The 122404-nt window shown below is 41.6% G+C and overlaps 4 protein-coding genes across 11 annotated transcripts; all 4 read right to left on the bottom strand.

The window, feature by feature from the left end:
• Window positions 1-9156: 9156 nt before the first annotated feature.
• On the bottom strand, window positions 9157-64195 carry cabp7b (calcium binding protein 7b). The gene is made up of 5 exons (XM_087792342.1): window positions 64038-64195; window positions 15107-15250; window positions 14049-14161; window positions 9346-9493; window positions 9157-9284 (listed from the first exon to the last, which is right to left on the bottom strand). Exons 1-5 carry the CDS (start codon window positions 64144-64146, stop codon window positions 9157-9159), a joined length of 642 nt encoding a protein of 213 aa, XP_087648468.1. The 5' UTR covers window positions 64147-64195.
• A 3741-nt stretch (window positions 64196-67936) lies between these two features.
• LOC148079057 (tripartite motif-containing protein 16-like) lies at window positions 67937-70260 on the bottom strand. Its single transcript, XM_087791973.1, has one exon. It carries the CDS (start codon window positions 70258-70260, stop codon window positions 68656-68658), a length of 1605 nt encoding a protein of 534 aa, XP_087648099.1. The 3' UTR covers window positions 67937-68655.
• Window positions 70261-95524: 25264 nt separating this feature from the next.
• On the bottom strand, window positions 95525-105211 carry LOC148079056 (tripartite motif-containing protein 16-like). Of its 3 annotated transcripts, XM_087790512.1 has the most exons (5): window positions 105145-105211; window positions 103727-105029; window positions 103503-103605; window positions 98047-98138; window positions 95525-97966 (listed from the first exon to the last, which is right to left on the bottom strand). In XM_087790512.1, exon 5 carries the CDS (start codon window positions 97883-97885, stop codon window positions 96260-96262), a length of 1626 nt encoding a protein of 541 aa, XP_087646638.1. In that variant the 5' UTR covers window positions 97886-97966; window positions 98047-98138; window positions 103503-103605; window positions 103727-105029; window positions 105145-105211; the 3' UTR covers window positions 95525-96259. The 3 variants fall into 3 exon arrangements, with proteins under 3 accessions (XP_087646638.1, XP_087646637.1, XP_087646639.1); XM_087790511.1 differs by lacking the exon at window positions 103503-103605; XM_087790513.1 differs by lacking the exons at window positions 98047-98138; window positions 103503-103605; window positions 103727-105029; window positions 105145-105211 and having other exon boundaries at window positions 95525-97736; window positions 97798-97955.
• A 1870-nt stretch (window positions 105212-107081) lies between these two features.
• LOC148079055 (tripartite motif-containing protein 16-like) lies at window positions 107082-115542 on the bottom strand. 6 transcript variants are annotated; one of them, XM_087790506.1, is made up of 5 exons: window positions 115267-115542; window positions 114081-114210; window positions 110280-110371; window positions 109622-109713; window positions 107082-109541 (listed from the first exon to the last, which is right to left on the bottom strand). In XM_087790506.1, exon 5 carries the CDS (start codon window positions 109458-109460, stop codon window positions 107865-107867), a length of 1596 nt encoding a protein of 531 aa, XP_087646632.1. In that variant the 5' UTR covers window positions 109461-109541; window positions 109622-109713; window positions 110280-110371; window positions 114081-114210; window positions 115267-115542; the 3' UTR covers window positions 107082-107864. The 6 variants fall into 6 exon arrangements, with proteins under 6 accessions (XP_087646632.1, XP_087646630.1, XP_087646631.1 ...); XM_087790504.1 differs by having other exon boundaries at window positions 107082-109713; window positions 110217-110371; XM_087790505.1 differs by having other exon boundaries at window positions 107082-109713.
• Window positions 115543-122404: the final 6862 nt, after the last annotated feature.

Here is a 122404-nt window from a genome sequence, read left to right as displayed (position 1 = left end):
AATAAGATGCAAATATAATAAGATGCAAATATCATAAGATAATAAGATAAAAGTATCATAAGATACAAATATCATGAGATACAAATATAATAAGATGCAAATATAATAAGATCATTTATCATAAGGTAAAAAAATACAGTCTTGTTGTCGTCTCTGGTCGTTCACTGGGTCTCAGTCCAGCTTCAACGAAGCCTGATGTTTCTGCTGGTGCTGATGTCTGAGGCTATGATCTCAGCAACTGCTTTAGAGACCATCTGACAGGGACTTCTGCTGAGGAGATGTTCCAGGGAGTCTCTTCTGGAGCAAAGGATGGTGTCTCGCTCTTCCCCCACACATGGAGGTTTCCTGGGCTGGGAATCGTAGACTGCACAAGGACCTGGACCCGGTGGAAGTCCTCCAAGCCTGCTTGGACCTCCTTCTGGAGTAGATGTTTTCTGACTTGGGTCTTTAGGAAGTAGCCCAGGCCTGCTCTGCCTGTTGCTAGTAACTTGATCGAACAGGGAGCCGACGCTAGCAATGCTAGTAGTTTGATCGAACAGGAAGCCAATGCTAGCGATGCTAGTAGTTTGATCGAACAGGAAGCTGACGCTAGAGATGCTAGTAGCTTGATCAAATAGGAAGCCGACGCTAGCGATGCTAGTAGTTTGATCGAACAGGAAGCGGACGCTAGCGATGCTAGTAGCTCGATCGAACAGGAAGCTGATACTAGCGATACTAGTAGCTTGATCAAACAGTAAGCCAACGCTAGCTGTGCTATTAGCTCGATCGAACAGGAAGCTGATACTAGCGATACTAGTAGCTTGATCAAACAGGAAACTGACAATAGCGATACTAGTAGCTTGATCGAACAGGAAGCCGTCGCTAGCGATACTAGTAGATTGATCAAACAGGAAGCTGTCGCTAGCGATACTAGTAGCTTGATCAAACAGGAAGCCTTCGCTAGCGACACTAGTAGTTTGATTGAACAGGAAGCTGACGCTAGCGATACTAGTAGCTTGATCAAACAGGAAGCCTTCGCTAGCGACACTAGTAGTTTGATTGAACAGGAAGCTGACGCTAGCGATACTAGTAGCTTGATCAAACAGGAAGCCAATGCTAGCGATGCTATTAGCTTGATTGAAAAGGAAGCCGTCGCTAGTGATCCTACTAGCTTGAGCGAACAGGAAGACGACGCTAGCGATGCTATTAGCTTGATCGAACAGGAAGCCAAGGCTAGCGATGCTATTAGCTTGATTGAAAAGGAAGCAGTCGCTAGTGATCCTACTAGCTTGATCGAACAGGAAGCCGACGCTAGCGATGCTATTAGCTTGATCGAACAGGAAGCCGACGCTAGCGATGCAATTAGTTTTATCGAACAGGAAGCCGACGCTAGCGATGCTATAGGCTTGATCGAACATGAAGCCGACGCTAGCGATGCTATTAGTTTGATTGAACAGGAAGCTGACCCTAGCGATACTAGTAGCTTGATCAAACAGGAAGGCGACGCTGGCGATGCTATTAGTTTGATTGAACAGGAAGCTGACGCTAGCCATACTAGTAGCTTGATCGAATAGGAAGCCGACGCTAGCGATACTAGTGGCTTGATCGAACAGGAAGCCAACGCTAGCGATGCAAGTAGCTTGATTGAATAGTAAGCCGTTGTAGCGATACTAGTAGCTTGATCGAATAGGAAGCCGATGCTAGCGATACTAGTGGCTTGATCGAACAGGAAGCCGACGCTAGCGATGCAAGTAGCTTGATCGAACAGGAAGCTGACGCTAGCGATGCAAGTAGCTTGATCGAACAGGAAGCCGATGCTTGCAATGCTAGTAGCTTGATCGAACAGGAAGCAGATGCTAGCGATGCTAGTAGCTTGATTGAACAGGAACTCGATCGAAGGAAGCCGACGCTAGCTATGCTAGTAGCTTGATCGAACAGGAAGCAGATGCTAGCGATGCTAGTAGCTTGATCGAACAGGAAGCAGATGCTAGCGATGCTAGTAGTTTAATCGAACAGGAAGCAGATGCTAGTGATGCTAGTAGTTTAATCGAACAGGAAGCAGATGCTAGTGATGCTAGTAGTTTAATCGAACAGGAAGCAGATGCTAGTGATGCTAGTAGTTTAATCGAACAGGAAGCAGATGCTAGCGATGCTAGTAGTTTAATCGAACAGGAAGTCTGAAACGGAACTGAAAGCTTTTCTTACAGGAAAAGACGTTCTCGCCCTCGCGGCAGATTTCTAAGCCCGACACAACAACATGGTCACGTGAATAATAAGGCGATCTGATTGGATCGCGGTTCGGAGAGGTCATCCAGGGGTCATCCAATCGGACAAGGCCCCGCCCAGTGTGGACCACGTCTTCATTACCTGATTTCGAATTCCACACGTAAGCGGGTCAAGCGGTCCCTGTCACCCCGGCTAGCTGCAGGCATGAACATTTCTTCTCCAATAATTGAATTCCTTCTAAATCCACCATTTATTTCTCCCTCCATTACTTCAGTCGTTCGTCAAGTGAAGTAACTTTTCTTCTTGTTTATTCCGCCGTTTTGCAAACGAATGAAAGAAAAAAAGACGCAGCTCTTGCATTTATTGCCGTTTTTATTGGAGCACATGCATGGAGACGCCACTTACACCCGTGAATAATTGATGCCGTTTCCTGCGCAGAGACCCGGGAGATAAAAATCTAGTTTTGCAGCGAAACAGCTTCAGGTATTTGTCACGTGGAGAATATACATCGACCCATCGCGACGGTTTTACTGCCGTCGTGTTCGTTGACGGCGGGTCGTTTGTCGAAGAAGGCGTGGGTCGAGATCTACCTACGACGAAGGCACCAAACAGGACCGACTACTAATGAAACGAGAGCATTTGTACGGAAGAGGATCAGTGTCGACGGAATGTTGGTGGAAATAAAACGTTATTAAAATGAACTACTTTTATAATTTCTATATTGAAAGGTTCATTCATTTATTTTCTACCGCTTTCTCCCTTGTGGGGTCGCGGGGAGACTGGAGTCTATCCCAGTGTCATAGGGCGAGAGGCAGGGGACACCCTGGACAGGACACACAAAGACAGACAACCATTCACACACACACTCATAACAACGGATAATTTTTCCCAGTTATCAATCAACCTCTGTATGTTTTTGGACTGTGGGAGGAAACCGGAGTGTCCGGAGTAAACCCACACAACACTGGGAGAACATAATAACATTTATATATTGAATTTAAAAGATTAGATAATTGAATTAATATCAAACTATATGTTTTTTTAAAAAGCACATATTTGTATTTTAAAATTAAATAATGCAACAAAATGAACTTTTCAATATAGAAATGATTGAATTGATTAATTTACAACATTTAAATAAAAAACAAATATATATATATATATATATATATATATATATATATATATATATATATATATATATATATATATATATATATATATATATTACAAATGGAGTTTTCTTTCTAATTCAAATATTGAAAAACAATTGTTAATTATTATTATTTTATTCAAAGTATTTTAAATTCCATATACAAATGTTGGTATAATAGAGTCTCCAGACTAAACCAACAGAGCTCAGAGATACTGGATCAAACTTTTAAGCCAATCAAGTGACGAGCAGACGATCATGTGACGACGTAGATTCGCGCCAATCGTGAAGCTCTGAGCTCTGTTGGTTTAGTCTGACAACATTTATATAGTGAATTTATAAGATTACAAAATTAAAAAATATTTAATTTTCTTTCAATTATTGTAATTAGAATATCAAACTATATGTTTTCAAACTTTTAACTAAATAATTCAACAAAATGAACCTTTCAATATAGAAATGATTGAATTGATTCATTTAAAGGAAACATCTTTGCTCAAAAACAAATAATAAAAAAAAAGATATATATTTGACACATAGTATTCTTTCTAATTCAAATATTGAAAAACAATGTATTATTTTCATTCGAAGTCTTTTAAATTCGATATATAAATGTTGGTATAATAGAGTCGACAGACTAAACCAACAGAGCTCAGAGATACTGGATCAAAGTTTTAAGCCAATCAAGCGATGAGTGGACGATCATGTGACGACGTAGACTCGTGTTGCTCTGTGCTCTGTTGGTTTAGTCTGATAACACTATTGTATCAACATTTATATATTGAATTGAAAAGATTACAAACTAAATTGTAATTATTGTAATTAGAATATCAAACTATAAAACCCCCCAAATATTTGTATTAAAAAAATTAAATAATTCAACAAAATGAACCTTTTTAAAATAGAAATGATTGAATTGATTAATTTAAAAACAACATTTCAATAATTAAAAACGTTTAACATCATTCTGGTGTCACTGATAAACTTCCACACGTATGACTCGTTGCAACACGGACAGACATCACATGTGTTTCTACATGTCTGGGACACAGTAACTTTACATTCACGTGTATTATCTTTACATGATATGTTCACATTGAGAGGTAACGTCACAGGAAAGCTACGATATCTTTATTGCCAGAATGATTCTCACCATCAAAACATGTGGAAATATGATCAAAATATCTTCGTTTTTTGGTCTTTTTCTTTGATTTGTTTTGTAGAAAATAATCTGACATTCATACCAAAGTATATCTCTTAAGAAAATATAAGGTCAAAGCAAAACGATGATTCTTGAAGTTCCCGTGATATGTTTCTTCTTCACAGCATCTGCACTTTTTCTCACTTTTCGAACCAAAACCTGTGAGAAAAAATGATGTTTTTTTTGCAAACGTTGACTTTTACAAATTGCATAATTATTTGAACACGTAGATACTATAGTTAACATCGTCTCACACGTAGTTACACATCGACCTCTAATGCTCATGCACGTGTCAACCACAAACACTTCCACGCACGACACCAAAGCCCAACTGCTGCTCCAAGACGTTCCACGGCTTTTATCCGAGGCTGAAGAAGTTTCTGCGACTTTTGAGCGAATCCTTCCACAGCGAAGACGCTCGTCCGTCCGTTGTGTCTTTGGCAGAATGTTCCGGATGTTCCGAACTGATGTTGAAGCTTCATCTTCATCCAAGTGATACCAGGATATTAAGCTTTTAACTTTTCAAATGTTGAACCTTTTTCGTTTTCTTTCATTGAAATGTTTTTTTTAGGCATTGAATGATTTTTATTTGAATAATTGATTCATTAAAATGTTGAATTTGTGAAAAAAAATCAAATATTTTTGATGATAAATTAATAATGAACGTTATTTTTTTAAGCGTTGAATGATTTTTATTTGAATAATTGATTCATTAAAAGGTTGAATTTGATCTAAAAATCGATCTTCGATGATAAATGAATAACAAATGTCTTTTTTTTTTAGCATTTAATGATTTTTATTTGAATCATTTATTCATTAAAAGGTTGAATTTGTGAAAAAAAAAGAATATTTTTGATGATAAATGAATAATTAACGTTTTTTTAAGCATTGAATGATTTTATTTGAATAATTGATTCATTAAAAGGTTGAATTTGTTTAAAAATATATATATTTTTGATGATAAATGAATAATATATTTTTTTTAATCTTTGAATCATTTTATTTGAATCATTTTTTCATTAAAAGGTTGAATTTGTGAAAAAACATCTAATATTTTTGATTATAAATGAATAATAAACGTTTTTTTTAAGCGTTGAATGATTTTATTTGAATAATTAATTCATTAAAAGGTTGAATTTGTTTAAAAAAAAGAATATTTTTGATGATAAATGATTAATTAACGTTTATTTTAAGCATTGAATGATTGTATTTGAATCATTTTTTCATTAAAAGGTTGAATTTGTTTAAAAAATATATAAAATATTTGATGATAAATGAATAATAAATGTTTTTTTCATCTTTGAATCATTTTATTTGAATCATTTTTTCATTAAAAGGTTGAATTTGTGAAAAAAATCTAATATTTTTGATTATAAATGAATAATAAACGTTTTTTTTAAGCGTTGAATGATTTTATTTGAATAATTAATTCATTAAAAGGTTGAATTTGTTTAAAAAAAAGAATATTTTTGATGATAAATGATTAATTAACGTTTATTTTAAGCATTGAATGATTGTATTTGAATCATTTATTCATTAAAAGGTTGAATTTGTTTAAAAAATATATAAAATATTTGATGATAAATGAATAATAAATGTTTTTTTAATCTTTGAATCATTTTATTTGAATCATTTTTCATCAAAAAGGTTGAATTTGTTAAAAAAAAATTGAATATTTTTGACGATAAATTATCTTTTTTAATACAAAAAGACCAACAAGACACGACCAGTAGAGCACCGAGCTATCGATCGAACAGAAACTCTGAATTAAAGAATCAATTAATTTAGAATTAATACAAATATATTTTAGAATCAGAATTTTAAACTGTCAATTCAAATCATTATTATTTGTTATTTATTTAGTTATTAAATAAACTTAATTACATCTTTCTTTAATAAAATATATAAAACAAATATTTAATTAAAGTATGCAAATGTAACATTTCGACATAAAAATGATCAAATTCAATTATTCAAAAATAAAAGCTAAATAAATAAATGCTTAAAAAAAAACCAACATTTGAATAAACAACATCAAAAGCTTCAACATTTGAAATATTAAATTCATTTTTCACCGACATAAACATCTTGATCAGATTAAAGATTTAGAAGAAGATGAACAGAGGGAGGTGTACGGTCAAGAAAGAGCTGAGCCAGAAGGCAAGACTCTCGCTCTATAGTTACTGAGATCAGCTGAGTTCACGACCTTTTGACCCGAAGATAGAAAAAAAAAACCCCATGACTTTCTTTTCTCCGTCGGTGAAGAGTTGAGACGTGGATGGCGCAGGAGTGAAGTCACAGTGTTGATGTCAGATGTCCTCAAGGTCGCGAGAACCGACCTTGTGACCTGGTCAGTAAAAACAGGTCAAAGGTCGAGATAAAGAACCGACAGAAGTTTCGGTCTCGATGCATGGAATCGTCGCCGTGAAGTCGTTATTGCTCGAGTCGCGACTCGACGCCTTCCTTCCACGCGTTTCAAAAACAGATTGTGGTTCTCGTCCTGAGGATGAACATCCATCCAAGTACTTCTAGTCTCACAGTGATGGACCACATGATCGGGACTCTTTCAAACAAGGCTGGCGTGAGAGAAGTGAGCTGAGCCAGAAGGAAACCTCGTTTCCACGACATTATCTCGGTGAAAATCGGACGACAAGATTGTAGATGCTAGTATTTCAGTGTCGTCAGAGTATTTCATATTTGTTTCTTGAAGTATTGTTTCTTTTTTTAATCATTGAATCAACAATTGTTTTTACACACAGTTTGATGTTTTACTTCAAATGTAAATGTTGTAAATTCAATATATTTTAATTTGTAGGTTTTTTTATTTCAATATTAAAATGTTGGTTAAATAGTGTCATCAACTCTTTTTTCATATTGAATTAAAAAAGTTACGAATTAAAATATATTCAATTTAGAAAATATTTTGAAAATGTTCAATATTCAATATTCTGATGTCACTAAAAAACTTCTATAATCGATCTGAGAAGGTTTTGTTGGATTTTTCAAAAGTACTTTTGAAAAAAAGATTATAAACTAGTTCACCCTTGTGTTGTCTCTGGGTCAAAGGTCAACGAACTCCACCACTGCATATGTATTTATGGAAACCAGGGAGGTTGTTGACCTTTGACCCAGAGACAACACAAGGCTTAAAAAATCGTTTTCAGGCCTTCGGGTCACCTTGACCCAGAGACAACACAAGGCTTAAAAATTCGTTTTCAGGCCTTCGGGTCACCTTGACCCTGAGACAACACAAGGCTTAAAAAATCGTTTTCAGGCCTTCGGGTCACCTTGACCCAGAGATAACACAAGAGGTTAAAAATGAGTTTTCAGGCCTTCGGGTCACCTTGACCCTGAGATAACACAAGAGGTTAAAAATTTGTTTTCAGGCCTTCGGGTCACCTTGACCCTGAGATAACACAAGAGGTTAAAAATTTGTTTTCAGGCCTTCGGGTCACCTTGACCCTGAGATAACACAAGAGGTTAAAAATGAGTTTTCAGGCCTTCGGGTCACCTTGACCCAGAGACAACACGAGGGTAAACAGGACGACGTTCTTTGTCGAGATGTGAACCTTTGTGTATCTCTTTGTGTTTTTGTTGACACTTCCTGCTTCTGCTCTTGATTGAATAAGAAAAAATATTACATTTTATTGCTTAAATGAAGCCGAAGATCTCATTTGTGTCGAATAATAATGATCATTTTGGATCAGAAAAGTTACTTAAAATTCAAACTTCTCTCATGTCGGCTAATGTTGATTATTTTATAATAATAATATGTTCTTTTTACAGTTATAGACAAAAATGTTTGTTCATTTTAATGTAGCGACTGGAGCTCGGTCGTCTTCGTCCAAAAAGACACTTAAAAACATCCAAATACTTCAATAACGACGGAGCCGTGAACTGATGGACTGATTAGTTTGACCTGTTGACCTTTATTTTATTGAGTATTGTTTTGATTGTTTAAGCGCCTTGTGACCCTGGTCTGGAAAAGCGTTCTATAAATATAAATGACTTACCTACTTACTAACATTCGCACGAGTGAAGTGACGCCTGTTAAATAGTTTTACTGACACCACGGATATGTTGTCACACCCAATTATTACAAATGACCTTCGGTCCAAAGGTCGTACTTATCTCGTGCGAATCAGGCTTTATTTGAGCTTTTACGGATCAATTCTTCTCGTGGAGATTCAATCCAAGATGGACGTCACAGACGAGCAGCACGAAGGTGTTTGGATGCCGTTTAGTGTCTTTTTGGACGAAAACCGTCAAGACACGAATGAACTTTCAACCGATATCACTCTCAGCAGTCAAAGTTCATCCAGTAGTTTTAAATAATAATAAGTTACTCTTATGTTCCTCGCATATTTTTTCAAGTAAAAATAAAATAGAAATGTTTATCTTCTTCTGTTCCCGGTGATGGTTGCTACGAGAGCGTCTGCTGGATCCTTCCTTCGTGAATCTAATCTTCTGTACGTTCACGTGTTTCAACCGTTTCCGTGACAACATTCAGGTTCGCGTGAGAAGACAAAAACCTACGGACGTCATGAATGTATTTGGTTTACATTGCGTTTGTTACAGTCCCGGGATCTTCGTGCTTCTACTTCATTCCTCGCCGGAGCATTTGATTGGCCGCGATGAGCATCACGCTGATGATGAAAGCGATGGCGAAGGCACAGATCAGGCTTTTCCGCACACAAGTGTGTTTCTCCGTCTGCGTCGGGCTCGCTGTGGACAGAGGGAGGCGTGAGGTCGGGGGTCGCTCTCGGGGTCGCGCTCGCGGACTCACTGTCGATGTCCACGTGGGACTCCGGGCTGTTGAGGTGGTTCTCCTCCGTCATGATGATGTGCTCGATGTCTTTCATGGTCAGGTGGTCGCGGAACGTGTCGTACAAGAGTCGCTTCAGCTCGTCCACCGTCAGCTTCTGCATGTCGCACTGAGAGGGAGGATCGCCCACTTGATGACACCGACGCTAGTTCACCGCTGGGTTACCTCAGCTCTTCACGTGTTAACTAGTGACTCGTGAATTAAGCTCACAAGTTAGCTAGTCATGCAGTCTTACGTTTGTGGTTTCCAAGTGAAGGTTGAAAAATAGTCTTGTTAACTAGTGACAGCGTGCTTACAAGTGAACTAGTTTAACTCTTTTTGGCCTTCATAGTGAACGAGCTGATCCCAACATGTTAACTACTGAACTAGTAACGGTTACCTACTGATCTAGTAACGGTTAACTACTGAACTAGTAACGGTTAACTACTGATCTAGTAACGGTTAACTACTGAACTAGTAACAGTTAACTACTGAACTAGTAACAGTTAACTACTGAACTAGTAACGGTTAACTACTGAACTAGTAACGGTTAACTACTGAACTAGTAACAGTTAATGAACTAGTAACGGTTAACTACTGAACTAGTAACAGTTAACTACTGAACTAGTAACAGTTAACTACTGAACTAGTAAAAGTTAACTACTGAACTAGTAACAGTTAACTACTGAACTAGTAATAGTAAGGCAAATAAAAGTCCAATAGTCTTCAGCTCACTAGGAAGCATATTGTTAGCTGGTCTATTGAACTAGGGGACTAGTTACTGTGTTACTGTTTTACGTTTACTAGTAAACATATTGGGTCATACTGGTTCACTACTAACATATTGGGTGAAACTAGTAGAGAACACTAGTAAACGTATTGGATTAATCTAGCTCACTAGTAAACATATTCTCTCAGACTCGTTCACTACTAACATATTGGGTCATACTGGTTCACTGGTAAAGGTATTGGATTACACTGGTTCACCCAGTAAACATATTCTGTTAAACTTCTTCACTAATATTTTGGATCAAACTTGCTCCCTAGTAAATATATTTTATTAAACTAGTTCACTACTAACATGTTGGATTAAACTAGCTCTAGCTCACTAGTAAACATATTCTGTCAAACTAGTTCCCTACTAACATATTGGGTCAAACTAGTTCCCTACTAACATATTGGGTCAAACTAGTTCCCTAGTAAATATATTGGATTAAACTAGCTCACTAGTAAACATATTCTGTCAAACTTGTTCACTATTAACATGTTGGATTAAACTAGCTCACTAGTAAACATATTCTGTCAAACTAGTTCACTAGTGAAAAAAGGATTGAACTAGTTCACTAGCTAACCTAATAATAGATTTATTTGTATTTAACGTTACACTCGATCAACAAACGTCAAAGTGCTCCGGAGTAAAAACAAGATAAAGGGATTAAAACGATCCAAAAACAACAATATTAAAGCTTGAGGTGGTCATGAAGGGGAGAAGGTGCTGTAGGTCTGAGCAGGTCCTGGCTGAGGTGTTTGAGGAGGTCAGGGAGGTAACGGGGCCTCACTGTGAGCAGGAGGACCTTGTACTCGGGTCGGAGATGTGGAGCCAGTGAAGGGTGCGGAGGGAGCTCGTACTTCAGCTCCTTCATCAGGACCCTGGCAGTGCTGATCCGACCCCCCTGGAGGCTCCTGCCAGGGACCCCTACCAGGAGTGATCTACCCTCATCCCACCCGGAGGAGACGAAGACATGGACGAGCTTCTCTGCAGCTGGATTTAGGGGGCGTTACGGAGGTGGAAGAAGGAGGTTCAGCGGATGTGAGGAGGTGGTCAAACCCATGTTGTGAGGAGTTGTTTTGATGGCATCTGTGGAGACGTTAAGCTCGTCCATGTGTTTATCTCGTCCAGGCAGGAGCTGAGAAGAGCAACACTGGGATGATCCAGAGCGGGAGACCTTAACGGTAGATCTGTGTGTCGTCAGCATAGCAGTGGATGTTGATTCCACTCCTGCTGACGACACAACGAGGGGAAGCCTCCACATGTGAGGGTGAGTGGGGGAGATCGAGCACGAGTCCAGGACCATGTGCTCGGTCCAGTCGGTGCAGTAGAACCAGTGAAGGGCAGTGAGAGGAGGATGGAGGAGCAAGTCTTGGTCAACGGTGTCAGAGGTCGGGAGTGAATGAAGATGTGGAACCGGAGTCAGAGGACGTCAGTAGATCACTGGTGAATGTGGGAGGGGCTTAAACCAATCTTTCATGGAGGTCGTGAGGTTTGAGATGGTTGTGAAGCTCGATGGAAACAACTTTTTCCAGGATTCTGGACATGATCATGGATTTGAAATGAGGTTTTTAGTTGGACTCAGGGATGAGGTCTGACGTAGGTTCTCTGACTCGAGGTCTTTTCAAGGCTGTTTTGAGGGAGAGATGAATGACTTCTGTCATGAGAGGATGGAATGGTGGTATTACACGGTGAGTCACTGTAGTATTACTCTGCGAGTCTCCGTAGTTTTACGCTGTGAGTCTCTGCAGTATTACTCTGCGAGTCTCTGCAGTATTACTCTGTGAGTCTCTGTAGTATTACTCTGCAAGTCTCCGTAGTTTTAAGCTGCAAGTCTCCGTAGTTTTAAGCTGTGAGTCTCTGCAGTATTACTCTGTGAGTCTCTGCAGTATTACTCTGCGAGTCTCTGCAGTATTACTCTGCGAGTCTCTGCAGTATTACTCTGTTAGTCTCTGTAGTATTACTCTGCAAGTCTCTGTAGTTTTAAGCTGTGAGTCTCTGTAGTATTACTCTGTTAGTCTCTGTAGTATTACTCTGCGAGTCTCCGTAGTTTTAAGCTGTGAGTCTCTGTAGTATTACTCTGCAAGTCTCTGTAGTTTTACGCTGTGAGTCTCTGTAGTATTACTCTGCGAGTCTCTGTAGTATTACTCTGCGAGTCTCTGCAGTATTACTCTGTTAGTCTCTGTAGTATTACTCTGCAAGTCTCTGTAGTATTACTCTGCGAGTCTCTGTAGTATTACTCTGCAAGTCTCTGTAGTATTACTCTGCGAGTCTCTGTAGTATTGCTCTGCAAGTCTCTGTAGTATTTCTCTGCAAGTCTCTGTAGTATTACTCTGCGAGTCTCTGCAGTATTACTCTGTTAGTCTCTGTAGTATTACTCTGCGAGTCTCTGTAGTATTACTCTGTTAGTCTCTGTAGTATTACTCTGCAAGTCTCCGTAGTTTTAAGCTGTGAGTCTCTGTAGTATTACTCTGCGAGTCTCCGTAGTTTTAAGCTGTGAGTCTCTGTAGTATTACTCTGCGAGTCGCTGCAGTATTACTCTGCAAGTCTCTGTAGTATTTCTCTGCAAGTCTCTGTAGTATTACTCTGCGAGTCTCTGCAGTATTACTCTGTTAGTCCCTGTAGTATTACTCTGCAAGTCTCCATAGTTTTAAGCTGTGAGTCTTTGTAGTATTACTCTGTTAGTCTCTGTAGTATTACTCTGCAAGTCTCCGTAGTCAGACTTTCAGGCTTTTCCTTGAATTTCTCGAACTCCTGTGTTGTTCTCGGTGTTGTCTTGATCTTTGAAGTATGTACTGTTTTGAGTATTGTTTTGATTGTTAAAGCGCTTTGTGACCCTGGTCTCGAAAAGCGCTATATAAATAAATATTACTTACTTACTTACTTACTTACTTACTCTGCGAGTCTCCGTAGTTTTAAGCTGTGAGTCTCTGTAGTATTACTCTGCGAGTCTCTGCAGTATTACTCTGCAAGTCTCTGTAGTATTGCTCTGCAAGTCTCTGTAGTATTACTCTGCGAGTCTCTGCAGTATTACTCTGTTAGTCTCTGTAGTATTACTCTGCAAGTCTCTGTAGTATTACTCTGCGAGTCTCTGTAGTATTACTCTGCAAGTCTCTGTAGTATTACTCTGCGAGTCTCTGCAGTATTACTCTGTTAGTCTCTGTAGTATTACTCTGCAAGTCTCTGTAGTATTACTCTGCGCGTCTCCGTAGTTTTAAGCTGTGAGTCTCTGTAGTATTACTCTGCAAGTCTCTGTAGTTTTACGCTGTGAGTCTCTGTAGTATTACTCTAAGAGTCTCCGTAGTTTTAAGCTGTGAGTCTCTGTAGTATTACTCTGCGAGTCTCTGCAGTATTACTCTGCAAGTCTCTGTAGTATTGCTCTGCAAGTCTCTGTAGTATTACTCTGCGAGTCTCTGTAGTATTACTCTGTTAGTCTCTGTAGTATTACTCTGCAAGTCTCTGTAGTATTACTCTGCGAGTCTCTGTAGTATTACTCTGCAAGTCTCTGTAGTATTACTCTGCGAGTCTCTGCAGTATTACTCTGTTAGTCTCTGTAGTATTTCTCTGCAAGTCTCTGTAGTATTACTCTGCGAGTCTCCGTAGTTTTAAGCTGTGAGTCTCTGTAGTATTACTCTGCGAGTCTCTGTAGTATTACTTCGCAAGACTATGTAATAGTACTCTGTGAGTCTCTGTAGTATTACTCAGCGAGTCTCTAGTATTAGTCTGCATGTTACTGTAGTATTACTTCACAAAACCCATGATTAGTTTCCTCTTTAAAAACTGAGAGTTGCAAACCAGGATCTATTTTGTTCTTCGCACTGACTGACCTCAGACACACCTTCTCCCAATTAAAAAACAAGTATTTTCAAACATGAGCCATGAAGTAAAACTGTAACCGTTGAGGAGGAAACTGTACCTTCCAGAACACGGAGTCGAAGTCTGCTCCGTGGAATTTATCCGGCATCCCTGTCGCCGAGAGTTTGGGGCCCAGTAGCGTGACGAACTCGTCGAAGCCAACCTGACCGTCGCCTGACAGACACACACACACACACACACACACACACACACACACACACACACACACACACACACACACACACACACACACATGAACACACACGCACACACACACGCACACACACACACACACACACACACACACACACATGAACACACACACGCACACACACATGAACACACACACACACACACACACACACACACACACACACACACAGACATGAACACACACGCACACACACACGCACACACACACACACACACACACACATGAACACACACACACACACACACACACACACACACACACACATGAACACACACGCACACACACACACGCACACATGAACACACACGCACACACACACACACACACGCACACACACACACACACACACACACACACATGAACACACACACACACACAAACATGAACACACACACACACACACACACACACATGAACACACACACACACACACACACGCACACACACACACATGAACACACACACACACACACACACACGCACACACACATGAACACACACAGACACACACGCACACACACACACACATGAACACACACACACACACACATGAACACACACACACACATGAACACACACACACACACACACACATGAACACACACACACACACACACACACACATGAACACACACACACACACACACACACACACACACGCACACACACATGAACACACACGCACACACACACATGAACACACACACACACACACACACGCACACACGCACACACACACACAGACACACACACACACACACACACACACACACGCACACACGCACACACACACACACACACACACACACACACGCACACACACACACACACATTAACACACACACACACACACGCACACACACACATTAACACTCTCGGTGATGGATTCATCCACAGAGACTCACCATCCATGTCCAGTCTCTGGATGATCACCTCCAGCTCCACCTCGTTGGGCATGTAGCCCAGAGATCTCATGGCTGTTCCCAACTCCTGCTTGGAGATGAAGCCGTTCCCGTCTCTGTCGAACACCTTGAACGCTTCTCGGATCTCTGTGACAAAAGAGTAGATATTGATGAAGATACAGTATTAATCCTCTCTACAGTTGAGATCTCCTGAAGAAATATATGAAACATTTACTGTCATGTTTTTATGTTTTATGTTATGTTATAGTTTTATACTTCATAGTTTAAGTTTTGATGTATAATATAGTGTCAAAGTAATGCAGGTTTTCAGTTTATTTTGTTTATTATTTATTTATTAAATGTATTACAACGTAAATGTGTTTGGAAATCTCTTAAAAAAATTAATACAATTAAAGTATATGTTTTTATTAAAATATTTGATCCAATAATATGAATATCGTAAGTTACTCTGCAAGTCTCTGTAGTATTACTCCTTCGAGTTGCTGTAGTATTACTCTGTGAGTCTCTATAGTATTACTCTGTGATTCGCTTTAGTATAACTCTGTGAGTCTCTGTAGTATTAGTCTACGAGTCTCTAAAGTACTACTTTACAAGTCTCGGTAGTATAACTCTGTGAGTCTCTGTAGTATTAGTCTACGAGTCTCTAAAGTATTACTTTACAAGTCTCGGTAGTATTACTCTGTGAGTCTCTATAGTATTACTCTGTGATTCGCTTTAGTATAACTCTGTGAGTCTCTGTAGTATTAGTCTACGAGTCTCTAAAGTAATACTTTACAAGTCTCGGTAGTATTACTCTGTGAGTCTCTGTAGTTAGTCTACAAGTTTCTGTAGTGTTACTTCACAAGTCTCTGTAGTATTACTCTGTGAGTCTCTTTAGTATTAGTCTGCAAGTCTCTGTAGTATTGTTTTGCAAGTCTGTAGTATTACATTGCAAGTCTCTGTAGTATTACTCTGCAAGTTGCTGTGGTATTACTTCACAAGTCTCCGTAGTATTACTTCTCAATTCTACGTAGAATTACTTTGTGAGTCTCTGTAGTATTACTTTACAGTAATAAGAGTAATAGTAGGAGTAATACTTGATAGCAATACTGCTCTTGTTGTGTATTATGATCTGCTGATAAAACAAAATTAATAAAATGAAAGTATATGTTTTTTAAAATATTTGATCCAATAATATGAATATCGTAAGTTACTCTGCAAGTCTCTGTAGTATTACTCCTTCGAGTTGCTGTAGTATTACTCTGTGTGTCTCTATGGTATTACTCTGCGAGTTGCTGTAGTAATACTCTGCGAGTCTCTATAGTATTACTCTATAGTAATATTTTTACTGAAACAATAATAACATGTTTCACTGAAACAATAATAACATGAATGTTTCACTGAAACATATTATTTATAAACATAAAAAAAACCTTTTCTTAATACGATATTTATTAATCAGTAATAATTTAATTGAATATAAATGTTGGTATAATAGAGTCTCCAGACTAAACCAACAGAGCACAGAGATACTGGATCAAACCTTCATAATACAAAACTCTAAGAGTAAAAAGCTCATTTTGAAAATATTTCAATTATTAAAAGTTCTATTATAGAAAAACAAAATTCAACCTTTAATATACAAATGATTGAATGCAATTATTACAAATTATTTAAAAATATTAAAAAAACTACAGAATTTAAATAAAAATGTCAACATTTAAAATGTTAAAGTTCCAAAAGTTCAATATTCTGATGACTCTGATGTACTTTTATATACATCCCAAAACTTTGTTGTACTATAAATGAATAATTAACAGCATATTGTTTGTATTTGTATAAAATGTAAGACTGTTTTTCCAAGGATTCAAACTCTTAACCTTCAGGTTGAAACGAGCTGTTTTGACTCGATCAATAAAATGTAACTCAAGGCCTGAACCAGGATTTATTCGCCAGGATCGCCTAGAAAACTCTCAGGATTCGACTCCATCAAGATGAATCCGTCGCTGAACTTTTCTCAAATGTTAAATCGCTTTACATGTCGCTCCAACATGCAGAATGTGATCCACATCCGAGAGCAGCTGGAACTGTGGTCGTCCATCTCGTGCACTTGAACGAGACATGAAGGCGTGACACGTGACAAACGAGACGTTATTGGAAGTCGTTCCACTGCAGCGAACGGAAGCCAGCGAGAGGTCGACTCATTGAGGTCTTGCTCGAGAGCGACTCTGCCCGCGGAACGGCCGGCGTTTCCCCGACAACATATTTGTCTGAATTACAGCCGGAGATCCGTCATCGTCGTCCAGAACCAGCTCAGATTCAAGGTCACGACCTGTGAGTCCACGAGCAGCGACTGGACTACTGATGCTCTCATGGTCAGTGTGAGGAGGAAGAGTTTCATAAACATTCAAGTTAGTGTTGTTTCAGTGAAACATTGTATTGTTGTTTCAGTGAAACATGTTATTATTGTTTCAGTGAAACATTGTATTGTTGTTTCAGTGAAACATGTTATTATTGTTTCAGTGAAACATTGTATTGTTGTTTCAGTGAAACATGTTATTATTGTTTCAGTGAAACATTGTATTGTTGTTTCAGTGAAACATGTTATTATTGTTTCAGTGAAACATTGTATTGTTGTTTCAGTGAAACATGTTATTATTGTTTCAGTGAAACATGTTATTGTTGTTGCAGTGAAACATGTTATTATTGTTTCAGTGAAACATGTTATTATTGTTTCAGTGAAACATGTTATTATTGTTTCAGTGAAACATGTTATTATTGTTTCAGTGAAACATGTTATTATTGTTTCAGTGAAACATGTTTTTATTGTTTCAGTGAAACATGTTTTTATTGTTTCAGTGAAACATGTTATTATTGTTTCAGTGAAACATGTTATTATTGTTTCAGTTAAACATGTTATTATTGTTTCAGTTAAACATGTTTTTATTGTTTCAGTGAAACATGTTATTATTGTTTCAGTTAAACATGTTATTATTGTTTCAGTGAAACATGTTATTATTGTTTCAGTGAAACATGTTTTTATTGTTTCAGTGAAACATGTTTTTATTGTTTCAGTGAAACATGTTTTTATTGTTTCAGTGAAACATGTTTTTATTGTTTCAGTTAAACATGTTATTATTGTTTCAGTGAAACATGTTATTATTGTTTCAGTGAAACATGTTTTTATTGTTTCAGTGAAACATGTTTTTATTGTTTCAGTGAAACATGTTATTATTGTTTCAGTTAAACATGTTATTATTGTTTCAGTGAAACATTGTATTGTTGTTTCACTGAAACATGTTATTATTGTTGCACTGAAACAATAATAACATGTTAACACCAGAGTTGATACTAGTTGATGTTTAATGACACCAGAGTTGATACTAGTTGATGTTTAATGACACCAGAGTAGATACTAGTTGATGTTTAATGACACCAGAGTTGATACTAGTTGATGTTTAATGACACCAGAGTTGATACTAGTTGATGTTTAATGACACCGGAGTTGATACTAGTTGATGTTTAATGACACCAGAGTTGATACTAGTTGATGTTTAATGACACCAGAGTTGATACTAGTTGATGTTTAATAACACCAGAGTTGATACTAGTTGATGTTTAATGACACCAGAGTTGATACTAGTTGATGTTTAATGACACCAGAGTTGATACTAGTTGATGTTTAATGACACCAGAGTTGATACTAGTTGATGTTTAATGACACCAGAGTTTAAACTAGTTGATGTTTAATGTACTTTTTGTGTGTAGTTTTCGTGCTAAAGATGTTGAATCGGAACAAAAGTCTTTACACGAGCCGTGCAAGAGTGAAGTCATCGTGTCGGTGAGAACTTGCCGAGAGAAAACTCCGTCCTGAGTTATCAGGACCGACGCAGAAACATCCCAGAGCGCCGCGTTAACATGAACCGTGTGTCGAGCAGGAGAAACTCCCGCTTGTGCGAAACACAACCGTTAATTGGCGGAACAGGAAGCAGGTCCGGGAGCGGAATACAAAGTAGACAGTAATCTCATTGAAGCCCGGCCGACCACGTGCGCGGCGCTGATGAAACACCGCGAGTGAGCGCTTGTGACAGGACAATATTCCAGCCTTTAAGATGCCAGGCTGCGTGACGTCGTCATGGCGACGGGCGGTCCGACAGGTCAGGGTAGGACCCGATGGTTTCAAGTCACGTGAGAGGATTGAAAATGCGAGGAACGGCTCAGAAAATACGGGAACCTTCGGTTCATTTACACGACCGAGAAGGAAAAATAACTATATGTTCAAAGAATGAGTTTTTAGAACTAAAATACATACATTTTTATCAAGTTTATTGGATTTCGTCGGATTTTATTTTTGACACTTTCTTAAAAGCTCTCGTTCATTTATGTTCAACACAAACACACAAAAAGGTTCAGTGTGTTCCTCACTTAAGGACAACAGGAGTCACAGGAGTGTTCGACGCTCGAACTTAACTCACACACAAACACACACATGCAACACAACAGCTATCATGAAAGTGTGTTGTGTAGTAAATTGTTAGATTAAAATTGTTATATAAATATACGTCATCATTAAGTCAATGCTTAAAGATAATCAAATATAAAGTTAACATACATGCATGATTGTTACGGATCACTGACCTGAGACCAGATCAACTCAGGTTAGAATCAAGTCACCGGTAGAATAAACATTTCGGTCCACCTGGCGAAAACACCTGAAGTTGTGCACAAAAGGACAAAAAGACCCGCGAGACCTCAGGGGGGAAGTGGAAGACAGGAACCAACGCCAACAACGAGTGTGACCTCCGACCCGGAACGTTTGAATGATTAGATCACAGGAGACGACAGACAAGCTCTCCCAGCAGGACATCAAGAATCAGAAACTGCGAAGGACGATAAGGCCCGATGACCCGATGACATGGTCGGGGAAATGATGTAAATATGTGTGTAAATATATGTAAATACACAACTCGACGCTCTTCTGTCCTGGACTGACAATTTGTTGAGTCGCAGGAAGAACGAGGCGCGGTCGATGAAGAAGAAGCTTGTGTTTCTTTTGCTTGGAAGAGGTGAATAAACGACCCGGACATACTCTGGATTGTTTCTTTCCTCCACAAATCGAAGTATACGAGCCGGGACTGGAGTGACCGGTGTCTGTACGCTGACACCGTGTTTAACTTTAATGAAATAAACGAGTGATTCCTCGACATTTGATCAGTATTGGTGCCATTTTGACCTAAAAAATTAATCTCAGTCTGTTTACGAGACAAATGTCGTCTTTTTCGACTTCAGTCGAGATCAGACGAAATGTTTGTTTCGTCGCCGGTTCACAGACGGTCCAGGAACTGGTGCAACAACAAGAAACGTGTTTTTGTGAGTTATTTAATGAAATAATTCTCTTTAATTATCGGAGGAACAGACGCCGAGGGACGGAGGTCGCATGTAAATAAGGATCAGTTCAACAAAAGTTGTTTGTTTCCATGACAACACGCCTCTGCTGAGAATACAAACGTTCAGGACGAACATCTTTTATAAAAGAGAGAGAGAGAGTGATGATGTCATCAGGTCACTTGTGTCTAACATGTTGATATATTTGTGTTAATATAAGAACAACTTTGTTGACTCTACACACTCACAGGAAACCACGTTAGTGAAGCTGCAGCTGATTGGACCACAAGTTACAACATCCACCAATGGGACGCTTGCTTTGTCATAAGCTCCGCCCACTGATTGAAGCACTAAGAGTTTTGATTGGATCAGACGTGTGTCAATCAAAAACAGATGATTTAAAGTCATACAATTTTGTGAAGAATAGAGTGAGAAAAAAAAGAGCATGAAAAACTGTAAATATGTTCAGGTTGTCATTAGATTAAGTGGAATAAGAAAGAGTTTATCTGCAGAACAACAGGTTCGAAGATGAAGTGAGTAAAATAGTTTGGACCGTCAAGAAGACACTTAATATACACAAGTGCGTTCACACTGAGCAGTGTGCGAAAATGTAGCACACTATGTACACACAGCCAGAAAACTGAGTGTGGATCGATGAACACTTTCCACCCTCAACGTCCTCCATCTTACTTAACTGAAGCTAAACTGAAGCTAAACTGAAGCTAAACTGAAGATAAACTGAAGCTAAACCGAAGATAAACTGAAGCTACATTGAAGCTAAACTGAAGCTTAACTGAAGCTAAACTGAAGCTAAACTGAAGATAAACTGAAGCTAAACTGAAGCTAAACTGAAGCTTAACTGAAGCTAAACTGAAGCTAAACTGAAGCTAAACTGAAGCTAAACTGAAGCTAAACTGAAGCTAAACTGAAGCTTAACTGAAGCTAAACTGACGATAAACTGAAGCTAAACTGAAGCTTAACTGAAGCTAAACTGAAGCTTAACTGAAGCTAAACTAAAGCTTAACTGAAGATAAACTGAAGCTTAACTGAAGCTAAACTGAAGCTTAACTGAAGATAAACTGAAGCTAAACTGAAGCTAAACTGAAGCTTAACTGAAGATAAACTGAAGCTAAACTGACGCTAAACTGAAGCTAAACTGAAGATAAACTGAAGCTAAACTGAAGCTAAACTGAAGCTTAACTGAAGCTAAACTCAAGCTAAACTGAAGCTAAACTGATGCTAAACTGAAGCTAAACTGAAGCTAAACTGATGCTAAACTGAAGCTACGTCACTGACGTCTTCGGAGCAGATACTGATGTAAATGTTTCGAGAAAACACTCATTTGACCACAAATCAACACAACAACAGTAATAACACAATGAAACACAACTTAATAACTTGTTTCTATTGTAGAAAAGTGTTGTCAAGTGTCAGTGATAGTGTTTCAACGACTGGTTACAATCAGTGTTAAAAAGTAGTAGAAGAAGAAACTGTCGAGTCATTTCCTGTAAGTGTGTAGCAGCAGAGTTTGATTTGAGACAGTACTACACTGTAAGTGTGTAGCGGCAGAGTTTGATTTGAGACAGTACTACACTGTAAGTGTGTAGCAGCAGAGTTTGATTTGAGACAGTACTACACTGTAAGTGTGTAGCAGCAGAGTTTGATTTGAGACAGTACTACACTGTAAGTGTGTAGCAGCAGAGTTTGATTTGAGACAGTACTACACTGTAAGTGTGTAGCAGCAGAGTTTGATTCGCGACAGTACTACACTGTAAGTGTGTAGCAGCAGAGTTTGATTTGAGACAGTACTGCACTGTAAGTGTGTAGCAGCAGAGTTTGATTCGAGACAGTACTACACTGTAAGTGTGTAGCAGCAGAGTTTGATTCGAGACAGTACTACAGTGTACGTGTGTACCAGCAGAGTTTGATTCGAGACAGTACTACAGTGTACGTGTGTAGCAGCAGAGTTTGATTCGAGACAGTACTACAGTGTACGTGTGTAGCAGCAGAGTTTGATTCGAGACAGTACTACACTGTAAGTGTGTAGCAGCAGAGTTTGATTTGAGACAGTACTACACTGTAAGTGTGTAGCAGCAGAGTTTGATTTGAGACAGTACTACACTGTAAGTGTGTAGCAGCAGAGTTTGATTTGAGACAGTACTACACTGTAAGTGTGTAGCAGCAGAGTTTGATTTGAGACAGTACTACACTGTAAGTGTGTAGCAGCAGAGTTTGATTTAAGACAGTACTACACTGTAAGTGTGTAGCAGCAGAGTTTGATTTGAGACAGTACTACACTGTAAGTGTGTAGCAGCAGAGTTTGATTTGAGAAAGTACTACACTGTAAGTGTGTAGCAGCAGAGTTTGATTTGAGACAGTACTACACTGTAAGTGTGTAGCAGCAGAGTTTGATTCGAGACAGTACTACACTGTAAGTGTGTAGCAGCAGAGTTTGATTCGAGACAGTACTACACTGTAAGTGTGTAGCAGCAGAGTTTGATTCGAGACAGTACTACACTGTAAGTGTGTAGCAGCAGAGTTTGATTCGAGACAGTACTACACTGTAAGTGTGTAGCAGCAGAGTTTGATTTAAGACAGTACTACACTGTAAGTGTGTAGCAGCAGAGTTTGATTTGAGACAGTACTACACTGTAAGTGTGTAGCAGCAGAGTTTGATTTGAGACAGAACTACACTGTAAGTGTGTAGCAGCAGAGTTTGATTTGAGACAGTACTACACTGTAAGTGTGTAGCAGCAGAGTTTGATTTGAGACAGTACTACCCTGTAAGTGTGTAGCAGCAGAGTTTGATTCGAGACAGTACTACACTGTAAGTGTGTAGCAGCAGAGTTTGATTCGAGACAGTACTACACTGTAAGTGTGTAGCAGCAGAGTTTGATTTGAGACAGTACTACACTGTAAGTGTGTAGCAGCAGAGTTTGATTTGAGACAGTACTACACTGTAAGTGTGTAGCAGCAGAGTTTGATTTGAGAAAGTACTACACTGTAAGTGTGTAGCAGCAGAGTTTGATTTGAGACAGTACTACACTGTAAGTGTGTAGCAGCAGAGTTTGATTCGAGACAGTACTACACTGTAAGTGTGTAGCAGCAGAGTTTGATTCGAGACAGTACTACACTGTAAGTGTGTAGCAGCAGAGTTTGATTCGAGACAGAAGAAGAGAAGAAGATCTTCTCATTCCAGAGAAGAAGAGAAGAAGATCTTCTCATCCCAGAGAAGAAGAAAAGAAGATCTTCTCATTCCAGGGAAGAAGAAAAGAAGATCTTCTCATCCCAGAGAAGAAGAGAAGAAGATCTTCTCATCCCAGGGAAGAAGAAAAGAAGATCTTCTCATTCCAGGGAAGAAGAAAAGAAGATCTTTTCATCCCAGGGAAGAAGAAAAGAAGATCTTCTCATCCCAGGGAAGAAGAAAAGAAGATCTTCTCATTCCAGGGAAGAAGAAAAGAAGATCTTCTCATCCCAGGGAAGAAGAAAAGAAGATCTTCTCATCCCAGCGAAGAAGAGAATAAGATCTTCTCATCCCAGGGAAGAAGAGAAGAAGATCTTCTCATTCCAGGGAAGAAGAAAATAATATCTTCTCATCCTAGGGAAGAAGAGAAGAAGATATTCTCACTCCTGGCCTGAACCCCACTCTGAGCACAGATGTCCTCGAGGAGCTTCTTAAAATGAGACAAACGAAGGATTGTCTGGAGCTTCAAAGAGTGACTTGAAGGCCCCGGAGCGAGAACAAACACGACTTCCTGAACATCTCCCTGATCTTCAGCGAGAGGATGATTCTCTCTGGTGTCTGCTGCGGTTGAAACCCCTGGTGGACTCTGGTGTTGCTGGATGTTGGCAGGAAACTGTCGACTCTGGCAGCAGCAGCGAAGCAATCGAGGCTCTCTCACCCAAATAATAGAGGAAATCCCAAACCGTGGCTCCGGACCAACAGGAACAGGACTTGGCTCAGCATCACAGAGTCACTTGTTTCAGAAACACATCATCGCTCAGAAACTGCTGATCACAGTTTGTATTATTGTGTCTTAAACTATTATCCAAGATTACAGTGTTTCACTGAATCATGTTCTCTGCAGAGAATGAGAGGATACAGTGATGACTGAGGACGAGAGGATACAGTGATGACTGAGGACGAGAGGATACAGTGATGACTGAGGACGAGAGGATACAGTGATGACTGGGGACGAGAGGATACAGTGATGACTGAGTATGATGACAATACTACACATATATACTTGTTACTACACTATCACAACACCAGATTCAAGTACTGGAGAATACTACACAAATATACTTGTTACTACACTATCCCAACACCACAGTCAAGTACTGGACAATACTACACATATATACTTGTTACTACACTATCACAACACCAGAGTCAAGTACTGGACAATACTACACATATATACTTGTTACTACACTATCACAACACCACAGTCAAGTACTGGACAATACTACACATATATACTTGTTACTACACTATCACAACACCAGAGTCAAGTACTGGACAATACTACACATATATACTTGTTACTACACTATCCCAACACCAGAGTCAAGTACTGGACAATACTACACATATATACTTGTTACTACACTATCACAACACCAGAGTCAAGTACTGGACAATACTACACATATATACTTGCTACTACACTATCACTAGGTATCACTATGTATCCTATCATTGTATCGTGATACGTATCAACACAGATGTATTGTTCTTCAATGCATATATTTGAAACTGTAATAATTAAAAATAACATTTTCCAAGTTATTAATTTATTTGTATTTCCATTTATTTCTAATTTATTGTATTTATTTACTTGATCCAACTTTCAGCCAATCATGGTGACACAATTATTAATATATTATAAATAATATCTGGAAATTTGTATTTTTGAATTGTTCAAATCAGAATATAAAACATATCACAATATCAAATATTAAAATATATAAATATATAAACGTTTTTTATATTAGATAATTGAAAAAGCAAACAACTAATTAAATCTTTCAATATAGAAATAATTTAATCCAATTGATCTAAAAATAAACACTTAAAGAATTAATTAAGAATATTCAACTCAATGTCGTTAAAAATCAATCATATAAAGTACATTTTTTAAAAATATTAATTCCTCATTTTTATACAGAAAGGATTGAATTCAATTATGCATTAATATGTGTGTTTAAAACAAAAAATAACCCAGAAAATATATTCTCTTCTTTTTTAGAATTGCCATCTGGATCCACGACCCTTTAAAAGAATGTGTCACTAAAAATAAGGTGAAACGAGCTGTTCTTGCTCTAGCATGCAGTGTGTTGTGCGAGTGTCTGTAAACGACTGCCACCTGTCGCTTTCAATGATATTTCAAATGATAAAAAAGGTATGAAATTAAGTTTCAAAATGAAATAATCATATTAAAAATGGTCACATATAAAGCACAGGGTAACATGAATTAATCTGTATAAATAAAAATAAAATGTCAGAGTGTTTAAATTAAAATAATAAAATGTATAAAGTGGTGAAATTAAATCTATAACGAGACGGAAGTTAAGAATAAAACATAAATGATCAAATGAATATTGTGTTGAACTAACGTTGACAAATAACATCGTTTTCATTAGTTCATTGAATCATTGCTTCTGTAGGAAAAAGAGAAACATCTTTAAAATTCTCAAGATTTAAAATAATATCGTCCGGCTCGGTGGCGACAAAAAAGCTATTTCACCTCCAGTGATGACACTGAGCAGCAGCTGATGCAGTTAATCCAGCAGCAGCTGATGGAAGTGAAGACGCCACAGGTCTGTCTGGCTGTCTGTCTGTCTGTCTGTCTGTCTGTCTGTCTGTCTGTCTGTCTGTCTGTCTGTCTGTCTGTCTGTCTGTCTGTCTTTCTTTTTTTCTGTCTGTCTGTCTGTCTGTCTGTCTGTCTGTCTGTCTGTCTGTCTGTCTGTCTGTCTGTCTGTCTTTCTGTCTGTCTGTCTGTCTTTCTGTCTGTCTGTCTGTCTGTCTGTCTGTCTGTCTGTCTGTCTGTCTGTCTGTCTGTCTGTCTTTCTTTTTTTCTGTCTGTCTGTCTGTCTGTCTGTCTGTCTGTCTGTCTGTCTGTCTGTCTGTCTGTCTGTCTGTCTGTCTGTCTGTCTGTCTGTCTTTCTGTCTGTCTTTCTGTCCGTCTGTCTGTCTGTCTGTCTGTCTGTCTGTCTGTCTGTCTGTCTGTCTGTCTGTCTGTCTTTCTGTCTGTCTGTCTGTCTGTCTGTCTGTCTGTCTGTCTGTCTGTCTGTCTGTCTGTCTGTCTGTCTGTCTGTCTGTCTTTCTTTTTTTCTGTCTGTCTGTCTGTCTGTCTGTCTGTCTGTCTGTCTGTCTGTCTGTCTGTCTGTCTGTCTTTCTTTTTTTCTGTCTGTCTGTCTTTCTGTCTGTCTTTCTTTTTTTCTGTCTGTCTTTCTTTATGTTTCTCTTTCTTTCTATCTGTCTTTCTGTCTGCCTGTCTGTCTTTCTGTCTGTTTGTCTGTTTGTCTGTTTGTCTGTTTGTCTGTTTGTCGGTTTGTCTGTCTGTCTGTCTGTCTTTCTATCTGTCTGTCTTTCTCTCTTTCTTTCTGTCTGTCTTTCTGTCAGTCTTTCTTTCTTTCTGTCGTTCTTTCTGTCTGTCTGTCTTTCACTCTTTCTTTCTGTGTGTCTTTCTTTCTGTCTTTCTGTCTGTCTTTATTTCTGTCTTTCATTCTTTCTTTCTGTTTTTCCGTCTTTCTTTCTTTCTGTCTGTGTTTCTGTCTGTCTGTCTTTCTTTCACTCTTTCTTTCTGTCTTTATGTCGGTCTTTCTTCCTGTCCGTCTCTCTGTCTGTCTGTTAATTAATAATGATGAAATCGACGAAAAGAATAATTTTGCCATACGCCCGTCCAAATGTCCGTCCAACTGTCCGACTATCATCTGACCCTTTGTTCATCTGTCCTTCTGTCCATCCTTCTCTCCATTTGTCTGTCTGTCTGTCTGGCCATACGCACACCTGTCCATGTGTCTGTCCACCAGTAAATCCGTCCGTCTATCCGAACGTTCCTTCCATCTGCATGTCAGTCCATTCATCTGTTTATCTGTCCGTCTGTCCATCCTTTTGTCCGTCCATCCATCTGTTCATCTGTCCATCTGTCCATCTGTCTGTCCTTCCATCTGTCCATGTTTCCATCCATCTGTCCTTCTGTCCATCTCTCTTTCCGTCTATTCGTCCATCTGTACATCTGTCTGTCCGCCAGTCAATCCATTTGAGGTCCGTCTACCCGTACGTCCTTTCGTCTGTCTGTCTGTCCATCCATCTGTCCTCCTGTATTTCTGTCTGTCCATCCATCTTTCCTTCTATCCATCTTTCTGTCTGTCCATCCATCTGTCCTCCTGTATTTCTGTCTGTCCATCCATCTTTCCTTCTATCCATCTTTCTGTCTGTCTATCCATCTGTCCACCAGTCCCTCTTCCGTCCGTCCATCTGCAAATGTATCTGTCCCACAGTAAATCCATTTGTCCGTCCGTCTATCCAAACGTCCCTCCATCTGCATGTCCGACCATTAATCTGTCCGTCTGTCAACCTGTCAATCTGTCCTTCCGTCTGTCCATCCTTTTGTCTGTCTCTACGTCCATCTGTCCATGTGTCTGTCCGCCAGTCAATCCATTTGTTGTCCATTTATCCGTACGTCCTTTCGTCTGATGTCTGTCCATCCATCTGTCAGTCTGTCCACCTGTCTATCTGTCTGTCCATCTGTCTTTCCTTCCATCAGTCCGTCTGTCTGTGCATCTGTCCATCCAACTGTAATTCTGTCCGTCCGTCCATCTGTCTGCCTTCCATCTTTCCATCTCTTCATCTGTCCGTCAGTCCATCTTTTCATCTGTCCGTCAGTCCATCTCTTCATCTGTCCGTCAGTCCATCTCTTCATCTGTCCGTCTGTCCATCCCTTCATCTGTCCGTCAGTCCATCTTTTCATCTGTCCGTCAGTCCATCTCTTCATCTGTCCGTCAGTCCATCTTTTCATCTGTCCGTCAGTCCATCTCTTCATCTGTCCGTTAGTCCATCTCTTCATCTGTCCGTCAGTCCATCTTTTCATCTGTCCGTCAGTCCATCTCTTCATCTGTCCGTCTGTCCATCCCTTCATCTGTCCGTCTGTCCATCCCTTCATCTGTCCGTCAGTCCATCTCTTCATCTGTCCGTCTGTCCATCCCTTCATCTGTCCGTCAGTCCATCTTTTCATCTGTCCGTCAGTCCATCTCTTCATCTGTCCGTCAGTCCATCTTTTCATCTGTCCGTCAGTCCATCTCTTCATCTGTCCGTTAGTCCATCTCTTCATCTGTCCGTCAGTCCATCTTTTCATCTGTCCGTCAGTCCATCTCTTCATCTGTCCGTCTGTCCATCCCTTCATCTGTCCGTCTGTCCATCTCTTCATCTGTCCGTCAGTCCATCTTTTCATCTGTCCGTCAGTCCATCTTTTCATCTGTCCGTCTGTCCATCTCTTCATCTGTCCGTCTGTCCATCTCTTCATCTGTCCGTCTGTCCATCTCTTCATCTGTCCGTCTGTCGATCTCTTCATCTGTCCGTCTGTCCATCCCTTCATCTGTCCGTCAGTCCATCTTTTCATCTGTCCATCTGTCCATCTCTTCATCTGTCCGTCTGTCCATCTCTTCATCTGTCCGTCTGTCCATCTCTTCATCTGTCCGTCTGTCCATCTCTTCATCTGTCCGTCTGTCCATCTCTTCATCTGTCCGTCTGTCCATCTTTTCATCTGTCCGTCAGTCCATCTCTTCATCTGTCCGTCAGTCCATCTCTTCATCTGTCCGTCTGTCCATCCCGTCATCTGTCCGTCAGTCCATCTTTTCATCTGTCCGTCAGTCCATCTCTTCATCTGTCCTTCAGTCCATCTCTTCATCTGTCCGTCTGTCCATCCCTTCATCTGTCCGTCAGTCCATCTTTTCATCTGTCCATCTCTTCATCTGTCCGTCTGTCCATCTCTTCATCTGTCCGTCTGTCCATCTCTTCATCTGTCCGTCTGTCCATCCCTTCATCTGTCCGTCAGTCCATCTTTTCATCTGTCCGTCTGTCCATCTCGTCATCTGTCCGTCTGTCCATCTCTTCATCTGTCCGTCTGTCCATCTCTTCATCTGTCCGTCTGTCCATCTCTTCATCTGTCCGTCTGTCCATCTCTTCATCTGTCCGTCTGTCCATCTCTTCATTTGTCCGTCTGTCCATCTCTTCATCTGTCCGTCAGTCCATCTCTTCATCTGTCCGTCAGTCCATCTCTTCATCTGTCCGTCAGTCCATCTCTTCATCTGTCCGTCAGTCCATCTCTTCATCTGTCCGTCTCTTCATCTGTCTGTCACTCCATCTGTCCATCTTTTCATCTGTCCGTCCATATCAGTCATTCTGTCTGTCTATCTATAGCTCCGTCCACTTCAGTCAACTTTAACACCTCCAATAATGTCTTCATGTAAAGAAAGAAACACCGCGAGACAAAACTTTGAGGGTCCAGAGGACGAACACGCTCGGCTGGAAACCATCGTTCACGTTGTCATCAGGAGTTTAGACAAATCTGCAATTCCCCTCAACCTTCCTGTGCTCGTGGAGATTTATGGTCTGCTACTTTATTATATTTACACTAACACAATCACAGAGGACACACACACACACACACACACACACACACACACACACACACACACACACACACACACACACACACACACACACACACACACACACACACACACACACACACACACTGCTGTAGAGGTGCTGTCAACATTAATACTCGGCCACAGGCAGAAGAGAAATTTTCATGGATTTCGTGGGAAACTTGATAGTGATGTCGTCGTGTATTAGAGCTGGTTTTTCTCATCATGAAGCAGGAAACAAACGCAGGGAAACAAAAAAATCAAAAACTTATCAAGTTGATATTTTGTTTATTATTGGAATTAACGAAACATAAAACGAGAGATAACCTGATAAAAATATATTCCGTTAAAATCTGCAAAAACAAGAAAAAGCAAAAGAAAATTCACTACTGATGAAAGTTTTAAGCATTAAAATATATTTTCCATATTTCATATATAAATATAAAGATACAACAGTAACTTTTGGAAGATCTTTAAAATATATACTTTATTGAATATTGTTTTGATTGTTTAAGCGCTTTGTGACCCTGGTCTGGAAAAGCACTATAAAAATAAAAATGACTTACTTACTTACAATTTAATTCAATATTTAAAAGGAAACAAGGAGGAAACTAGAGGACGACAGTTAATACCTCTGCCAAGCAGCTCATTTTCACTCATATTTTCATCCACAACCTTTTAAAATCCAGAACATCCTTCATTTTTTATTTGTCCTTAGTTTCATCATCAACATTTCCTGAAGGTTAAATAAAAAAAGAGTTACATTGCAAACCTCATTGATGGAGGAAATCTTCAAAAAAAGTAAAATGTTAGAATAGTTTTAATATATTAACCAAAATACATGAGCTGTGTGTTAATAAAAATGTTTTTTCAACACAAGGTCACAGAGGTCAACACAAGAAAACATGTCAACTCTGAGTCTCTAATTAACGACGTCCTGAGGAAACATCAGGTTTGAAGACACAAGACGACATGTTCCTCCGGGAACAAAAGTACTTTCACAACATGTTGTTCCTTTGAAACGTTTGAAAATAATAGGATAAGTATTTAAAAAATATATATTTAATTTAACATTTCAAACTATTTTTTCCAAAATAAAAATATTATATACATACATATTATTTAATAATGTAATAAATTATTTTTATATCGAAGATAGAATTTGTTTTTATTGAATAAATGAAATCATTAAGTTTCATCTCACAAGGTTTTAATTTAGTTTTTAAACAATTTAACGACAAAACCAAACCAAATATGTCAGCATTAGCATCAACATTAAAAGCTGCTGGAGTCACAGTATCCTCTCGTCCTCAGTCATCATTTTATCCTCTTGTCCTCAGTCATCATTTAATCCTCTTGTCCTCAGTCATCATTGTATCCTCTCGTCCTCAGTCATCATTGTATCCTCTCGTCCTCAGTCATTATTGTATCCTCTCGTCCTCAGTCATCATTTAATCCTCTTGTCCTCAGTCATCATTGTATCCTCTCGTCCTCAGTCATTATTGTATCCTCTCGTCCTCAGTCATCCTTTAATCCTCTTGTCCTCAGTCATCATTGTATCCTCTCATCCTCAATCATCACTGTATCCTCTTGCCCTCAGTCATCACTGTATCCTCTCGTCTTCAGTCATCACTGTATCCTCTCATCCTCAGTCATCACTGTATCCTCTCGTCCTCAGTCATCACTGTATCCTCTTGCCCTCAGTCATCACTGTATCCTCTCGTCTTCAGTCATCACTGTATCCTCTCATCCTCAGTCATCACTGTATCCTCTCATCCTCAGTCATCACTGTATCCTCTCATCCTCAGTCATCACTGTATCCTCTCATCCTCAGCCATCACTGTTTCCCCTCATCCTCAGTCATTACTGTATCCTCTCATCCTCAGTCATCACTGTATCCTCTCATCCTCAGTCATCACTGTATCCTCTCATCCTCAGTCATCACTGTTTCCCCTCATCCTCAGTCATTACTGTATCCTCTCATCCTCAGTCATCACTGTATCCTCTCATCCTCAGTCATCACTGTTTCCCCTCATCCTCAGTCATCACTGTATCCTCTCATCCTCAGTCATCACTGTTTCCCCTCATCCTCAGTCATCACTGTATCTTCTCGTCCTCAGTCATCACTGTATCCTCTCGTCCTCAGTCATCACTGTATCCTCTCGTCCTTAGTCATCACTGTATCCTCTCGTCCTCAGTCATCACTGTATCCTCTCGTCCTCAGTCATCACTGTATCCTCTCGTCTTCAGTCATCACTGTATCCTCTCATCCTCAGTCATCACTGTTTCCCCTCATCCTCAGTCATCACTGTATCCTCTCATCCTCAGTCATCACTGTTTCCCCTCATCCTCAGTCATCACTGTATCTTCCCGTCCTCAGTCATCACTGTATCCTCTCGTCCTTAGTCATCACTGTATCCTCTCGTCCTCAGTCATCACTGTATCCTCTCGTCCTCAGTCATCACTGTATCCTCTCGTCTTCAGTCATCACTGTATCCTCTCATCCTCAGTCATCACTGTATCCTCTCATCCTCAGTCATCACTGTATCCTCTCATCCTCAGTCATCACTGTATCCTCTCATCCTCAGCCATCACTGTTTCCCCTCATCCTCAGTCATTACTGTATCCTCTCATCCTCAGTCATCACTGTATCCTCTCATCCTCAGTCATCACTGTATCCTCTCATCCTCAGTCATCACTGTTTCCCCTCATCCTCAGTCATTACTGTATCCTCTCATCCTCAGTCATCACTGTATCCTCTCATCCTCAGTCATCACTGTTTCCCCTCATCCTCAGTCATCACTGTATCCTCTCATCCTCAGTCATCACTGTTTCCCCTCATCCTCAGTCATCACTGTATCTTCCCGTCCTCAGTCATCACTGTATCCTCTCGTCCTCAGTCATCACTGTATCCTCTCGTCCTTAGTCATCACTGTATCCTCTCGTCCTCAGTCATCACTGTATCCTCTCGTCCTCAGTCATCACTGTATCCTCTCGTCCTTAGTCATCACCGGATTCTCACATGTGAAACATGATGTCGACTCATGTTAGCGACTTGTTAGCTTGTGCGCTAAATACTAACAACATTAAAAAAACAAACAAATTGTTTCCCCACAAAAACAAAAGTGTTTTACATTTTAAGCATAATTTCACTTTGTTTCTACTTCTGTTCCTGTCAAACTTCTGCGACTTTGAACAGCGAGTGATAGTGAAGGTGAGAGAAGATATTACATCTAGAAGGTATTATATTATTATTTACATCTAGAAGGTATTATATCATTATTTACATCTTGAAATTATTATATCATTATTTACATCTTGAAGTTATTATATTATTATTAACATCTTGAAGTTATTATATTATTATTAACATCTTGAAGTTATTATATTATTATTTACATCTTGAAGTTATTATATTATTATTTACATCTAGAAGGTATTATATCATTATTTACATCTTGAAGTTATTATATTATTATTAACATCTTGAAGTTATTATATTATTATTTACATCTTGAAGTTATTATATTATTATTTACATCTAGAAGGTATTATATCATTATTTACATCTTGAAGTTATTATATCATTATTTACATCTTGAAGTTATTATATTATTATTTACATCTAGAAGGTATTATATCATTATTTACATGTTGAAGTTATTATATTATTATTAACATCTTGAAGTTATTATATTATTATTTACATCTTGAAGTTATTATATTATTATTTACATCTTGAAGTTATTATATCATTATTTACATCTTGAAGTTATTATATTATTATTTACATCTTGAAGTTATTATATTATTATTTACATCTTGAAGTTACTATATCATTATTAACATCTTGAAGTTATTATATTATTATTTACATCTTGAAGTTATTATATTATTATTTACATCTTGAAGTTATTATATTATTATTTACATCTTGAAGTTATTATATCATTATTTACATCTTGAAGTTATTATATTATTATTTACATCTTGAAGTTATTATATTATTATTTACATCTTGAAGTTATTATATTATTATTTACATCTTGAAGTTATTATATTATTATTTACATCTTGAAGTTATTATATCATTATTTACATCTTGAAGTTATTATATCATTATTTACATCTTGAAGTTATTATATTATTATTAACATCTTGAAGTTATTATATTATTATTTACATCTTGAAGTTATTATATTATTATTAACATCTTGAAGTTATTATATTATTATTTACATCTTGAAGTTATTATATTATTATTTACATCTTGAAGTTATTATATCATTATTTACATCTTGAAGTTATTATATTATTATTAACATCTTGAAGTTATTATATTATTATTTACATCTTGAAGTTATTATATCATTATTTACATCTTGAAGTTACTGGAGATTGTTTCCTAGAAGGAATGAAAGTCACGACACATTCGCTGGATCGTCTGAATCTTGTTCATCACAGTGAACGACCAGGAAACCAGAGCAGAATCATTTGCATGTAAATAAAATTGAAATGAATCTCAGGTCCGAACAACAATCAGACTGATGTCGTCTTCAAGAAGTGACCTGTGGCTTCGTTCACGCTGGAGTCGAGGTGAGGCGTAAATTAAAAGTGTTTTCCAGAAGAGGAGAAGGAAGGACAAGGAAGGATAATCTCGCGAGATCGTTTGTTACGATCAGATGTTTGTCTTTGAGAAGCTCATGAGTCACACATGGAGTCGCCTCGTTCCTCAGAGGACGATTTCCTGCTTTGATATTTTGGCTGATTTACATTTGTTCATTGAAATGATTCTGCTTTGAATCTTCTGACGTAGCTTCGGAGGCGAGTGAACAATACAAACTGTATTTACTCTTTAGTCTTAAAGGTGAGTTTTCAAGATTTCATATATTCCTTTGGTCAAGAAACCACGAGTTGTGCGTGTCAAGAGTGTGTTGATACTTATCACGATACAATACATAGTGAAATATAGTGATAGTGTAGTAACAAGTATATATGTGTAGTATTGTCCAGTACTTGACTCTGGTGTTGTGATAGTTTAGTAACAAGTATATATGTGTAGTATTATCCAGTACTTGACTCTGGTGTTGTGATAGTGTAGTAACAAGTATATATGTGTAGTATTGTCCAGTACTTGACTCTGGTGTTGTGATAGTGTAGTAACAAGTATATATGTGTAGTATTGTCAAGTACTTGACTCTGGTGTTGTGATAGTGTAGTAACAAGTATATATGTGTAGTATTGTCCAGTACTTGACTCTGGTGTTGTGATAGTGTAGTAACAAGTATATATGTGTAGTATTGTCCAGTACTTGACTCTGGTGCTGTGATAGTGTAGTAACAAGTTTATATGTGTAGTATTGTCCAGTACTTGACTCTGGTGTTGTGATAGTGTAGTATCAAGTTTATATGTGTAGTATTGTCCAGTACTTGACTCTGGTGTTGTGATAGTGTAGTAACAAGTATATATGTGTAGTATTGTCCAGTACTTGACTCTGGTGTTGTGATAGTGTAGTAACAAGTATATATGTGTAGTATTGTCCAGTACTTGACTCTGGTGTTGTGATAGTGTAGTAACAAGTATATATGTGTAGTATTGTCCAGTACTTGACTCTGTTGTTGTGATAGTTTAGTAACAAGTATATATGTGTAGTATTGTCAAGTAAATAATCAACACGAGAGTAGAAAATGCGAGAAGTTTGAATTCTGGCTGAACTAACACTTAAATTAACGGTTCTTATGCAAACAACTGTGCAAACAAATGTTTCCGTCTAAATTAAAGGAAATTAATATGGAAGTAAAACTCTACGACTTTCTGAGCGATGGTTTGTTACGCATGAATGTTACGAATGCTGCGAGTGTTACGAATGTTACGAATATTACGAATGTTACGAATGATATGCATGCTACAAATGTTACTAATGCTACGAATGTTACGAATGTTTCGAATGTTACGAATGATACCAATGCTACAAATGTTACTAATGCTACGAATGTTTTGAATGTTACGAATGATACGAATGCTACGAGTGTTACGAATATTACGAATGTTACGAATGCTACCAATGCTACAAATGTTACTAATGCTACGAATGTTACGAATGTTTCGAATGTTACGAATGATACGAATGTTACGAATGTTACGAATGCTACGAATGCTACGAATGCTACGATTGTTACTAATGCTACGAATGTTACGAATGTTACGAATGCTACGAATGCTACAAATGTTACTAATGCTACAAATGTTACGAATGCTACAAATGTTACTAATGCTATGAATGTTCGGAATGTTCCGAATGATACAAATGTTACGAATGCTACGGATGTCACAAATACTACAAATGTTACAAACGTTACGAATGTTATGAATGTTACGAATACTACATATGTTACGAATGTTACGAATGTTATGAATGTTACGAATACTACATATGTTACGAATGTTCCAAATGTTATGAATGTTACGAATACTACATATGTTACGAATGTTCCAAATGTTATGAATGTTACGAATACTACATATGTTACGAATGTTCCAAATGTTATGAATGTTACGAATACTACATATGTTACGAATGTTACGAATGTTACGAATGTTATGAATGTTATGAATGTTATGAATACTAAATATGTTACGAATGTTACGAATGTTATGAATGTTACGAATGTTACGAATGCTACGAATGTTAAGAATGTTAGGAATGCTGCGAATGTTACGAATGTTCGAATGTTATGAATGTTACGAATAATACAAATGTTATTAAGGCTACGAATGTTGCGAATATTATGAATGTTACAAATGCTACGAATGTTACGAATGTTACGAATGCTACGAAGGTTACGAATGATCGAATGTTATGAATGTTACGAATGTTACGAATGCTACGAATGTTTTGAATGTTACGAATGATACGAATGCTACGAGTGTTACGAATATTACGAATGTTACGAATGCTACCAATGCTACAAATGTTACTAATGCTACGAATGTTACGAATGTTTCGAATGTTACGAATGATACGAATGTTACGAATGTTACGAATGCTACGAATGCTACGAATGCTACAAATGTTACTAATGCTACGAATGTTACGAATGTTACGAATGCTACGAATGCTACAAATGTTACTAATGCTACAAATGTTACGAATGCTACAAATGTTACTAATGCTATGAATGTTCGGAATGTTCCGAATGATACAAATGTTACGAATGCTACGAATGTCACAAATACTACAAATGTTACAAACGTTACGAATGTTATGAATGTTACGAATACTACATATGTTACGAATGTTACGAATGTTATGAATGTTACGAATACTACATATGTTACGAATGTTCCAAATGTTATGAATGTTACGAATACTACATATGTTACGAATGTTCCAAATGTTATGAATGTTACGAATACTACATATGTTACGAATGTTCCAAATGTTATGAATGTTACGAATACTACATATGTTACGAATGTTACGAATGTTACGAATGTTATGAATGTTATGAATGTTATGAATACTAAATATGTTACGAATGTTACGAATGTTATGAATGTTACGAATGTTACGAATGCTACGAATGTTAAGAATGTTAGGAATGCTGCGAATGTTACGAATGTTCGAATGTTATGAATGTTACGAATAATACAAATGTTATTAAGGCTACGAATGTTGCGAATATTATGAATGTTACAAATGCTACGAATGTTACGAATGTTACGAATGCTACGAAGGTTACGAATGATCGAATGTTATGAATGTTACGAATGTTACGAATGCTACGAATGTTTTGAATGTTACGAATGATACGAATGCTACGAGTGTTACGAATATTACGAATGTTACGAATGCTACCAATGCTACAAATGTTACTAATGCTACGAATGTTACGAATGTTTCGAATGTTACGAATGATACGAATGTTACGAATGTTACGAATGCTACGAATGCTACGAATGCTACAAATGTTACTAATGCTACGAATGTTACGAATGTTACGAATGCTACGAATGCTACAAATGTTACTAATGCTACAAATGTTACGAATGCTACAAATGTTACTAATGCTATGAATGTTCGGAATGTTCCGAATGATACAAATGTTACGAATGCTACGAATGTCACAAATACTACAAATGTTACAAACGTTACGAATGTTATGAATGTTACGAATACTACATATGTTACGAATGTTACGAATGTTATGAATGTTACGAATACTACATATGTTACGAATGTTCCAAATGTTATGAATGTTACGAATACTACATATGTTACGAATGTTCCAAATGTTATGAATGTTACGAATACTACATATGTTACGAATGTTCCAAATGTTATGAATGTTACGAATACTACATATGTTACGAATGTTACGAATGTTACGAATGTTATGAATGTTATGAATGTTATGAATACTAAATATGTTACGAATGTTACGAATGTTATTAATGTTACGAATGTTACGAATGCTACGAATGTTAAGAATGTTAGGAATGCTGCGAATGTTACGAATGTTCGAATGTTATGAATGTTACGAATAATACAAATGTTATTAAGGCTACGAATGTTGCGAATATTATGAATGTTACAAATGCTACGAATGTTACGAATGTTACGAATGCTACGAAGGTTACGAATGATCGAATGTTATGAATGTTACGAATGTTACGAATGCTACGAATGTTTTGAATGTTACGAATGATACGAATGCTACGAGTGTTACGAATATTACGAATGTTACGAATGCTACCAATGCTACAAATGTTACTAATGCTACGAATGTTACGAATGTTTCGAATGTTACGAATGATACGAATGTTACGAATGTTACGAATGCTACGAATGCTACGAATGCTACAAATGTTACTAATGCTACGAATGTTACGAATGTTACGAATGCTACGAATGCTACAAATGTTACTAATGCTACAAATGTTACGAATGCTACAAATGTTACTAATGCTATGAATGTTCGGAATGTTCCGAATGATACAAATGTTACGAATGCTACGAATGTCACAAATACTACAAATGTTACAAACGTTACGAATGTTATGAATGTTACGAATACTACATATGTTACGAATGTTACGAATGTTATGAATGTTACGAATACTACATATGTTACGAATGTTCCAAATGTTATGAATGTTACGAATACTACATATGTTACGAATGTTCCAAATGTTATGAATGTTACGAATACTACATATGTTACGAATGTTCCAAATGTTATGAATGTTACGAATACTACATATGTTACGAATGTTACGAATGTTACGAATGTTATGAATGTTATGAATGTTATGAATACTAAATATGTTACGAATGTTACGAATGTTATGAATGTTACGAATGTTACGAATGCTACGAATGTTAAGAATGTTAGGAATGCTGCGAATGTTACGAATGTTCGAATGTTATGAATGTTACGAATAATACAAATGTTATTAAGGCTACGAATGTTGCGAATATTATGAATGTTACAAATGCTACGAATGTTACGAATGTTACGAATGCTACGAAGGTTACGAATGATCGAATGTTATGAATGTTACGAATGTTACGAATGCTACGAATGTTACGAATGTTACGAATGTTACGAATACTACGAATGTTACGAACGTTACGAATGCTACGAATGGTACAAATGTTACGATTGTTACATATGTTACGAATGTTACAAACGCTACAAATGTTACAAACGCTACAAATGTTACAATGCTACGAATGTTCAAATTTTACGAATGCTACAAATGTTACGAATTTTACGGTTAATTATAGGATTCAACAAATAAGGAAAAATTCCTTACATTTACTCCAGTCAGTGATGCAACAAAATACAAAACACAAACTGCGAATGTTTACGTATTATTTGGATAATACTGCTAATAATACAACTTAACGTACGACTGAAATTGAACCACGATAAAAGTGTATCCACGGACATTCACTGAGTCTTACAATGTAACACAGTTTATCCTCTGGACTATGATCGTAACAACCTCATGAGAAGTTTCTGAAACTCTCTTGTAGTTTCTTTGCTGCATTTGATTTGTGAATATGACTCTCACAGAAACAATGGTGTAAACACTGCTGCTCACAATTACAATCCTCCGGAGGATCTTCGTTTCTCTGCACCACTGGCTGCTCTTTTATGGCCACAGATGAACAACACTGGCGTTAATACATCCTTTGAGCGGCTCCTCCAGATACACCGTCCATTCAGGAGCACAAAAGAGGATCTGCTCTGCATAACAACATTCATTATCGCAGGAGAATCCATTCAAAACCATGATGTCGCTGGAATCTCTCGCTCCGTGAACACGGTTCTCGTCGGGGAAGCAGCGAGAAGCTTTTTTAAAAAATGTCTCCAAGAGCGTTGAAGCGTAAAATAACATTGTTATCAGTGGAAACATGTTTGAATGTCTGTTCAGATGTTCTTGATAACTGGAACTATTTATCAGTCCAAGACTTTTGTCATCCATCAGTCCTGGAGTATCACTTCAAGAGACGTTGAGGAGGAAGAAAATGTTTTTGACGTGTAAAAGTAACACAATTATATTATCAGGAGTTCCAGAAATCAGGGAAAAACACAAATAAAAGTGTCTTGAGATGTTTCTTGAAGGAGTCAGTAGATCATCAAACACAGATGTTTCATGAAGGAGTCAGTAGATCATCAAACACAGATGTTTCTTAAAGGAGTCAGTAGATCATCAAACACAGATGTTTCTTGAAGGAGTCAGTAGATCATCAAACACAGATGTTTCTTGAAGGAGTCAGTAGATCATCAAACACAGATGTTTCTTGAAGGAGTCAGTAGATCATCAAACACAGATGTTTCTTGAAGGAGTCAGTAGGTCATCAAACACAGATGTTTGTTGAAGGAGTCAGTAGATCATCAAACACAGATGTTTCTTGAAGGAGTCAGTAGATCATCAAACACAGATGTTTCTTGAAGGAGTCAGTAGATCATCAAACACAGATGTTTCTTGAAGGAGTCAGTAGATCATCAAACACAGAGATGTTTCTTGAAGGAGTCAGTAGATCATCAAACACAGAGATGTTTCTTGAAGGAGTCAGTAGATCATCAAACACAGATGTTTCTTGAAGGAGTCAGTAGATCATCAAACACAGATGTTTCTTGAAGGAGTCAGTAGATCATCAAACACAGATGTTTCTTGAAGGAGTCAGTAGATCATCAAACACAGAGATGGTTCCAAAGCTTAGGAGCAACAGTCTGGAAGGATTTCTCTCCTCTGGTCCTGAAGTTCAGGAACCATCAGTAGATTGTGATCCACAGACCTCAGAGCCCGAGCTGGGGTGTAAGTCTGGATCAGATCACTGATGGAAGGTCTGACCATGAATAGATCTGAAAGTAAGAACCAGAATTTTAAAATGATCCTGAAAGAAACTGGCAGCCAGTGAAGAGTTTGAAGGAGAAATGTGAGTTCTTCTACTAGAGCAGCCAGTGAAGAGTTTGAAGGAGAAATGTGAGTTCTTCTACTAGAGCAGCCAGTGAAGAGTTTGAAGGAGAAATGTGAGTTCTTCTACTAGAGCAGCCAGTGAAGAGTTTGAAGGAGAAATGTGAGTTCTTCTACTAGAGCAGCCAGTGAAGAGTTTGAAGGAGAAATGTGAGTTCTTCTACTAGAGCAGCCAGTGAAGAGTTTGAAGGAGAAATGTGAGTTCTTCTACTAGAGCAGCCAGTGAAGAGTTTGAAGGAGAAATGTGAGTTCTTCTACTAGAGTAGCCAGTGAAGAGTTTGAAGGAGAAATGTGAGTTCTTCTACTAGAGCAGCCAGTGAAGAGTTTGAAGGAGAAATGTGAGTTCTTCTACTAGAGCAGCCAGTGAAGAGTTTGAAGGAGAAATGTGAGTTCTTCTACTAGAGCAGCCAGTGAAGAGTTTGAAGGAGAAATGTGAGTTCTTCTACTAGAGCGGCTCAGAATTCTGGCTGCAGAGTTTAGTATGAACTGCAGGTGAGACACATCCTTCTGGTTTAGACACTAAATAAACTTACAATAGTTTAAACGACACAAACACATTATAAGATCATGTTGTGACAACATTTAAGTTTAGAGATTTTTCTCACTTGAAACAGTTTGTGGTCAGTTTTGTTCAGAGTTGAACTAGAAACATTCATCAAACACCAGGTTCCTCAGTTTGACTGACATAAGTCACTCAAGTACTGACTCGACCCTGAACTTTATCATCAACAATCACCAGAGTTTGACTTTTGTCCACATTTAGCTTCAAAGTGTTTTCACTCATTGTTTGATTTCTAGCAACAATTGACTAAGTTCAGCCTCAGTTCAATCAACAGATCTGTGTTTGTCTTATGTTATCTTGATCTTTTAAAGTATATATTTTATTGAGTATTGTTTTTGATTGTTCAAGTGCTTCGTGACCCTGGTCTAGAAGGATCTTTACAAACAACTATTACTTATTTACTGACTAATATAGTGTTTGCTATGTTTTTATTTTGTATCTAATATTAATATAGGCATAATTCAATTAAATTATGATCAACAAATAACAAAACCCTGAGTTTAACGAAACATTACTCAGGAACTTCACTTAATTCTCAGAACTTTTCAATATCAAATTTTGCTCGACGAAATAAACCGACATTTTATCTGCTGCTCCAAAGCACTTGAACTTGTGCTGGAGTTGATGTGAACGATGTTTATCGCTGCACGTCTTAAGAGTGACTTCAGTGAGGCCGCAGGAAAAAAACATCAGATTATGTTGATTTTTCTCACGTTACACTCAAAATAATCCAACTCTTGAACTCGTAACTTTAAGTTTTGATTGAGAAAAAACACGTGATTAAAAATGTTCAAAGACTTGTTTTCAAAATCTAAGACAAAAGTCCCAAACTTTTGATATTCAGTTTAGTATTTATAAAGTATTTACGAGTCCAGGTCCGATGGTGTCAGGAAAACCATCACGTCAAATGTTATCATTTCTCTTTAATGTGTTATCTCTGGGTCAAGGTGACCCGAAGGCCCGAAAACAAATGTAAAGATGGCTTTGCTGGAAATGTGAATCTCTCTGTTACATCAACAAAGTATGAAAAAAAGAATCTATCCAATCACTGAAGCCACCACGCAATATGAACCAATCAGAAGCAACAAGAGGCGGGGCTATCTGACAGTGTAAGGCAGTGATAAACTTCCTGTTTTCAAATTAAGAGCATCAGCGGAACTGTCTTCATTATCGCAGTGATTCTCTGAAATAAAATGTTTTAAATGCACGTTTGTTCATCTTTTTATCACTTGTTCATTCATTTCCATATCTATTGATTGATTAAAACGATCTAAGATTGTCAGCCAATAAATAGAATTGATATTATGCGAAACAAAGGATTTCTTGAAAAAATAGATTTTTTAAAATATAGATACAATAATAATGAATTAAATTAATTTACAAATCAAATCAAATAATTAACAAAACAACAAAAAAAACAACTAAAAACTACAAACAAAACAAAACAAAACAAAAGTAATTTAAATAAACTAAAGTAAACCAAAGTAAACTAAACTAAACTAAATAAACTACAGTAAACTGAAGTAAAGTAAAGTAAAGTAAAGTAAACAAAACTAAAGTAAACTAAATAAACTAAAGTAAACTAAATAAACTAAGGTAAACTAAGGTAAACTAAACTAAACTAAAGTAAACTAAATAAATTAAACTAAACTAAACTAAATTAAACTAAACTAAACTAAACTAAACTAAACTAAACTAAACTAAACTAAACTAAGCTACACTAGACTAGACTAGACTAGACTAGACTCCACTACACTACACTAGACTAGACTAGACTAGACTAGACTACACTAGACTAGACTAGACTAGACTAGACTAGACTAGACTAGACTAGACTACACTAGACTAGACTAGACTACACTAGACTACACTAGACTAGACTAGACTAGACTAGACTAGACTAGACTCCACTACACTACACTAGACTAGACTAGACTAGACTACACTAGACTAGACTAGACTAGACTAGACTAGACTAGACTAGACTACACTAGACTAGACTAGACTAGACTACACTAGACTACACTAGACTAGACTAGACTAGACTAGACTAGACTAGACTAGACTAGACTAGACTAGACTCCACTACACTACACTACACTACACTACACTAGACTAGACTAGACTACACTAGACTAGACTAGACTACACTAGACTACACTAGACTAGACTACACTAGACTAGACTAGACTAGACTCCACTACACTACACTAGACTAGACTAGACTAGACTAGACTAGACTCCACTACACTACACTACACTAGACTAGACTAGACTAGACTAGACTACACTAGACTAGACTAGACTAGACTACACTAGACTACACTAGACTAGACTAGACTACACTAGACTACACTAGACTAGACTAGACTACACTAGACTAGACTAGACTAGACTAGACTAGACTAGACTACACTACACTAGACTAGACTAGACTAGACTAGACTAGACTACACTAGACTAGACTAGACTAGACTAGACTAGACTAAACAGCAGACGTGCAGAACATCACATTCAGAATCTTTCTCTCAACGTCTCGAGTAAAAGCGTACAAAGACTAAATAACCCAGCTAGCCAGGGTCGAATACATTCAATAATCTGTGCAGCAAAAAGTTCGTAGTTGGTTCTGGTTTCAAATTTACGTTGAATTAAAATGTAGTTTTCATTTTAAATATGACTTATTTTTTGTTTCCACCAAAGTATTTATTATTCATGAGACTTTATGAAAGTGTCGAGACGTTTGATCGTCTTGAGCAAAGGTTTATAACCTCATATGTTTAAAAAGCTTCATTTCGCAGAAAGTCTGCAGCGATAAAGCAAATGAAATAGAAACAACACAATGATGACATGAGGCGCGTCTCGTGTACACAACATTAAAAATGCATTTATCTCATTGTGATGCGATAATAAAACATCCAGAGAAGCTAATTATCACAATGTTTGCAAATGAAAGTTTCAAGAATGTCTGGAGAATATTTGAACAAAAGCTACTGTGACACACACACACTTTAACACACACTTTAACACATGCACATACACACTTTAACACACACACATACACACTTTAACACATGCACACACACACTTTAACACATGCACACACACACACACTTTAACACATGCACACACACACTTTAACACACACACATACACACTTTAACACACACTTTAACACATGCACACACACACTTTAACACACACACATACACACTTTAACACATGCACACACACACTTTAACACATGCACACACACACACACTTTAACACATGCACACACACACTTTAACACACACACATACACACTTTAACACACACTTTAACACACACACATACACACTTTAACACATGCACATACACACTTTAACACACACACATACACACTTTAACACATGCACACACACACTTTAACACATGCACACACACACACTTTAACACATGCACACACACACTTTAACACACACACATACACACTTTAACACACACTTTAACACACACACATACACACTTTAACACATGCACACACACACTTTAACACATGCACACACACACACTTTAACACATGCACACACACACTTTAACACACACACATACACACTTTAACACATGCACACACACACTTTAACACACACTTTAACACACACACATACACACTTTAACACACACACACACACACACACTTTAACACATGCACACACACACTTTAACACACAGTTTAACACACACACATACACACTTTAACACATGCACACACACACTTTAACACATGCACACACACACTTTAACACACACTTTAACACACACACATACACCCTTTTACACACACACATACACACTTTAACACATGCACACACACACTTTAACACACACGCACAAACACACATTAACACACACTTTAACACACACACATACACCCTTTTACACACACACACACACACTTTAACACATGCACACACACACTTTAACACACACGCACAAACACACTTTAACACACACACATACACACCTTCTCTGATTCTGTGACGTCTGGTGACACGAGCCTGACTTTACCTTCTTCTCCTCGAGGGAAATCTTCTTCTGCTGCCGAACAAATGTTTGGACCCTGAATACTTATATATATTATATATTATATACTTATATATTCAAGTCATATTTTATAATCTACACAAGTGTGAGTTTTCATCTTTTTTACTCTATACAGTGACATTTTCACATGTATTTGAAAAAATCTGGATGCATGGATGGATGGATGGATGGATGGATAGATGGATGGATGGATGGATGGATGGATGGATGGATGGATGGATGGATGGAGGGAGGGAGGGAGGGAGGGAGGGAGGGATGGATGGATGGCTGGATGGATGGATGGATGGATGGATGGATGGATGGATGGATGGATGGATGGATGGATGGATGGATGGATGGATGGATGGATGGAGGGAGGGAGGGAGGGAGGGAGGGAGGGAGGGATGGATGGATGGCTGGATGGATGGCTGGATGGATGGATGGATGGATGGATGGATGGATGGATGGATGGATGGATGGATGGATGGATGGATGGATGGATGGATGGATGGATGGATGGATGGATGGATGGATGGATGGATGGATGGACGGACGGACGGACGGAGGGATGGATGGATGGATGGATGGATAGATGGATGGATGGATGGATGGACGGATGGATGGATGGATGGATGGATGGATGGATGGATGGATGGATGGATGGATGGACGGATGGACGGATGGATGGATGGATGGACGGATGGATGGATGGATGGATGGCTGGTTACTACACTGATTATGATCATGACCATGTTTTACACTTTATTACTTGTTTATTAAAGTTGCTCTGAAATCTGGACGAACAAGAGGTTACGAGAGTCCATTATGACGTAATAATGGCTTCACTCCTCCAGCTGTAACCACGCTTTGTTTATACAACGAATCCCTTGGAGGTGGAGATCATTGATGACGCGCGGTGACAAACCTCCATGCTTGACCAATCACAGCAGAGTGGGTGTGGTTATGGTCAACAAGATTTCATCTCCAGATCAACAAAGTGTTTTCAGTGGGCGGAGCTTAAGATCATTTTCTAATGTCAATATTTCAATGAAGAGAGAGTTTTTTACAAACACACACTGATGATACACACTGTAACACACACACACACACACACACACACACACACACACATACACACTTTAACACACACACACACACACTGTAACACACACCCCCCCCCACACACACACACACTGTAACACACACACACACACACACACACACATACACACTTTAACACACACACACACACACTGTAAAACACACACACACACACACACACACACACACACACACACACACACACACACACACACACACACACACACACACACACACACACACACAAACAATTTCCCAAAGGAGACCTCCTGAGGGATCAATAAAGTTTTACCTTACCTTACCTTACCTTACACACACATACACACACACAAACACACACACACACACACACTTTAACACACACACACACACACACTGTAAAACACACACACACACACACACACACACACACACACACACACACACACACACACACACACACACATACACACACACACACACACTGTAACACACACACACACACACACACACACACACACATACACACTTTAACACACACACACACACAAACACACACACACACACTGTCAGAGACATTGTTACATAAGTAATTTCTAACGCCAGGATATGTGAGACATTTCTTATCTTATATTGTAGATTTTTGAAAGTGACAGTGAAACCAAAAGCAAATTCCTCAAAACAATACCAGACAAAAACATAAAATCTGATGTGACCGACGCTGGTAAACGTCCTTGACCTCTGGTGACCCCTGTTCTAAACACTATAAATGATTAATGTTTTCATTTCAACCCCTTCCATCTGAACCATTAAATAAAAGTCATATAAACGACGACATTTATTGTCACAAACGTGTTTTCACCCTGAACTCTCTGTCAATTCAATCCCATCACCCAAGTCCCATAATGCACTGCAACAGCTGGAGCGCTCGCTGCGGCGCGAGAGCCAAAACAAATATATGTTCCTGAGAGTGAGAGTCATTTATCTGGGATTGATTAACAAGCCTTAGACTTCAGCCATGGAGCCACTTTAACCATCAGGCTTGCGTTGAAGAGCTCATAGAGCCAGAGTTACAAGGGTGAAACTTTGACCAGAGTTACAAGGGTGAAACTTTGACCAGAGTTACAAGGGTGAAAATTTGACCAGAGTTACGAGGGTGAAACTTTGACCTGAGTTACGAGGGTGAAACTTTGACCAGAGTTACGAGGGTGAAACTTTGACCAGAGCTACGAGGGTGAAACTTTGACCAGAGTTACGAGGGTGAAACTTTGACCAGAGTTACGAGGGTGAAACTTTGACCAGAGCTACGAGGGTGAAACTTTGACCAGAGTTACGAGGGTGAAACTTTGACCAGAGTTACAAGGGTGAAACTTTGACCAGAGTTACGAGGGTGAAACTTTGACCAGAGTTACAAGGGTGAAAATTTGACCAGAGTTACGAGGGTGAAACTTTGACCTGAGTTACCAGGGTGAAACTTTGACCAGAGCTACGAGGGTGAAACTTTGACCAGGGTTACGAGGGTGAAACTTTGACCAGAGTTACGAGGGTAAAACTTTGACCAGAGTTACGAGGGTGAAACTTTGACCAGAGTTACAAGGGTGAAACTTTGACCTGAGTTACGAGGGTGAAACTTTGACCAGAGTTACGAGGGTGAAACTTTGACCAGAGCTACGAGGGGGAAACTTTGACCAGAGTTAAGAGGGTGAAACTTTGACCAGAGCTACGAGGGTGAAACTTTGACCAGAGTTACGAGGGTGAAACTTTGACCAGAGCTACGAGGGTAAAACTTTGACCAGAGTTACGAGGGTGAAAATTTGACCAGAGTTATGAGGGTGAAACTTTGACCAGAGCTACGAGGGTGAAACTTTGACCAGAGTTACGAGGGTGAAACTTTGACCAGAGTCACGAGGGTGAAACTTTGACCAGAGTTACGAGGGTGAAACTTTGACCAGAGCTACGAGGGTGAAACTTTGACCAGAGTCACAAGGGTGAAACTTTGACCAGAGTTACGAGGGTGAAAATTTGACCAGAGTTATGAGGGTGAAACTTTGACCAGAGCTACGAGGGTGAAACTTTGACCAGAGCTACGAGGGTGAAACTTTGACCAGAGTTACGAGGGTGAAACTTTGACCAGAGTTACGAGGGTGAAACTTTGACCAGAGTTAAGAGGGTGAAACTTTGACCAGAGTTACGAGGGTGAAACTTTGACCAGAGTTAAGAGGGTGAAACTTTGACCAGAGTTAAGAGGGTGAAACTTTGACCAGAGTGACAGGAGGAGACGAGCACGAGCAGGAAGTGTTGGCAGCGACTCGACGCACCTGAGCCTCCATCTGTTCCCACAAACATCCTGCGAAAATGTCAGGTTCATTAAGAGCTCGGAGAACTTCATCAGGACACTTTAACACACACATACACACTTAAACACACACATACACACTTTAACACACACATACACACTTAAACACACACATACACACTTAAACACACACATACACACTTAAACACACACATACACACTTTAACACACACATACACACTTAAACACACACATACACACTTTAACACACACATACACACTTAAACACACACATACACACTTAAACACACACATACACACTTAAACACACACATACACACTTTAACACACACATACACACTTAAACACACACATACACACTTTAACACACACATACACACTTAAACACACACATACACACTTAAACACACACATACACACTTAAACACACACATACACACTTAAACACACACATACACACTTAAACACACACATACACACTTTAACACACACATACACACTTTAACACACACATACACACTTTAACACACACATACACACTTTAACACACACATACACACTTAAACACACACATACACACTTTAACACACACATACACACTTAAACACACACATACACACTTTTACACACACATACACACTTAAACACACACATACACACTTAAACACACACATACACACTTAAACACACACATACACACTTTAACACACACATACACACTTAAACACACACATACACACTTAAACACACACATACACACTTTAACACACACATACACACTTTAACACACACGCACATACACACTTAAACACACACATACACACTTTAACACACACATACACACTCAAACACACACATACACACTTAAACACACACATACACACTTAAACACACACATACACACTTAAACACACACATACACACTTAAACACACACATACACACTTAAACACACACATACACACTTTAACACACACATACACACTTTAACACACACGCACTTACACACTTTAACACACACATACACACTTTAACACACACGCACTTACACACTTTAACACAAATGCACATACACACTTAAACACACATGCACATACACACTTTACCACACACGCACATACACACTTTAACACACATGCACATACACACTTTAACACACACGCACTTACACACTTTAACACAAATGCATATACACACTTAAACACGCACATTCACACCTTAACACAAATGCACATACACACTTTAAAACACACACGCACATACACACTTTAACACACACGCACATACACACTTTAACACACACGCACATACACACTTTACCACACACGCACATACACACTTCAACACGCACATTCACACTTTAACACACACGCACATACACACTTCAACACGCACATTCACACTTTAACACACACGCACATACACACTTTAACACACACGCACATACACACTTTAACACACACGCACATACACACTTTACCACACACACACATACACACTTCAACACGCACATTCACACTTTAACACACACGCACATACACACACACTATACCACACAGGTACATACACACTTTAACACACACGCACATACACACTTTAATACACACACACATACACACTTTACCACACAGGCACATACACACTTTAACACACACGCACATACACACTTTAACACACACGCACATACACACTTTAACACACAGGCACATACAGACTTTAACACACACGCACATACACACTTTACCACACACACACATACACACTTTAACACACACGCACTTACACACTTTAACACACACATACACACTTTAACACACACGCACTTACACACTTTAACACACACGCACATACACACTTTAACACACACGCACATACACACTTTAACACACACGCACATACACACTTTAACACACAGGCACATACACACTTTAACACACACGCACATACACACTTTAACACACATTAGTTACACTTTAATGCAGGTTTAACTGTCGACAGCAATAAGTTCCATATAATGATCCAGGATTTATTCATTTTCTTTAAACAAAACAACTTAAATTTACATTATTTTTTAATCTCAGTGAATCATCAACATAATTGTTCGTCTTCAACACATTTAAAATCACTGGAACGATTGATTTAATCTATAAAATTATGAATATTAATGAGATCTAATTATGCGTCGAAACACTGATTAAAACCCTCTGTCATAGTGTTGGTCTCATGATCACATGGATGCTAACGACATGTCAGCGACCACACGGATGCTAACAACATGTCAGCTATTACACGGATGCTAACAACATGTCAGCGATTACACGGATGCTAACGACATGTCAGTGATCACACGGATGCTAACAACATGTCAGCGATTACACGGATGCTAACGACATGTCAGCGATCACACGGATGCTAACGACATGTCAGTGATCACACGGATGCTAACGACATGTCAGCGACCACACGCATGCTAACAACATGTCAGTGATCACGCGGATGCTAACAACATGTCAGCGATTACACGGATGCTAACGACATGTCAGTGATCACACGGATGCTAACAACATGTCAGCGATCACACGGATGCTAACAACATGTCAACGATCACACGGATGCTAACAACATGTCAGTGATCACACGGATGCTAACAACATGTTAGTGATCACACGCATGCTAACAACATGTCAGCGATCACACGGATGCTAACAACATGTCAGCGATCACACGGATGCTAACAACATGTCAGCGATTACACGGATGCTAACAACATGTCCTCAATCACACGGATGCTAACTAAATGTCAGTGATCACACGGATGCTAACGACATGTCAGTGATCACACAGATGCTAACGACATGTAAGTGATCACACGCAAGCTAACAACATGTAAGTAAGTAATTTTTATTTATATAGCGCTTTTCCAGACCAGGGTCAGTGATCACACGGATGCTAACGACATGTCACTGATTACACGGATGCTAACGACATGTCAGTGATCACACGGATGCTAACGACATGTCAGCGATCACACAGATGCTAACAACATGTCAGTGATCACACGGATGCTAACGACATGTCAGCGATCACACGGATGCTAACAACATGTCAGTGATTACACGGATGCTAACGACATAACAGCGATCACACGGATGCTAACAACATGTCAGCGATCACACGGATGCTCACGACATAACAGCGATCACACGGATGCTAACAACATGTCAGCGATCACACGGATGCTAACAACATGTCAGTGATCACACGGATGCTAACAACAAGTCAGTGGTCACACGGATGCTATCAACAAGTCAGTGATCACACGGATGCTAACGACATGTCAGCGATCACACGCATGCTAACAACATGTCAGCGATCACACGGATGCTAACAACATGTCAGTGATCACACGGATGCTAACAACAAGTCAGTGATCACACGGATGCTAACAACAAGTCAGTGATCACACGGATGCTAACGACATGTCAGTGATCACACGGATGCTAACGACATGTCAGTGATCACACGGATGCTAACGAAATGTCAGTGATCACACGGATGCTAACGACATGTCAGTGATCACACGGATGCTAACAACATGTCAGTGATCACACGGATGCTAACGACATGTCAGTGATCACACGGATGCTAACGACATGTCAGTGATCACACGGATGCTAACGACATGTCAGTGATCACACGGATGCTAACAACATGTCAGTGATCACACGGATGCTAACAACATATCAGTGATCACACGGATGCTAACAACATGTCAGTGATCACACGGATGCTAACAACAAGTCAGTGATCACACGGATGCTAACGACATGTCAGTGATCACACGGATGCTAACGACATGTCAGTGATCACACGGATGCTAACAACATGTCAGTGATCACACGGATGCTAACAACATGTCAGTGATCACACGGATGCTAACAACATGTCAGTGATCACACGGATGCTAACAACATGTCAGTGATCACACGGATGCTAACAACAAGTCAGTGATCACACGGATGCTAACGACATGTCAGTGATCACACGGATGCTAACGACATGTCAGTGATCACACGGATGCTAACGACATGTCAGTGATCACACGGATGCTAACGACATGTCAGTGATCACACGGATGCTAACGACATGTCAGTGATCACACGGATGCTAACAACATGTCAGCGATTACACGGATGCTAACAACATGTCCTCAATCACACGGATGCTAACTACATGTCAGTGATCACACGGATGCTAACGACATGTCAGTGATCACACAGATGCTAACGACATGTAAGTGATTACATGGATGCTAACGACATGTCAGCGATCACACGCATGCTAACAACATGTCAGTGATCACACGGATGCTAACGACATGTCAGTGATCACACGGATGCTAACGACATGTCAGTGATCACACGGATGCTAACGACATGTCAGTGATCACACGGATGCTAACGACATGTCAGTGATCACACGGATGCTAACGACATGTCAGTGATCACACGGATGCTAACGACATGTCAGTGATCACACGGATGCTAACGACATGTCAGTGATCACACGGATGCTAACTGTGTGAGGGAGGTTTAAAAAAAGAAGCCGCTTCGTTTCATCTTCTGGTTTCATCTGAAGCACAAAACCTGTCGTCGCTCGTGGACTTTGATGTCGAGTTTATGGATCAATTGTTCGGCCCAGGATCGTAACGTGTCATCAAACTCTTCTCTCACGTCCCGCGAGACGACTCGTCCACTTGTAACGAGGCGATGAAACCAGAGAACTGCTGATTAAAATCTCCTTCGTCAGAACAATATGCTCGTCTGTCACCGCCTGTCGTTCTCCCTGATCTTTTTTCTGGTGGTGTCAAGGACACCAGGAGACGCCTCATCGTCGTCAAGACAGAAATCAAATTACTCACAAGTGTATAAAATAAAAATGATTAGATTTTTAAAATTAACTTATAACACATAAATATTCATATAGATTATTCATGTTTGTGTTGCAATTCAACTTCCGGCCTCTAGATGGCAGCAGTCGTTACGTCCTCCACCACTAAAGGAAAAATGATGACTGAGGACGAGAGGATACAGTGAGTCCAGCAGCTTTTAAAGCTAATGTTTGGACATATTTTAGTTTGAAAACAAATGAAAGTAGTTACGACTTCGTCAAGAGTCATGTGGTCTGTAAATACTACAACACCAGAGTCAAGTACTGGACAATACTACACATATATACTTGTTACTACACTATAACAACACCAGAGTCAAGTATTGGACAATACTACACATATATACTTGTTACTACACTATCACAACACCAGAGTCAAGTATTGGACAATACTACACATATATACTTGTTACTACACTATCACAACACCAGAGTCAAGTACTGGACAATACTACACATATATACTTGTTACTACAGTATCACAACACCAGAGTCAAGTACTGGACAATACTACACATATATACTTGTTACTACACTATCACAACACCAGAGTCAAGTACTGGACAATACTACACATATATCCTTGTTACTACACTATCACAACACCAGAGTCAAGTACTCAACAATACTACACATATATCCTTGTTACTACACTATCACAACACCAGAGTCAAGTACTGGACAATACTACACATATATACTTGTTACTACACTATCACAACACCAGAGTCAAGTACTGGACAATACTACACATATATCCTTGTTACTACACTATCACAACACCAGAGTCAAGTACTGGACAATACTACACATATATACTTGTTACTACACTATCACAACACCAGAGTCAAGTACTGGACAATACTACACATATATCCTTGTTACTACACTATCACAACACCAGAGTCAAGTACTCAACAATACTACACATATATACTTGTTACTACCCTATCACAACACCAGAGTCAAGTACTGGACAATACTACACATATATACTTGTTACTACACTATCACAACACCAGAGTCAAGTACTCAACAATACTACACATATATCCTTGTTACTACACTATCACAACACCAGAGTCAAGTACTGGACAATACTACACATATATACTTGTTACTACACTATCACAACACCAGAGTCAAGTACTCAACAATACTACACATATATCCTTGTTACTACACTATCACAACACCAGAGTCAAGTACTGGACAATACTACACATATATACTTGTTACTACACTATCACAACACCAGAGTCAAGTACTCAACAATACTACACATATATCCTTGTTACTACACTATCACAACACCAGAGTCAAGTACTCAACAATACTACACATATATACTTGTTACTACAGTATCACAACACCAGAGTCAAGTACTCAACAATACTACACATATATCCTTGTTACTACAGTATCATGATACTTGTTCCTACTGATAGATTGTTGACACTGTACTGATGTCCAAGTGATCATTTTTTTATTAACTAACATTAAAAAAGTGGCTTAAAGGACATATGAACAGTGACAAAATGCTGTTAAATATTACTCTTAGTAAAGCAAAGTATTACAGCCTGAAAAATGATATTTTTCTCACACTTTCATTTTATCTCATAATATCTATTTGATTTGATTCAGTTCTTCAGCTTTGGAAATATCTTTGGTGGAAATGAACTCGATACGACAGCAGGTGGCAGTAGTAGCTCATCTTTTTACTCCAGACAGCTATGAATCCTTCAAGAGATTAGTGGGTCCAGATGGTCATTCAGAACATTTCATTCATAGTCTGCGGTTTTCTAGTTACAAACATTGTTTCTGTGTCTCGAAGCCTCTATAATGTCCGAGTATAAAGATGCGACAGAAACAGTTCTCGCTTCAGAGTACGACGGGACGCTCGACATGAAGGTTCTGTATTAAACTCTCCTCGTAGCGAGTAAAATTGTGACTACAAACCAAATCTGACGTCTTTACTTCGACTCACAGCCTTAAGTCAGATTCCTAACCTGACCTGGAGTAATACCTTGATAACAAACTCTACAAACTCCACCTCACTGACCTACGCATCTATTTTCACATCTATCTTTTTTACGCATCAATGTGGCTGTTGATACTAAAACCACCTTCTCAAGTCACAATAATTACACGACTTTTAAAAGAGAATTTCTGTCATTTCCAGTCGTTAGATTTACACCGAGCTTGAACATATGTGTGGATGTGAGACTCAGAGGTGCTGCCGGGGTTCAAGGACGCTCTGGCTCAGACATGAATGACTCGGTGGTCGCTGCAGTTAAGAGGTCCTGACGAGCGCCTGCGAGAAGAGCAGCTTTCTTGTCACCACCAAACTTCCCGAGACTCAGCGAGAGGCTCAGAGTCAACAGCTGGACCAGCGTGAGCTGAGATGAAGAATGGATCCGGAGTCATGAGTCGAACGGCTCGTCGCTGATGAAGGACTCACGCTGGGATGTTTGGGTTTTTTATTACTCCGTTGATTCACGACTTTGATGCCACGGATTCACACCTGCAACCTCTTGCTTCAGAAGCTACACCTGATCCTCCCGCGTGACATCTGAGGAGCTGCCACACCTTCAAGATACTGTTTGTTACTTTGACTAAAGAAAATAAGTATTTGAACTGAATCTTTCTGCTCCTGGTTAATCTTTATGAAGTAGTTTTAGGCATTATTAAGTTACAAATTGCGTCACTGTTGGATATTGATGTGTTGATGAAGCTTCATGAAACAGTGTCATGTTGTTCAGAGGTCAGAGTGAGGCCATCAGTTTAAAAATGATGTTTTATTGTATCCTCTCATCCTCAGTGATCACTGTATCCTCTCATCCTCAGTCATCACTGTATCCTCTCGTCCTCAGTCATCACTGTATCCTCTCATCCTCAGTCATCACTGTATCCTCTCATCCTCAGTCATCACTGTATCCTCTCGTCCTCAGTCACCACTGTATCCTCTCATCCTCAGTCATCACTGTATCCTCTCATCCTCAGTCATCACTGTATCCTCTCGTCCTCAGTCATCACTGTATCCTCTCGTCCTCAGACATCACTGTATCCTCTCATCCTCAGTCATCACTGTATCCTCTCGTCCTCAGTCATCACTGTATCCTCTCGTCCTCAGTCATCACTGTATCCTCTCGTCCTCAGTCATCACTGTATCCTCTCATCCTCAGTCATCACTGTATCCTCTCATCCTCAGTCATCACTGTATCCTCTCGTCCTCAGTCATCACTGTATCCTCTCATCCTCAGTCATCACTGTATCCTCTCATCCTCAGTCATCACTGTATCCTCTCATCCTCAGTCATCACTGTATCCTCTCATCCTCAGTCATCACTGTATCCTCTCATCCTCAGTCATCACTGTATCCTCTCGTCCTTAGTCATCACTGTATCCTCTCATCCTCAGTCATCACTGTATCTTCTCATCCTCAGTCATCACTGTATCCTCTCATCCTCAGTCATCACTGTATCCTCTCGTCCTCAGTCATCACTGTATCCTCTCATCCTCAGACATCACTGTATCCTCATCCTCAGTCATCACTGTATCCTCTCGTCCTCAGTCATCACTGTATCCTCTCATCCTCAGACATCACTGTATCCTCTCATCCTCAGTCATCACTGTATCCTCTCATCCTCAGTCATCACTGTATCCTCTCGTCCTCAGTCATCACTGTATCCTCTCGTCCTCAGTCATCACTGTATCCTCTCATCCTCAGTCATCACTGTATCCTCTCATCCTCAGTCATCACTGTATCCTCTCATCCTCAGTCATCACTGTATCCTCTCGTCCTCAGTCATCACTGTATCCTCTCATCCTCAGTCATCACTGTATCTTCTCATCCTCAGTCATCACTGTATCCTCTCGTCCTCAGTCATCACTGTATCCTCTCATCCTCAGTCATCACTGTATCCTCTCATCCTCAGTCATCACTGTATCCTCTCATCCTCAGTCATCACTGTATCCTCTCGTCCTCAGTCATCACTGTATCCTCTCATCCTCAGTCATCACTGTATCCTCTCATCCTCAGTCATCACTGTATCCTCTCATCCTCAGTCATCACTGTATCCTCTCGTCCTCAGTCATCACTGGGGTCTCACATGATGTTAAATTGCAACACAGAAATAAACAAACGCTGTGAATACTTTTGAGCAAAGTGTTAATAAATATTTATTTTTTTTATTGACACTTTGGTATTATTATTAAAATAGAAACCATTGAAGGCCTCAGATAAATATAGAATAGGATTGGCAGTGAAAAAAATAAATCGATAAACTGCAGCTGAATATACTTTATTGTGAAATAAATATTGCGATATTTACATTGTAGTGATGTTCTGATTAAGCTTCATGAAGTAGTGTCATGTTGTTCAGAGGTCAGTAGGTGGCAGTTTAAGAATGATGTTTTATTGGAACAGTTGTTCAAAACAAAGGGAAATAGTTCAGAGACGACAACAAGTGGACTCTGAAGATAAAGACACTGTTTCGTGAAGCTTCATGAAAACATCACTACCATCTAGTGGACTCTGAAGATAATGACACTGTTTCGTGAAGCTTCATGAAAACATCACTACCATCTAGTGGACTCTGAAGATAATGACACTGTTTCATGAAGCTTCATCGACAGATCACTACCATCTAGTGGACTCTGAAGATAATGACACTGTTTCATGAAGCTTCATCGACAGATCACTACCATCTAGTGGACTCTGAAGATAATGACACTGTTTCATGAAGCTTCATCAACACATCACTACCATCCAGTGGACTCTGAAGATAATGACACCATTTCATGAAGCTTCACCAACACATCACTACCATCTAGTGGACTCTGAAGATAATGACACTCTTTCATGAAGCTTCATTAACACATCACTACCATCTAGTGGACTCTGAAGATAATGACACTGTTTCATGAAGCTTCATCAACACATCACTACCATCTAGTGGACTCTGAAGATAATGACACTCTTTCATGAAGCTTCATCAACACATCACTACCATCTAGTGGACTCTGAAGATAATGACAATGTTTCATGAAGCTTCATCAACACATCACTACCATCTAGTGGACTCTGAAGATAATGACACTGTTTCATGAAGCTTCATCAACACATCACTACCATCCAGTGGACTCTGAAGATAAAGACACTGTTTCATGAAGCTTCATCAACACATCACTACCATCTAGTGGACTCTGAAGATAATGACACTGTTTCATGAAGCTTCACCAACACATCACTACCATCTAGTGGACTCTGAAGATAATGACACTGTTTCATGAAGCTTCATCAACACATCACTACCATCTAGTGGATTCTGAATATAATGACACTGTTTCCTGAAGCTTCATCAACACATCACTACCATCTAGTGGACTCTGAAGATAAAGACACTGTTTCATGAAGCTTCATCAACACATCACTACCATCTAGTGGACTCTGAAGATAATGACACTGTTTCATGAAGCTTCATCAACACAATACTACCATCTAGTGGACTCTGAAGATAAAGTCACTGTTTCATGAAGCTTCATCAACACATCACTACCATCTAGTGGATTCTGAATATAATGACACTGTTTCATGAAGCTTCATCAACACATCACTACCATCTAGTGGATTCTGAATATAATGACACTGTTTCATGAAGCTTCATCAACACATCACTACCATCTAGTGGACTCTGAAGATAATGACACTGTTTCATGAAGCTTCATCAACACATCACTACCATCTAGTGGACTCTGAAGATAATGACACTGTTTCATGAAGCTTCATCGACACATCACTACCATCTAGTGGACTCTGAAGATAATGATCTGGATACTTTTGGACAAATAAATTAATATCTTATCTTACATTATCTATAAATGGTCATTAAGGTTTAACGATTTATCACAATATTTTATTCCTGATACTATACTGGTATTCGTAGCACTGTATGGATGTATACAAAAAGTTAATACTTTTTTCATTTATTTTATTGTTTAAAACTTTTTTTAAGTAAATTTTTTTTTTATTCAAAGTCGTGTTATGGTTTATATTTAAATATTTTGTGTATAAAAGACAATCATTCGATGTTTTATTTTATAATTAACATTCACAGCCTTTATTCTTTTGTGTGCTGCATTTAAACCTCTAGCCAATAGTTGGCAGTATTCGTCATATCCTCCGTGTCAAAGTTACAAACAAAAGCCCAGAAAAAAATGTGTTTGTGGTATCCCTTTTGTTATCTCTGGGTCAAGGTGACCAGAAGGTCCAGAAAACAAATGCGTTTGTGGTAACCCTTGTGTTATTTCTGGGTCAAGATGACCCAAAGGCCCAGAAAACAAATCTGTTTGTGGTATCCCTTGTGTTATCTCTGGGTCAAGGTGACCCGAAGGCCCGAAAACAAATGTGATGGTATCCCTTGTGTTTTCTCAGGGTCAAGGTGACACATTTGTTTCAGAGGCCTCTGGGTCACCTTGACCCTGAGTTTAAACAAGGTTTTCTTGTTGTTGCCGTGAGAAGTTGTGTTGTTGTGCGTCCGGATTCAACGAGTCATTCCTGGATGGCGTCTAAACCAGACAAAACACTTTCCATTAGTCTGAAGTCGCAATCCTGAGAGCGATGGTCTCTCTTTAATTAAATTTGTCGTCACCGCTGATAGTGTGTGTTTTCAATGTCAAAAGAGCGGATGAAAGCAAGGGCGACGCGCAACCTAAAGACAGAAGGAAGGGAAATGGAATTCCTCATGAAAGACTCTGAGATACAAGATGGCATCAGACTTATCTCCTTATTGTCCGAGTCTGGCTTCGCTCCACATCATAGCGAGCGCTGCTCTTTGTGAAGCTTCTCCCGATAAACAAAACAAGACTCATTGTTGTCGCTCACAATAGCAGGAGTGTGTGTTGCTGATGCGACACGTCTTGAACTCATGCTTGACCAGAAGCTAATCTTCGATGAATTATTCTTGACATTTGTGTCTGCGACGATTCGCCAAAGTTATTATAAGACAATTATCAACTTACTTCACATGTTTATCTGTTAAAAATAGTTATTATGAAAATGTATGTTTCTGATCGAGTGAATGAATATAAAGCAACTAATATTTACCACGTTTCCTTAAGAGTCGCTTAAAAAAAATTATGTGTATATTGTCAATATATCCTGGACGAACAAAGCTGATTCTGATTTATTTTGTTATGTTTGGAGTAATTATTATTAATGGTTATTCATTTTTCAAAATAGTCAAATTCTAATTGTTGTTTTCTGGTTTATTATTTATTTCTTAAGGACACTCATTTTTGTATTATTTCATTTTTAAGCATCGGTTTGTTCATTCTTATGTTAGAAATATGAATCACTGCTTCAATATAATCTAAAGAATAATAATCTAAACAACAACAACAACAACAATAATAATAATATAATAAATAAAACACAAACAAGAGAAAACACCTGATTTATAATCATAATCTTAGGTTCTACGAATTGGTGCTCGCCCTCTAAGTGGTTAGAGGGCGAGCAGCAACTGAAGTAGAACCCACACAAACAAAATGAATACATAAAAAGAACAATATTAATGAAAAGATGGACTATAAAAAATGATCAACAAATAAAAAGCAACATCTATATTGATCAAATAAACACGGTTAAGAAATATTTTAACGTGTTCAAGTCATTTATTTAATCCTGTCAGAGATTCTGCAACAAACCACATTAATTCAGAGCAAAAACATCTGCTTGGCTTCGAGCAAACATCATGTTCAGTAATGTTTGGATCTTTCCTGAGGTCACAGAGCCAGAAGAATTGAAAAATAAGAATGTCAAATATAATTTCTTCTATTTTACTGCTCTTTTCTGAGTCTATCCCAGCTACACGGGGTGTGAGGCAGGATCACACACACAAACACACACACACCATCTTCACACATGTCATTAATCATCCTTATGCGTCGTGGGAGGAAACCAGAGTGCCTGGAGCAGAAATGGATTCAGGATCACGTCAACGCCAATATTTCCTCAAAATATTCAAACCATCATTTTTTATCGTTTTAAAGCTGCAGCACAAACAACTTCTCCACCTTCTGACGTGCATTGAAAATTGTCGTCACCGGAAGAAAACTGTAGCATCGGACGAGGAATCAAACCAATGCTGCATCTCTAGATCAAAGTCACGGAAACCAACATTAAAAGAGGAAAATTAAAAAGTGTAATTAGTTCCTCATCATAACAATGTCGAGATGATTGAGATGAAGCTAAATTATTGTATTATTATAAATATTTCCAGGTTGAAAACCACAGTAAAGACATCGACTCTAATGTCAATGAAGAAACCTGGAGGTCCGTCAAGAACGTTCCACGGCGACACCTGCTGTTTCATGATGACATTTTACGACATTTCTATGATTTAAGATGTGTTTTGATTGACGCCTGTCATCGTAACATCAACGACACCTTGAAGTAAACCGAGATGACATTCTTTGGATGTTCATTAAAAACCACTTGGATTTTCTTCCACAAATCAAGACAGATATATTCCCATCATTATATGTCACATGTTACATTTTCTTCTTCGTTGAAGGATTGGATTCATTTGTTTCTCCATCGAAAGGTTGAATGTGTTTCTTTCTGATTAAATTCATTTTTAAAATCCAATATTTTCAAAATGACTTTAATGTTTTTTTACTCATAGAGTTTGATATTTTATGAGTTTTTATTCATTTATTTTTATTCACAGCCTTTAAATTCAGTGTAAAAATGTTGGTGTAATAGTGTCACATGATTGGCTGAAGGTTGGATCACGTAGCTCGGTGCTCTGTTGGTAATGTCTGCTGACACTATTATACCAACATTTATATAATGAATTAAAAAGACTATGAATTAAAAAATATTAAACTTAGAACATTTATTTATTTATTATTGTAATTTTAATATGAAACTTTATGTAAAATTGTAATTTATTTTTCTTCCGTACAATTATTAAGTGAAACAAATTCAACCTTTCAATATAGAAATTAATTATTATTCATTAAACAAAATTAACATTTTAATACTAAAATAAAAGTATAATTATTTAAAATATCAACATTCTGACACTGATTTATTCCATATTCTCGTCTCTTGCTCGTCCAGGTGAGAACTCGGATGGGCTTCAGTGACTCGTAACCCTGGCTAGCCTGGACGATTAAATATTAAACATGAATAAATTCATTTAATATCACGTCATCTTTCGAATCTTCCTATTTTATCCACAGTTTGTGTGTTTTATGATGATAATATTTTCCATTAAAGATGCGGGAAATGATTCTAAAACTCCAGGATAAATCAAGGATCATGTTTCTAGATTAAGAAGAAGGAGTTCTCCAAGGTGCTGAACCTGCTCCTCAGACCTTTCACCGCCAGTAACAGGAACAAGAAGGTCCAGCAGGAACTCACCTTCCACCTCGTCCTCGGGCAGAGTGACTGGGCTCCTGTAGGCGAGGACATCTGGGATAGTGCAAAGCCCCTTGTACATGAACCTGGTGGTCACAGCACGAACTGGCATTTCTGCGGGAGATCACCAGCAGCCGAGTGGAGATCTTCATGCAGACCAGCTCTCCAGGAGTTCTTCACGAACACGCGCCGCTTCTGTTCCGCGGCGACGGATCGCACGGGAATCGCACCAACAACCAGGAAACTTCCACCTTCTCTTTCCCTCCTCTCAGTGTCGGCGAGGTTTGGCGCGAGATGTCCACATCTTCAGATCAGACCAGAAACTTTCTCGCATCGTCCTCGAGGTTCCACAAAGCGGTCGAACCGGGAAAAGTCCGCTTTGCGTCAAAATGCTGGAGGATTTCTCGCGCGTAATTTTAGCCCATTTTTAAAATCCCGCCTTTCGCAGAGTCTGTCCATCACATCTGGACCTGGTTCCTCTCGTCGCTCGCATCTTCTCTGGAGATGGATTTGAACGGATCACACTCAGGGTTTATCTCCTCTTCTGCTGCACCCCCTCTTCTCTGACACACACCCCGAGACACACACACACCCCGAGACACACACCGAGACACACACGAACCCCGAGACACACGCACACACGCCGAGACACACAAACACGCCGAGACAAACACACACACACACACACACACGCCGAGACACACAAACACACGCCGAGACACACACACACACGCCGAGACACACACACTATCTGTAACACACACATATCCGCCTCATTCTGCTTCAGTTCTAACACACAAAAATGAAATAATCAAAATGCGTAAATAAAAAAATAAAAAAAATATATATATAATGGAGGCGCTTATACATTCTTAAGATAATCTAGTTTTATGAATTGTTATTTAATTGTATATTGGCTAATTTAATGTTTCACTTTCCATGTTAATTTATTGTATTGTACTTTATATTCATCTAATTTTCCTATTGTTTATTTATCTCATTCATTTTATCCTACATTGTCATCAACACTTGAATAAATATATAAATAAATAAAATGTTTGATGCTTAAAACACTAAAATGATTCTGAATGTGAGGTTGAAAAGTTGTGTCTGTAGGTAACACAAGCAGGCAGAAAGTGAAGTAATGTTTTAATACACATTCTGTCATGACTCTATATGTTCCTCCTTGTGTTTCCAGTTTTATTGTGAAATCCGCTCCCTTCTGTGTCTGTGCTAGTCTTACTTCCCCCTGTCTGAGTAGTAATTGTACCCAGCCGTGTCTCGTTAGTCCCGCCCCCAGCTGCTGCTGATTGCTCCCCTGTATTCTTAAGCCTCCACTCTCTGTCACGTCCTTGTCTTATCATCAACGTTTTCCAGTACCTGTAATCCTGCCACTGAGTATTCCTGCTTCCTACCCTGTCTCCTTGCCTTTGTCCAAACCGAGACTCTTATCCTGCCTGTTGTGATTATTGACCTGTTTCTGCCCCTTGACGCCGAGTTTGCTTTACCCCTGCTTTGCCTTCTGTTTCCTGTTCCTGGACTGTATGATTACGCCGCTGCCTTCCCCACTGAATTAAACCAAGTCTCTGCAAATTACCTCTGCGCCTGGGTTTCTCCGTTCCACATTATAATAGTATGACAAGACCACTATGAACCCAGCAGAGAGTCCTCTTTGAGGAGCAGACGGTGAGGAACACTTCCACCCTAGCTACACTGTAGCTAGGCAAGAAAACCATGGCAGCGCAGCATGGCTCCCTGCTCCAGAGTCTGGGACACCAGATGTAGATGATGACCGCCCAAACCCAGCTCTTGACGGCCGCCGCCGGGACCACAGCACCCCCTCCCACTTCGGCGAGTCCGGCCACCGCGCCGGCTCCAGCTTCCACCGGTGAGTCCGCCGTAGTCGCCATTCCGGTTCCACAACTCTCCATGATCGTCCTCATCGCTCTTATGATTGCCCCATTGAGTTATTGCCTGGTTCCCGTCCCCAGCATGGTCGCCTTTACTCCTTGTCTCGCCCAGAAACTGAGGCCATGAACCATTACATCTCGGAATCTCTGGCCACAGGGATAATCCGCGCACCCTTCCTCATCCTCGGTTGGGGCTGGCTTCTTTTTTGTCAGTAAGAAGTACGGCTCCCTGCGCCCATGCATTGATTATCGCTCTCTTAATGATGTTACGGTTAAGAATCGTTACCCTTTCCGTTAACCATCAAGGGTGCCTTGGAGGAGTGGCGTCACTGGCTGGAGGGAGCGGAGAACCCTTTTGTCGTATGGACAGATCACAAGAACCTGGTCCTTGTTTTTTGCCAGGTTTAACTTTGTTGTGACCTTCCGGGCCTAGTACCAAGAACGTTAAGGCAGACGCCCTGTCTCGGATGTACGACTCGCTGAACTCCGATCAAGCCCCTGAGACTGTGCTGCCTTCCGACTTGGTGGTCGGGTACCTGGTCTGGGAGGTCGAGGAAAGGGTCAGGAGGGCCTTGCGGCAGACTCCTCCTCCGGCCTCCTGCCCCACTAACCGCCTGTTTGTGCCTGAGCCTCTCCCTAAACATGTACTGCATTGGTGTCATTCAGCCAGGTGGTCCTGTCACCCGGGACAGCAACGTACCCTGACTCTCATCTGGCGGTGGTTCTGGTGGCCTGGTCTGCAGCGGGGCGTGTGTGAGTATGTGGCGGCATGTCCCATCTCTGCTGCCAACAAGCCGTCTACTGCTCAACCCACGTGAAAGCTCCAGCCCTTGCTGGTGCCCGACTGACCATGGTCCCACATCTCCATGGACTTCGTCACCGGGTTTCCGCCATCCAAGGGCATGACTACTGTCCTCACCATTGTCGACTGCTTCTCGAAGATGGCTCACTTCGTTCCCCTACCCAAGCTTCCCTACGCCAGACTGCAAGCGGTCCTGAACCACGTTTTCCGCCTGCACGGCCTACCGAGGGACATCGTCTCGGATCGGGGCCCCCAGTTTTCTTCCCGGTTCTGGGCCGAGTTCTGTCGCCTCATCGGTGCTCGCCCCAGCCTGTCCTCAGGGTACCATCTCCAGAGCAATGGGCAGACCGAACGGGTAAACCAGGACCTCGAGACCTCCCTGCGCTGCCTGGTTTCCCGTTCCCCCTCCGCCTGGGCAAAGGACATGCCCTGGGTGGAGTACGCCCACAACTCTTTGACCTTCGCCTCGACTGGACTTAGTCTCTCACACACACACACACAGTTAATTTTTTTTTTTAAGATTTGAATTAAATATGTTTTACATTGAAAGGTAAATTTTGTATATACACAGTATATTTATTGGACAAAATAATCTAATATATTTATCTTCTTAAGTAAAACTTATATTCTATACAAAAACATGTTTATATATCAGAACCAGAATTATTATTATTTCAATTGCTAGTGAATTGTTCCACCAACAGTAAAAAAAACAACGTTAAACATAAATAAAAATGTAATTATGTATAAAGTGCAGAAAATGTTCAAAATGGAAAGTATGGACTGTTGCACTAATGTTGTGTTATTTGTATTAATTTATTCATTATTAACATGTAATTTTGTGTTGTCACCACATAATATCCACGGTTGTGTTTACAACAATAAAAGTAGTTTTGATTGTGATCTTAGAACGAAGGTGTAAGAAAGTAAATATAAAGATGTCGATGTTATATTGAATAAACCAAAGAATATTGCATTTAGAAAATGTGTTTTTGAATTATTGGAATTAAAATATTGAACTCAATGTGTCAAATATATATATAATCTATATATTGATATATTTAGAATAAATGATTCAAAAAGATAATTCATTGATTTAGATTAACATTTCAATAAGAACAAATAATCAATCAATCAAGTTTATTGATAAAACACTTTAAAAACAACAGTCGATACAAAGTGTTGAACAATGACATGAAAGTACTAAGAAAGCAGTTAAAACACAAAAATAAAACAAGTCAAAAGCACTAAAAACAGCTCAGAGTCTCATGCTGTGTTAAAAGAGAATAAAAGTGTGTTTTAAGACGAGATTTGAGTGAATAAAAATCAATGTTTCTATATGTACATTTTTAAAATACAGCATAACTCAACATAACACTGAATCCAAGGATCTGGTTTCTCTGATACAAGATATAGTTTGTGTTGAACTCATTTTCATCTTTACTTCTTTGGAGAAAATCTTTTTTTCACAAAATCAAATTCCTTTCAGACTGTAATATTGAATCCAAACCAAATGTACATCAATTCTTCTTCTTTCTGACTCCTCGTGGACGACTGGCTGTGTAAGTGTGTGTATTGTCAAGAATCTGATGATACGTATCACGATACAGAGGCAACCATAACATCCAATGAGATACTGTAGTAACCAGGATATATTTGTAGTACTGTGGAGTACTTGAGTAACGACTGCTGCCATCATCACCGGATCATGAAGGTGTTTATTAAAGAAGATTTAAAGAAGACTCGTCATCATCAGGAACAATCCAATCACAGAGGTTCTAATCCAGTCACATGACGTCACTGTGTCTTCACTGCGGCACAAACGACAAACGTTCTCAGAGACGTTCATCCAAACATTGAAGCTTCATGTGATGATGTCACTCCTGGAGACTCACAATCTCACTGTCGTCTACTTCAGCTTCACAAACTCACACGAGGATGAAACCATGACTCCAGCATGAAGAGGTTGAGTGAAGCTGGTCTGGACTCTGTGGAGGAGAGTCATGGTCTCAGAGACGCTGTAGAAGGACAGAAGACCTGCAGAGTGATCCAGGTACACCCCCACTGTGGAGGGTCCGACACTGGAGACTTTAGTTCTGATGCTGTTGTGTATAAAAAAACAACCAGAGTCGTGACAATATAAACTCCAAGATTTGTCATTATATCCAAAATAACTTTTATTTCCTGATCTGCTGATGTTCTTGTATGAAACTGATACTTCAACAATTCCATCTGTTCTCTTCACCTCCCAGTAACAATGTCCAGTCAGAGACTCTTGACTCAAGACCTGAGAATAATAATTGAATCTGTCTGGATGATCAGGACGAGGCTGACGTTTTCTCATGTTTGTCACTTTCTTGTTTCCTTCAGACAACATCAACCATGAGTATGCAGTGTTTGGATCCAGAGTGATGTCCTGTGAGTGTGTGAGGAACTGCTCTCTGGTCTCTGGAAGGAACATTCTGTTGGAAGGACAACAGATGTCGGTCCACATGTCTCTCAGAAGGTCCTGGACTTGGTCTCTGCAGGCTGACACGGCTGCTGTTACTTCCTGGAAGCGACGGTGAGTTTGCTCAAGGGTCGTGGAGGAGGTCGTGTCTTCACTGACCTCTGAGAGTGAGGTCCAGTTCTGCAGGAAGATGGTGTGACTGTCGGTGAGTGACAGCTGCTGCAGCTCAGCCTCTTTCTTCTTCAGCTCAGAGATCTCCTGCTCCAGCTGCTCCTGAAGTCCTCGGACTCGAGCGTCTTCAGTCTCCTGCAGAGATCTGATCTTCTGCTCCACGTCAGGCATTCTTCTCTGGATCATCTGGATCATCTGGACGAGGGTCTCCTGACTGTCCTTCACTGCTTCCTCAGCAGAGACTCTGATGTTCTTCTGCTCCTGCTGGAGCAGCGTCACTTCCTTCTCTCTCTTCTGGATCTTCTGCTGGATCCTTCCTTGACTCTGATCCAGGTCTTTCTTTCTCTCCCTCCTCTCTGCTGTGGTCGAGACGATGTCATGATCTTTGTGTTGGTCCACACAGAGAGAACAGATGAGCTGCTGATCAGAACGACAGAACATCTTCTTCTCCTCCTCGTGTTCAGAGCAGATCATCTGCTGGAGCTGCTTGGACGGCTGGACCAGCTTGTGTCTCCTGTAGGCCGGAGCTTCTAGATGAGGCTGAAGATGTTCCTGACAGTAGGAGACCAGACACACCAGACAGGACTTGAGGGCTTTCATCTTCCTCCCAGTGCAGAGGTCACAGGTCACATCTTCAGGTCCAGCAGAGCAGAGGTCCTCAGCTGCTCCAGTCTTCTTCAGCTCCTCCACTAACTCTGCTAACACAGTGTTCTTCTGGAGGACAGGTCTCTCGCTGAAGCTCCGTCTGCACTGAGGACACTCGTAGATGTTCTTCTCCTGCCAGTGACCTTCAACACAGGTCTTACAGTAGTTGTGTCCACAGTGAAGAGAGACTGGATCCTTCAGTAGATCCAGACAGATGCAACAAGATCTCAGATCAACTCTAGTCTCCATGTCTCTGCGACTGAAACACTCCTTCACAGGTGAACTCTTTTATAGTCTCAGTCACATGTCTCTGCCACGATCTGCTCGACCTGTTGATCCACATTATTAAACTTCCTGGAAAACACCTGTTGTTCAGGACAAAGACACCTTGATTCTAACACACACACGCACACACACACACACACACACACACACACACACACACACACACACACACACACACACACACACACACACACACACACACACACACACACACACACACACACACACACACACACACGCACGCACACACACACACACACACACACACACACACACACACACACACACACACACACACACACACACACACACACACACAGACACGCACACACACCTGTGTATTTATATTTCACAAATCAGCCGATACGTCTCACATACAATGAAAACGATACAATAAATTGTAATATATAGTGATAGTGTAGTAACAAGTATATTTGTGTAGTATTGTTGAGTACTTGATAGTGTTGTGATAGTGTAGTAACAAGTATATATGTGTAGTATTGTTGAGTACTTGATAGTGTTGTGATAGTGTAGTAACAAGTATATTTGTGTAGTATTGTTGAGTACTTGATAGTGTTGTGATAGTGTAGTAACAAGTATATTTGTGTAGTATTGTTGAGTACTTGACTCTGGTGTTGTGATAGTGTAGTAACAAGTATATATGTGTAGTATTGTTGAGTACTTGACTCTGGTGTTGTGATAGTGTAGTAACAAGTATATTTGTGTAGTATTGTTGAGTACTTGACTCTGGTGTTGTGATAGTGTAGTAAAAAGTATATTTGTGTAGTATTGTTGAGTACTTGACTATGGTGTTGTGATAGTGTAGTAACAAGTATATATATGTGTAGTATTGTCCAGTACTTGACTCTGGTGTTGTGATAGTGTAGTTACAACTATATATGTGTAGTATTGTCCAGTACTTGACTCTGTTGTTGTGATAGTGTAGTAACTAGTATATTTGTGTAGTATTGTTGAGTACTTGACTCTGGTGTTGTGATAGTGTAGTAACAAGTATATATATGTGTAGTATTGTCCAGTACTTGACTCCGGTGTTGTGATAGTGTAGTAACAAGTATATATATGTGCAGTATTGTCCAGTACTTGACTCTGGTGTTGTGATAGTGTAGTTACAACTATATATTTGTAGTATTGTCCAGTACTTGACTCTGTTGTTGTGATAGTGTAGTAACAAGTATATTTGTGTAGTATTGTTCAGTACTTGACTCTGGTGTTGAGATATTTTAGTAACAAGTATATATATGTCTAGTATTGTCCAGTACTTGACTCTGGTGTTGTGATAGTGTAGTAACAAGTATATATGTGTAGTATTGTTGAGTACTTGACTCTGGTGTTGTGATAGTGTAGTAACAAGTATATATGTGTAGTATTGTCCAGTACTTGACTCTGGTGTTGTGATAGTGTAGTAACAAGTATATATGTCTAGTATTGTCCAGTACTTGACTCTGGTGTTGTGATAGTGTAGTAACACGTATATATGTGTAGTACTGTTGAGTACTCGACTCTGGTGTTGTGATAGTGTAGTTACAAGTATATATGTGTAGTATTGTCCAGTACTTGACTCTGGTGTTGTGATAGTGTAGTAACAAGTATATATGTGTAGTATTGTCCAGTACTTGACTCTGTTGTTGTGATAGTGTAGTAACAAGTATATTTGGTAGTATTTTTGAGTACTTGACTCTGGTGTTGTGATAGTGTAGTTACAAGTATATATGTATAGTATTGTCCAGTACTTGACTCTGGTGTTGTGATAGTGTAGTAACAAGTATCTATGTGTAGTATTGTTGAGTACTCGACTCTGGTGTTGTGATAGTGTAGTTACAACTATATATGTGTAGTATTGTCCAGTACTTGACTCTGTTGTTGTGATAGTGTAGTAACAAGTATATTTGGTAGTATTTTTGAGTACTTCACCCTGGTGTTGTGATAGTGTAGTAACAAGTATATATATATGTGTAGTATTGTTGAGTACTTGACTCTGGTGTTGTGATAGTGTAGTAACAAGTATATATGTGTAGTATTGTTGAGTACTTGACTCTGGTGTTGTGATAGTGTAGTAACAAGTATAATTGTGTAGTATTGTACAGTACTTGACTCTGGTGTTTAGATAGTGTAGTAACAAGTATATATGTGTAGTATTGTCCAGTACTTGACTCTGGTGTTGTGATAGTGTAGTTACAAGTATATATGTCTAGTATTGTCCAGTACTTGACTCTGGTGTTGTGATAGTGTAGTAACACGTATATATGTGTAGTACTGTTGAGTACTCGACTCTGGTGTTGTGATAGTGTAGTAACAAGTATATATGTGTAGTATTGTCCAGTACTTGACTCTGGTGTTGTGATAGTGTAGTTACAAGTATATATGTGTAGTATTGTCCAGTACTTGACTCTGGTGCTGTGATAGTGTAGTAACAAGTATATATGTGTAGTATTGTTGAGTACTCGACTCTGGTGTTGTGATAGTGTAGTTACAACTATATATGTGTAGTATTGTCCAGTACTTGACTCTGTTGTTGGGATAGTGTAGTAACAAGTATATTTGGTAGTATTTTTGAGTACTTGACTCTGGTGTTGTGATAGTGTAGTTACAAGTATATATGTGCAGTAGTGTCCAGTACTTGACTCTGGTGTTGTGATAGTGTAGTAACAAGTATATATGTGTAGTATTGTCCAGTATTTGACTCCGGTGTTGTGATAGTGTAGTAACAAGTATATATGTGTAGTATTGTCCAGTATTTGACTCCGGTGTTGTGATAGTGTAGTAACAAGTATATATGTGTAGTATTGTCCAGTACTGGACTCTGGTGTTGTGATAGTGTAGTAACAAGTATATATGTGTAGTATTGTCCAGTACTGGACTCTGGTGTTGTGATAGTGTAGTAACAAGTATATATGTGTAGTATTGTCCAGTATTTGACTCCGGTGTTGTGATAGTTTAGTAACAAGTATATATGTGTAGTATTGTCCAGTACTTGACTCTGGTGTTGTGATAGTGTAGTAACAAGTATATATGTGTAGTATTGTCCAGTACTTGACTCTGGTGTTGTGATAGTGTAGTAACAAGTATATATGTGTAGTATTGTCCAGTACTGGACTCTGGTGTTGTGATAGTGTAGTAACAAGTATATATGTGTAGTATTGTCCAGTACTGGACTCTGGTGTTGTGATAGTGTAGTAACAAGTATATATGTGTAGTATTGTCCAGTACTGGACTCTGGTGTTGTGATAGTGTAGTAACAAGTATATATGTGTAGTATTGTCCAGTATTTGACTTTGGTGTTGTGATAGTGTAGTAACAAGTATATATGTGTAGTATTGTCCAGTACTGGACTCTGGTGTTGTGATAGTGTAGTAACAAGTATATATGTGTAGTATTGTCCAGTACTGGACTCTGGTGTTGTGATAGTGTAGTAACAAGTATATATGTGTAGTATTGTCCAGTACTTGACTCTGGTGTTGTGATAGTGTAGTAACAAGTATATATGTGTAGTATTGTCCAGTACTTGACTCTGGTGTTGTGATAGTGTAGTAACAAGTATATATGTGTAGTATTGTCCAGTACTTGACTCTGGTGTTGTGATAGTGTAGTTACAAGTATATATGTGTAGTATTGTCCAGTACTTGACTCTGGTGTTGTGATAGTGTAGTTACAAGTATATATGTGTAGTAGTGTCCAGTACTTGATTCTGATGTTGTGATAGTGTAGTAACAAGTATATATGTGTAGTATTGTCCAGTACTTGACTCTGGTGTTGTAGTATTTACTGACCACATGACTCTTGACAAAGTCGTAACTACTTTCATTTGTTTTTCAAACCAAAATATGTCCAAACATCAGCTTTAAAAGCTGCTGGAGTCACTGTATCCTCTCGTCCTCAGTCACTGGGACCTCATTGTTTCTTAAGCTGCGGACGACGTAATGACTGCTGCCATCTAGTGCCAGTTAAATGAAAAACATTCTGATAACTTGAATGTTCACCGTAATAAAGCGTAAAATAACTATCATTTAAAAAATGCCAAAAATAAAAACTCAACAATAAATGAGTGTCTTTTTTAATATGTATACATGGATTCAGTGTCGTTGGGTATCGTGAAAGAAATATCAGGATATTTAAGTGAATCCATATTTACACCCTCATGATTTAGTAGATTTCATTTTGAGAATCATGGAAGCTGCACCGAGTGACCAGTAAAGTCAAGCTTGACCTTGTGACCTCTTGGTTTTATATCCACGGCTCAAAACACGCAGCCATGATCCCAATATGTCCGACTCAGAAGTCACTTTGGTTCCCTGGTGATGTGTCTCTATATGTCATCTTTTATCACCGTTTATTAAACCCTATTGAATCCAAGTTACGGCTTTTTCAATATGTGCAAATTGTCGACCATAATAATGAAGTGTTTTATCAAATGTTGACATATTACATATTGTGTCCACATTGTGACATTATCAGTGGAAATACACTGATCGATATTCTGATACTGTATGAACGAGATTATTTCACCTCGTTTTCCTGTTTTTGTACTTCAAATAAAATATTTGATCAAAGTCTGGTGGAAAACGTCGTCTAAAGATGAGACCAGTCCGAGGTGAGAAGAATCAACATCTTTGCAAACGCTTCTAGAGTCGCTGGTGTGAAAGTCCAATATTGAATTGTTCTTATCAAGTGATAAAACTTTAAATAACTAAATGTAATCATTTCTAGATACAAGTCGCCGACCTATCAGGAGAAGAAGATTTCATCGAAACATCAAGTGCTGTTAGAAAATTTCACGGTAGGTTTTTGCTTGAAAATTAGTTTTGTAGACGCTAACGCTACCAGCTGTATGTGTTTCTTTGTTTGTTTTTTAAAGTGTGCAAACGATATTAAACTACATTTGGAGCTTATTGTGTTTGTATTGTTTGATGTATTTTGAGGTTTATGAACTTTTTACGACCACAATTGTAAGCGGATGCTAAACGTGCTAGCAATGCTCAATACAAGCGATCTATTTACATGTTTCTTTGTTGTTGTTTTCTACAACGATGCAAACGGTAGAGAAAGTTTGGAGCTTATTGTGATGTAAGTTAATGTGTATGTATTTTTAAGACTGCATTTAAAAGCTAACAATGGTCAATATAAGTAACAGTAGTAAACTATGTTTAGAGCGTATTGTAGCTGTTTATCAATCGTTAATAAGTTTACCATCCCGCTTCCATAAACCTGAAGGTATTTGAACATATTTTGAGTATCTTTTACTCAAACTATTCTTTTTGATGCTCATTTCTAATAGTGTGTGAATTTTCCTCCTCAGACTGGTTCTCTCTCAGTGAACTGCAGAACCAACTTCAACTTACTACGGTTATGGTTCAACGTGGAGACTGAGCTACAGCAGGAAGTGTTTGTTGTATTAAAATGTTTATAATTTAACATTTGTATTTATTGTACCACTATGAATGTAAATGTGTATTTAGGAATGACAACACTAGAACTTGTAAAAACAAATCTTGTATTTGACCAAACAATCCGACACACTTAACATGCAGAACCAAAATAAAGTGCAACAACCAAACAACAATAGTGCTTAAAGAAAATAATGCTTAAATATATAGAAGAACAAACATTTGTTGTTGCTCTTCATGCCTCCTTTGCTGCCTCCTCCAAGTACCGTAAGGGTGTTGCAGGGCTTGAAGCTGGGAGACCGGTGACAGAATCCGGACCTGCTGGACCCGGTTCAGGGAATTCTGCATCATCCTGGAGAACATGGCAACAATAACATTATAATCCAGACATTCAAATCATGTGGAAATGATCAATTGTGTTGCTTTCATGAGTGATGTGTGGTGAACTGTTAAGTGTTGTCTTCACAAATACACATGATTTACATAAAATACTGCTTTAAAATAATGCTTTAATGAAATACACAAATGGCATCTTCACTGTTTCTCTTAAAAGTGTATTAACATGAAATATCATTGATAATAATGCTTAATTAGGGTCGAATTAAACATAGTTTTTTATATGCAAGAAATAATACTTTTCTAATTAAATATACAAACAATAGCATCTTCACTGTTACTCTTAAAAGTTTATTAACATGAAATATCGTTGAAAATAATGCTTAATTACCGTCGAATTAAACATCGTTTTTATATGCAAGACATAATATTTTTCACATGAAATACACTATTACACTACTACAACGTCTTCACTGTTAAAAGTTAACAACTTAAAAGTTTATTAGCATGAAATATCATCAAAATAATGCATACTCAAGAGTTTACGAACAAACAAGCTAACGGTAGCATCTTCACCGTGTGTTTATATTTCATCAACATGGACTATCAGCAAAAACAATGCTTTCACATTTATGAAGACACACTAGTTTTAAAGCGAGAATACTCACATTTGTGTTCTGAATTCCTCGTCATTGTTCCCTCCGACATCACTACCTCTAGTAGGGAGACCTGGCACTACGTTGAACACTACCTCTACGTGGAAAGTAGAATCGGGAATCCACTACAACTCACGCGCAAACGTAGTGTTAGGGCCGAGTGGTAGGGCTCAAACTGAGAGTCGGAATCCTAATAAAGCTCCTACACGGATATTCCACGCTTGTTTATTTGTGACGACATATCACTACATGGTGTCAGAAGTTGAAGGATCATGGAGAAATTCTTCCCACCAGAAAGTGGACTTTTCTCGCCCGCAACTTTGGCCGGAGTGGAGACAACGCTTCCAGCGCTACCGCGTGGCAACGAAGCTAAACAAGGAGGAGGAAGAGGTGCAGGTGTGTAGCTGCTCTATTCGCTTGGAAAAGAGTCCGAGCAAGTGTTTAAAACGTTCGTCTTTGTTCAAGAAGAAGATGAAGATGACGATGAAACCATGCTGGGCAAACTGGACGATTATTTTGTGCCAAAAGTTAACGTCATACACGAACGAGCACGTTTTCACCAGCGTGTACAGCAGCCCAGTGAGAGCACGGAGGATACATGTTATATTATAAATATATAAATGTAAATATCTTTATACATCCGCGCCCTGCACGAGCTCGCAGACACATGTGCCTTTAAAGAAGTAAAGAAATGAAAATATTCCTGACAGACTGGTCGTGGGCATCTTGGATAGGGAACTGTCAGAGAAGCTACAGTTAACCCGGACTTAACTCCGGACAAAGCGGTCGAGTTAGTGCGTCAATCAGAACAAGTTAAATGTCACATGAACAAGGAGCTCACGCAGAGACAAGAACTAACCTGAATGAAGTATCAAAGTGGAGAACTAAGAAGGATGCTGGTCAGATGCAGAGACATGGACGAAGAGGAAATCAAGCACATGCATCAAAAGGAAGAAAGAAGTGCTACAGATGTGGAAAAGCTCATTTAAGAGATGATGTCCTTTTTTTTTGGGAGCTTGGCCGTGTAATGGAGTAGACGTGTTAGCCTTGTGCTCCGTGAAGAAGTTATACTTTTACAAAAAAAAAAACTTTCTGGCACCAAAGAAATCCCAACTTTATCCGTCTGGAATACATAATTTAAACAGGATGCCCAAGAAGGACGATAGCGAGAAAAACTCCAGAGCGGCAAATGCCAGTACACGAGTCTGTGTTAGCAAGGACACAGAGGACATACTAGCTGCTATCGCTAAACAAGGTGACGAACTGGCCAAAGTGTGTGAATTGGTGAATTCCTTTAAAACTTCTATGGAGGGTCGTTTGGACACCATCGAAGGTGACCTTTCGGCCCTTCAGAAGGATAACCTGGACGTACACCAGCGCCTGGACGGCGCGGAAGAGGCCTTATCGGCGTCCGATAGCCGCATCGCTGCGCTGGAGTCCGTTTGTGAGGGCCTAAAGTCGGCTAACGGTATGCTAAAAGCTAAGCTAAACGACTTGGAGGGGCGCTCACGACGACTCAACATCCGGATTGTGGGCATCGCGGAGGGCGAAGAGGCAGGTAACCCCACCCGGTTCGTCTCCCAGCTCATCCCCGAACTACTGGGCAAAGAACACTTTGAGAAGCCTCTCAAGGTCGACAGAGCTCACAGGATCCGTCGAGCTAAACCGCAGGCCTCGGAGCGACCCCGAGTCTTCATGGCGAAGCTACACAACGACAGCGACGTGGGAAAGATCTTTCGCCTGAACCGACAACACGGCCCTTTACACCATAATGGAAAGAGAATCTACATCTTTCCGGATTATACCGCTGAGGTGCTGGCACAACGTCAGTCTTTCAACATCGTGAGGAAGAACCTGGATGAAGCTGGTGCAAAGTGCTCTCTGCGCTTCCCTGCCATACTGCACGTTGTTTACAACAACACCACCTCGGTGTTCAACACGGCTGAAGATGCTGAACGGTTTGCCAAATCCTTGCCAAACAAGTCATAAACTTGTTGTGGTAACACTGTTCGCACAGCATTTAACAGTCTCTGTTAAGTTTGATCAATGCGTTATTGCATTCATTTGTTTATTGTCACTATGGTAACGTTCAATCTCTTTTTTTATTATATACGTTTTCAACTGTTCAATTGTTCTTGGTATTCCATTTTGTTTTTATAATATGCAGACATGCTGATAAGCAGTGTGCTGCTCAGTATTGTACATTTGGGATTTCTTTAAAATAATTATTCATTTATTTGTTTCCAATTATTGTTCTGGTGCTCTGTATTATATTCCACGGACTCAAGAGTTGGGTTAGTGTTTGTTCTATTACCAAAAGCTTGCTTGAATTTGGGGTATGTGGGGTTTTGTTGTTTTTACACAACAAGTGGGTTTGAATTTTTTATATAATTTTCACTTTTTGTTTTTTTTTATCTTTACTTTTGACAGCTGTCAGGTTTCTTTCTGTGCATATGCAAAAAATGTGACACTATTCGATAATGGTTAATAATTGTAGTGCGGGTTCAGGATCTGTTCCAATTACATTTACATCTTGGAACTGTAGAGGTTTGGGTAGCGCCATTAAAAAAGCAAAGGTATTTTCACATCTTAAGTCTCTTAATTCTGATATAATCTACTTACAGGAAACTCACATTCGACCTTCTGAGCAGAGACGATTGAGGGCTAACTGGGTCTCGCATGTATATCAGTCTTCATTTTCCTCCAGGGCCAGAGGTGTTGCCATTCTTATCCGCAAAACCGTCCCATTCGAGCTCCATTCCATAACCACAGACCCAGGTGGGAGATTTATTGTTGTTACTGGCTCCATCAACTCATTTAATTTAACTCTACTAAATGTTTATGCGCCTAATTTTGATTCACCTGACTTTTTCAAGAACATTTTTGATGTGGCTGCACAGTATAGTAATCGCAGCTTAATAATTGGGGGAGATCTAAACTGTTACCTAGATCCTGTACTAGATCGATCATCTTTGAAAACAGCTTCATCCTTGAGATCAGTTCCTGTTATAAATAACTTAATCAAACAAATGGACCTAGTAGACATATGGCGCCTTCAGCACCCATCTAATAGACAATATTCTTTTTTTCCCCCGTACATCATACCTTTACTAGGATTGATTACTTTATTTTGGACTCAAAGCTAATTTCAAATGTTACTCACTCGACCTATCATAATATTATTGTATCAGACCATGCCCCCGTCTCAATGAAAATAAATTTTAACATCCCAACCCGGCCATATAATTGGAAGTATAACCCTTATCTGTGCCAAGATCATACGTTCACACAATATATCGCAAATAAGATAACAGACTTCACTCTGTGCAACGACAATGGGACCGTTTCAGACAATACATTATGGGAGACACTAAAAGTGGTGATCAGAGGTTACATTATATCATAGCAATCACGGCAAAAAAAGCTCAGACGCCAGAGATTCCAGGAGATTGCAACAGAATTAACGAAACTAGAAACTGACTACCAAAATACAAATTCGGATGATACACTACAGTCCATGCTAAAGCTTAAATATGAATACAACCACTTGCTCTGCGATCAGGTAAAAAACTACATGCGATTAAAACAAAAACATTTTGAGTTAGGAGATAAACCACACACACTACTTGCCACGCAGCTTAAGGGCATCAGATCCGCCACCGCTATCAACAAGATACTCTCTCCAGATGGACAGTTGATAACAGATCCCAAATCGATCAATGGTAGATTTTTGGATTTCTATACTGATGTGTACGCCTCAAAATCCAAAGCGACAGAAGCAGACATAAACACATTTCTTAATATGATCAATTCACCCACTCTTCCAGCTAAAGCCAGAGACGAAATAGATGCAGAGATCACCTTGGATGAGATCAAATTAGCTATTCGGCAATTCCCTAGCGGTAAAGCTTGTGGCCCAGACGGATACGGTATAGAATTTTATAAATCACATATTGACTTACTTTCCCCTTTATTACTTCGCATGATAATCTGCTCATTAAAAGAAAATTCACTTCCCAATACGTTATACGAAGCTAATGTCTGTCTGCTTTTGAAAAAAGACCGTGATGGTGCAGAAGTTTCATCATACCGACCCTTAAGCCTTCTAAATTGTGACCAAAAAATAATAGCTAAAATTCTTACAAACAGACTGTCCAAACATATACATAGTTTAATCCACTCTGATCAAACAGGTTTCATACCAAACAGGTTTCCACGTTCAAATACACGACGTATTCTAAACATTGTTAATTCCACAACACATCCTCACTCTGCAATTATATCTTTAGATGCGCAACAAGCATTTGACCAAGTCGAATGGAAATTTATGTTTTTAGCTCTCCGTAGGTTTGGTTTTGGCGACACATTTATTTCATTTGTTAAACTTCTCTATAGGGATCCTAAATCCTCTATACTAACAAACTTTGACAAATCCCCCCCTCTTAGCTTGAACAGAGGCACTCGACAGGGCTGTTGTTTGTCACCAATGCTTTTTGCTTTGGTGATTGAGCTTCTCGCCATTGCAATTCGGGACAATGTAAATATTGAGGGCATCAAATGTGGCATGATTACCTCTAAGATCAGTCTGTATGCAGATGACCTGATTCTTACTCTATCAAAAATTCAAAGCTCCCTTCCACCACTCCTTGAATTTATGAAAACATTCGGCCAACTTTCTGGTTTTACTATAAACTGGAACAAAAGTGTCCTCATGCCGCTAAACAATGACCTTGACCAAAACTTCCTTTCAAATCTTCCCTTTAAGCTTTCAATCGATTACTTTACTTACCTGGGCATAAATATCACTAGAAATCCCAAATACCTATTTAAGAAAAACTACTTGATCATCACTGATAAAATTAAAACACTGGTTGAGAGATGGAAGTTATTACCTCTTTCTCTTGTTGGACGTATCAATGCTGTTAAGATGACGATACTTCCTAAACTAACTTATCTGTTTCAAAATATCCCTATATTATTAAAAACATCATTTTTCAAAAACATTGACTCAATTATCATGCCCTTTATTTGGTCCTACAAGCACCCCCGAATATCCAAAGATCACCTACAAAAATCCAAAGTTGATGGGGGCTTTGGTCTCCCTGTCTTCCGTCATTATTATTGGTCATGTAATGCGAGAAATTGTATTTTTTGGAATCCACTAAAACATGTAAAAACTGAATCTGACTCTCTTTCCCCACTTTGGCCTGTAATTGAGACCAACAAATTAATAACAAGTCAGGGTTTATCGCCATCTGCTGTCCTACTCTCAAACGTTAAGCTTCAAACTAAAAATATCCACGATTTCGCACTTCAAAATTCCTTTAAAATCTTGGCACAGATAAAGAAGACGCTCAACATAACAGAGCAATCAGTCTTAAGTCCGTTATGTAACAATCCTGCCTTCAAACCAGGCCAAACAGACCCGGTGTTCATCGACTGGGCTAAGAGAGGTGTCATGTTTTGGTGCTTTCCTGTTTTATTTTGTAGTCGGTTTCCTGTTTTGGTTCGTGTTTTATTTTGTGTCTTGACAGACGCTGGCAGGTGCGCGGCTGGGGGTGATTGAATGGCGGGTTCTTCCCACAGAAAAGGAGCGTCGCGGACCTGAAGAACTCGCCAGAGAATTGAGTTTCCAGACTAGGTTGGCATTCATAGATTCTCTCTGCTCGTGTTTCCTATGAACGTTTTCCTGAAGACCCCTGACGTTGTCAGCGCCTTGTTTTGCTCATGTGAGTCTTTTTTCCTCTTTTGTTTTAGTTCCGGATCTGAGATCCCGATCTCCAGCCGCGTCCTGCCTTCGTCCCGAGTTCCTGATTTGTTTTTTTGTTTCGGTCCCTTCTGGACCGCCTGGAATATTAAAAGACTTTTGCTTGAACATTTGCTCCGGGAATATTTGTCCACTTCCGCTTCTGGGTCTCCTGCCGAGTTCCACCCGTGACAGAATTCTCTGGCCACCAAATGGACCCAGCGGAAGTGAAGGAGCTCCGCCGAGCCCTCGGTTCCCAAGGAACCAGACTATGTTCTCTGGAGGAGGTGACGCGGGACAGTCACGCAGCGCTCGTCCAGCTGTCAGCTGCTGTGGGTGAGCTCACTCTTCGCTTGGCCCCTCCCGCACCTGTTGCAGCCACCGCAGCCTCTGTGCGCGCTCCGACTGTTTCACCTGCTCACACTGAAAGACTGCCGGTTCTACGCGAACCCACTATACCCATGCCGGGAAATTATAGTGGAGAAGTGGGTGGTTGTTCACGTTTTTTGCTACAAGTTCAGTTAGTTTTTAGCCAGCAGCCCTCCTCGTTTTCTGCGGGTCGCGCTCAGATCACTTATCTAATAAACCTCCTCCGGGGTAGAGCAGCGGACTGGGCTACTTCCCTGTGGGAGTCTAACTCTCCGGCTTTAGCTAATTTTGATTGTTTCTCTGACGAGATGCGCCGGGTTTTTGACCTACCACATCGCTCTCCCGCGGTGTCCTCTCGAAGACTACTCAGGTTACGACAGGGCGAGGAGTCTGTGGGGCATTACTCGGTAGATTTCCGTATTTTAGCTGCTGAGAGTGGTTGGAATGAACCCGCACTGATCACCGCGTTTACCCAGGGGTTAGGTAGCGCAGTCAGGGATCAACTCTCCACACGGGAAGAACCAGAGGGGTTGGAGGCTCTTATCAGCCTAGCCATCAGAATTGATAATAGGTTGAGGGAGCGCCGCAGGGAACGTGGCAGGGACGTTTTCTCTTCCTCTTTTCCTCCTTTCGACCAGCCTGCTCCTCTGTAAACTCCTGAGACTCCGACGCCGCCACCCGATGAGCCGATGCAGCTGGGTCGGACACGTTTGTCTCCGGAACAGCGCTCCCACAGGCTCACGAAGGGACTGTGTCTATACTGCAGCGAGCCTGGTCATCGACTACTTGTCTGCCCCAGTCGACCTAAGGTTAGTGCTCGGGTGGGACACACTCGCTCGTCGCATGACCCGACTCACCGGATCACCCTACCTGGTCTTTTGACGGTTGACTTGACTTCGACGGCCGAGACTGTACTAATCGACTCCGGCGCTGACGACAATTTCATTGACCGAGACTTCGCCCTCTCCCTCAACCTTCCCCTGGTTAAGCTAGACATTCCCCGCCCGGTTTGTGCCATAGATGGCCGACCACTACTCGACGTTACTCACCAGACTACTCCCCTTTCCCTCACGATTTCGGGTAACCACTCTGAGTTAATTTGTTTTCTTCTGATTTCTTCTCCCTCTTCTCCTATTGTTCTCGGTCTGCCCTGGCTTCGTATCCATAACCCTCACTTTGATTGGGTGAACTCCACGGTACTTGGTTGGAGCCCGCATTGTCATTCACAGTGTCTCCGTTCTGCACCTACTTCCTCTCGTCCTCCACTTCCCATCTCTTCCCCTCCTGACCGTTCCTCCGGAGTATCACAGTTTGGGTGAGGTCTTTAGCAAGGAGAGGGCGCTATCCCTACCACCGCACCGTCCCTATGACTGCGCCATTGACCTACTTCCTGGTTCTCCTCTTCCCTGTAGTAGACTGTATAAGGTTTCTCGCCCGGAGCGCCAGGCCCTCGACACTTATATCGGGGAGTCACTGACCGCCGGTTTAATTCGCCCCTCTTCTTCGCCTCTTGGTGCAGGGTTCTTTTTTGTGAGTAAGAAGGACAAGTCCCTGAGACCTTGTATTGACTACCGGGGATTAAACAGCATAACCGTTAAGAATCGGTATCCCCTCCCACTCATAGACCCATCGTTTGACCCTCTGAACAAGGCCATGATATTCACCAAACTGGACCTTAGAAGTGCTTATCACTTGGTCCGCGTTAGAGAGGGAGATGAGTGGAAGACGGCTTTTAAGTTCGGAGTCCCCACAGTGAGTTTTTTGGGTTTTATTCTAGGACAGGGTCAGTTGCGGCCTGATCCCATGAAGGTGGAGGCAGTTGCTCAATGGCCAGTGCCTGTTAGCCGAAAGGAATTGCAGCGATTCTTGGGTTTCGCTAATTTTTATCGCAGGTTCATCCGGGGTTATAGCCAGGTTGCCGCTCCATTAACCCAGCTTACCTCCACCAAGAGTGCTTTCACCTGGTCCTCCAAGGCGGACGACTCCTTCAACCGGCTGCGCTCGCTGTTCTCCTCCGCGCCTATCCTACGACACCCCGACCCAGCCCGTCAGTTCATCGTGGAGGTGGACGCTTCGGACACCGGCATAGGGGCAGTGCTGTCCCAGAGGTGCGCCAGGGACAATAGGGTGCATCCCTGTGCCTTCTATTCCAGGAAGCTGTCCCTAGCGGAGCAGAATTATGACATTGGCAACCGGGAGCTCCTGGCGGTGGTGGCGGCTCTTCAGGAGTGGAGGCATTGGCTGGAAGGCTCAGAGGTACCCTTTCTAGTGTTAACGGATCATCGGAACCTACTCTACCTACAGGAGGCCAGGCGCCTGAACTCCCGCCAGGCCCGTTGGGCCCTGTTTTTGGGTCGTTTCGACTTTTCCCCGACGTACCGCCCGGGAGGTAAGAACATTAAGCCTGATGCCTTATCCCGTCAGTTTGCTCCTTCCCAGGAGGGTCTGGCAGAGGAGACCATCCTTCCAAAGCGGTGTTTTATCAGGGCGGCCAGCTGGGATATAGAGAGGGTTGTTCAGGAGGCCCAGGAGAGTGACAGTTATCCTGACAGTAGTGGACCGCTTTTCCAAGATGGTTCACTTTATCCCCCTGATAAAGTTACCGTCAGCCTTGGAGACCGCGGACCTGCTGGTCCTACATGTTTTTCGACTCCATGGTATCCCGGTAGACATTGTATCGGATCGGGGACCCCAGTTCTCCTCGCAGGTATGGAGAGCCTTCTGTAGATCCCTGGGGGCTAAGGCTAGCCTTTCGTCGGGGTACCATCCGCAGAGCAACGGCCAGACGGAACGGGCCAACCAGGACCTGGAATCAGCTCTACGCTGCGTGTCGGCTCGTCACCCGGCCTCCTGGTGTCAGCACATCCCCTGGGTGGAGTATTCTCACAACTCCCTAACTTCATCTGCCACTGGGAGGTCACCATTCATGGCAGCGTATGGGTATCAACCACCTCTCTTCCCCTCTCAGGAGAGGGAGGCAGCGGTTCCCTCAGTTCGAGCCCACCTACGACGTTGTCGATCTGTCTGGCACCAGACCAGGGCGGCCTTATCACGCACCGCTACAAGAAATCAACGCCTCGCTGACAAGCACCGTGTGCCAGCCCCCGTTTACTCACCTGGCCAGAAGGTCTGGCTCTCCACCCGGGACCTCCCCCTTCCAGTGGAATCCCGTAAGCTGGCCCCCAGGTTCGTAGGTCCGTTTGAGATCGAGAGGATCATAAATCCCACGGCCATGCGCCTCAAGCTCCCTCCGTCGCTCAAGGTCCATCCCACCTTCCACGTCTCTCTCCTGAAGCCCGTCTCAACCAGTCCTCTCAGTGCGCCAGCCGAGCCTCCACCTCCTCCGCTCATCATTGACAATCACCCTGCGTACAAGGTCCACAAGATCCTGGAGGTTCGCCGCAGAGGTCGGGGCTTCCAGTACCTAGTGGACTGGGAGGGCTACGGTCCAGAGGAGCGCTCCTGGATCTCCCGCTCACTCATCCTGGACCTCTCCCTCCTCCGAGACTTTTACCGGGAGCACCCGGAAAGACCGGGTAGAACGCCTGGAGGCGCTACCTAGAGGGGGGGGTACTGTCATGTTTTGGTGCTTTCCTGTTTTATTTTGTAGTCGGTTTCCTGTTTTGGTTCGTGTTTTATTTTGTGTCTTGACAGACGCTGGCAGGTGCGCGGCTGGGGGTGATTGAATGGCGGGTTCTTCCCACAGAAAAGGAGCGTCGCGGACCTGAAGAACTCGCCAGAGAATTGAGTTTCCAGACTAGGTTGGCATAGATTCTCTCTGCTCGTGTTTCCTATGAACGTTTCCCTGAAGACCCCTGACGTTGTCAGCGCCTTGTTTTGCTCACGTGAGTCTTTTTTCCTCTTTTGTTTTAGTTCCGGATCTGAGATCCCGATCTCCAGCCGCGTCCTGCCTTCGTCCCGAGTTCCTGATTTGTTTTTTGTTTCGGTCCCTTCCGACTTTTGCTTGAACATTTGCTCCGGGAATATTTGTCCACTTCCGCTTCTGGGTCTCCTGCCGAGTTCCACCCGTGACAAGAGGCCTTACAACAATTAGACCTGTATATAGGTGGCAACTTTGCTTCATTCGGGCAGTTAAAGGAAAAATTTGAGTTGCCAAACAACCATCTTTTTAGGTATTTTCAAGTGAGGAACTTTGTCAGTAAGTCTTTTCTTCATTTTGAATCGCTCCCGATGGACCACAACTTTTTTACCATTGTCTCGAAGTCTCCCACCTGTAAACATCTTATCAGCCATCTTGTCAAACTATTTGAAACTAAGCCGTCGTCAAATCACATTCACGATGCATGGGAAAGGGATCTGAATGTGAGCATTCCTGAGGAGGTGTGGAACGACTCTTTGTCCACAATAACATCTTGTTCCATAAATGTACGACTACAGCTCATTCAGTTTAAGGTTGTTCATCGGCTCCATTACTCTAAGACAAAATTGAATCGAATTTTCCCAAATGTTTCGTCAATATGTGATAAATGTAAACAATGTGATGGTACTCTTGCACACCTGTTCTGGTCCTGTCCAAGTCTCACTTCTTTCTGGTCCAATGTTTTTAATAGTCTTTGTGTTGCATACAATCAGACTCTTGTACCAGATGGATCATTGGTTATTATGGGTTGTACCAACGATACAAAAAAGCTTCCCAAAGCATTTCAGCAGGCCCTCGCCTTCGGTTTGGTTGTGGCAAAGAGGACTATTCTTCGGGAGTGGAAGTCAGCTTCTCCTCCATCATACAAAGTCTGGATGAACGACATGGCCTCATGCCTCTATCTGGAGGAGATTCGATTTTCCCTTTCTGGGAATGCAGGAAAGTACAAAAAAATCTGGGATCCTTTCATTCAATTCATTAAGAGAGACGCATAGACATTTATAAATTATCCTTGAGCTGGACTTTTCTCCTGGACACCGAGGTCCTTTGAACCCCTTGACGTACTACAAGAGTGTTTATTATCATTAAGCTTTTGCCTGACAGTTGTTTTATTTTATTTTATTTATTTTCTTTTTTATTTTTAATTTATTTTTTTTTCTCTTATATTTCTACTCTTGTCTACTTTATTCGGGACTGTGTATTCTTGTTTCTTGTTATTTTAATTTTCTTTGTTTCCTGTGCTTTAATAACCTGGTTTTCTTTTGTACTCTTGAACATGTTTGCACTTTGTTATAAAAACTGTATAAATAAAATATATATATATAAAAAAAAAAAAGAGATGATGTCCTGCAAGAAACTCTGAGTGACACAAAGATGCGACATTTTGCTGCTGTGTGTCGTTCACAGTCAATGAGGTCAATGTGAGGACAGACGACCATCATTTCCTCAGAGGTCACAGAAGTAAACGACTCTAATGACGCCTGGAAAGTGAAACTCAGAATTCTTGACGTTCTGATGAACTTTAAAATTGACACTGACGCTGATACCACTGTTATATCAGAAAATACATTCAAGTTGATGAGTGGAAAACCTGCATTAAAGAAGGTCCAAGTACCACTGGACAGCCCAGGAGGTCGCCTTGAGTGTTTGGGTTATTTCACAGCGACTACTAGGAGTAAACAGAGACATTACAAGTTCAAAGTTCACGTCCTCTGTGGTAGTGAAAGTCATCTGCTCGGAAGAAATGTAGCAACAGCGATGGTTAGTGAAACGGATCGTGAGGTGGAAGCTTCACAGAAGGAAAAGATCCAAAGTTCAAATGAAAATGGAACATTGAACGTAACTCCAATAAAAATCAGACTTATAGATGATGTCCAACCATACAGTCTGACAACAGCAAGAAGATTGTCAATACCTATGCTTCAGAGAGTGAAGGAGGAATTGAAACGTATGGTTGATGCTGGAGTAATAACAGAAATCAAGGAACCAACAGAGTGGTCGCTCCAATGGTACCAGTAGTAAGGAAGAACAAGGAACAGCTGAGGATATGTGTTGACTTGAAGAACCTCAACAGAGCAGTCAACAAGTGCCCCAGAAATCTTCCAGCGTGAGATGACAGAACTGCTGAAAGACCTTGATGGAGTCGCTGTATACATGGATGACATTCTTGTTTATTCGGAGTCAGAGGAGCAACAGGAGGAGATCCTTCAAAAGACTCTTGACACCTTGAGGAGAGCAGGCCTGAAGCTGAACAATGAGAAGGTCTCACTGCGACAGCGGAAACTTAACTACTTGGGACACTCCATTGATGAGAACGGAATACGTCCAGATGATGTGAAAGTTCAAGCCATCATGCAGCTGAACCAAACAATGGACCTCAGAAGGATTCTGGGGATGGTTCATTATTTGGGCAGGTATCTTCCTCACCTGTCTGATATTACCAAACCCCTGAATGACTTGTTAAAGACTGATGGAACATGGACATGGGGCCCTGCACAGGTTGAAGCTCCTGTGTTAGCTTATTAGGACGTGAACAAAACCACAGTGATAGGTGCTGATTCAAGTAGCTCTGGGCTTGGAGGCGTCTTAATGCAGGAACATGATGGGCAGCTGAGACCGGTAGCTTATTGTTCTAGAACATTAACTGATGCCGAGAAGCGCTTCAAATTGAGAAAGAGTGCCTTCTGCAGTGTGGACATGTGGAAAGTTGAGCAGATATCTGTACGGTCTAGATTCTTTCAGACTTCAGACTGACCACAAACCACTTGTACCACAATTAACAGCAAAGATCTGGACTGTGTGCCTATGAGGGGCCAGAGACTGCTGATCCGCAGGATGAGATACAATCCTGTGGCAGAGTTTGTACCAGAAACTGTTAGTCGTGGCAGATACACTCTCTCGACATCCACTGGTAGAAGTTAAACAAGAAGTATCAGAACTGACCAGTGAGATGGAAGCGTATGAGAAGCAGTTCAAGAAAGTTTCCCCTGGAAAGCTGGAACTGATTAGAAAGCAGACTCAACTAGACCCAGAGTTGAAGTCGGTCCAAAAGTTCATTACAGATGGATGGCCGAGGTATTACGCTGATGTACCGGTATGTGTGAAACCTTATTTCTCACATCGTGATCACCTTACTGTGTCACAGAGTTTATTACTTTACAAGGACAGAATAGTAGTTCCACAAAACATGAGGTCGGAAATACTACAGCGCGTTCACGATGGTCACCGAGGCAGAGTGAAGTGTCGATCGAACATTCTCAGCGCACAAGAACATCTGCACCTCAGTGAGTGACAGGTGTCCAGCCAATGATACGATACGGTTTACTTACGCTACGCAGCCAATCACAGCACACAGCGCTTGTGTATGTGTCCATACACGCTGTGGCACCGTGCAAGCTGCTGCTAGTAGATCACGTGATTTAATACAAATGATGTAAGAAAATAGTGAAGAGAGCTCTGATTGGCTGCTGTGCAGGTCAATCAAATAGTTATTGCGCCGATTGGTTGTCAATTTGATTGACATGAGCAGCAGCCAATCAGAGCTCCCGCCTCTTCCAGTGAACGCACGGCAAAGTTCTTATGAATCGAGAATAAAAAGAGCAAAACGTGCGACAGTCATTTCATGCAGTTCAGAAAAACGATATAGAATTATAAGCTTTGTTTTTTTAAATAATATATCGAACATAATGTTTGATCGCTTCAGGTTCTTCTCTAGAGTCACACAAACATGACGTCAGTTCCATCAAAGTCAAGCTGCAGCTTCAATGAAAGCAACAAATGCTGGTTTTCCTTTTGTGATCACGTCCTTAAAACACACTTGTATTAATAAACCATCACATGACTGTTTGTAAATGACCTTTATCTCACGAATATAATAAGAATACGCTGAAACACAAACACGTTAAACAGGTGCAGGTGAGACACAAATACTAATGACGTCAGAGACGATGATGATGTGAAGTTACTGATGAACAGTTTTATTCTCGTTAAACTTCATCTGAAGATGTTTTAACATTTAAATAATCCACTTGTGTGATTCATATCAGACATGTTTAAAATTAACACATATAAACTGTTAGTTTAAATTCATGTTTTCATTTGTTTTTGTTTTTTTCATGATCACAGAAATGGATCAATTTAATTCTTGTGCTTCATTTAAACATGATGGACATATTGAAATGGAGGCATGGAAAGGGATGAACCCGTCTGAATTGTTTGTTGATTTCGACATGGAAAAAGGCTCCAATTCGTGTCACGCACATGCTGACACTGAGCTTAAGACCAGGTCTCATGGACATCTTTGGAAGTTACTCTCAGAGGAAAAGTATCTTCTTATGAGGAAATATGCTCCTCACTGACTGACTCTAGTTATTTATGTAAGTCAGTATTTCTATGAAGATGATTAAATCCACACATCCTTCCATCATGACTATCATTCACTTCAAGTCATGTGAGTGAAGTATGTTCTTACTTCTGTTGAGCAAATTTGATGATCGTAGATCTTTTGAACTTGATCTTTAGAAAAGTAGCTCGCGAACCGAAAAAGTGTGACACCCCTGCTTTAGATCATTTAAATGGAACATTTAAGATAAATAAATACTTTCCATGGGTAACAATCATGGACTGACATTGATCTCTTCTTGAAGATGTGACTATTCCACAAAATATTATATCATTTGAATGTAGAATTGAGAGAAATTGACCCCTGAACCTTTTCTGGAGCGGTTTGACACCTGTGGTGTAGAGAATGTCAGGAGATGAAACCATCTCACAGGAAAGAGCCTCTTATCTGTTCACCGCTACCAGGTCGTCCGTGGGAGAGAATCTCGGCGGACATTTGTCACTTTGAGGGAAAAAACGATTTAGTGGTGGTTGATTATTTTTCCCGGTATATTGAAATTTTGCACCTTTCAAAATTGACCACTGACAGTACAGTTTTCAGCCTGAAGAACATCTTTGCAAGATGGGGTTGTCCAAACAAACTCATAACTGACAGAGGACCACAGTTTTCAGGTCAAGAGTTTGCAGCCTTTTTCAAGAGCTTATGATTTTGATCATATAACTAGAATAATGCACAGGCTAATGGTGAGGCAGAGAGGGCAGTGCAAACTGCAAAACAGATCCTGAGACAGAGTGATCCATCACTAGCACTCTTGTCCTACAGAGCAACACCTTTACAAGTGACTGGAGTGAGTCCAGCTCAGTTGATGTTGGGAAGACAAATCCGCACAACTCTTCCAACCATTGAAGCTTAGATCGCAGCCTGCATGGCCTGATCTGATGCAGGTGAGGCAAAAAGATGCAGAAGGAAAGGAAAGGTACAGTCGAAACTTTAACACAAGGTACAATCCTAAACCCTTGCCGGAGCTGCAATCCGGAACTTTAGTGTAAAACTAGAGCAGGAAAAGGATCAAACCTGCGACTGTTGTTAAACGCTTTGATCCACCAAGGTCATCTATAGTCCAGACTGACGAAGGTGAAGTGAGACCAAACAGATCATCTCAGACAACGGTTTAAACACCTGAACAACCAACTGAAGGCTCGAGACTGAGAAGGAAAATGTGAACAAACGGAAGCCACAGAAGAAGATTCTTCTCCTGTCAAACCGGAGAGTCCTAAAGTGTTGAGAAGAAGTGGAAATAAAACCTCCAGAAAGATTGAAGGAGTTTGTGTCAATAAATGTTCGGAGAGAATACCCTAGTTAGATGTTAAAGGAGTGATATCTGGGATATTAGAAATGTTACGAGAAACATGCTTGAAATATTGTTTGCACAAATCTCTATTGATTTGTTCTGAAGAAAATGTTTATTAGGTTCTGGTAACACTGTGTCTCAACAGACTCAAAGGAAGGGAGATGTGGTGTTAAGGGACTATGTTTTCTATAGCGCACGGCGCATGGATACATCGGGAGTGACGTGTTGTTCTTGGTCCGAAGCTACGGCTAAAGACGTGTGTTAAAAAAACTCCTACACGGATATTCCACGCTTGTTTATTTGTGACTACATATCACTACAATATATATATATGTATATATATATTTTTTTTTAATTGAATAATTTTCAAATTGTACACCTAAAGTTTGATATTTTTATTCCAAAAATTAATACAATATTTTCATGAACTCAATATTTTTTCTAACTTGTAAGTTTTTTTTAATTCAATATAAAAATGTAGGTATAATAGTGTACAATAGTATAATAGTGGTATAATCGAAGTTGATCAAGTACCTCAGAACTCTTTTGATATCCTATTACACCAACATTTTATATTGAATTTAAAATGCTGTAAAAATAAAATTGAATTTCAAAATACATTTTTGAATTATTTAAAAAAAACAAAAAACAATTTTTAATATTCTATATGAATAATACACATTTTAATGGAACTAATATCACTCATTCATTATTTATTTGTATGACATTTTATGGCAATGTCTCATTTAAAAAAAGAAAAATCTGTTTCTATTTCATTCCAATTATTATTATTTTCTGTATTTGTTATTCATAGTTTTCTGTTTGTGATTCATAGTAACGGAACATATTGTTAAGTTCACAACATCATCCTCTGAACACACCACAGTGTGTTGATCGTTCACAGAGAGAATAAGAAACATTAGTTCAAACTTGAGGACGGAAGTCAATCAGTGTCAGAATATTGAACGCTTTCATGTTTCAAATGTTGACACTTTGAATTTTATTCTTGAAATGAAGCTTTTTTAAGATTTGAATTAAATATGTTTTACATTGAAAGGTACATTTTGTATAAACACAGTATATATCATGGACAAAATAATCTAATATTTTATCTTCTTAATTAAGACTTATATTCTATACAAAAACATGTTTATATATCAGAACCAGAATTATTATTATTTCAATTGCTAGTGAATTGTTCCACCAACAGTAAAAAAAACAACAACATTAAACATAAATAAAAATGTAATTATGTATAAAGTGCAGAAAATGTTCAAAATGGAAAGTATGGACTGTTGCACTAATTTTGTGTTATTTGTATTAATTTATTCATTATTAACATGTACTTTTGTGTTGTCACCACATAATATCCACGGTTGTGTTTACAACAATAAAAGTAGTTTTGATTGTGATCTTAGTAGTAGTTTTGATGTGTTTTTTAATTATTGGAATTAGAATATTGAACTCAATGTGTCAAATATATATATATATACAGTGGGGCAAAAGGTATTTAGTCAGCCACCGATTGTGCAAGTTCTCCCACTTAAAATGATGACAGAGGTCTGTAATTTTCATCATAGGTTCACTGTAACTGTGAGAGACAGAATGTGAAAAAAATCCAGGAATCCACATTGTAGGATTTTTAAAGAATTTATTTGTAAATTATGGTGGAAAATAAGTATTTGGTCACTTCAAACAAGGAAGATCTCTGGCTCTCACAGACCTGTAACTTCTTCTTTAAGAAGCTCTTCTGTCCTCCACTCCTTACCTGTATTAATGGCACCTGTTTGAAGTGGTTATCTGTATAAAAGACACCTGTCCACAGCCTCAAACAGTCACACTCCAAACTCCACTATGGCCAAGACCAAAGAGCTGTTTTTTGTAGACCTGCACCAGACTGGGAAGAGTGAGTCTACAATAGGCCAGCAGCTTTGTGTGAAAAAATCAACTGTGGGAGCAATTATCAGAAAATGGAAGACATACAAGACAACTGATCATCTCCCTCGATCTGGGGCTCCACGCAAGATCTCATCCCGTGGGGTCAAAATGATCATGAGAACAGTGAGCAAAAATCCCAGAACCCCACGGGGGGACCTGGTGAATGACCTGCAGAGAGCTGGGACCAAAGTAACAAAGGTTACCATCAGTAACTACAACGACAGGGAATCAAATCCTGCAGACGTGTCCCCCTGCTGAAGCCAGTGCATGTCCAGGTCTGAAGTCTGCCAGAGGACACATGGATGATACAGCAGAGGATTGGGAGAATGTCATGTGGTCAGATGAAACCAAAGTAGAACTTTTTGGTATAAACTCAACTGGTCGTGTTTGGAGGATGAAGAATACTGAGTTGCATCCCAACAACACCAGACCTACTGTGAAGCATGGGGTGGAAACATCATGCTTTGGGGCTGTTTTTCTGCTAAGGGGACAAGACGACTGATCCATGTTCAGGAAAGAATGAATGGGTCATGTATGTATCGTGAGATTTTGAGCCAAAACCTCCTTCCATCAGTGAGAGCTTTGAAGATGAAACGTGGGTCTTCCAGCATGACAATGATCCCAAACACATCGCCCGGGCAGCGAAGGAGTGGCTCCGTAAGAAGCATTTGAAAGTCCTGGAGTGGCCTAGCCAGTCTCCAGACCTCAACCCCATAGAAAATCTGTGGAGGGAGTTGAAAGTCTGTGTTGCTCGGCGACAAAACATCACTGCTCTCGAGAAGATCTGCATGGAGGAATGGACCAAAATACCAGCTACTGTGTGTGCAAACCTGGTAAAGACCAATAGTAATCGTTTGACCTGTTATTGCCAACAAAGGTTATATTACAAGTATTGAGTTGAATTTTTGTAATTGACCAAATACTTATTTTCCACCATAATTTACAAATAAATTCTTTAAAAATCCTACAATGTGAATTCCTGGATTTTTTTTTTCACATTCTGTCTCTCACAGTTGAAGTTTACCTATGATGAAAATTACAGTTGGTGGCTGACTAAATACTTTTTTTGCCCCACTGTATAATCTATATATTTATATATTTAAAATAAATGATTCAAAAAGATAATTCATTGATTTAGATTAACATTTCAATAAGAACAAATAATCAATCAAGTTTATTGATAAAACACTTTAAAAACAACAGTCGATACAAAGTGTTGAACAATGACATGAAAGTACTAAGAAAGCAGTTAAAACACAAAAATAAAACAAGTCAAAAGCACTAAAAACAGCTCAGAGTCTCATGCTGTGTTAAAAGAGAATAAAAGTGTGTTTTAAGAGGAGATTTGAGTGAATAAAAATCAATGTTTCTATATGTACATTTTTAAAATACAGCATAACTCAACATAACACTGAATCCAAGGATCTGGTTTCTCTGATACAAGATATAGTTTGTGTTGAACTCATTTTCATCTTTACTTCTTTGGAGAAAATCTTTTTTTCACAAAATCAAATTCCTTTCAGACTGTAATATTGAATCCAAACCAAATGTACATCAATTCTTCTTCTTTCTGACTCCTCGTGGACGACTGGCTGTGTAAGTGTGTGTATTGTCAAGAATCTGATGATACGTATCACGATACAGAGGCAACCATAACATCCAATGAGATACTGTAGTAACCAGGATATATTTGTAGTACTGTGGAGTACTTGAGTAACGACTGCTGCCATCATCACCGGATCATGAAGGTGTTTATTAAAGAAGATTTAAAGAAGACTCGTCATCATCAGGAACAATCCAATCACAGAGGTTCTAATCCAGTCACATGACGTCACTGTGTCTTCACTGCGGCACAAACGACAAACGTTCTCAGAGACGTTCATCCAAACATTGAAGCTTCATGTGATGATGTCACTCCTGGAGACTCACAATCTCACTGTCGTCTACTTCAGCTTCACAAACTCACACGAGGATGGAACACTGACTCCAGCATGAAGAGGTTGAGTGAAGCTGGTCTGGACTCTGTGGAGGAGAGTCATGGTCTCAGAGACGCTGTAGAAGGACAGAAGACCTGCAGAGTGATCCAGGTACACCCCCACTGTGGAGGGTCCGACACTGGAGACTTTAGTTTGGATGTTGTTGTGTGTAAATAAACAACCAGAGTCGTGACACCATAAACTCCAAGATTTGTCATTATATCCAAAATAACTTTCATCTCCTGATCTGCTGATGTTCTTGTATGAAACTGATACATCAACAGATCCTTCTCTTCTCTTCACCTCCCAGTAACAACGTCCAGTCAGAGACTCTTGACTCAAGACCTGAAAATATTTATTGAATCTGTCTGGATGATCAGGACGAGGCTGAGGTTTTCTCATGTTTGTCACTTTCTTGTTTCCTTCAGACAACATCAACCATGAGTGTGCAGTGTTTGGATCCAGAGTGATGTCCTGTGAGTGTGTGAGGAACTGCTCTCTGGTCTCTTGATGGAACATCATTGAGATGTCGGTCCACATGTCTCTCAGAAGGTCCTGGACTTGGTCTCTGCAGGCTGACACGGCTGCTGTTACTTCCTCGAAGCGACGGTGAGTTTGCTCAAGGGTCGTGGAGGAGGTCGTGTCTTCACTGACCTCTGAGAGTGAGGTCGTGTCTTCACTGACCTCTGAGAGTGAGGTCCAGTTCTGCAGGAAGATGGTGTGACTGTCGGTGAGTGACAGCTGCTGCAGCTCAGCCTCTTTCTTCTTCAGCTCAGAGATCTCCTGCTCCAGCTGCTCCTGAAGTCCTCGGACTCGAGCGTCTTCAGTCTCCTGCAGAGATCTGATCTTCTGCTCCACGTCAGGCATTCTTCTCTGGATCATCTGGATCATCTGGACGAGGGTCTCCTGACTGTCCTTCACTGCTTCCTCAGCAGAGACTCTGATGTTCTTCTGCTCCTGCTGGAGCAGCTTCACTTCCTTCTCTCTCTTCTGGATCTTCTGCTGGATCCTTCCTTGACTCTGATCCAGGTCTTTCTCTCTCTCCCTCCTCTCTGCTGTGGTCGAGACGATGTCATGATCTTTGTGTTGGTCCACAGCACAGAGATGACAGATGAGCTGCTGATCAGAACGACAGAACATCTTCCTCTCCTCCTCGTGTTCAGAGCAGATCATCTGCTGGAGCTGCTTGGACGGCTGGACCAGCTTGTGTCTCCTGAAGGCCGGAGCTTCTCGATGAGGCTGAAGATGTTCCTGACAGTAGGAGACCAGACACACCAGACAGGACTTGAGGGCTTTCATCTTCCTCCCAGTGCAGACGTCACAGGTCACATCTTCAGGTCCAGCAGAGCAGAGGTCCTCAGCTGCTCCAGTCTTCTTCAGCTCCTCCACTAACTCTGCTAACACAGTGTTCTTCTGGAGGACAGGTCTCTCGCTGAAGCTCCGTCTGCACAGAGGACACTCGTAGATGTTCTTGTCCTGCCAGTGACCTTCAACACAGGTCTTACAGTAGTTGTGTCCACATGGAAGAGTGACTGGATCCTTCAGTAGATCCATACAGATGCAACAAGATCTCAGATCAACTCTAGTCTCCATGTCTCTGCGACTGAAACACTCCTTCACAGGTGAACTCTTTTATAGTCTCAGTCACATGTCTCTGCCACGATCTGCTCCAACCTGTTGATCCACATGAACAGATCCTAATATCATCTACTGTGAGGAGTAACTGAAGTATTAATATTTACCATGTGTCTCACCTGAGGAGAAATAGGACTGATCGAAACTTTCTACATTTGTCAACCTTTAGTTAATGAATGATTTGGTTTCTTTCTTTTCGAATGACATCAATCTGAAAAAAAAAGAAAAAAGGATGAGAAGTTAGTCTAACACTCGTCTAAATATGAAACAAACGTAAACAAACACTCGTCTAAATATTAAACAAACGTAAACAAACACTCGTCTAAATATTAAACAAACGTAAACAAACACTCGTCTAAATATTAAACAAACGTAAACAAACACTCGTCTAAATATGAAACAAACGTAAACAAACACTCGTCTAAATATTAAACAAACGTAAACAAACACTCGTCTAAATATTAAACAAACGTAAACAAACACTCGTCTAAATATGAAACAAACGTAAACAAACACTCGTCTAAATATGAAACAAACGTAAACAAACACTCGTCTAAATATGAAACAAACGTAAACAAACACTCGTCTAAATATGAAACAAACATAAACAAACACTCGTCTAAATATTAAACAAACGTAAACAAACACTCGTCTAAATATGAAACAAACGTAAACAAACACTCGTCTAAATATGAAACAAACGTAAACAAACACTCGTCTAAATATTAAACAAACGTAAACAAACACTCGTCTAAATATGAAAAAAACGTAAACAAACACTCGTCTAAATATTAAACAAACGTAAACAAACACTCGTCTAAATATTAAACAAACGTAAACAAACACTCGTCTAAATATTAAACAAACGTAAACAAACACTCGTCTAAATATGAAACAAACGTAAACAAACACTCGTCTAAATATGAAACAAACGTAAACAAACACTCGTCTAAATATGAAACAAACGTAAACAAACACTCGTCTAAATATGAAACAAACATAAACAAACACTCGTCTAAATATTAAACAAACGTAAACAAACACTCGTCTAAATATGAAACAAACGTAAACAAACACTCGTCTAAATATTAAACAAACGTAAACAAACACTCGTCTAAATATTAAACAAACGTAAACAAACACTCGTCTAAATATGAAACAAACGTAAACAAACACTCGTCTAAATATAAAACAAACGTAAACAAACACTCCTCTAAATATTGTAGCGACTGGTGCATTATGGGTCCTCAAGTTCGGCACCATGAGTGAGAGGTGTGGGAGAATTAGCTTCTCTCACCATGTTTTCCATGTTACACAAGGTCACTGGCGCTACATTGGTGTCAAAAGTGGGATTTCTCTTGAACAATGGACAGAGAAGTCTATGAACTTGAGCGAGCAATCGAGCTAAATCTTGGGCTCAAGCGCCAACACCGCCCTCCACTGGTGGAGAAGAGAGCAACGCCAAAGATGACTTCTGATCGCCCCCTGGTGGCTGGAGGAGCCCGGCTTCTGATGAAAGACAGACCTGATGGAGCAAGTGCCATATGGAAACACCGCCCTCTACTGGAAGAGAAGACCACAGAAGAGGAGCTGCCTGCGCACTGCCCCCTGGGGGTAGGGAGGACCTGGCCACCTGTTGGCGGAAAGAACAAGACTACATGCAGATGATGGCCCGGACACAATGATACAGATGAGTACGCCTCCACACAAGCCAACGGTTAAGCTGCCCAAATACAATGGACTGGTACCACTTGCGCCATACTTGGCACAGGTGCAACTAACAGTGCGGCATAATGGGTGGAGCAATGCTGAAGCTGTGACCCATTTGGCTCTGGCTTTGGAAGGATAGGCGACAGTGCTTCTAAACCCTTGACTTCCATAACCTGACCACTGCACTTCAGAGACGGTTTGGCCAGCCGTGTCATGCCGACCAGAGCAGAGAGCAGCTGACTAGTCGCCATCTACAAGAAGGAGAGAATTTGGGCACCTTCGCCGCTGACGTGCAGCAGTATGCCCGGCAAGGCTATCCGCATTTCAATGCTACATCCCAAGAAGAACTAGCACTCCACGCTTTTCTACGAGGGCTGGCACCAGAAAAACTACGACAGCATGTTCGTCTCTCCATGCCGGTGTCCCTAAGGTGTCCCGAGGCGCTGAGGGAAGCTGAACGAGCACAAGGGATCTTTGCCGCTCAACATACACCACCAAGGGCTCCTGGTCCATGGGCGCAGGTCAGGATGTTGGACTATGATGAAGATGTTGAGGAGGTCTGCCAGTCCTCAGTGCCACCACGACCCAGACGACGACCCCGTCCGACAGATCGATGCCTTCGGTGTGACCAGCTCGGCCACTTCGCAAGAGATTGCCCTGCTCCGACCCCTATTACCAGGGTGGTGGGAAACTGCAGTGGAGTGGCGCAATGAGGGACCGCCCACTCCAAAATCCACTTTCCCTCCAAGGCAGATGGACATTGGTTGGACGTTTAGGACATACACAAGGATTGTACCTGTACTGCCAACTGGATGGTCAGCCATGTCAAGCCTTGGTGGACACTGGGTCCACCATCTCCTTGGTCCGTCCAGGCACCCTCCTTGAGACCAATAGCCTAGTTTCCGAAATGTGGGCCCCAACCAACACCCAATTGATGTCAGTAACTGGAGAAAAGTTTAAAATTTTAGGGAAAAAGATGGTGACAGTTCGAGCGGGAGACCAAGTGTTGGAGCATGAGTTTTGGCTTGCCAACATCCATGATCCGTGTATCATTGGGCTGGACCTACTGAGTCGTTGGGAAGCTCAAGTCGACGTAGTAGGAATGACCATAATCCTGGGCAAGGAAAAAGTGGAGCTCAAGTCTAGTAGGGAGGAGAAGGCACAGCCTGATCATCGGAGGATGATAGCAGCAGTTAAGGCACAGCCTGATCATCGGAGGATGACAGCAGCAGTTCAAGAGATGCCAAGATCTTGTGCTCCACAACCGGCATTAGCACCAACCCTATCAGCTTCTTCCTCTGCAGAGACTGCCGAAGCCATCCACCAACTTTGGCAGCGCAGTAGTGACGGCATGGAACCTCAGCAAGGCCAGCAGTTGAAATGTCTGCTTGACGAGTATAAAGACATTTTTGCTGCCAGGGATGAGGACTGTAGGCAGACTGGACTTGTCCAGCACGCTATTGAGACTGGTAACGCTCAACCCATACGTCTACGCCCCCATCGGTTAGCCCTCTCCAAGCGGAAGGTCGCAGTTGAAAAGATCCAGGAGATGTGCAATGCTGGAGTAATTGAACCATCAGATAGCCCCTGGGCAGCCCCCGTTGTCTTGGTCAAGAAGAAGAACGGTACGTGGAGGTTCTGCGTGGACTATCGGCGCCTGAATGCAGTCACCAAGAAAGACTCGTATCCTCTTCCTCGCATTGATGATGCGCTTGACAACATTGCTGGGTCCAGTTGGTTCAGCTCCCTTGACCTCCGCAGTGGATACTGGCAGGTGGAATTGGCCCTGGAGGCAAGACCAAAGACAGCCTTCACCATTGGACAAGGACTGTGGCAATTCCGGGTTATGCCTTTTGGACTCTGCAATGCACCTGCTACGTTCGAGCGACTGATGGAGAGAGTTCTGGCTAACGTGCCCTGTGACCGCTGTGTGGTGTACCTGGATGATCTGCTGGTGCATGCCGCTGACTTCGACGGAGCCCTGGCTAACCTAGGTGAGGTTTTCACGGCTATACGTCAGGCTGGGTTACGGTTGAACCCTGCAAAGTGTCATCTGCTGACCAGAGAGACTGAGTTCCTTGGCCACATTGTCAGTACTCGTGGGGTCGCCACCAACCCAGAAAAGATAGCTGCAGTTCGTGATTGGCCTACCCCTGCAAATGTCAGCCAGTTGCGAAGCTTCTTGGGTCTGGCTTCGTACTACCGACGGTTCATCCAGGGTTTTGCCACCATTGCCAGCCCACTCCATCGTCTCACAGATAAGGGCAAAACATTCAACTGGGATGCTGACTGTTCCGCTGCCTTTACTCAGCTCAAGACTTCCCTCACTGAAGCTCCCGTCTTGGCATATCCTGATGGGCAGCGGCCCTTCATTGTGGACACGGATGCCAGTAATGTTGGCGTTGGGGCTGTCCTTTCACAGCAAGGGGAAGATGGAGAACAAGCTGTGGCCTATTTCAGCCGGGCACTTAGCAAGGTGGAGAAGAATTACTGCGTCACCCGTCGTGAGCTGCTGGCCGTGGTCCTGGCCCTGCGTCAATTCCGGCCATACTTGCAAGGTAATCACTTCCTTCTTCGAACTGACCATGCTTCGCTCACCTGACTCTTGAGTTTCAAGAACTCTGAAGGTCAAGTGGCTTGATGGCTGGAAACGCTCCAAGGTTTTGACTTTGAGATCAAGCACCGGGCAGGAAAGCTCCATGGAAATGCTGATGCCCTCTCACGTCGCACCTGTGCTGAAGCTGAGTGTCGGTACTGTTGCCGACAGGAAGAATGGGACCATGTGGCACAAAGGGTGATATCGGTGTGCGCCAGCAGCGGGGAAGAGGATGGGTTGGAACTTACGCCTCCAGAGCTGAAGCAACAACAGGCCGCTGACGCAACCTTGGCGTCGGTGAAGGGTTGGTTGGAGGCCGGACAACGTCCAAGCTGGTCGGAGGTGTCGGCTTTAGGACCCGAGGTGAAGGCATACCACTCCCAATGGGGCAACTTCGCTGGTGTGATGTGAAGCACCAGGGGGAGGAAGAGACCTCCTGCAGCTCATGGTGCCCAAAGCTCTCCGGCCCAAAGTTCTTCAGCATGTCCACGGCTCGGTGGGGGCAGGACACTATGGAAATACACGCTGTCCAGGGCGTGCCTTTGAGCCGGGAGACAAGGTGTGGGTTTACTGTCCGGTCCGCAAAAAGGGAGTTTCCCCTAAGCTCCGCAGTCACTGGCAAGGACCCGGTGAAGTAATTGACCGCTTGTCTGAAGTGGTGTAATCGGGTGCGGCTGCTAAACAGAAGACGCATGGTGGTACTGCACCAGGACAGACTATCTCCATACCGTCCCCTGAGTCCTTCCCCAGCCGGTTGTGATGTTCCTGAAGACGGCACCTTGAGCCCCATGGACCCTTACTCTCCATCTACACCTGTCGCACCTAGACGGCCTACCCGACAGCATCGGCGACCTGGGAGGTTTAGAGACTTTGTGCTAGATGTTGGGGTTGTCGGGGACGACTGACCCCTCAGGTGGGGGCTATGTAGCGACTGGTGCATTATGGGTCCTCAAGTTCGGCACCATGAGAGAGAGGTGTGGGAGAATTAGTCTCTATCACCATGTTTTACATGTTACACAAGCCTGTACAGGCACTGTTAAATAATAATGTGGAAAAGACACCCTTGTTCTCTTTGCCTGAAGCTCGCTACAATATTAAACAAACGTAAACAAACACTCGTCTAAATATGAAACAAACACTCGTCTAAATATTAAACAAATGTAAACAAACACTCGTCTAAATATGAAACAAACGTAAACAAACACTCGTCTAATTATTAAAACCTCGATAACATTCTACAAACACATACTGCTACTGTATGACACTTACTTCTTCACGAACACATTCAGATCCAAACGTGTAACATTAACTGGAGAAACAAACTTTTAAAGCGTGTTAAACTGTTTTCACTGGTGTCACACAAGTAACGATCCTACGGAAACATGCAAAAAGGTTCATAGCGAAAGCAATAATATCGCTGCAATAGTATATTAAAAAGAGACAATATAACGTCGATGTGCACAACGAGAGCTGATAATAATAAAACAACTTACATGCTCATCTTCCGAGCGTTGAATTCACTCTTCAGGCTCCACTGGTTTATAAAAAGTCAGGCGCTTATGTCACGATCCGATCAGGGCAGGAGACCCAGATGCGGAAGTCAATATATCCACGGAGGAAAAGTTCAGAAGAAAGTCTTTAATAAATCCAAAACGATCCGTAATAGGAATGAATAGGAACAAAAACAAACAGGCACTCGGTGTGTTGTCTTCAGTCAAGCTTCAATAAGCAGACGAGGTGTGATATCTGGTGTGTTAATATAAACTTGACTCTTTATTAACATGTAACCATTCTCCTGCATGGCTACCTTGAACAGACCAACAGGCGGGGCTTCCACGCTCCCGTAGATTGCAACCAGTCTGACCATATCACTCCCTCCATCTGTTGTTAAACCTTATGGCAAGGCTGATAAGAGCCTCTAAACTCTCTGGTTCCTCCCTGGTGGCCAACTGATCCCTGACAGCATCATCTAAGCCCTGAACAAAAACAGTGACAAGAGCAGGCTCATTCCAACAACTCTCAGCTGCTAAAATGCGGAAACTTATAGAGTACTGTCCCACAGATTCGGCACCCTGTCTTAAATTAAGCAGTTTACGAACAGATAATGAGGAAGAACGATAAGGCAAATCAAAAACACGACGCAACTCAGTGGTGAAACTCTCATCAGAAGACAAGATAGGCGAGTTAGACTCCCATAAAGAAGTGAACCATTCTACTGCTCTACCCTGGAGGAGATTAATTAAAAATGCAATCTTGGCAAGATCCGTAGAGTAGGAAAATGGTTGTTGATCAAAAACGAACTGACACTGTAAGAGAAACCGCCCACAAGTCCCCACACTCCCGTCATACTTCTCAGGAGAAGGTATAGCAGGCTCACGAGCAGACAGCGCAGCAACAGGCTCAGATGACGTGTGCGCAGCAGCGCCTGGGGCAGAATCAGGTGCGGGAGGGGCTGAGTGAAGAGTGAGTCTCTCCAACTCGGCTGTGAGTCGGAAGAGAGTCGCGCTTTCTTCCAGTGACGCCTCCTCCACAGCATAGTCTCTCGGCTTGAATCTTCAGCGCATCCTGAAGCTCTGAAACCTCCGCTGGGTCCATGGTGGCCAGAGTATTCTGTCACGATCCGATCAGGGCAGGAGACCCAGATGCAGAAGAGTCAATATATCCACGGAGGAAAAGTTCAGAAGAAAGTCTTTAATAAATCCAAAACGATCCGTAATAGGAATGAATAGGAACAAAAACAAACAGGCACTCGGGACGAAGGCGGGGCACGGCTGGAGATCGGGGTCCCAACAGCAACTAAAACAAAAAGACTCACGTAAGTAAATAAAAGTGCTGACAACGTCAGGAGTCTCCAAAGGATCATCAAAGTTCTGATTTAAAGGCGAGGAGCGAGATCGAAGGGATAACCAACCTGGTCTGGAAACACAATACGCGAGTTCTTCCGGGTAGAGATGCTCCTTATCAATAGGAAGAACCTGCCACTCAATCATCACCAGCCGCGCACCTGCCAGCGTCTGTCAAAGGAAAACACAGGACACACACAAACGGAAAACCACCTTCAAAATAAAACAGGAAGAACATAAACATGACAGCTTAGATGGACTTCAGGAGGATATGATGAACATCAGCAGAAACGTTTAATAATTGTGTTATTAATGCTGCGATATCATTAAATAAAGTGATCATGTCAAAAATAACATGACAATCCAAACATTTGTATTAAACTGCCGGGGATTAAGTATTGATTTAACAACTTTATTTTGAAGTTGCTTAAAAAAGGGGCGGCATCCGGTGTAATCAAGATTGCATCCTGTGTGATCAAGTTCTCTTACACACTTACTATCAAGTCCTCATGCACTTATGTACAAGATCTCTTACACTCATTATCAAATACTCGTATACGTACAATCAAGTACATATACACGTACTATTAAGTGCTAATGAAGAGTTTGAAAGTAGATGTGAGCAAGTTTGATGGTAAGTGTGAGAGGTCTTGGTAGTACGTGTGTTTTTTTTAAAGCAAATCATTTTCAAATTTTACGTGTAAAGTTTGATATTTTTATTCCAAAAATGAATACAATATTTTGATGAACACAATATACTCAGAAAGTTTTTTTCAATTAAATATAAAAATGTAGGTATAATAGTGTACAATAGTATAATAGTGGTGTATTTCGAAGTTGATCAAGTACCTCAGAACTCAAAAATACAATTTTGAATTATTGAAAAAAACAAAAAAATATTTTTAATATTCTATATGAATAATACACATTTTAATGGAACTAATATCAATCATTCATTATTTATTTATATTACATTTTATGGCAATGTCTCATTTAAAAAAAAAATAATCTGTTTTTAATTCATTCCAATTATTATTATTTTTTATATTTGTTATTCATAGTTTTCTGTTTGTGATTCATAGTAACGGAACATATTGTTAAGTTCACAACATCATCCTCTGAACACACCACAGTGTGTTGATCGTTCACAGAGAGAATAAGAAACATTAGTTCAAACTTGAGGACGGAAGTCAATCAGTGTCAGAATATTGAACGCTTTCATGTTTCAAATGTTGACACTTTGAATTTTATTCTTGAAATGAAGCTTTTTTAAGATTTGAATTAAATATGTTTTACATTGAAAGGTACATTTTGTATAAACACAGTATATATAAAGGACAAAATAATCTAATATTTTATCTTCTTAATTAAGACTTATATTCTATACAAAAACATGTTTATACATCAGAACCAGAATTATTATTATTTCAATTGCTAGTGAATTGTTCCACCAACAGTAAAAAAAACAACATTAAACATAAATAAAAATGTAATTATGTATAAAGTGCAGAAAATGTTCAAAATGGAAAGTATGGACTGTTGCACTAATTTTGTGTTATTTGTATTAATTTATTCATTATTAACATGTAATTTTGTGTTATTTGTATTAATTTATTCATTATTAACATGTACTTTTGTGTTATTTGTATTAATTTATTCATTATTAACATGTACTTTTGTGTTATTTGTATTAATTTATTCATTATTAACATGTAATTTTGTGTTGTCACCACATAATATCCACGGTTGTGTTTACAACAATAAAAGTAGTTTTGATTGTGATCTTAGAACGAAGGTGTAAGAAAGTAAATATAAAGATGTCGATGTTATATTGAATAAACCAAAGAATATTGCATTTAGAAAATGTGTTTTTGAATTATTGGAATTAAAATATTGAACTCAATGTGTCAAATATATATATAATCTATATATTTATATATTTAAAATAAATGATTCAAAAAGATAATTAATTGATTTAGATCAACATTTCAATAAGAACAAATAATCAATCAATCAAGTTTATTGATAAAACACTTTAAAAACAACAGTCGATACAAAGTGTTGAACAATGACATGAAAGTACTAAGAAAGCAGTTAAAACACAAAAATAAAACAAGTCAAAAGCACTAAAAACAGCTCAGAGTCTCATGCTGTGTTAAAAGAGAATAAAAGTGTGTTTTAAGAGGAGATTTGAGTGAATAAAAATCAATGTTTCTATATGTACATTTTTAAAATACAGCATAACTCAACATAACACTGAATCCAAGGATCTGGTTTCTCTGATACAAGATATAGTTTGTGTTGAACTCATTTTCATCTTTACTTCTTTGGAGAAAATCTTTTTTTCACAAAATCAAATTCCTTTCAGACTGTAATATTGAATCCAAACCAAATGTACATCAATTCTTCTTCTTTCTGACTCCTCGTGGACGACTGGCTGTGTAAGTGTGTGTATTGTCAAGAATCTGATGATACGTATCACGATACAGAGGCAACCATAACATCCAATGAGATACTGTAGTAACCAGGATATATTTGTAGTACTGTGGAGTACTTGAGTAACGACTGCTGCCATCATCACCGGATCATGAAGGTGTTTATTAAAGAAGATTTAAAGAAGACTCGTCATCATCAGGAACAATCCAATCACAGAGGTTCTAATCCAGTCACATGACGTCACTGTGTCTTCACTGCGGCACAAACGACAAACGTTCTCAGAGACGTTCATCCAAACATTGAAGCTTCATGTGATGATGTCACTCCTGGAGACTCACAATCTCACTGTCGTCTACTTCAGCTTCACAAACTCACACGAGGACAGAACCTCGACTCCAGCATGAAGAGGTTGAGTGAAGCTGGTCTGGACTCTGTGGAGGAGAGTCATGGTCTCAGAGACGCTGTAGAAGGACAGAAGACCTGCAGAGTGATCCAGGTACACCCCCACTGTGGAGGGTCTGACACTGGAGACTTCAGTTGGGATGTTGTTGTGTGTAAATAAACAACCCGAGTTGTGACACCATAAACTCCAAGATTTGTCATTACGTCCAAATAAACTTTTATTTCCTGATCTGCTGATGTTCTTGTATGAAACTGATACATCAACAGATCCTTCTGTTCTCTTCACCTCCCAGTAACAACGTCCAGTCAGAGACTCTTGACTCAAGACCTGAAAATATTTATTGAATCTGTCTGGATGATCAGGACGAGGCTGAGGTTTTCTCATGTTTGTCACTTTCTTGTTTCCTTCAGACAACATCAACCATGACTGTGCAGTGTTTGGATCCAGAGTGATGTCCTGTGAGTGTGTGAGGAACTGCTCTCTGGTCTCTTGATGGAACATCATTGAGATGTCGGTGCACATGTCTCTCAGAAGGTCCTGGACTTGGTCTCTGCAGGCTGACACGGCTGCTGTTACTTCCTGGAAGCGACGGTGAGTTTGCTCAAGGGTCGTGGAGGAGGTCGTGTCTTCACTGACCTCTGAGAGTGAGGTCCAGTTCTGCAGGAAGATGGTGTGACTGTCGGTGAGTGACAGCTGCTGCAGCTCAGCCTCTTTCTTCTTCAGCTCAGAGATCTCCTGCTCCAGCTGCTCCTGAAGTCCTCGGACTCGAGCGTCTTCAGTCTCCTGCAGAGATCTGATCTTCTGCTCCACGTCAGACATTCTTCCTTGGATCATCTGGATCATCTGGACGAGGGTCTCCTGACTGTCCTTCACTGCTTCCTCAGCAGAGACTCTGATGTTCTTCTGCTCCTGCTGGAGCAGCTTCACTTCCTTCTCTCTCTTCTCTCTCTTCTGCTGGATCCTTCCTTGACTCTGATCCAGGTCTTTCTCTCTCTCCCTCCTCTCTGCTGTGGTCGAGACGATGTTGTGATCTTTGTGTTGGTCCACAGCACAGAGATGACAGATGAGCTGCTGATCAGAACGACAGAACATCTTCTTCTCCTCCTCGTGCTCAGAGCAGATCATCTCCTGGAGCTGCTTGGACGGCTGGACCAGCTTGTGTCTCCTGAAGGCCGGAGCTTGTAGATGAGTCTGGAGGTGAAGGTCACAGTAGGAGACCAGGCACATCAGACAGGACTTGAGGGCTTTCATCTTCCTCCCAGTGCAGACGTCACAGGTCACATCTTCAGGTCCAGCAGAGCAGAGGTCCTCAGCTGCTCCAGTCTTCTTCAGCTCCTCCACTAACTCTGCTAACACAGTGTTCTTCTGGAGGACAGATCTCTCGCTGAAGCTCCGTCTGCACTGAGGACACTCGTAGATGTTCTTCTCCTGCCAGTGACCTTCAACACAGGTCTTACAGTAGTTGTGTCCACAGTGAAGAGAGACTGGATCCTTCAGTAGATCCAGACAGATGCAACAAGATCTCAGATCAACTCTAGTCTCCATGTCTCTGCGACTGAAACACTCCTTCACAGGTGAACTCTTTTATAGTCTCAGTCACAAGTCTCTGCCACGATCTGCTCCAACCTGTTGATCCACATGAACAGATCCTAATATCATCTACTGTGAGGAGTAACTGAAGTATTAATATTTACCATGTGTCTCACCTGAGGAGAAATAGGACTGATCGAAACTTTCTACATTTGTCAACCTTTAGTTAATGAATGATTTGGTTTCTTTCTTTTTGAATGACATCAATCTGAAAAAAAAGAAAAAAGGATGAGAAGTTAGTTTTCCGTGTTAAAGTCACGTTTTAATACTGTATTTGCAAACTAGGACTTAAAATTATTGATGCTATTTTAGATTCATGATAAATGATGAGACTGCGAGGGACGAGAGACGACGTTAAACATCAGAAACACGTCAGAGACAAACATGGATGTTGAAATAAAGATACATTTGGAAATATCTTCGACTTAATGCACCGAAGCGAACGTAAACAAACACTCGTCTAAATATTAAACAAACGTAAACAAACACTCGTCTAAATATGAAACAAACGTAAACAAACACTCGTCTAAATATGAAACAAACATAAACAAACACTCGTCTAAATATGAAACAAACGTAAACAAACACTCGTCTAAATATTAAACAAACGTAAACAAACACTCGTCTAAATATTAAACAAACGTAAACAAACACTCGTCTAAATATGAAACAAACTAAACAAACACTCGTCTAAATATTGTAGAGCAACACCAAAGATGACTTCTGATTGCCCCCTGGTGGCTGGAGGAGCCCGGCTTCTGATGAAAGACAGACCTGGCGGAAACACCGCCCTCTACTGGAAGAGAAGACCGGAGAAGAGGAGCTGCCTGCGCACTGCCCCCTGGGGGTAGGGAGGACCTGGCCACCTGTTGGCGGAAAGAACAAGACTACATGCAGATGATGGCCCGGACACAATGATACAGATGAGTACGCCTCCACACAAGCCAACGGTTAAGCTGCCCAAATACAATGGACTGGTACCACTTGCGCCATACCTGGCACAGGTGCAACTAACAGTGCGGCATAATGGGTGGAGCAATGCTGAAGCTGTGACCCATTTGGCTCTGGCTTTGGAAGGATAGGCGACACAAGTGCTTCTAAACCCTTGACTTCCATAACCTGACCACCGCACTTCAGAGACGGTTTGGCCAGCCGTGTCATGCCGACCAGAGCAGAGAGCAGCTGACTAGTCGCCATCTACAAGAAGGAGAGAATTTGGGCACCTTCGCCGCTGACGTGCAGCAGTATGCCCGGCAAGGCTATCCGCATTTCAATGCTACATCCCAAGAAGAACTAGCACTCCACGCTTTTCTACGAGGGCTGGCACCAGAAAAACTACGACAGCATGTTCGTCTCTCCATGCCGGTGTCCCTAAGGTGTCCCGAGGCGCTGAGGGAAGCTGAACGAGCACAAGGGATCTTCGCCGCTCAACATACACCACCAAGGGCTCCTGGTCCATGGGCGCAGGTCAGGATGTTGGACTATGATGAAGATGTTGAGGAGGTCCGCCTGTCCGCCACGACCCAGATGACGACCCCGTCCGACAGATCGATGCCTTCGTTGTGACCAGCTCGGCCACTTCGCAAGAGATTGCCCTGCTCCGACCCCTATTACCAGGGTGGTGGGAAACTGCAGTGGAGTGGCGCAATGAGGGACCGCCCACTCCAAAATCCACTTTCCCTCCAAGGCAGATGGACATTGGTTGGACGTTTAGGACATACACAAGGATTGTACCTGTACTGCCAACTGGATGGTCAGCCATGTCAAGCCTTGGTGGACACTGGGTCCACCATCTCCTTGGTCCGTCCAGGCACCCTCCTTGAGACCAATAGCCTAGTTTCCGAAATGTGGGCCCCAACCAACACCCAATTGATGTCAGTAACTGGAGAAAAGTTTAAAATTTTAGGGAAAAAGATGGTGACAGTTCGAGCGGGAGACCAAGTGTTGGAGCATGAGTTTTGGCTTGCCAACATCCATGATCCGTGTATCATTGGGCTGGACCTGTTGAGTCGTTGGGAAGCTCAAGTCGACGTAGTAGGAAAGACCATAATCCTGGGCAAGGAAAAAGTGGAGCTCAAGTCTAGTAGGGAGGAGAAGGCACAGCCTGATCATCGGAGGATGATAGCAGCAGTTAAGGCACAGCCTGATCATCGGAGGATGACAGCAGCAGTTCAAGAGATGCCAAGATCTTGTGCTCCACAACCGGCATTAGCACCAACCCTACCAGCTTCTTCCTCTGCAGAGACTGCGGAAGCCATCCACCAACTTTGGCAGCGCAGTAGTGACGGCATGGAACCTCAGCAAGGCCAGCAGTTGAAATGTCTGCTTGACGAGTATAAAGACATTTCTGCTGCCAGGGATGAGGACTGTAGGCAGACTGGACTTGTCCAGCACGCTATTGAGACTGGTAACGCTCAACCCATACGTCTACGCCCCCATCGGTTAGCCCTCTCCAAGCGGAAGGTCGCAGTTGAAAAGATCCAGGAGATGTGCAATGCTGGAGTAATTGAACCATCAGATAGCCCCTGGGCAGCCCCCGTTGTCTTGGTCAAGAAGAAGAACGGTACTTGGAGGTTCTGCGTGGACTATCGGCGCCTGAATGCAGTCACCAAGAAAGACTCGTATCCTCTTCCTCGCATTGATGATTCGCTTGACAACATTGCTGGGTCCAGTTGGTTCAGCTCCCTTGACCTCCGCAGTGGATACTGGCAGGTGGAATTGGCCCCGGAGGCAAGACCAAAGACAGCCTTCACCATTGGACAAGGACTGTGGCAATTCCGGGTTATGCCTTTTGGACTCTGCAATGCACCTGCTACGTTCGAGCGACTGATGGAGAGAGTTCTGGCTAACGTGCCCTGTGACCGCTGTGTGGTGTACCTGGATGATCTGCTGGTGCATGCCGCTGACTTCGACGGAGCCCTGGCTAACCTAGGTGAGGTTTTCACGGCTATACGTCAGGCTGGGTTACGGTTGAACCCTGCAAAGTGTCATCTGCTGACCAGAGAGACTGAGTTCCTTGGCCACATTGTCAGTACTCGTGGGGTCGCCACCAACCCAGAAAAGATAGCTGCAGTTCGTGATTGGCCTACCCCTGCAAATGTCAGCCAGTTGCGAAGCTTCTTGGGTCTGGCTTCGTACTACCGACGGTTCATCCAGGGTTTTGCCACCATTGCCAGCCCACTCCATCGTCTCACAGATAAGGGCAAAACATTCAACTGGGATGCTGACTGTTCCGCTGCCTTTGCTCAAGACTTCCCTCACTGAAGCTCCCGTCTTGGCATATCCTGATGGGCAGCGGCCCTTCATTGTGGACACAGATGCCAGTAATGTTGGCATTGGGGCTGTCCTTTCACAGCAAGGGGAAGATGGAGAACAAGCTGTGGCCTATTTCAGCCGGGCACTTAGCAAGGTGGAGAAGAATTACTGCGTCACCCGTCGTGAGCTGCTGGCCGTGGTCCTGGCCCTGCGTCAATTCCGGCCATACTTGCAAGGTAATCACTTCCTTCTTCGAACTGACCATGCTTCGCTCACCTGGCTCTTGAGTTTCAAGAACTCTGAAGGTCAAGTGGCTCGATGGCTGGAAACGCTCCAAGGTTTTGACTTTGAGATCAAGCACCGGGCAGGAAAGCTCCATGGAAATGCTGATGCCCCTGTGCTGAAGCTGAGTGTCGGTACTGTTGCCGACAGGAAGAACAGGACCATGTGGCACAAAGGGTGATATCGGTGTGCGCCAGCAGCGGGGAAGAGGATGGGTTGGAACTTACGCCTCCAGAGCTGAAGCAACAACAGGCCGCTGACGCAACCTTGGCGTCGGTGAAGGGTTAGTTGGAGGCCGGACAACGTCCAAGCTGGTCGGAGGTGTCGGCTTTAGGACCCGAGGTGAAGGCATACCACTCCCAATGGGGCAACTTCGCTGGTGTGATGTACCAGCGGTGGCAAGCACCAGGGGGAGGAAGAGACCTCCTGCAGCTCATGGTGCCCAAGGCTCTCCGGCCCAAAGTTCTTCAGCATGTCCACGGCTCGGTGGGGGCAGGACACTATGGAAATACAAAGACCCTACATCGCCTTCGGAGCCAGGATGCAGATGAGATGTGGAGCTGTATGTCCACTGCTGTGATGCCTGCACTGCCCAGAAGGGGCCAACACAGCGGTCCCATGTCCCACTCCAACAGTACTTGGTGGGGGCTCCGATGGAGAGAGTTGGAGTGGACATTCTTGGTCCCTTTCCGGTGTCGGACTCTGGCAATCGCTATGTCTTGGTGGCCATGGATTATTTCACCAAGTGGCCAGAGGCATACGCAGTACCAGATCAAAGTGCCATCACAACAGCAGAGAAGTTGGTGGACGAGATGTTCTCTCGGTTTGGAGTTCCTGACGAGCTCCACAGTGACCAAGGGGGAAACTTTGAGTCTCGGGTGTTCCAGGAGGTCTGCAGACGGCTGGGGGTTAGGAAGACAAGGACCACACCGCTCCACCCACAGAGCGACGGTTTGGTGGAGCGATTTAATCGCACTCTTGCCACTCAGCTTGCTATCTTGACGAGTGAACATCAAAAGGACTGGGATCGTCACCTACCCCTGGTTCTGTGGTCATACCGATCTGCTGCAGGAATCCAGCCAATGCACTCCTGCTGCTCTGATGTTCGGGAGAGAGCTGCGGACACCAGTGGATTTGGTATTTGGTGCCCCGCCAGAACCTGAGATTCCTGGGGGAAAGGAGATGGATTACCTACGCAGACTGAAGGACCGACTACAGGTGGTACACGACTACAGTCGGCAGTCTCAAGACAGTGCTGGCGCCCGGCAAAAGAGGACCTATGATACACGCTGTCCAGGGCGTGCCTTTGAGCCGGGAGACAAGGTGTGGGTTTACTGTCCGGTCCGCACAAAGGGAGTTTCCCCTAAGCTCCGCAGTCACTGGCAAGGACCCGGTGAAGTAATTGACCGCTTGTCTGAAGTGGTGTAATCGGGTGCGGCTGCTAAACAGAAGACGCATGGTGGTACTGCACCAGGACAGACTATCTCCATACCGTCCCCTGAGTCCTTCCCCAGCCGGTTGTGATGTTCCTGAAGACGGCACCTTGAGCCCCATGGACCCTTACTCTCCATCTACACCTGTCGCACCTAGACGGCCTACCCGACAGCATCGGCGACCTGGGAGGTTTAGAGACTTTGTGCTAGATGTTGGGGTTGTCGGGGACGACTGACCCCTCAGGTGGGGGCTATGTAGCGATGCATTATGGGTCCTCAAGTTCGGCACCATGAGTGAGAGGTGTGGGAGAATTAGTCTCTATCACCATGTTTTACATGTTACACAAGCCTGTACGGGCACTGTTAAATAAAAGGCCCCAGTCTGTGGCAGTGTGGAAAAGACACCCTTGTTCTCTTTGCCTGACGCTCACTGAAGCTCGCTACAATATTAAACAAACGTAAACAAACACTCGTCTAAATATGAAACAAACGTAAACAAACACTCGTCTAATTATTAAAACCTCGATAACATTCTACAAACACAAACTGCTACTGTATGACACTTACTTCTTCACGAACACATTCAGATCCAAACGTGTAACATTAACTAGAGAAACAAACTTTTAAAGTGTGTTAAACTGTTTTCACTGGTGTCACACAAGTAACGGTCCTACGGAAACATGCAAAAAGGTTCCTAGCGAAAGCAATAATATCGCTGCAATAGTATATTAAAAAGAGACAATATAACGTCGATGTGCACAACGATAGCTGATAATAATAAAACAACTTACATGCTCATCTTCCGAGCGTTGAATTCACTCTTCAGGCTCCACTGGTTTATAAAAAGTCAGGCGCTTATGTCACGATCCGATCAGGGCAGGAGACCCAGATGCGGAAGTCAATATATCCACGGAGGAAAAGTTCAGAAGAAAGTCTTTAATAAATCCAAAACGATCCGTAATAGGAATGAATAGGAACAAAAACAAACAGGCACTCGGTGTGTTGTCTTCAGTCAAGCTTCAATAAGCAGACGAGGCGTGATATCTGGTTTGTTAATATAAACTTGATTCTTTATTAACATGTAACCATTCTCCTGCATGGCTATCTTGAACAGACCAACAGGCGGGGCTTCCACGCTCCCGTAAATTGCAACCAGTCTGACCATATCACTCCCTCCATCTGTTGTTAAACCTTATGGCAAGGCTGATAAGAGCCTCTAAACTCTCTGGTTCCTCCCTGGTGGCCAACTGATCCCTGACAGCATCATCTAAGCCCTGAACAAAAACAGTGACAAGAGCAGGCTCATTCCAACAACTCTCAGCTGCTAAAATGCGGAAACTTATAGAGTACTGTCCCACAGATTCGGCACCCTGTCTTAAATTAAGCAGTTTACGACCAGATAATGAGGAAGATGTTATGTTCTGCGATGCTGATCCCAAGAGCAGACAGAGGCGAAGTTCCAGAGAGTACAAAAGGGGTTTATTGAACGAAGGGGAAGCAGGTAGTTGAAGGGGAAGCCGGAGGGAGAGCGAGATCGGCGAGCTGGAGTGAGGGATCCGAGTTACTGCAGGCAGAGAAACAAAAGTTAGCTGAGGTCCGAAAAAACAACGAGAGACTTCAATACGAGAACGAGGTAACGCATAAACTGAGCCAGTCACGTATAGTTACCACGGTAGAGTAGAGTACGATCTGGCGCCGACCGCGGGGAATCCAAGGGTAGATGAAGGGGGTTGATTGGGGATCAGGAACAGGTGAGTGTGATTGGTGATGAGGACCAGGTGTGAGGTGAGGCGACAGGTGGAGTGGCAGACCAGGGGGAGGGGAACACAGCAGGCTGCTGTGACCACAACAGTACCCCCCCCTCAAGGGACGACTCTAGGCGGCCTAGGCCTCTCTGGGTGAGCCTGATGGAAGTCACGGATGATGGAAGGGTCGAGGATGAGACCCCGCGAAACCCAGCTCTTTTCCTCTGGCCCATAACCCTCCCAATCCACGAGGTAATGATGCCCCCTGCCCCGACGACAAACGTCCAACAACCGCCGAACTGTGAAAGCTGGGTGACTGTCAATCAAACGGGGAGGAGGGGGGAGGGGGGGAGGGGGAGAGAGAGAGCTGATGGAGACTGGCTTAAGGCGAGAGACATGGAAGGTGGGGTGAACGCGCATGGCTGGAGGCAGCTTGAGTGTGACAGCTGAGGGGTTGACGATGGACACAATAGGGAAGGGACCAACAAAACGAGGGGTTAGCTTCTTGGAGCCAGTCTTTAGGGGGAGATCCTTTGAGGACAGCCACACCTGTTGGCCCACCCGATAGGCAGGAGCGGGAGCCCGGTGGCGGTCGGCAATGCGCCGGTTCTGCTCGACGGAGCGCAGCAGAGCGGAGAGTGCGACCCTCCACATCTTGCGGCAACGGCGGAGATGGTGTTGAACCGAGGGGACAGAGATATCCTCCTCCTCGGCGGGAAACAAGGGTGGCTGGTACCCCAGGGAACACTCAAATGGAGACATGCCGGTGGCAGCGCAGGACATGGAATTGTGGGCATACTCAATCCAAGAGAGATGGTCGCTCCATGCAGAGGGGTTGCGCGCAGCCACACAACGAAGTGCAGTCCCCAGGTCCTGGTTAGCTCTCTCAGCCTGCCCATTCGTTTGTGGTTGGAATCCTGAAGACAGGCTGACAGAGGCTCCAAGTGCTTGGCAGAAGGCCTTCCAAACTTGGGAGATGAATTGAGGGCCACGGTCGGAGACGAGGTCAGTGGGAATCCCGTGGAGGCGGACGACATGCTGCACAAGCAGCTGGGCAGTCTCTGTGGCACTGGGGAGCTTGGGGAGGGCAATGAAGTGAACTGCCTTAGAAAATCTGTCCACCACCGTTAGGATCACAGTGTGGCCCCTAGAGTGAGGAAGACCGGTCACAAAGTCCAGGCCGATGTGAGACCAGGGCCGACCAGGAACGGGAAGGGGACGTAGCAGACCAGCAGGAGCTTGATGGGAGGACTTGGCCCGAGCACAAACCGTGCAGGCGAGAACGAATGCCCGAGTGTCGGCGTCCATCGCTGGCCACCAAAAGTACCTCTTCAGGAGGGACAGGGTGCGGACCACGCCAGGGTGACAGGCGAAGCGTGATGTGTGGACCCACACCAGAACTTGGGAGCGAACCGCACTGGGCACGAAGAGACGGTTAGGAGGACCGTTACCCGGATCTGGTTCTGTGACTTGGGCTTCCCGGATGAGGGACTCAATTTCCCAGGTGACGGCAGCGATCCGGAGGCAAGAAGGGGAGAGGATCGTGTCAGGGGAGGCCGGTGCGTCCTCAGGGTTGAACTGACGAGAGAGGGCATCAGGCTTGACGTTACGGGAACCCGGACGGTAAGTGAGGGTGAAATTAAATCGCCCAAAAAAGAGGGCCCATCGGGCTTGGCGGGAATTAAGACGCTTCGCTGCCTGGATGTAGGACAAGTTCTTGTGGTCCGTCTAAACCACGAACGGTTGTTCAGCCCCCTCAAGCCAGTGGCGCCATTCCTCCAACGCCAATTTCACAGCCAACAACTCTCTGTTACCAACATCATAGTTGCGCTCAGCAGGTGCCAGCCGCCGAGAGAAAAACGCGCAGGGGTGAATCTTCTCGTCAGAGGCAGAGCGCTGGGACAGGACTGCCCCCACCCCTGTGTCAGACGCATCGACCTCCACGATGAATTGCCTGGAGGGGTCAGGTTGGATGAGAATGGGGGCAGACGAGAAAAGTCTCTTTAGATCAGAGAAGGCAGTCTCCGCCTCGGGTGACCAGGCAAATGGGAGGGCAGGAGAGGTGAGACGAGTGAGAGGGGCTGCAACCCTGCTGTAGTTCCGGATGAACCTCCGGTAGAAGTTAGCAAACCCCAGAAACTGCTGCAGTTTCTTGCGGGAATTGGGGATGGGCCAGTCTGTCACCGCACTGACCTTCTCGGGGCAGGTCCTCACTTGTCCGCTCGCTACGATGAACCCAAGGAAGGATACCGAGGTGACACTGAACTCACACTTCTCGGCCTTAACATAGAGTTTGTTCTCCAACAGCCGCTGAAGAACTTGTCGGACGTGCTGGCAGTGCTCCTCCTCGTTCCGTGAAAAAATAAGTATGTCGTCCAGATAGACAAAAACCGAGCGGTTGAGAAAGTCCCGGAGGACGTCATTTACGAGGTTCTGGAACACTGCAGGGGCATTAGAGAGACCGAAGGGCATGACCAGGTATTCGAAATGGCCAAGGGGGGTGTTAAAAGCAGTCTTCCACTCATCCCCTTCACGGATGCGCACCAGGTGGTAGGCATTGCGTAGGTCCAATTTTGAGAAGACTGTAGCGCCCTGCAGTGGCTCGAATGCGGAACTGATGAGGGGCAGGGCATACTTGTTCTTGATCGTAATGTTGTTGAGTCCCCTGAAGTCGATACAAGGACGAAGAGACTTGTCCTTTTTGGAGACGAAAAAGAAGCCAGCACCAACAGGGGAGGAGGAGGGTCTTATGAGGCCAGCCGAAAGAGAATCTTTGATGTACTTCTCCATTGCCTCCCTCTCTGGCCGGGACAAGTTATACAGGCGACTACTGGGCAAGGGGGCGCCGGGGAGGAGATCAATGGGACAGTCATAGGGGCGATGAGGGGGCAGGGTGAGCGCACGACACTTGCTAAACACCTCTCCTAGGTCATGATAGGCTGGGGGAACCAAGGAGAGGTCGGGGGGTACTTGGGGCGAGGGAACAACTCCCTCTGCTGGAGGTAGTGCAGATTGAAGGCATGTGGAATGACAGAAGGTGCTCCAACTCACCACCTTGCCAGGCGACCAGTCGAAATGGGGGTTGTGCAGCTTGAGCCAGGGGTAACCCAGGACCAGAGGGGTACGAGGAGACTGGATAACGTGAAACTGAAGTTTCTCATGGTGATTACCAGAAACAATTAATTCCAGGGGCTTGGTACGATGAGTAATAAGGGCCAGGTGGCGGCCATCTAAGGCGTTAGCGTTAAGGGGCGAGGGTAATTTTTCGAAAGTGATGCCAACCTGAGAAGCGAACTTGGCATCAATGAAGTTTTCGTCCGCTCCTGAGTCCACCAGGGCGGGTACTGGCAAGGGACGTCCGAGGAACAGAAGAGTGGCATCCAGGAGAGAGCGTGAACCGAGAGGAACGGGGACGGAAGGAGGGTGGCTCAGCAGGGCCCCGAGTCTCACTGCTGGGCCTTGTCTTTTGGCAGTGACGAACAGGTGGAATGAGATGTCCGGGTTGTGCACAGTACAAACACACCCCATTCTTTAAACGACGGGACCGCTCAGCTTCGGTGAGACGAGTGCGCCCCAGCTGCATGGGTTCCTCTTCGGGCACAGCACATCTCACGGGGGCAGAGGGGGTAGCTCTCGGGAAGTGTGAGGAATGGATAGTAGAGAGTGCTGGGGATATGGAACTCCCTGTCCTCTCCCTACGCCGCTCACGTAGGCGGTTATCCAGCCGGATAGAAACGGAGATAATTTCGTCCAGAGTCTCAGCCTCCTCCCTTGTAGCCAGCTCATCCTTGATGGACTCACTGAGACCAGAAAGAAAAATCCCACGTAGAGACTTATCATTCCAGCCCGATCTTGCTGCATAAGTCCTAAACTCTACGGAGAACTCAGCTACACTGCGGGAGCCCTGGCGTAAGGAAATAAGGCGTTTGGCGGTGTCCCCTCCCTCCACGGGGTGATCAAAAACCTTCCTCATTTCCGCAACAAAAAGATCAAAATTATCCCTGACTGGAGAATCACTGTCCCATACTGCTGAGGCCCACGCTAAGGCATTCCCCTTAAGTGACCCCATAATGTAAGCTATCTTAGCCTTCTCAGTGGGGTAGGTGAGGGGTTGTTGACTGAAGACTAGGGAACACTGAATCAAAAAGGCCCTGCACGTACCCATGTCCCCGGCGTAGCGTTCGGGCGCAGGAATGAGAGGTTCTCGGGCTCGTGGCAGGTGTGCTGGGGAAGTGGGGGCAGGCGGAGGAGTCGTAAGCAGTGGGGCTTCCGGTGTGTGGGGAACCAATGCATCCAGTTGTGCGGCCATCAGAGTGACTCGGGTGGCGATGTTTTTGAAGGCTTCCATAGCGTCCCGGAGGGCTTGGCTGTGCTCAGCAATCTGAGTGCCTTGAGTGGCGAGAGCTCCGTGGACTTTTGCCATGTCCGCTGGGTCCATCTTGGCCAGATCGTTCTGTTATGTTCTGCGATGCTGAACCCAAGAGCAGACAGAGGCGAAGTTCCAGAGAGTACAAAAGGGGTTTATTGAACGAAGGGGAAGCAGGTAGTTGAAGGGGAAGCCGGAGGGAGAGCGAGATCGGCGAGCTGGAGTGAGGGATCCGAGTTACTGCAGGCAGAGAAACAAAAGTTAGCTGAGGTCCGAAAAAACAACGAGAGACTTCAATACGAGAACGAGGTAACACATAAACTGAGCCAATCACGTATAGTTACCACGGTAGAGTAGAGTATGATCTGGCGCCGACCGCGGGGAATCCAAGGGTAGATGAAGGGGGTTGATTGGGGATCAGGAACAGGTGAGTGTGATTGGTGATGAGGACCAGGTGTCAGGTGAGGCGACAGGAGGAGTGGCAGACCAGGGGGAGGGGAACACAGCAGGCTGCTGTGACCACAACAGAAGAACGATAAGGCAAATCAAAAACACGACGCAACTCAGTGGTGAAACTCTCATAAAAAGACAAGATAGGCGAGTTAGACTCCCATAAAGAAGTGAACCATTCTACTGCTCTACCCTGGAGGAGATTAATTAAAAATGCAATCTTGGCAAGATCCGTAGAGTAGGAAAATGGTTGTTGATCAAAAACTAACTGACACTGTAAGAGAAACCGCCCACAAGTCCCCACACTCCCGTCATACTTCTCAGGAGAAGGTATAGCAGGCTCACGAGCAGACAGCGCAGCAACAGGCTCAGATGACGTGTGCGCAGCAGCGCCTGGGGCAGAATCAGGTGCGGGAGGGGCTGAGTGAAGAGTGAGTCTCTCCAACTCGGCTGTGAGTCGGAAGAGAGTCGCGCTTTCTTCCAGTGACGCCTCCTCCACAGCATAGTCTCTCGGCTTGAATCTTCAACGCATCCTGAAGCTCTGAAACCTCCGCTGGGTCCATGGTGGCCAGAGTATTCTGTCACGTTCCGATCAGGGCAGGAGACCCAGATGCAGAAGAGTCAATATATCCACGGAGGAAAAGTTCAGAAGAAAGTCTTTAATAAATCCAAAACGATCCGTAATAGGAATGAATAGGAACAAAAACAAACAGGCACTCAGGACGAAGGCAGGGCCGTGCCTGGAGATCGGGGTCCCAACAGCAACTAAAACAAAAAGACTCACGTGAGTAAATAAAAGTGCTGACAACGTCAGGAGTCTCCAAAGGATCATCAAAGTTCTGATTTAAAGGCGAGGAGCGAGATCGAAGGGATAACCAACCTGGTCTGGAAACACAATACGCGAGTTCTTCCGGGTAGAGATGCTCCTTATCAATAGGAAGAACCTGCCACTCAATCATCACCAGCCGCGCACCTGCCAGCGTCTGTCAAAGGAAAACACAGGACACACACAAACGGAAAGCCACCTTCAAAATAAAACAGGAAGAACATAAACATGACAGCTTAGACGGACTTCAGGAGGATATGATGAACATCAGCAGAAACGTTTAATAATTGTGTTATTAATGCTGCTATATCATTAAATAAAGTGATCATGTCAAAAATAACATGACAATCCAAACATTTGTATTAAACTCCCGGGGATTAAGTATTGATTTAACAACTTTATTTTGAAGTTGCTTAAAAAAGGGGCGGCATCCTGTGTGATCAAGTTCTCTTACACGCACTACTAAGATCTCTCACACTTACTATCAAGTCCTCATGCACTTATGTACAAGATCTCTTACACTCACTATCAAATACTCGTAT

This window comes from Callionymus lyra, chromosome 5 (genome assembly GCF_982586985.1).
Source record: "Callionymus lyra chromosome 5, fCalLyr1.hap1.1, whole genome shotgun sequence".
Taxonomy (NCBI): Eukaryota; Metazoa; Chordata; class Actinopteri; order Syngnathiformes; family Callionymidae; genus Callionymus; species Callionymus lyra.
The sequence above is the reverse complement of the archived record's forward strand: the minus strand, read 5'-3'. Positions and strand labels throughout refer to the sequence as shown.

What these genes read in the sequence shown, in the direction of transcription:
- LOC148079056 (XM_087790512.1), bottom strand. Translation starts at nt 97,885, where the DNA reads ATGGAGACTAGAGTTGATCTGAGATCTTGTTGCATCTGTATGGATCTA.
- cabp7b (XM_087792342.1), bottom strand. Translation starts at nt 64,146, where the DNA reads ATGCCAGTTCGTGCTGTGACCACCAGGTTCATGTACAAGGGGCTTTGC. An exon ending in GCCCGAGGACGAGGTGGAAG is followed by an intron (nt 15,251 to 64,037) that starts GTGAGTTCCTGC and finishes CTTTTGTCACAG; the next exon opens with AGATCCGAGAAGCGTTCAAG. An exon ending in CCAGAGACTGGACATGGATG is followed by an intron (nt 14,162 to 15,106) that starts GTGAGTCTCTGT and finishes TGTGTCTGTCAG; the next exon opens with GCGACGGTCAGGTTGGCTTC.
- LOC148079055 (XM_087790504.1), bottom strand. Translation starts at nt 109,460, where the DNA reads ATGGAGACTAGAGTTGATCTGAGATCTTGTTGCATCTGTCTGGATCTA.
- LOC148079057 (XM_087791973.1), bottom strand. Translation starts at nt 70,260, where the DNA reads ATGGAGACTAGAGTTGATCTGAGATCTTGTTGCATCTGTCTGGATCTA.